At 44.3% G+C, this 130,927-nt stretch overlaps 3 protein-coding genes across 5 annotated transcripts; 1 reads left to right on the top strand and 2 right to left on the bottom strand.

The window, feature by feature from the left end:
* Window positions 1-46,568: 46,568 nt before the first annotated feature.
* LOC102111469 (uncharacterized) lies at window positions 46,569-54,725 on the bottom strand. The gene is made up of 11 exons (XM_005528225.3): window positions 54,516-54,725; window positions 53,822-53,956; window positions 52,928-53,052; window positions 52,592-52,660; window positions 52,302-52,415; window positions 51,462-51,577; window positions 51,113-51,168; window positions 49,704-49,756; window positions 48,871-48,998; window positions 48,145-48,301; window positions 46,569-47,058 (listed from the first exon to the last, which is right to left on the bottom strand). The coding sequence occupies exons 1-11, from the start codon at window positions 54,723-54,725 to the stop codon at window positions 46,971-46,973; spliced, it is 1,251 nt and encodes a 416-aa protein (XP_005528282.3). The 3' UTR covers window positions 46,569-46,970.
* Window positions 54,726-59,436: 4,711 nt separating this feature from the next.
* Window positions 59,437-79,316, top strand: ZDHHC7 (zDHHC palmitoyltransferase 7). The gene is made up of 8 exons (XM_005528163.3): window positions 59,437-59,536; window positions 64,844-64,929; window positions 67,152-67,480; window positions 70,008-70,132; window positions 74,558-74,654; window positions 74,885-74,966; window positions 76,097-76,227; window positions 77,224-79,316. The coding sequence occupies exons 3-8, from the start codon at window positions 67,169-67,171 to the stop codon at window positions 77,398-77,400; spliced, it is 924 nt and encodes a 307-aa protein (XP_005528220.1). The 5' UTR covers window positions 59,437-59,536; window positions 64,844-64,929; window positions 67,152-67,168; the 3' UTR covers window positions 77,401-79,316.
* Window positions 79,317-81,303: 1,987 nt separating this feature from the next.
* LOC102100684 (hepatocyte nuclear factor 4-beta-like) lies at window positions 81,304-107,023 on the bottom strand. 3 transcript variants are annotated; one of them, XM_014257133.2, is made up of 11 exons: window positions 106,499-107,023; window positions 105,716-105,897; window positions 99,585-99,756; window positions 97,607-97,701; window positions 89,948-90,054; window positions 88,772-88,927; window positions 88,121-88,208; window positions 87,191-87,343; window positions 85,252-85,488; window positions 84,356-84,469; window positions 81,304-82,950 (listed from the first exon to the last, which is right to left on the bottom strand). In XM_014257133.2, exons 2-11 carry the CDS (start codon window positions 105,828-105,830, stop codon window positions 82,886-82,888), a joined length of 1,302 nt encoding a protein of 433 aa, XP_014112608.1. In that variant the 5' UTR covers window positions 105,831-105,897; window positions 106,499-107,023; the 3' UTR covers window positions 81,304-82,885. The 3 variants fall into 3 exon arrangements, with proteins under 3 accessions (XP_014112608.1, XP_087918229.1, XP_014112607.1); XM_088062103.1 differs by having other exon boundaries at window positions 81,304-83,161; XM_014257132.2 differs by lacking the exon at window positions 106,499-107,023 and having other exon boundaries at window positions 81,304-83,161; window positions 105,716-105,950.
* Between the last annotated feature and the right edge of the window lie 23,904 nt (window positions 107,024-130,927).

Here is a 130,927-nt window from a genome sequence, read left to right on the forward strand (position 1 = left end):
CTCCTTCTCCTTCTCCTTCTCCTTCTCCTTCTCCTTCTCCTTCTCCTTCTCCTTCTCCTTCTCCTTCTCCTTCTCCTTCTCCCTCTCCTTCTCCTTCTCCTTCTCCTTCTCCTTCTCCTTCTCCTTCTCCTTCTCCTTCTCCTTCTCCTTCTCCTTCTCCTTCTCCTTCTCCTTCCCCTTCCCCTTCCCCTTCCCCTTCCCCTTCCCCTTCCCCTTCCCCTTCCCCTTCCCCTTCTCCTTCTCCTCATTAAAAAAAATCCTAACCGTTACACATAGCTGCGTGAAGGGAAACAGGAAAAGAGAAAACAGGGATTTAGTTTCCTGAATTTTCTCCACAATTTCCAGTGCCTGGATTTTAAGAAGGATTTTAAAAGATCTTCTGCCATTGTCCAAGAGGTCTCTGGTGAATTTGTTCTGTGGCAGGGTTACCTTAATTAATTCTGTGAGTTTTTGTCTGAGATTACCCTTAAATTAGTGTCAGGTCCCTTCTTCAGCTGATAAGCAGCCCTCAAGAAGAAAATACCAAATTTCTTCTCCTTTTCCTCCCTTCTGACAAAGGAAATTCCTCTTTGCTGTCTCCAAGGAAGTCACTTTTTACAACCCTAATGTGGAAAACTAAAAGCTCAGAAACTTTGTCATTCTGATTTTATTTTTATGGAGATATTTCCTCTGTCTTTCCAGCTTCATCAAAGCTGCAGCAACACTCTAAGAACCAATAACCTCTTCAAAAGGGATTTAATTTTACAAGCTTTTCTTGTTTTTTGCTGATATGGGAGTGAGGAAAGAATTCAGCTCTATCTCTTTATCTCCACTGGAAGGAAAGAAATTAGACAGATATATTACAAGTCTTATCTTATCCCCTGTGTCTCACACATGTGTTATTGGAGGAAAATTTCAGTTCAGGGAACATGTGAAAAGTTAAAGGAGGATAAGGGTGCTCAGGGGACAGGGATGAGGTGGTGGGGAGGGTTTGGCTGCAGGGAGGGACCAGCAGCAGGAAAATGCAAGTTACTGCTGGGAAAAGGAAAGATGGAGCTGCCACTTCCACTCTTTCACCTTTTCCAATCAAAAAGAAATGCACTCTTTTTTCCCCTGACTTGCCAAGGGTGAAAAGGGATGCCTCTCAGCAGATAAAATTAGGGAAAACATTTACTGCCTCAGAAATTCTGCTGCTAGGCTCATCTTTTGTCATGAACCCTCACAACCGCAACATGCTGCTCTCTTATTTTTCAGTCCTTGGCTAAAAAAGTTAATTTCCATTAAATGGAGCTGTTAAATATTGGAAAACAAGTTTTGTCCATTGTCATAATTCCATACCATAAAAGCCTCCACACTTGTATATCTAAAACAAGCCAAATATTGGAAATATTGTCAGGATTAAGATTATGGATTTACTCTGCCAGCCAGAAATACCCTAATCCATATAAATTCCCTCCTAGGCTGCAAAGTGTACCCCATACCCCGAGTTTGCTCTCCTAAGGACAGATTTCTTTGTTGCTGTTCTCCTTAAAGAGAAAAAAATATTTTGCTAAGAGACATTGAAGTCAATCCTCCAATGTTTTTTTGCCCACTTGCTGAGAATTCAAGAAACCTTATTACTGCTGAGTGGGGAGTGCCAGATTTAAACTGCAGAACTGTGGAAGTTTTAGAACAATTACAGACAGGAGCTTCCAAATTCACCTTCTTTTTAATTTTCTGTTGAGTGTTTCCTATACTTCGTATCGAATATTTCAGACAAATTATTCTGGTGATGAGAGAAAATAGGGTGAGGAAGTGGTAGAATCTATTTTAGAAATTAAGACATCACCTTCATGCCCAAATAACTTTAATGGTTTTATCTGTGGGGGGAAAATGCATTTCACATGACTTCTCCTCCTTTTTTGTGCTCTCTGCCATAACGCAGAAAAACAACAGAAAATTTGGGAGTTCTGTGATGAAGACAAAGAGCTTTTATGGATTCATTTTGATGCTGAAGGCTGAAGAAACTCACTTGCTCCCAGCCAGGGCAGCAAGGGCTGAGAAAGGTTCCAGGAGCACCAGGGGCAGGGTTGTCTTCCCCTGACCTTGTCGTCTCATTAAAAGGGGGATATTCAGAATTCCATATTCAGCCTCCTGTGGATTCCTCTGGGTCTCAGCTTTCCGTCTCTGGCAGGAACTGGTGCTGATGCCAACTTTTGCATTGACACAGATTGGAGTTGACACTGGCAGCGATTCTTTTCCAATAAATTTGACACCAGACACCAGAGATGTTTGCCACGAGGCGAGACTGTTCTCCAACCTCTCTCCATCCCACCAGTGCAGATCTCTCCTGAAGAAAAAAATCTGTCAGTTTAACTCTCTGCAGCTTCTTTAGCAGGAAGAACACCTTCCTGCAAGGGGAAATGCAGTGAGTGAGGAGTGACTGGGGAGCTCTGCCAGCCTGCAGTGGCACTCAGGAGAAGGTGTCAGCATCTGGGTGTTTACAGCCCACCTGATGCCATGGCAATGGCATCCTACCGCGAGAGTCCACCTCTGAAACCTGCCAGCTGCTGGCTGCTCTATCCCTTCTGCCTTCAGGAGTTTTAACAAGATATTTCTGGTCTGTAATCAATGTAAACTTCCCATACAAAATCTGGTGGAATGTCCTGAGTCCTGGATGGAACACTCAGCGCTGCGTTTTCTCTCGAAGCACAGTGTTCCCTGCTGGAAACGAGAGCGGTCTCTAATCTCTTTTTGTCATCTAACATGTTTTCAAACAGGATGGAGCTGGCAGGTGAGATATCAAACAGAGAGCAGCCAGCACAGCTGGAGCATTTTGGAGTCAAAATGCATCCCACAGCCTTATCGCCTTGGGCAGCGTCTCGGACCCACTCCTATTGATACATATCCATAAGCTTTGGATTAGGTTTCTCCAAAGCCAGGAAGCTGTCAGCCTCAGCAGGACTGAGGCACAGGAGAAAAGTTATTCCCATGCACAAATCCTTCAAAATGAGCCCATCGGTGTGTTCACACATGATATTTTTAGTGTTATTGTCACTGTGAATAAGTGTAATTAAGCAGCATTAAAAATATCTATTGGTTCTGCACTTTATTTAGGCATAATTTATTGAGTCATTTGATTGAGAGACACAGTAGCTGTTTGATGGAGTTTTATTTAATATTAAATAAATATATTTATTTAAGGTTTAATGGCATAGTCCAGACGAACATCGTGGTGTTCAGAGGTGTTCAGAGGTGAGCAAGACACCCCTGGAAATAAAGATCACAAATCAGTAGTGATTCAGAAAGGAAATCAAGGACATGTCAGGAAAACCGTGTTGTGTTTGCATTTGACTCTTGCAGGCTTTTGAGATGGGGATGGATGGTCAACAGAGCGTGTCCAAAAGCCTCAGCTGCCCATGGTGTGGTACCTGTGGCTTCCCGTGGGAATCAGGGCTGCTCCCTGTGCCAGTGGGACCCCCAGAAATGACTGAGTTGATGCTGTGCTCCACCTCAGCCTCATCACACTTGACAAAGTCACGGCCTCTCAGGCAGGTTTCTGGAAACAAGTTTGTGTTTGTGCCTCCTCCCAGGGGCTCAGAGGAGTGACTGCTCCCCCAGCTCAGGGGACAGAGGCATGGAAACACCTGGAGGGCCACCAGGGTCCCCAGCAGTGATGTGCTCCCAGCACGAGCTCCTCTAACACAAAACTGACTTCTTTCTCCTGGGTCTGGAGCAAAAGAACTCAACATTGTGATACTGTCCCCTGTCTTGACTTGAACCCAGGCCTCCCAGCTGCAAATTCAATAGCAAATACTTGCTTTCTATTGAGAGCTGCCTAACTGGCTGCTGTTCCTGCTCCTCCAGCCGAATTTGCATTAAAGAAAGACCTGCAATCCTTGGCATTCCCCATCCTGCTCCACATTTAGCCTATGGAGCTGGCAGTTCTCTTAACGCCCACATCTGTCTGTGCTGGCCACAGCTGATTTATGTTTAATATCTCAAAGGCATGTGGTGCCAGTCCCACGTCGAGCTCTGGATTGTGGTGGTCCGTCTGTATTTGTTGAAATTGGGCCCAAAGAAGCTGGCTTGGAGCAGAGACTGCGAGGAATGTGAGCCAGTGGCCGTCCAGACAGCTCTGTCAGCAAGCTCAGGAAACTGGCTGAAAAATACTGGGAAGAGGCCCAGATTTCAAACAACCTGTGGAGCTCTCATGAGAACACACTGTTTTAAAACAGAAAGTTGAGTGATATTCTTAATTACAGAATTCATTTTTTTAAAAAAAATACTTAATGATGGCCTTTGCCCCTGCAGAACACAAGACACGTTCCCCGAATTCATGGAAGAAGCTCCCGTCATCCTCTTGTGTGGAGGTTTCTTCTCCGTGCCCTGCATTGAGCATTTTTAATTCCCAGGCAGAGATAAAGATAAAGATCAGGACACTCTTGGGGTCTCACAGCTTTGGGACTTGTGGATCTTTACAGCAGCACTGGCCTTATAAAGAAATATTTGCCTCAGGGGTTCCATTCATGTCCACCACTGTTCCCCACTGGATAGCTCAGAGCTGAGGGTGGGTTTGGCTTCTTCAAGCTGTCATCCCATAAAGCAGAAACCCACCAGGCCAAGAGCTCGGGTCCAAAGGGTTTTATCTCCTGGACTAATGAGCTCCATGGTCTTGCACCAGGGACAGGATGACGTGAGCACAGATAGGATTTAACGGAGCTCCGGCTTTAGGGCTCAATATCGGGGGAATGGGGTGAAATGCAAGAGTCTGGGCTGTCTGCTGGATGATCTAATGGTCCCTCTTGCTCTTAAATTTTATGAATTTAGGCTCTGAGTGGAATCTGGCTCATTGAGCTGGTCAGAGTTTAGCCTGGGAGAATGAAACACAGCTTTTAATCATGAAGAGGCACCTTGTGCCCTGCCTGCAGCTAAATTGCACTTAGATGCTTTCTCTTGGGAAATCCTCCTTGGGTTTTTTCCTCTTTATTTATTGGTCATGTGACTGGCTCAGCATCTCTGGAGCTTGGGAAATTGCAGAGATTTAATATTAGACCACAATTTGTTATATCTATATATGTTGGGACAGTGTTTCATTGCTTTTTCAGGGCAGGAAGTGACTGTCCTGTATCCTGAGTTGCACAGGGCTTGCAAAAACAGGTCAGTGAAACCTTGGGTTTAATTCATAGCTCGCTCGATTTCATAAGATTTTTCTCTCCATTAAAAAGTACTCTGAGGATGAGTTTTACAACGTAGAAAGGCACTGCTCATAAAATGTAAACTGAGAAAAATGAAACCCAAACTTGGTAAGATCAAAGTGTTTTATTTAATTTGAAAATATCACATATGAATGAAAAGAGATTTTTTTTTTCCCCCTGTGTTTAGAAACAGATCTTATTATTATTCCACATGTCAATGCTCTACAGACTTCTTTGAAAGTCAGTGATGACATTAGAAAGGGGAGTAAACAGAGGAAAACACGTTAAAAATTAGTTCTTGATAGTGACTGAGGGTTTAATAGCATAAAGCCTTCCTTGTGATACTTGGTAGAGGCTAAAATTATGTGGCTCTGTCAGACTGTAACTATCAGTGAGCTACACAAAAATTGTCTGTTAAATACCTGATTCTTTTTGTCAGCAGCTCGGTGGCCATGGTTTGTGCCAGCTGGCCTAGAAACTGTGAAAATTAACTTTACAGCTCAGTCCTGATTCTCTGGTAAAAGTGTGTTTGAAGAATAGGGTTGGGAGGGAAAGAGAGGATTTGGGAAGTTTCAAGTGGAATGGAAAACCAGTGAAACAGAGCCCTGGACTATTTAATATTTATATTTAGTACTTCTTGATCCCCATGGGCTGCTGTATGGACAGTATTAAATGCTGGCCTTGAAGGAGAGTTCTGCACAATTTAATGAGTTCTGGACAAAACCTCAAATTATTGGTCCAGAAATAAGGAACTGCAAAGAACTTCTGGGGTCTGCTTCCTCTTTTTAATTACTTTGCTCCTTACTCTGCGACTTCTGCAGGAAGTTTGTTCCAGAGCCTTTTGCTGCCAGTGGAAATGCCTCGGTCTAAAGAGACCACCAAATTCAGCAAACTGGACATTTTCAGGTCATTCATTTCCCCTCTAAACCCACAAATGCCTGTCTGGCCAGCATGTGCTGTGTAAGTCAATATTGTCCTTTATCCAGTGAGTTTTCCCTCCTCCCAGAATGTTTCCCTGGGAGTGTTCCCAGGGGAGAGTGGTGTCCCTGCTCCATCTCTGCTTGGCTGAGATGAAGAGAGAAAGGTCCCTGCTCCAGGGAACATCCTCATGTCTTCCCACATAGGCCTGCCTTTTCCTCTCTTTTCCCACAAATAAGAATGGAATGGAATGGGATGGAATGGGATGGAATGGAACGGAACGGAATGGAATGGAATGGGATGGGATGGGATGGGATGGGACGGGACGGGACGGGACGGGACGGGACGGGACGGGACGGGACGGGATGGGATGGGATGGGATGGGATGGATGGGATGGATGGGATGGGATGGGATGGGATGGATGGGATGGGATGGGATGGGATAGAACAGAGCAGAACAGAGCAGAACAGAACAGAACAGAACAGAACAGAACAGAACAGAACAGAACAGAACAGAACAGAACAGAATAGAATAGAATAGAATAGAATAGAATAGAATAGAATAGAATAGAATAGAATAGAATAGAATAGAATAGAATAGAATAGAATAGAATAGAATAGAATAGAATAGAATAGAACTCTGACTTGCAGAAATCATCACTCTCATTCCCTCAACTTGGTATCTCCCAGTATTAAATCTAATGGGTTTTTATATTACTTCAGCTTTCAGGGTCCTCTAGTTCTTTATACTGAGCCTCTTTTTTGAGGTTCAGGTCTCCAGAATTAATTTGGATTCATTGTCTAATATTGTCTGAACTTTGGTGCTATAGCTCTTGAGAACACCACTTAAAATTGGTCTCAAGATGGATCTTTGGAAATTGATATAAACTCCAAACATTCCAGACAGTGGGATTAGCTCCCCTTGAGCATGTTTCACTCTGGGTTTCCTACTGGGTCACAATTTGGTCCCTTCTTCTTCATTTTAAAACCAAAGTCTTCCTCTGGAGCACAAGGTGCTGTTTAGAGAACGTAAAAAGACTTTATATTAAAATTGCCTCAGGTAAGCTCACATCACATTTTGTTTCTTTCTATACCTCAGTGTCTATAATCACCCTTATTCTCTCCTTTAATTCCTGAAGTTTTCAGATGACCAGGAACAACTGCAGCTGCTCAAGTAAACCCACTTGGAAACCGTTTTTTTCTTTCATGCCAGTTTTTCTGTTCCTCTGGGTGATGTTATTTCCCTTCTGTGCCTGATTTCAGCACACTGAATCCTCTGAATTTTCTTCCCCCTCCAATGTGGGAACTTTTATTCCCACTCACTCATGAGCCCTCCAGCCTTTACCCCATGTTCTTGCTGAAAACATGTTCAGTGAACTCATTTAATTTTGGGAATTACACTCAGTTGCTCCCAATCCCAAAATCCCAACACCATCCTCACTGCGCAGCAAACCCACGTCATCTTTTCTAGTTCTCCTTTTATTCTTCTGGTTGAGGAACTTCTGTTGTTTATTTTAATATCCTTTGCAAGGTCTAACTCAGCTTGACTTTTGGCAGGTCTCACTTTACCCCTGTGCTTGCTGACCTCTAAAATGCAGCTTCCTTTGCAGATTCATCTCTTTTTCCACTCTTATCCCTAACAGACCCTATGGAGAGAGCCAGTGAGTTCAAACCCTTCAGGCTTTTCCTCCCTTGTTTGCAGCGTGAGTCCCACATCAGTTTTCCACTTGTGGTGCAAAGAATTTTCAAACATCCTGCAAGAACAGGTCAGCAAAAGCTTAGCTGGAGCTGCTTGCCCTAATCAGAGCCTTTCCTAATCAGAGATAACTCCTTGAAACAAAATTGAGCAAACAAGAAACACTCACAGCTAAGGTTTGTCAACTTTGGGGTTTTTATTCCCTCTCTGTATGGGTCAGCTCACAGTGGCTGAGGTTTTATTCTGATTCTCAATCTCCTTTTTCAGAAGATCATCTTTAAGTGTCAAAAAAAAAAAAAGTTTAAAATACATTTACTTTTTGTGATTTTAGGGTCAAAGAATCTACTGGTGATAACATCCCAGGCAGAAATAATTTTCTGCTACTGATAGTGTTCATCCTCCATGTATCTCACATGTTCAAACAATTCCTCATGGTATTACATTACCTAAAACCATTTCAGGTCTTTTTTCAAACCGTGAAACTTGAACAATTCTCTGAGAATTAAAGATATGGCACTAATTTGAGCTTGGCATTGCTGTCATGATGTTAGATAACAGGGCATCCCTAAAAAACAGACCTGGAGTGTCAAAAAAGGAATAAATTAAAACAATACCAACCCTGAACCTGGGAAGATTCTGCATTTATATGGATGTTTATACCCACAGGAACTCAAATACGGTTTAGAGAATAAATAAAATTACTCTGAAAATCTCTCATACACATAGGTATAGCAAGAAAAAACATCTAATTATTAACTTCAGAGAAATGAAGAAAAGGCTGTTTCCACTGAAAGCAGGAACAACTTCCTTCCTTCCAAGAATCTTCTATGATATTGCCTGAAAGAAACTTCTATAATATTGTCTAAGGCCCTCATCCCTGCAAGGAGGTAAAGAAACCAAAGTTACTCATTTCTTGGGTTGCCTGAAAGCATTTTCCCAAACCATTATTTGACCAAAAATGAAAGGCTTTATTTATCCCAGTGAGTTTTTCCAAAAGGTGTCTGCTTTAGTTGCCTTCATTTTTGATCAGGAGCTTGCAAGGTCTCTGCAACATTTCCAATGAAAACTGGGAGATGTGGGCTCTCTTAGTCATTTTGCAATTTTTTTGCATAATTTTGCTTTTGTGGTGGAATTTTGTAAACGCATGAGTAATTTTCAGGAAAAACAAACATTTCTTTTTCTTTTTTTTACTTTAATTTTTTTTTATTTTACAAACATATCCCTGGGATAACAATGTGCCCTTGTCGAAATTTTGTACTGAAACCAGCTCCATTTTTCCTTCCCAGTGCCACCAGTTTCTCACAGAGAGTGGAACAAAAATTAGAGGAACACACAGCTCCTCTCCCACAGAAATGCCAAACTGCAAATGGAACGGAACAGCTGAAACTCCCAGCGAGAGGCACGAGGGCTGAGGTTGCACAATCAGGATTTCATCCTCTGGCACTATTTGTTTTAGGCTTGCAAAATCTGCACAAATATCCAGAGATCATATTTATTCAGCACCTCCAACATGGAACGTTGTGGGGGCTTAAGGAATGTGTTCAGGAAAGGATTAGACCAATTAATGGTGAATAAATTCACCAAAAATGGGAGTCTGGATGTAATATCTGCTTTATTTAGTTCCTGGGCTGCTGGGAGCTGGAAGGACAAACCAGGGAAAAGATCATTCTGTTCTCGTCCTTGTTTTTAACTTCTTTTCCCTAACCAATAACTGTCTGCTAACAGAGCACCGTGATGATGATCACCGTTGTGATTATTACAAATGATCCATGTTTAATTTAAATTTTAAAAGTAACTGCATTCTGCTGTAACTTCAAATCTATTTTCTCACATCTCTTGTAACTCTGAAGTCTTCCAATCCAGACTGGCTTTTCCAATCAAACATAATTTCATCAGGAAAAGTAAATTATTTCAATAGCAGACTGGATTGCCTCACAATCCCATTTGCCTTCAAAATGTCCGGTACTGTTCATGAGAAATAAATCACTTAATCATTACTCAACCATGGAAGAATTTGATGGAGACCCTTCCTGATTTTGATGCCATCTAATCATTCTTGGAAGTTACCAATAAAAGACTTGATCCTCCAGCTGTTAATTAGCTCATTCCTTCTTTCCCCTCACTCCTTTACTAATTTTCCTTCCACCAAGAGGTGCTCTGGGGGGATTTTCTCATTGTCCAGCTGGGACAGTCATGTTATCATCACACTTAATTTTCAGCCTTAATTGGTTTGAGCTTAGACTCGATGATCTCAAGGGTCTTTTCCAACCTCGGTAATTCTGCAATTCTGACATTCTGTAAATATTGGTATTGGTGGAATTTGTTAGGATTGTAACAAGTCTCTTATTTTTTTAAGAGTTCCCCTTAAGCTGGCTTTGAGATACAGCTAAAGTTGGTATTAAACATGGCATTAGTGTCTTGTTCTTCTTTATAAATCAGGAGTATTCAACAAGAATTAAATTCACTGGTACACAACTAGGAAGTTTTCACCAATATTTTCTCAGTATACTTCAATTCTTACAGTCCCTTACAAAGCAAAGTGCTTAAGGATTTATTTAGATTCTGAAACGTGTTGATGAACAGGAGATGGACTTAAGAACATGCGTAAAGTTAAGTGCATAAGTAAATATTTTGCTGAATAAGCCCAAAAGATTGCAAAGTGTGATTTCCCCTTCTTAAATTCAAATGAATGCTCACAGAGGTATTTTGCATTTATTTCCCATATGATGTTTGGACAGGCAGGGCAGCAGCACAATCTGCTGCAGTCACAAATAAATTCCAATTAAGGAACATCAGCTTGATTTAAGATTTATGCAAAGATTTCTATCTATATTAAAGCAAAAATATTTAAGAAGACCCATTTAAAATGATGGTCTTTCATGAGCAAAAATTTGCATTATTTCGATAACTTCTCTTGGCGCTAATTGTTTAGTTAATTAGGATATTTTTAATGCAGTTATGATAAGTTTCCTGGAACATTGCACAGGAGACATTAAACGTTGGCATTTCTCAAAAAAGCAATTTGTTGGTCAACAAACTTGATGGCAGTGGGCTCACAAATGTCATCTGTACTCAGGTGAGCTTTCTGCTGGCTCCACAGAGAATTTTGCCTTTGGAAAAGAAGAATTAAGAACTTCAGGTTGGTCCCAAACAACACAAAGACTCTTTTTGGATCACTACTACAAGTGATCACTACTACAAAGTCTACTGTACTTTCCTGAGACCATCAGTATTTTGTGTCCCCTCTATGAAAAGAGAGCAGGAGGAATGATTTTTTTTCCATAAAATTGGGGATTACTTTAAGTTTTTGGGGTCTGGTGCGCCCAAAGCGTGGCAGATCAGTGGCTCTTGTGCTGTACAGCCAGGCAATGGGCATTCACTGTTTTCCTTCATTAAATTGGAGACCTTGGTGGGCTGCTGGAAAAAAAAGAAGAAAAGAAAAAAATTAGGAAAGGGGGACTGGAGAGGGGAGGGTGAGCGCGTGAGAGAACCACATGTTCACGGTGCCTGTGTATGAACAGCAAGCTTTCTGGCCTGACATTTATTGAAAAAATAGATCTTACACTGTATCCACCCAACACCTGTTGAGAAACACTGACCCCATTACAGAGGTTGGATTTACACTGGCTCTGTATAACACCCTATAAAGGAGGCCACTGGTGCAAAAGATTAAAGAATGCTGTTAAGTAAGTTGTTTTATTTCTTTTGAGACCGAAAGAAAGCTGCAAAGTGAGAGAAAGCTTTCCTGGGTTATTTACTCTTCATTACCGGGGATCTTGAAGGGCCTTGTATAAACTGCTCCAGTCGGGTCATGACAACACTTTATAAGGTGCAAATGTTGAGGTGGAGCCAGTGCTGCACTGCCGGGGAAGCGAATGGAAAGGTCCCTCCCGACTCGATGGAAAGTTAGTGCTAATAAAAGCTCACGGCTTTGGCACGGCCTCCCAGGCACCAGGGGCCCATGAACACCAGTTTACACCAGTTTGCACCAGTTTGCACCAGGGCCCCGAACAAGTGCCCCAGCCCTGTGCTCAGCTGGTGGCAGCGCACGCTGCCTCAGTGGAGTTTCTCCAGGTGAACTTCACAAAGTCCTGGCTGGAGCTAAAAATCTCATGTTTAAGGGCTGGGGGGAAAAGGAAAAAAAAATAATAAAAAAAAAATAGCAAAAACAACTTGTTTTTTACAAGCTGCTGCATAATGAATAGCCCATTTCAAGGAATGTGTGAGTTCCTATTAGGGCTCGGTGAATGCTGCAAAATGTTTTCAGTCATCGCGTGTCCCAGTTTTCGGACAAATGGCTTTCTGTGTACTTGCTGCCTTCTGCTCTCTGCCTTCCCAAATCATCTGTGGGAACTTGTTCTACCTGGCAAAAGGCTGGTGGAGACAGCTCACCTGCCTGCTGCCTGCCTCTCACCCCCTTTTCGTCCAGTGAACTGGGAAGCACCAGCTTTTTGGGGCCAAGCAGGCTGGAAGGTGAAGCAAGGCTTCCAAAGGGTCACCAACATTGAGTAGCTACACCCAGGCTGGGAGGTGGAGGATTGACCAAGTGAGCTAGCCAGACTTTTGGGGTTGAATATATTGCCTCGAGACATCCCCAAATATCTGAGGCATCTCCAAGGGGCTGACAGATTCCATACAGGATTTGTGGGAGACCCTTATCCTTGGGGGTAGCTGTTGGGGCCAGGGAGACTCCTGAGGAGATCCCAAATACCATTAAAGAGCCACATGTGGTTTGAGCCCTTTAATCACCCTCTGACCAAAGACTGGCTGGAAATGTGGGGACTCAGAAAGCCCTGGCTGAAGGAGACAAACAGAAAAGAGATGTGTCCGCTGCTCAAAAGAGGAAAATGCAAAGGAGGCACAGAGGCAGGAGATGATTGATTTCACCAGCAGTGGTGAGGACTCCTCAGAGCAATGAGGACCCTGGTAAGAGGCTGTTTTGCTCAGTCCCCATTCAGCAGAAAGCTGCAGCTCTTCTGCACTGCCTCAGAACGAGCCCTTTGCTTTGGAGCAGACACAACACAAAACCCAAATTCCTCCTTCTATATTCACACCTGTCTGAAAAAAAAATTTGAACCACAGCTACAAAAATGCTCTGGAGAAGTGGGCAAAGAAGCTCAGGAGCCTCTGGAGGTTCTCTGCTGGCTTCAGGATATCTCATGTCTGAGCTATGACATGTTACATCAGAAGGGTCACTTTAGGCAATGAGTTCTTGTCCCCACCCTGTTAGTCCTGTCCCCAAGCACTCCCTGGCAGGGATGGATGGACTCTGGGCAGATGTCAGGGTGTGAGAAGGTCTCCATCTATTCAGCCAGCCTTTGAGGAAGCTTCTCTCTCATCCCACCCTTTCCACAACTCTGTTTGGACACAAACATGATTTTTTGTGTAGGAATAATTTCTTCATAGCCAGGAAACAGACTGTGAATGAGACCTTCTTTTGGAAAAAAAAAAAAAAAAATATATATATATATATATATATATTTATTTTTAGGTCCTCCAGGCTGGGAATAGCCCCTTATTTCCCATGCAGGGATGTGAGGCTGGCATGTGCTCTGCTTTTGTAACAGGCAGAGTAACTTCATGGAGCTCGAGGAGTTGGGCTCCTTCTGTGTGAGCAGGACTAAGCCCTGAAGGTTCAATTAACAGACCCTGGAAACGCACAGAGGCCTGACGGTCCCCAGGCTTGTTTTAAGGGAAGGAAGGTGGCTGTTGGAGGAGATCTGGACCAGCTGGGACACACAGTGAGAGCCTGGAAAGCCTGGAACCTGTGGTCCGATGGCTCCTGAGCCAAGAAGTCCCATGGCTGGGACAACAAACAAACAGGAATGAGCTGTGCAGATGAATGTCTTTGGGTTGTAAAATCCATTTGCTTCCCAAGTCACAAACCCCAGCATTTAGCTCAGAGGTCTTTAATGAAAAGGATGAACAGAAAGCAGCTTCACAAAATAAGAAGAAAGGGGATTTCTATTTAAAAAAATACATCCAACAGCACTTTTCAGATTCTTGAGGGCTCATTTAGTTAAAAAATCTTTCCATTACTAATTTCAGCTAATTACCATCTTAAACTAATAAAGACCTTGCATTCTGAGATCAAAGGCGCTTCAAACCAGGGCAAATTCCCTTGAAGTCACAGCTCCCATACACACAGCAGAGCAGGAGGCCAGGAAAGGTGAGAACCCGGAGAGCTGATGGGGGAGACAGACCCATCCCCACCCCCCTTCACCTTCACCTGGAACATGGGCATGCTCCCCTCCTGTTTCCACCATCCAGATCCAGAAGAAATTCCGGGCTCTTTGCCGGCTGCTGTCGGCTGGGCGTTACTGTTCCCATCCTCCTCGTTAAGTCTTTGCATTTTGGCTCCCGAGGTCAGAGTAAAACATCCTTGGTTGCTGATGATTGGTGACTAATTTGAGGTGAAATATCCTGAACAAGGAGTTTTCCACCCTAGAACCTAAATTCCCCTCTCTGGCACTGCTTCTTTTAGAAGAAGTCTGTTCAAAGACTGGATTTCGGGATGAATCAACCGAACAAGAGGAAAAACTGGCCTGCCAGCTGAATATTTAATTGTTGTATCTGTGAGAGCAGTAAAGGACTAGGAGGGGGCAGGCAACGAGGGAGGAACAGAAATATTCCGGGATGGCTGGGAAATGCACCATTTTTTATTTATCAACTCTGTTTACTTTAAAACACATCCAACTGGAACACTAAGGTGCAGACATAAAAATTAAAATAGAAAACATCCTGGGCCTGCCTCTTGGAGGATGCAAATTGGCATGGGAGTTCCCATGGCTTCCAGCACTGCCTGCTGCTCTCACACCAGCTGCACTCCCAGTGAAGGCAAATAAAGCCAACTCCACCACTGATTTTGTGAGGAGAGGGAAGGAGGGAGAGAGAGATGAGGTCTCTAAGTGCTAAATTATGAGGGGCATGGTGGCTCTGAAGGAGAGCAGAGAGGAAGGGGAAGCCAAGGCAGGTCAAGGAGCACAGGTGGGCTCCAGATCCGAGTCGTGCCACGGCTTGCTGCCATTCCTGGGTGGTCCAAAGGTGTAGCCCCACCGAGGGCTCGTTGCTGTAAGCCAAGCCCTCGCCTCCTGGACGTGCCATGGGCTCAGGGGAAGCGAGTTCAAGTGGGGTCAGCAGAAAGAATACGGTCGTTGAGTGGTAACAATGCGCACAAATTACCAACAGATCGTGAAAGGCGGCTTCAGGCTGGGAAAACGCTGGAAATGGGGTGGGGGAAGTACAGTTAAATTTCATCTGCACCAAAGGGGGTGTTGAGGGCTTGCTTAAAGTCTGTGTGATACTCGTTGTGTGTTATTTATGTGATGTTGATAGGAATAATCCCATGTTTCCTTGCTGCGGGGATTAATCCCTTCTGGAAAGGCAGAATGGCTGGCCCAGGCTGTGATGGAGCTCTGAGGGGCACCAAAAACACCTTCAAATCCATGGCAGATGGGACTCACTGCAAAACGATCAGATCTGCAATTGAAATTATGTTTTCCCTCTCCTCAACAGGCAGGAATCTCCAGGGAGACTGGAGGTGCAGAAAGACATTTTTTTCTGCAGAAGCCTGGAGCGTAAATCATGGTTTAGTCCCATCTGGGCATTTTCCTCAATTTATAAATAATTTCCTTTCTCCTAGCAAGTACTTCATGGTTGCTGTGGGGTGCTGGAGAGCCTTTTCCCAGTGAATATGTAGTCTTTCCTGCATTATACACAATTCCATAGGTGCAAGACTGAAAAACAGACACACAAATGTTCCTTTCCCAACTGGAGCCCCTCTAGCTTTTAGGCTGGAAAAAGCAGCACATAAACACTTAAAACAGAACAAAAGATGTAAGAAATAGTATATTTACTTTAAAAAGTCTCAAATGAAATTAGGGTCAGCTCACATTTGATCATTTTTTCCTTTTTAGCACACCTTTATTAGCTGAAGAGGAGAGCCAGGCCTTTGCAATAATACTGTCACAGAAACATGCCCCAGTGAACTCTCTCTGAGATAATATCTTCAATAATCTTTCCACTGTTAAACAAACAGTGAGAAAGGAAAACAAGAGTGAATCCAAATATTCATTTCTCCCTAGAAGTTGTGTTTTTGGGAGTGGAACAGTTATGGATGGAGGATCCTACATATGGCTTAGTTAATGGGTCGTGATAGGAGTGAAAACCTTCCTAAAGAGGAATTTAAAGATGAGGGCTCAAAGAAGAGCCTTTCTTGTCGTAATTTATGGGCTGAGTGCTGGCTTTAGGAATGCAGATAATCCCCAGCAGACATGGCTGACATCCACTGACATCCATGGGAGCTGTCTCTGGGCTGCCCAGAGAGATGAGAGAAATTGTGGCAGCATCTGGTAGTGCCTTTAAGGAAACCATGAGCTGAGGAAGCGACTCACATTTCTCTGATTTTATTAGTATTGGCCAAATCTGGGAGTTCTCACCTAGACTTTAATTGGCCAAAATGTCTCTTGAAGGCAATTGGAATTTGCCTGGGTTTGGGGTTCCGTACCAGCTCAGGACTAAACCCCACTGCCCTTTCTTGTACCAGATGCTCTGATTAGGTGTCAAGAAGCCCTCACAAGGCAGTTCATAGCCAAGTGCAGGGCTCAAAGCTGAACAAGCACTGTGGCTGACAGGGAACAATATTTTCCCTCATGTCTGACCACAATTAGAGAGAGAAAAGAAGACAGAACCATTCCTAAAAATGTGAACCACAAGCAAAAATTTAGATGGAGACACTGCTGGGCCTGCCAACACCATTAAGAGCACACATTTTGCTGCTTCATCTCCATTCCTACCATTTTATAGGATCAGGGAAAGGTTTGGGTTGGAAGGGACCTTAAAGATCATCTCCTTCCAACCCCCTGCCATGGAGAGGGACACCTTCCACTACCCCAGAGATGCTCCAAGGCTCGTCCAAAGTGGACTTGGACACCTCCAGGGATCCATCCAGGGGCAGCCACAGCTTCTCTGGGCACCCTGCGCCAGGCCCTCACCATCTCACAGAGGAGAATTTCTTCCTAATTTCCCATAAAACAACATTTTGACTTATTCTGGTCCTGGAAGTAGCTGTTGTTTGGTGTCCTCCTGGAAACCGCTCTCATCTGAGATTTGGGGGCTATGGAATTTGGTTAATAATGAATCCAAATTGATAAAATTTGGAAAGGAAAGGCTTTGGATGTTTTTTGGACTTGCAATGGATATTTTAAAGACCTTGAAAATAATGATGGGTGCAGTCTCAGCTGCACTGAGCTTATTTCACTTCTAAGCTTGACCTAAACAGCTCTTTGATAGCTTAGACTTCTGAATCATTTATCCAACCCCTGTTATTTTCATTTCCCTATAGGTTTTTGTTACAAAAACACCAATGTATGTGTTTTGATTTTAACAGCTAAAATACTGGTTAACATTGGTCGTTTTAAATGGTTGAGGCTTGTTTAACTACATGGAACTTGCCCTTGCTATGGAAAATTGTAGGAAATTAATAAAATGTTCTTAGTTTAGGCTGTACAAGCTTATATATATTGAGATTTGCCTGGTGATTGTGTATGAGTGTGTAGGCATGGATGGATGGATGGATGGATGGATGGATGGATGGATCGATGGATGGATGGATGATGGATGATGGATGGATGGATGGATGGATGGATGATGGATGGATGGATGGATGGATGGATGGATGGATGGATGGATGTGTGTGTGTGGCAATGGAGAAGAACCTTGGACACACTGGGAATTTCCTAGCAGCACAAGTGATAGGACATTTTTCTTAAGAGTTTTATTGGGATTTTTTTCTTTTTGCTAAGGTGTGAAAATTGGCAGCTTGCTGCATTTTCTGATGGACTGCTGGAGATTGCCTAATTAGAAATCATGTCTAATTCCAAGTCAAACAAGCTGAGGCCACTAAATCTTCATGGGATGTTTGTCTGAAATGTGTCAGTGAGCGCTAACGTTTGCAGAAAGAACAATATTGTCAATCCATGTTCACAAGTCCAATCCACCACTTGCTATAAAACAAAAATAGTATAAAATCCGCTTTCTTTGAGTGATCAGTCTTCACGCTCCTTCCAGGCAGGAAACAGAACCCAAACCCTACGATTTGTTTGTTATTTATGTAAGTGATAACACCGATTTAAGTGCAGAGCTGGCTTTTTAGTGCAGGTTTGATGGTTTGTTCAGTTTCCCAGCTGAGGTGATTAATGCTAAAGGATTTCCCAAAGGCCCAAAAATTTGGTGATGCACCAGCCCCTGTAGAAGCCCCCCATCCTCCTCCCCTTGTCATTCAGCAGGCTCCTCTGTGTTCTAACAAGCACCACACCAGAGAGGCTGAGGACAGAATTTTGGCCTCGTTTCCTCAAGCTTATTAATTTCAAAGTGCTCTTTTACTAAATACACACCGTGGGCTTCATGAATCCACATTCCAGCCCCAGAGACCTGGTAGACAGTGAAATAATTTTCCCCAAAGATGTGGTGGAAGCCCCATAACTCAAATCAGGCAGAATTTGGTCTGACAAAGCCTGGGCGAGCACGTTGGTGTAAACAGAGTTCCTTTGGCAGAGGCAGTCAGAGCAGAGGACTCCATGTGCTCTCGTGCACCATTACTCACCCTGTGGTTTGTGAACCACTGGTGGTCCATGAGGCATCAGAACATGGCCCCAGAGATGATGGAAATGTCTTTGTTGTGTTTTTGTTTTTAATGAAAAGGCACATTCTGAAACAAAAATAAATGGAAGGGGAGAAAATGTAACCCAGAGTACTTAAAACTTACCCTCGTTTTTATTTGGTTATAAAGGAAAGGCCTCACAGCAGCACCACGCAGGAGGGCCTTTGGATTTTACATCCTGCAGTAGTGAGGTGGTCCATGGATTTAAGAATCATAGAATTATGGAATGTCTTCAGTTGGAAGGGACCTTAAAGATCATCTCATTTCAACTCCCTGCAGGGACACCTTCCACTGCACCAGGCTGCTGAAAAACACTGAGGCAGCAGGTGAAGATGAAGACTGGAATGACAGAAGCCTTCTCCTTCTGGGAGTGATGGCAAGCTTTCCAAATGAACAGGTCATATCATTCCTCATTCTTGTGTCGCAGCAGATGTTGATTATAACCCAATCTCCACTTTGGGATTCAAGAGCTCTGCTTTCTTTCCACCACAGCCGCCTTCCTTGCCTTGTCACTCGACATGACTTTTGCCTCTGCTTGTAGTAAAATCAGGACTGTTTTATTGAGAGTCACATTCTTCTACTGTTTTGGGGACTGACTAAACCATCCAAACCATCTGCAAGTGCCTGAGATGCTGCTGGAAGGTCTCTTCCAATCCTGCTGCCAGAATCTCCCATCCAACACAGCCCTCGATAAAATGAATGATGCTGGTTGAAAGGTTTGTGGTGAAATCTTGGATTTGGTGGGCAAGGGATGGGCACTAGGAAAAGTGAGATTATTGTGAAAACCAGCTTTGACAATTTGCATTTTCCTACAAGGAGACAGAATAATTATTTCATTGATTGTGACACTACCTGGATTCACAATGGCATCACAGAGGGGGTTATCCTAAAATATTTAAGGATGAAAAAAGACTTTGGGTGAAAGCCAAGAGGTCAATTCTTTGTCTCTGAAATCAGCTATTTTTATTCCATGTGGAGACTGAACCCACAGAGAAAGAAACATTCCTACATTTCCCCCGTGAACATTTTGCCAGAATATTGGGAATATCACCCATTGTCTCACATCAGAACTGCCGGATTCCTTAGGCTTTGAACATCAGCATGATTTGAAAATGAGAGTAAAACGTCTGGGATTTCATGGCCACCACGGGGCCATGCTGAGGTGGCCTTGGAGGCGACCCACATTCCCGAGATGTGTGGTCTGTACCATGCAGGCTTGGGAATGCTCTTCATGGTCCAAAATTTAGCCTTGAGCCTGTTTTATTTATCCTGACCATTTAAACCACTATCTCTTTTTGAGCGTGGCCATTTTTTATAGATTGTGGAGATCATTATTTGCACAGTTAACTGCTCTCCCTTTCGTTTTTAGCTGTTTTTCTTATATACATATGAAGTGCTTTGGATCCAGCAGAGTTCATAGAGTACAAAGACTTCTACTGCAAAAAAATATTTGCATTTCTCTCATATTCAAGAGAAAGGTCAATAAAATAAAGCAAGATGAGAAATCGTGGGGTGAAATGTTGGCCCCAACATAGTCAATGGGAGTCTCGCCATTGCCTTCAGTGGTGGCCAGAATTTCACCCGTGTTGCCTCAGACATGGTGAATGACTCCTTTTTGTCCACATTTTTCAAGCCTTAGGAGGCAAATGGAACAGAAATAAATCAATATCCCACCAGAAATGCAGATTTCACCTTGTCCTCTCTGTTTCTGAATCCATAAAACATAAATTCTGGGCAAACTTTGATCTGTGTGTTTGACTTTGATTTTTGTTATTCCTTCGTTTTTCAGGAAGGCTGGCTTTGCAGAGGTTGCCTGGATGGGCTCTATAGGTGGAACAACCTGAAATGCACAGCATTCTTAGAAGATGAATGCATCATATACATCCAGGACTGGACTGGACAGGCTGTCTGCTCCACACAGTAACAAAGCCTGAAACCAGATTGGCCTGGTGCCTGACACAACACTCCGATCTTCCCTGTGGCTTTTTACTCCCAGGGAGAGAGAGCAAAGGAATCAGCGGGGAGACCAGTGGAAGTCATGGTTTGACAACATCAAAGAGCAGCTTGGACCTTCTCCTCATAGAGAGAAAAAGGTTGCCAGGATCCCATGAGTTGGCTGACTAATAAGTGAAGTGCTGCCAACCCTCCGATTCAGGATGACTTGGGGTGACCCACTGAGTGATGGCCACCGCCAGTGGAAGAAGTTAACAGAGAAAAAGCAGGGAGATAAAGAAAAATAACCAAGCAAATGCAGGGATTTGGAATGCATAGGAGCACGGGGGCAGTTGTCTCTTGGATCAGAGCTGTCTGTGTGAGTAGTGAGGTCAACAGTCACTCCCTGAGAAGGCATTTGCAGCTTTCGTCCCAGCTTCCGTCCCCTGACAGAGACTGGGGTGTGGTGCCATTTGTCTTGTCCACACCGGTCAGGGCAATGGATAACACTGGCAGAAGGAGGAAAACACATAATTTATAAACCAGGACAGCCAGAGGTACGTTTACACTGGGGGCTCACTGGGGGTCAGCCCCTGCTCATTATTATAAATAAATAAACCTGGGATTCCTTTATGGAGACCCAGTCCCCAGTGAGGGCTTGAGTTGAGTCCCCCCTGACTTGAGTTGAAGGGCTGTGAGAGACAGCAACGACAGCTTGGGACAGCCCAGGGCAGCCTGCTATGGACAAGGAGAAGGGACAGGCATTTTGGGCAAAAAAAAATTCGGTCACTGCTTTTTTTGGGTCAAGAATTCCTCATGGTGGATAGAAAGCATTTTCTAGTTCTCTGAAGCTTGGATAAATCCATTAAATGGTTGAAAAGTGTTGTAATCTTGAAGTTCATTTTCCAAGACAAGATGATCAGAGGGGTGTGATGAGCAGGGTGGCTCCTGGTCTGCTGCAAACCATTTTTCCTTCTGCTGGAGGTCAATGTAGAACCATGGAATCATTAAGGCTGGAAAAAACCTCCAAGAACAGACCTCAGAGCAATCACCACCCTGCCAACTCAGCCTCAACACTCTGTGTCGTGTCTACTCATTTTTTGAACACTCTCAGGGATGCTGACTCCACCACTTCCCGGGGACCCTTTTCCATAAGCTCTGTGGCTCCTGAATTTCATTCTGAACAGCATTGCCAGACCTTGTGTTCCCCAAGCATAACATGAAAGTCAACACCTAAAAAAGAGGAATTATTTTGGCCACAGCCACACCTGTGGCAGCTGGGTCTTTTCTTTAGCTGGACCACTGGGTGACCAAAGCAATGGAGAAGAGGAGCTGCTTCCAGCTTCCCTGGATTTTTGGCAAATCACCTCCCTGTATTTCCATACCTCGAATTTTTGCCTGGGCTGTTTACACTGTCAGCTCTTCAGAGGGTTTTGTACAGCACCTTCTGCAACAGGACCCCGATCTCTGCTAGAGCCTCTGAACACCACAGGAACACAAATAGTACGAGAACATTTATCAAAACTTACAAAGGCGACTCTCTGTGCTTTGATTTGAAGCGTGTAAAATGAGTCTTGGAAAACATTCCTCCAAAGGAGCCAAGGATTCATGAGCAGCACGGGTGGTGCTGGGAACCCTCAGCACCTACTGATTTTCCAACAGGATTTGTTTTCACCAAAAGGGGTGCAGACAGGCACTGGATCTCACAGGATATCACAGGTCTCTTTTTTTTCACTGGGCTTGCTTTTCTGCACAAAAAAATAAATCAAAAATAAAGGGGCGCAAAATGCTGACATACTTAAAGAGATGAGGATGGAATAGTTTAGCGTCCTTGAGGCTTGAGGTGTTTATGGCTAAACTTAAATCTTCTCCTGCATATTTGATTAAAAAACACCTTGGAATTTGAAATCAATGAATCTCCTCGTGGACTGAGAGGCTGCCCACAGGGGTTCAGCTCTGTCCTATGATTTATCCCCCACAGGGAGCCCCACTGATCTATGGGGAGGGCAGGTGTCCCACAAGCTGCTGAGAGCCACTTTCCCAAACCCCATCTGGTCTGAATTCCTCTGTCAATGCTACAGAATCATGGAATGACAGAATGCTTTGAGTTGGAAAGGACCTTAAAACCCATCTGCCATGGGCAGGGACACCTTCTACCATCCCAGGTTCCTCCAAGACCTGTCCAACCTGGCCTTGGACACTTCCAGGGATGAGGCATCAGCCTCACCTGTGCCAGGGCCTCACCACCCTCACAGAGAAGAATTTCTCCTCAATATCCCATCAAAATCTACCCTCTTTCATCTTAAAGTCAAGCTGGAGTTCACTGTCTCAGCTGATGCAAATTGCAGAACACAAGAAGGGAGAATGGTTTTCCAACTTTTAAGCCAGGATAATTTGCTTGCTTTATTTTTATTTTATTTTATTGTAAAAATGGTTTAAATCAATCAAGTCACTCTTCGGAGTTATAGAGCTGCAATAAATCCTGGTCTGTTTGGACTCAATTTCCGATTAATTTTTTTGCCAAGCACCCTAATAAAAATGGATTAATTTAAAGCTATGTGGAGAAAATATATATAGAATTTTACAGCAGCTATTTCTTTAGCTGGACTATGCTTTTCTTGTATGCATGTTCAAATCATTAGAATGGCAATAAAAAGAACTGGTAATTGCACTCCCTGTAAAAAGTCATTAGACAGGAATGGAAATTTATAAAATCCCACAATTAATGGTAGATGGGTCCATACACACACACATACACAGATGTGCTTGAAAAAGTATTAATATAGAGGATAATATGGGGTATGGGCAAGGAAGGAGACTGCTCTGAGGTTTAAATGAGTTATCTTCTAGCAGTCTTGAGCCACCTCATAGAGTCCTTAAAAATTAAACTCTCACTGTACCATCACCAGACACATCCCTGCAGGAGATTTCTGGGCAAGGAGGAATGTGGGGTGCTTTGGGGTGGAAAAAAGGGTGCCCCACTCACGTGTGGAACATCCCACCCTGCAAAACTTGCTGGATGGGAATTCCCATATCCACAACAGATCCTAAAAGATGGATAGAGGGTTGCAATTAGGAGGGGCTGTGCCATTTCTGTAGCCAGACATAAAAACAACCTGCCCTAATTTCTCAAGTGAACTTTGTAATAATGATGAATGCCAGTGCTTGACATTTACTGTCCACAGTCCTGACCGCTGGCTCAAAGCAGGGACAGCAAATAAACTCTCTTGGCTTGGGACAATCCATTGTCTGCAGCGACCTGGGAGCATTTCTCCCTGGGAGTATTTATGAACCCCAGTGTGACCCCAGCTGCTGCCCAGACTGGCAAAAATCATCCTTTGGATAAGCTGGGAGCAAACACCCTCCTGATCCAGGCTTTTATAGCTTCAGGGAAATGATTTTTGTGTGGTGATGCTGCAGCAGGATCTTGCTGAGTCTCTGGCACAGGGAATTGCTGGAATCCTGCAAGGGCAGGTGATGGGAAACCTGGAGCAGCCCTGGGAGAGGAAGGTGGGAGTTGAGCTACGGGTCTTGGGAAAGAAGGATCAGTGTCATCCCTGTTTAAACACTCAGCTTCCACCTCTCCAGAGAAACACGCTCAGGAAAGATAGGGATATACATTTCAGGGAAGTAGAGATGGGATCCCGTAACCTCTGGGTTGCACCACACAGAGGTGGTCTGGGCTGGGCTTAATGAATACGTGGGAAACAAAAAGAAAAGACCAGGGGAGAAAATCATCCCTCTTTCACTCAACCATCACAGTACAAAAGGATTATTCTTAAACTTATGATTTAAAAGCATTGTCAATCCTTGAGGTCAGTTATTAAATTTTAAAAGGAGCAGCAGCAGATGCTCAAGAGCTGAACAGGGGGATCATTTACATGCTCAATTCAGATAAAATTTAACAAAAAAAAAATCAAACTTCAATAAAAATAATCTCAAACAAGTGAGATTTTCTTGCCAAATTCACTCAAAGGATATTTTTCCCCCTCCTATCAGCTGCTCTTGTATCCAAGGACAATGTTCTCTTCCCCTTTTCAAAAAAGCTTTGGACTGACATTTGTTTATAATATCTTATTAGAAATTACTAAAATATTTTCAGCATAAGACCCACGGCATCAACTCATCTTTCCTCACTGAAGCAATAAGCAGCCACTAAGGCTCAACGCGTTGGGCTTCCTGTTTACATCCCCAGATGGCAAATTAATGTGTGCTCATTCCTCCCATGGATTAATCTCTCCTTTTCCCACATAATCTGCAAATGAAGGCCAGATGGAAAGAATTAGCTCGAAATCTCCCCCTCCTCCTGCCCACCCTCCCCGAAAAAATGTTGGGACAGGGGTTTTGGTAGCACTGATTACACTGCAAAATTGTTCGGTGATTCCTTAAGTCTATTGGAATCTCCCAATAGAAATATAGGATTATTCTGCTGGTGTAATATAGCACATGATATATTATGGTTCCTGCGTTATTCTCTGCTTACAAGACCAGGGATATTAAAAAGAAGCCACTGGAAATGTATAAAACAAGTAGCTTGAGACTAAGAGACACTAATTCCTAGCTCAGTGAATCCAGGGAAGAGACCTCCCAACAGCAGACATGGGATTAAACCTCTCCAAGCCTTACCAAGCTCAGCTTGGTGCAGATCACAAGCTCTTACACTGTGTATATGCTTTTGAGAGTGGTCTGGCTGGGTATGAGGTCACAGTCTTATTCCTTAATTTCTGAGGGAAAAACTTGCCATGAGCTGCCTGTGATGCATTTTGTAGGCAGTGGCTCTGAAAGCTGTGGATGGATGCTCCTTATGACACCTTGGCCAGGTGACTGACATCACATCAGTGCCATCAGCTGTGTCTGATTCCCACTGGAATTTGGGGAATTTATAGCACTGAAAGCACTGATGGATGCCTTGCTTGTACATTTGGGAAAGGAGGAATTGCAGCATGAGCTGTGCCCTAAGAAAATGGAGCAGGAAGGGTCATGTCCAGCCCAAACCTAAGTTCTTGTGCCTCTTAGGACACATCTGCCTTATTAGCAATATTCACCACTTCCCGGGCTCCAAACACATGCCTGGATCTCTGAAGATAATGGAAAATGGCCTCAAGTTGTGCCAATGGAGTTTCAGGTTGGATAATGAGAAAAATTTCCTCACCGAAAGAGCGATTAAGCAGAGGAACAGGCTCCCCAGTGAAGTGTTGGAGACACCATCCCTGAAAACGTTCAAAAACATGAGTAGAAGTGGCACTTGGTGACACAGTTTAGTGGGAATGGCGATGTTTGTTCAAAGCTTGGACAGGATGATTCTGGAGGTCTTTTCCAGCCTTAATGATTCCATGATTTTGTGATCCTTTCCCCAGCTCCAGAGGTGTTGTGTTGATCAAACCTTTAAGGCTGGGGATATCCCCCAGTAGGAATTTTCTGCAATCCCAATTTTTGATGACCAATTCCTGCACCTCCAGAGAGGCTGTGCTTCCCAAAATGTTTCCCCACTTGACAATGGATTTTTTCTCTGACTTGTGCAAACCATGGGAAAAACTCACCAAAGGGAATTAACAAACTGGTCCAGCCTCACCTCATCCCATTCTACTGAAAGCCAAACCACAGATACTCTTTTTTTAATCCTCAATTATTAAATTGCTCAAAGGAGATGCCGGCACTGGGGAACTCTGAAACATTTCAGACATGATGCCAACAATTTATTTGAAGCCCTGCGTGCTGCCACATGCCCTGAACTGCTCGTGAACCTTCCCAAATCCCAGCAGCAGAACAGAGTTTGGATCCCAGGTGGAAGAAATCCGTGTGCCAGGGATTGAGCTGAGAGGAATTAAGCCAAGAAACCACACAAAAAAGTGGGTTTGGGTTTTATCCCACCATATTCTTCCTGCAGAAGTTGGTAAATTCCATGGGGAAATGACCCTTTAATGACCAGGAAAAGCTGGAAGATCAGCATTAATTGTCATGAAAATGACACAATTTTTAAAAGCTTTTTTTATATGGGTGATTTGGAGTTATTTGGATTTTTTATTTTATGAGCATTGTAATAATTCAAAATATCTGTTTGAGTGCAAGTGGTTTATGTCAAAACAATTTTTTACCTAAAGAAACACCTCAGTCTGTAAGGAAACAGAGAAATCCCTGTGGGCAATGAGGAAAACAGATCTGAGCTGAAAACTAAATGAAAAATGAGAAATGAGAAAATGAAAATCACCCCAGACACAGACATAAAACCAATTTAATAATGATCAGTGACCTTTAATGTCAAAAAAGGGAGAAAATATCTAGAAAATCAAAATTTTTGCAAGAAAATTTGCAATAAAAATATCATCCCTCCCCCACTAACCATCAAGGTAGGAGCCAGTGGAGAGTTCATTATTTCCCATCCAGAAATGCTTTTTTAAAAAAAGGATAATAAGGAAAAAAAGAGTTACACAACTTTAGTCTGAGCTAATTGTTCAAGGAAACAGAGCTTCCTCCAAGACTGATAAATCCCACAGGCTATTTCAAACAACTGGGCAGTAAATCACAGAGAAGTGCTGGTACATTATACAATGAAATCAAAGTGATTTGCAGAACCCTAAATGTTTCTTCATTACCCTTAATCCTACACCATTAAAGTAACAAGGAACTCTGATAAGGTTTTCAGACAGTGACAAGGCAACAGGAAAATTATGGGCATTTTTATTTCAGGCATTTTCTCTTAGTGCTTTTGGTTTAAAATATAATGAAATATTGTAAATACTTTTATGAGGTTGTAATAAAAAACCCTAATGAACCTAAAACTGTGAGCTTTGTTAGAAGTTGAGAGCAGGACTGAGCCATGCTGCTACCCTAGATTAAAAAAAAACAACAACAAACGACCGAAAAGATGACAGAATATTTTATATCTTAGTTTGATTTTTACATTTAGAACATTTAAAAAGTAAAAAACCATTAGTATTCCGTGGCACAGGGAATATATTTGGAATAAAGAGAATTAAAACTAAGGGCTTGTAATCAAAGAAGTGGAAAAAGAGTTATTTCCTTAAATCCCAGATTAAGACATTAGGAGTTTTTGGCACAATATATAATACAAATATAGGTTACACCAAGCTTCTTTCACGTATAGACATGTACAGAATGATTTATCATGTAGGGCATGTGCTGGCAGAGAGACCATCTCTGTTTTCATCTGAGCTCTGTGTATGGATGTAGCAGGAATAAACATTTGTTGTGTTCACTTTATGCTACAGAATTAATGACATCTGAGCCAACATTTGCATCTGTATGGAAGCACAGGATGGGTTGGGTTGGAAAAGACCTTAAATCTCATTCCAGTCCATGGGCAGGGACACCTCTCACTGTCCCAGGCTGCTCCAAGCCCTGTCCAACCTGGCCTTGGACATTCCAGGGATCCAGGGGAAGCCACAGCTGCTCTGGGCACCTGTGCCAGGCCCTGCCCACCCTCCTAGGAAAGAATTCTCTCCCGAAATCTCATCTCTCCCTGCCCTCTGGCACTTTGAAACCATTCCCCTTTGTCCTGGCATTCCATCCCTTGTCCCAGGTCTCTCTCCAGCCTGTTTTGTCTACTGACATAGAGAGGCATGGAGAGAAATTCAGAGCACTAGGCATGACACTACTTTCCTTTTCTCATGGTTCACTTTCTGGTTGATTTTTGGGATTTAACAGCTCCTTGGAGATTTTCACAAGTGTGGATGATTTTCTGCATCAAATCCACATTGGCAGGGGCTGCCCAGGGAGGTTTGGGGTCCCCATCCCTGGAAGTGTCCAAGGAAGGCCTGGATGTGGCACCCAGTGCTCTGGGCTAGGGACAAGGTGGGGATCAGTCACAGGGTAGACTTGAATATCTTGGAGGTCTTCTCCAACCTCAGTGATCCTGGGATTTTGTGTGGTAAGGTCTGAGCATCTCTTCTACATTGGGGCACCTCTGACCAACCCCTATCACTCCTTACCAGCAGCAAAAGCTGCCTGAGCAGACCTTTACCTTCACAGTTTATACAACACCCACTCCCCAGGGCTGGGAACACTGCTGGAATTCTTCAGGACTGGATTAAAAGGCCCCTGTGCTGGTGGAGGGGTGGCTGCGAGTGCAGCTGCTGGACACAGCCATAACTCACTGCTACTACTGAGCTCGCTGCTATTTATTTACTGAGTTCAGCCAACAGACTCCGAAGTGATTTAGATGTTCCTCCAGATAAAAACAGCAGAGTAGTCAGGGTTTTTTGTTTTTTTTTTTACAAATCCAGCATTGCATCAGCAACAGAAAGGGAGCAGGAGGGAGGGCAGAGAGGGGGAAATAGCTTGGGTGTCAATGGGCACGGTTTGGTCTTTCTGCTGAGCTGTGCTAGCAAAGACCAGGAGGTTTCACTGCTCCTCAGGCATGTCTTTGGTTTGGTTTTAGCACAGACAACCAGACAATATAGGCATGAAGGGACAGAGGAGCACGCTGGTGGAATGCTGACAGTACTCTGAGATGCCAAAAAAAGAGAAAAATAATAGATGAGGACAATCAAAACAAGAGAGGCTCTGGGGAGAGGCAAAAAAATCAATTACTAAAGGGAATAAAAAGATCACTGTCAGAGGATGACAGGAATTCCTGATATGAGGGATTTAGCAGTAAAGGATAGATTCCTTTTTTTTTTTCCTTCTTTTACTTAAAGGCAAAATCTCGTTCAATCTCATTCATTCAATCTGATGAGCATTTTTGAACTTTGAACTCTCTGACCTTTAAATCCTCTGAAATAAATCCTGGCCAATGGAAGAAATGGCAACAAACAGCAGAGTTGGTCCCTTGGGTGCCTTTGGTCACACACCCGTGGGTGCATCCAGCACCACGGTGGTGGCAGCAGCTCCTGGGGACAGACAGACAGACAGAAAGTGGCCAAACTCTGCTCCCGTGCCCCCAGAGTCTGGAGGTGAAAAAATCCTCGTGGATTTTTAGAGGATTATCCTGGGTTTCTGGCAGGGGTGATGGAATTAGGCTGGGGATGCAGAGTGTGCTTTACAACAGATACCAGAAAAGTCACATTTTGCCCCAGTTTGCAATTTTGATTTCTCCTCCAGTTTGCCAAAGTGAAGTTACAACACTGAATTAATAACAGAGTGATCTGTGCCAAGATCTGAAATACCCAGATTCATTTTACATTAGAGAAACCTTTAAATCCTGCCCAGCTGAAAGGAAAGCTGCTCTCCATAAGCAACTGGGCTCAGAGAAATGAAAGTGTCACCCCAGCTGAGAAATTTTCTGGAGCAAATGAGACCACAGGCAGTGGTTTGGAGTGATAGGATTATTTTCTGAGCAAGGTTGGCTGCAGATGTTTAATGAACACATGGAGACATCTCTGCCTTAGCATCCCCAGAACCATAAATGACATAAATGACAGAGATTGTCCTTCTAACTTTGACCTTTGCCAAAGGCTCAGCACAAGAAAAGGGAAGAGAGGAAATCACAGAGAGCAAAGCCCTCATATCTTCTGCTCTGATCCTGGTGGAGCATTTTTGCATGGAGGAAGGAAATTGTGTTCACAACATCTCCTGAGCTTTACTGCTCCTCCCTACCTGTCCTGGGGTCTCATACAGTATAAAATAGTGCCATCTACTGATATATTTTAGCAGCTCCGGGGTACTCAGAAAAGCTGATTTTGCTGCTTAAAATGTACTGATTTTACCTTGAAAGCTGATTTTTCTATCCCTTCATCATTGTGTTATCTCTCTAACCAGGACATGCTGCTCCAAAAGTACTAAAGAAGCTGCAAATTCATCCTGGAAGAAATTACCCCAAGGTCAGCAGGGCATTAAACCTACTGGTGTCAATGGAAAGTCCCTGATGAAAAGGCAAGGATGTTGTGCAGGTCTGGATTTTCCTCTGTAGAACACAGGAGGTTGTCCTGGGGAATGCAAAGAGGGTGAGCTGTCTTCAGCAGTGCTCAAAAGTCACATTGCTGTTGTGTGAGATGCACTGAAATCCCTTCTTCTGGGATTTAGGACAAGAGGAAACACCTGAAAGGAAGGACCAGGGACAGAGAGATGCAGCTGGAGGCAGTCAGGTGAGTATCTTATATAGACAGGGGAAAAAAATCCTTCTTGGGAGCTGCACACCTGTGCAGGGGAGGATGTCACACAATTCAGGCATTTTAGAGAAAGTCACTTCACAGAGGAAATATTTCCCTGCTAGCTTAAAAACGGGGAAAGAGAGAGAGTGATTTCCCTGCTTTGGAGACCTGTGGTTGGAATCTGTCAGCGCTGATTTTGTTATTTTCGTATCACAACAAACTCATAGGGGAAAAACAAGACTGGCCCAAAGGTAGAAATACTCGGAATATTTTCACATTGCTCACAACAAAAGCCAAACATGGGAGTGAAACAACGTGCAGTGTCAGGCTGGGAGAGCTGGGTGTGTTCAGCCTGAAGAAGGCTCTGGAGAGGCCTCAGAGCCCCTTCCAGGGCCTAAAGGGGCTCCAGGAGAGCTGGAGAGGGGCAGGGGACAAGGGATGGAGGGACAGGACACAGGGAATGGCTCCCACTGCCAGAGGGCAGGGATGGATGGGATATTGGGAAGGAATTGTTCCCTGTGAGGGTGGGCAGGCCCTGGCACAGGTGACCAGAGCAGCTGTGGCTGTCTCTGGATCCCTGGAAGTGCCCAAGGCCAGGCTGGACAGGGCTTGGAGCAGCCTGGGATGGTGGAAGGTGTCCCTGCCATGGCAGGGGTGGAATGGGATGAGATTTAATGTTCATTCCAACCCAAACCACCCTGTGACTGTGTGATTCTTCATGTCTCAGGCTCCAGTTCCCCACTCCTCCACCCTCGCACCCCTCGAATCCCAGCAGGCTCTGGCTCCTGCTCCAGAAACCCCCAATGAATCCGTGTCCCTTTCCATCTGCCAGCCTCCAGGAGGATGTGCCAGCGCTTGATTAGAGTTATCAGATCCCAGCACTGGGATTTTCCCCTCTGCTGTTGTTTTTACGACCAGGAGAAGTTGTTACAACCTTTATTTTACAAGGCAGCGCTGGCGGCCCGGCCCGGCTGAGCGGGGTCGCTGATTGCCCTGACTTCCCTGCAGGTATAAAGGCTGCTGATTTATGCCAGGGGAAATTCATATTAACCATAAATATCTTAATAAGTGGCCATCTGGGAGAGAGGGCAGGCTTTGGATCCAGCAAGGACTAATTGCTGTTTAATGGGCAGCATCTCCAGCACTGTGTAAAACAAAGCTTTTGGCAGGGGGTGTTGCTGAGGTTACAGAGAGGGCTTTTCATCTGCCAGGGGAAATGTGACTGCTGCTCTCAGCTCAGCCCTGGCCCGTGTCCCACAGGAGATGATTGTCTCGTATTAATCACAAAGATTCAGCCCCCACCCTCTGTGACATTCAGACATCACCTGGTTTTCCATCAGCACTGCTGAGCTCCCCACTCTGCGTCCCCTGTGCCCAAAAGGGGCCTCACATCCCCCAACTTCAGCACGGGAATGTAAACCCTGATAAAAGCTGGCTAATTTTGTAACATTTTGTGTCTCCTTCCTGCAGGAAGGTAGCGTGATGCCAAGCTGGCAGAGGAGGTGGAAGGTGGGAACTGGGATGCTGTGGGTTTTTTACCCAAACTTCCTGCAAAAAATGGGAATTCTGGAGACTTTTTGGGTCTGTGTGACCCCCCCTGGGTGTCCCCTGTCCAAAAAGAGCTGCTTCTCACCAGCTCACCCGTTGCTTTTCCATTCCCAGCCTAGGAGAAACCTCTCTTTGGTCAATGTTTTATCCCAGATATCGACCTCCCCCTCCTCTCTTGAATCAGACTTCAAAGTCACCAAATCTCAGCAGCACTTGCATTGCAGGGGCAGATAAATTTCCCCGAGGATAATTCTCATTTTTTCACACAAACCCCACGGTTTTTGGTTCACAGGAGGTTCCATCTGTGCCACAGCCTCTGCAGAGGCCCGAGCCAAGGGAGCCCCTCAGGGCTTACACCCAGCTAAGGTATCAATCAAAATAAAACCCAATAATAAATAAATATAAATAAATAAAATAAAATAAATAAAATTCTGCCTAGGTGTGGGAGCATTCACAGGGTTTTGGGATCAGCTGAGGTCTGGCAGGCAGCGCTGCTCAGGTGTGAACTGTGTCTCCTGCCTTTCTGCTCGAGAGAGTCCTGTGCAGGTGTGAGTGATGAGGAGACACAAAAACACTTCAAAGGTCTGGCCATTTCCCTGTTTAGTCAGGATATTTGAGGGAGTGTAGCTGAAAACATTATTAAAGAACTCAACTGGCTTAGCACAGCTCTTCAAAGTTCTCTGAACCAAGGTGAAAACAGCTTTCTGCTGATCTTCCCTTTCCTCACTTCTGATTAATTTAAAAGCAAGAGCTATGAAATACTTGTTATAATTTTTTTTAAACCTCAAATTTAGTCTAAAGTTCTGGAAATAGACTATAAAAATATGGTTTGGGTTACACATGGTACATGAGCAGTGGACACTGACGTAACTAAATCCCAGGAAAATTCCCTATTAAAGGAAAAAAAGAGAAAAAGAACCTGGGAGAGCAGAACATGCCCATTGACAAGGCATCAGGTTTCTTTGAGCCAAAACATGATGTCACCAAGGAATAGGGCAGTTGGTGAAGCTCTTGTGCAAGGTAACAAACACTTGTTGTGCTGTGTTTATCTTCCAGCCCTGCTCCTGTTTCTCATGTGTCCCTCTCAGCTGTCCTGAGGCCAGGCAGGCTCCACGCAGTCCATCCCCAAACACAATAAACGTGGGCTGTAGATGCTGCTGGACGGGCCACGTGCCCAAAAAATCCCCTGGAGGTGAGGGGGGTTGCTCCTCCTGTTCCACGTCTCCTTTTTTTATTGCTTGTCACTCAATCCTCACTCAGCACTTTTGCTTTGAGCCTCAGTACTGACAGGTCAGTGTGCTTGCTGCAGATAATTGGAAGTGTTTGGGTGTTTAAATCCTCTTAGCATCACCCAGAAGAGTTTAACCTGTCAGAAGCTGATGGGGAAATTGCTGCATTCATCACCACAAGGTGCAGAACCAGCCTCTTCCACAGCCACCTGGAAAAATAAATCCCAGACCCACTCTGCCTGGCACAAATCAGCATTTCCTGAAGGGATAGCTGCACTCTGCAGCTCTGGCACACGGCAGGGCAGAGGCTTCCATACATCAGTGCTGGTTGTCATGGACTTAAAAGCAGCTTTTTAAACTCTTCTGGATTCAGGACGCGATGCAGAACATCAGCGAGCTTTGACTTCTCTGAGCGTAGTGGCTCATTTGTTTTGGAGAACACTTACCTGTGTGAACAACCAGCCCTTGGATGTCACATTTTGAAATTGGAAGTGAACACCTCACTTCTCTGTCCCTGTTTAAATTACCAGGCTGGAATTTCCCCAGTGCACTTGAATATTTGCCTTTTGCAAGCAAAGCCACTGCGAGAGCACCAAGAGGAGAAAGAAATCACCCAATGTGTGCAGGCTCCTGCTCCACGGTGCCCACACTTGAGATAAACCAGTTTCTGCATTCCACGTTGCCAGCGTGGGGGTCTGGGGGCTGAGGATCCCCCAGGGAGACACACACAGAGCCCATCCCGTGTTGGCACAGGGGCTGTGTGAAACGGAGGAGGAGGAGCTGGGCTTTGTGCAGGACAGAAGTGGATTTCACAAAAGCAGGAGAGAAGAGGTGAAGCCCCAGCCGTGCTGCCTGTGAGCTCCATCTTGGAGAGGGACCAGGCTCCACCACAGCTGAATTTGCTCCCCGGAAACTCTGAATTTTCTCATCTCTGTTACAGCTTTGCAGAGGGACAGAAAGTGGAAAACCACCTTCCACAGCCAAGACAGAGCCTGAGAAGTGGAGGTTTACCAAGCTGTTCTTAGAGAGATTCCCAAATCCACCTCTCAGCAGACCTGGAGGCAGCTTTTCCACACATTGCCTGGATTTACACTTCTCTCCTCCAGCTTTCCCTCGATCCTGCAACCCAGAAATGCCCGAGGCAACACCGTGTGCCTTCACCTCCTCTGCTAACCCCTCCACAGCGTGCAGCCCACACCTTATTCTCCTCTTGGAAACAATTCTGACCTGAGGAACTGAAATGATAAATGAACAGCACATTCACGGTGTGGAGGGTAATCCCTAGGAGGAGTGGGAAGGATTCAGCTTGGCAGTAAAACACCAGGCAGTTGGCACATAAATTTCTCCCAGGTGTGGAGATGAGTGGCAGGCAGTGTCAGAGGCATTAACACCTCCCATCAGGTGTAATTATTCCAGGCTGTTCCCAGTCTGGGGGTCGAGAGGCATTTCAAAAACTCTGAGAGAAATCAAAGCCTGGGAGGTCTGTGGGAGCCATTTCAGGAGGCTGTAAATTTTATTTTAAAAGGAAGAATTTGGAATTGCATAAACAGCCAGCCTTTTCCTAACAAAGAGTGGAGAGTTTTATATCAGCTTTTGCCAGTAATCAAGTCACTTCTTGTATTAAAATAATTGTGAAATTCAAAATTATATGCACATTCCAGGGAAAAATACCCTATCAGGTACAAACCCACCCTGACACCTTTGGTGCAAGAACACTTCTCCTCTCTGCTCTAAGAACAGCCTCTGTACACACAAGGGAAAATCCATCAATTCTCTAGAAGTTTTCCTGAGCTTTCTTCTCTTGGAGTGAGGAATCACAGAAAGGAATGAGAGAAATCTTTGTCCTTCTGCAGGACTCTTATCTCAGTTTCTTCACTTCTGCCACAACTTTGCCTTTTGGCAGCCCCAGATGTGCCAGCTCAGGGCACCTGTGCCACCAGATACAAAAATCTACATTTCTGTAGATAAATTTAAATCTAAATTTACATTTTTTTAGTCTCCACAGCCTAATTTCTCAATGCCAAACAAAAATCCTACCCAGTTCAGAGACCACTTCTCCAAACACCAGTCTCACCAGCTCTTTCTTTCTTCTCCCCAGCCTAGGACACCGATCTGGCTGCACTTAAAACACTTTCCTTCCCATCTTTTATCCCTTGGAAGGGACTGGAGGGGTTTATTACACTCTGTGATCTTATCACAGCCTTTGGCAGGGAATGGGGTGTCCCATGGAGGCTGGAATTGCACCGTGGCATCTGTGCAAGGAGTCCCTTCCCATCAGAACAGCTATATATATATTTCTTTTATATATTTTACATAGATATATACTTACCCTATCCCTTCCAAGCCACGCTGGCAGTTTATTTCTGCACCAAATGGTCACTGGGAGATTTTCATGGGGTATTTATGAGGGTTTAAACCTATTTTGCCAAATTAAAAGTGATGTTAAACCACACAATGAAAGCTCTTCCAGCTAAAGGCTGTTGGGCACTCGTAGGGCTCCAGCAAAAAGAAAATAATCTCCTTTTTTAGTTATCTCTGTCATTAATTTTCTGTGATTGGGTTGCCCTGTGTGTCAGTCACCCATGAAATAGGTTTAGTGGCCGAAGAGCAGTGCTGAGAAAGGAAAGAAAGAAATGTGAAAATTGTCTTCTCTCAATGTGTTCAGCACTGCCAGGATCTGTTTACGTGGGGGAGGACATCATTTCATGTTTTCCAGAGTACAAATTCAACAAGATTAAACACCATGAGCTGAACCCTTGTCTGAGGGAGGCCAGCTCGATGTTGATTTACACCTGCCCAGGAGCTGATCCTCTGAATCCAGCATTAAAGCTCTCTGAGAAAAATAAACCCAACAACAGCGACTAGTTCCATTAAATAATAATAATTAAAAAAAGAATAAATAAATTAAGTGATACATGGGAGGAAAAAAATCTTCCAAAAATCAAAGCTCAGGGCAACAGCCAAAAAGAACCGGTCTTATTTAGGGGCAGATGAAAGAACATGTAAGTTCAGCATGATGTCATGGCTGTTTATGCTCTTAAATGGCCCTTTATCATCCACCAGACACAAAATGACTTTCTAAGGCTCCCACTGGACGGATGGTCCGTCTCTGGAATAAATGTTGACAAGTTTTATATCAAACCGTTGATCATTTTCAATTCCCAGTGCGGCCATTCGAGCCCGTGATTAATAACCTCGCAAATCTTATCTGTTTGAAAATAAGAGGAGCTGGGTTTGTTTCCTTCAGATTAGGGTTCAGGGCTCAACAACAGGAAAATCGCCTGCTGAGCTCACTCTGCTTTGCGTGGCACATGAAAGCCCAAACCCAGAAAACAGAATTTCAGGATGCGCTCAGCGTTCCTATCACAAAGCAAATAAGATACTCCAGGAGCGGTGATAACGTTGATTCCTGGAGCCTGGGAGCAAGGAATTGTTTGATATCAGGCAGAATAGCTGTGAACAGAGAGATAGGCACTTGTACGTTTAAATTCAAGCACTAATTGGCCGATAAGATGTACTGCGAAAAATAATATCCAGCCTCAAACTTCCTGGTGGTTTTGTCAGACTGAAGGAGAAAGCTCTAGGGAGTGAGGGTGAGCAAAAAGGAGCGAGGATTTGGGATTCCAGATGTATGTTTGGCCTGGGTACAGCTGATAGCCAACATTGAATAAAAGGCGGGGAGAGGAGAGGAAAAAAAACCACAACAAATTAAAATCCACCAAGGACAAGAATCAAATAAAAAGTGGTGTCAGAATTATGCAGGTCTTGAAGCTGAGCAGAGCAACCAGCTGAAGACAAAAAATTCCTTTAAAATCCACTTTAAAATCCACTTCAAAATCCACTTCAAATCTTCACAGTATGTAAAGTGTTATATTTGATATAAAACATTCCTAGCACAGTTTGGGACGCCAAACATCTTCATCCTTCTCTCCCCAATTCCAACATTCCATCTTTGCACCTACAACCAAAGCTATAAAGAATAATTAAAAAATACTGCCAGACCTTTCCCCTGCTGAAAAAGGGCAGAAAAGAATTAAAAAGGAATTTTTTCCCCCCTGCAAAAATCAAAGAGCATTCAGCTGAAATACATTTGGTTTTCAGCATTCCGGCACGTTGAAATTTTCCTGTGAAATCAAGCGCTGCCTGCCAAGATTTTAATTTATTTTTGAAATGTAGCTTTTTGTCCCAAATGGTCAGTGGATTTTCTCTTAAAAGAGCCTAGAGTTATTGCAATATTAAAAAGAAAAATTGCCTTTGCCTTGCACACAGTGGGCTGCTCACAGGGGCTGGAGATAAGCACAGAGGGCTGAGCAACTCCTTAATTACCTCTCCTTAATATTAAATTCTTTGTCTGCCTTTAATTTTACGGCACTTTCATGCAAAGCCAGGGCAGTGAAGTAAACAGAAATTTCTCCTTATGCTTTTTGTTAAGTGAGAACATCAAGGGCCACCAATAACTCACCCAAGTGAGGAAAGGATGGAGCTGGAAAATTAGGCAGGTCATGGAAAAAATCGAATAATCTCTGTGGAAAAAGCAATTTATCCCCACACTGGCAGATGGCTGCAGACAGGAGATTTGGGGATAAATCTCATCTCATAGGAGCCACCTCCTGGGGCCTGGGCCCAACCAGGTTAACACATGTCTCAGAGAAAAAATTGGAGTTTTTTATCAATAAATAAAAATTCAGTCGCGGATTTATTTCTTGTTTATGAGTGGTGGGTTTCAACCATTGAACTCCCCCTGCCAGCCCCAGAAATGCTCAGCAAATTCCAGATTTCTCTCTCGTTGATGGAAATTTTCTGCTTTGTGACAAAAAATGGGCATGAAAATTGAGGAGGAAAACATTCAATAAATTGATGAATCTTGGTAAGTTTTTCTGGTGAGGCTAAAAACACCACATTCCAAATATTTTGCAGTCAGCAATAAATAGGAATGAAACACTGCTGGTTTAATTCTTCCTTTTCTAGCATCTTTATTGTCTGATAAGTCCAAATAGTAAAAAACCCAAACCCAATATGAACTGAAATTATTTTTCACTGCCAAACACCACTCCAGAATGCAAAAGTCCTAACAAAATATTAACTGAGGATGAGGCAAAATGGGTAAGTGGGAAAATATTTAAGATGTTATTTGCTTGATCATCACTGTAGGAGTAGAATCCACCTTTGTATCACCATGGAATATATTATAATAATGTAATAGAATAATGAAACAATTATGAATAAAATATAATAATAATTAATAGCATGTAAATAATAATAGTATCAGTAATAATAGTAATGGACTATTGGGAAATAAATACACTTTATCCCTAAAACAAACACGTCACATGAAGGAAGCAAATGTGTTTGTCCACGAGAGGTCTCTGGAGCCCTGATAATCACAGGATGTTCCCATGGATTCCGGTGCTCCTGCTTTGAAATGAGACAAATGTTTGGAATTTCATGTTCCCTCACCAACTCATGGGGTTGTCCCCTCTGGATCTGCACATTTTGGGCTTCCTCAGCCAGAGGAGGAGGAGGAGGAGGAGGATGATGGATGTGGGCAAACATCTTCAGGACACAAAAAATCCTCGTTAGCCCACGGCTATGAGAGCAGATCAGGCAAAGAGCAGCCTTAACGATTCTGGGATTTTGGGATTCTACTGCTTGTTTATACCAGAGGGAAAAGGAATTCTTCCTGGTGAACCACCTTACCCAGTGCCATTTCCTCTTGTCCCATCACTCGTTACCTGGGAGAAGAGACCGTCCCACACCTGGCTGCACCCTCCTGCAACAGAGCAATTGGAGAAATTTCAGTTTTACTCAGAACATTCAGAAATCAAATTAAATGCCCTTTTGGTTGCATAATTAACAATATTTCTGTTTAAGGCAGTTACTGACCAGGAAACACAAGAATTGTATTGCAAACAGATGTTTACAGCACAAACGCTTTTCTAAGTAAATCCCATTTCAAGAAGACTTTATGAAACAAAGAGTCTGGAAGTATTTGTAGCTGACAATGGACACATTTGGAGAACTCCTTGGAGAATCCATTCTCACAATTTCACAAATTTATGTTTCTTGTCTAAACAATAAGATGCAAATCGTTGGCCAGTCCCAATATTCTTATGGGATATTGGTTCTTCAGTCTCAGTAACTGCACTTTGGAGTCCCGGTGAGATTAAATCCAGGCTCTGCATATCATTGCCTCAAAATACATCTCCTTGCTGAAGAGCTGGAGCTTTCTCAACTCCTGGTGATTCCTCTCGTTGCCCTGTCACCAAACACTAAAGCAGAAGAACATGTTAAACAGCTCACTCAAAGGAAAAAGCAAAGTTTATTTTTGGAACTCTCCGTTTCCCTGTGTTAGTGACCGGGAATTGCAGAGGGAATGAATGGAGAACCTGAAGGGAAGACAAAAAATCTGGAATGTGCTGGATTAATGCTGGGATTACCACTTTTGAAAATTCCAGCCATCTCTTTTGGCTTGGCCAGCCTTGGTGACTATTGAGCCTCATCAAAGGATGTCAGGAGGAGAGCAGAATTCTGCCATAAAGGAGCTTTAAAGGGGAATTAAATCAGTCTTTGCCTCTTCTAACACACATTTCAGCAATCCCCTGCCACAAACAGGGCATAAATCTCCATACCTAATACCTGGGCAGATTCTTCCTTGGAAATGTTTCTGCTTCCTTCCCATCCCAAAAATGGAAACATTTCCCTTAAAAACAAACAGAGAGTGCCTGAGAGCAGCACCCCCACCCAGCCCAGGGTGAGTGTGCTCAGGGAGCCCACCCCAGCACAGAATTCCTCAGATCTGGCCCCGTGGAGCCTCCAGCCATCCCAGGGATCTGCGCTTTGAACAATGAATGCTTTAAGTGTGGTTTTCAACTTTTTTATTTTCTTTTCTGATTTGTGGACCATTAAAAATATTCCGGCGGGGATACAGGATACCCTTTAAAATATGGAGATTTCTGTGTAGCACATGTGAACTCTTCTTCCTCACTCCCCTTTCATGGAGCCCCAGGGAGCTGCTGGAAATGCCGGCCCTGGGAGATCAAACAAACTGGGGGTCTGTGAATCAGACAGGAGAAACAAATTCAAGAGGCAAGGTCCTGGCAGAAACATCCTCCGGAGTCATTTGAGATGACAAATTGGAAATGCTGGTCTCAAGAGGCTGAAAGGGGAGAGACAGCAAAACCATCCCAGGGTGAGTCCTGGAAAGGAAGAGACAGCAAAACCATCCCAGAGTCCTGGAAGGGGAGACAGTGAAACATCCCAGAGTCCTGGAAAGGGAAAGCAGCATCCTGCAGGGAGCAGGGATGCAGATGGGGCGAGGATCTCCACTGGGATTGTGCTGTGTCAACACAGCTCTGCCAAATGTGGGAGGCACAGAACCCATCTGGGGGCTTTTCTGCTCCGTTTGCTCCTCAGCCTGCACAAAATCCTCATTCCTCAGTCAGTGGAAGCTAATAAGGAGTTGCAAATTACAGCTTTTCTAGGAAATATTGCTAAATAATGCTAGCAAATAGCATTGAAGTCGGATGCGGTGTGAGTGAGGATGGGTTTAAATAAAATAAATGCAGAAAAGAATCTCCATCTTGTGATTTGATGTTTGTTCCTCGAAGAGTTGATAAAGTCCCTGTAGAGCAGGGTGCAGAGTCACAGCTCATCAGTGACACTGGGAAAGCTTGAGGGAGAAAGGGATGGTTAGAAATGGGGTTTTCATTATCCAGTTTTTACCGGTTGCAGAAGAGCCTCAAGTATCAGCAGAGCCCCAGATGTGCTCCAGACCATCCCTAAAGTTACAGGAGCCTTTGAGGGGCTGAAGTTGGGATCCAGCTGAAACCAAAACCAATAATCCCTTCCCAGAGCAGAAACCTTTGATGCTCTGGTTGTATCAAGACTGGTTATCCATGGGAAAACATCGTGTTTTGGAGATCCTGTGTGAATGCAGATCCTGAGTCTTCTTGTGAGCATTGCTCTGTGTGTTTGAGTGGAGAGCTGGACTCCAGTGGAAAGTGTCCCACCCATGGCTGGGCTTGGAATGAGATGATTTTTAAGGTCTCTTCCAACCCAAACCATCCCATGGTTCTTTTGAATGCTTTGCCAAGATGTCCCTTTCTCTCTGAGACAAATGGAAAAAGATGGAAATAAGTTTTAAGGAAGAATTTATCCACAGTTCATTAAGGTGAGGGATAACTGATGTAATCCCCACTCATTTCAGTGCTTTTCCATCATCTCCAGAATACCAAATCATCCAGGAACAAGGTGCTCCACTAAATACCCGTTCAGTGCTAGCTGGGCTGATCCACTTGTGACTGTGAAACCCAAAGCCAAGTAGTGATTGGCAGGGAAAACCTTGGGATTGTCATCCTGGCATATTCATAATGTGCATTAAAACTGAGGACTCTTCATAGTCCAACACATCCAGCACCACTTTTTGCAGTCACAGTTTTAACCATTTTACTGGGGGCGGTTGAACAGCATTTACATGGAGCATCACACCCCAGGTACCTACAGAGGGTGCTGCCAGGTTTCATTTACAGGTTTGACCACATTTGGGGTTTTTTGTGGACTTTCCACCCTTTTTTCATCTTTCCTGCCCTGTGTCCCACCCCAAAAAGCTGAAAGGCTGCTGTAGGTCTGGGCAGAGCCCAGGAGAGGCTGCGAGGGCGCGCGGAAGCTGCGAGGAGCAGAAAGCAAGCTCTCGGGTTAACAGTTAAAGAATGCTGCTATAGAATTGGCCAGACAGCCTCTTCCCCAGAGTTTTCCCGTGGGTAAAAGGCAGATCATAGCTCTTCCTTCCCATGAAAGGCACTTTGATCTCCCTTGATGAAATGCTTTATGTATTTGGGGAGTTTGGTGTAATTGGCGGTGATGGCTCAAGGCTCTTCCCCATCCCCAGAACTCCTCTGTGCTGGTGTTTGTTCTGAAAGCCTCACACAGCTCACGGCTCCTCCGAGTGCACTGCAGATCAAGAGGAGCATATTTATGGCTTTGGGAAAATCTCCAAAGAGATCAGCTAAAATCCTCCTCCTGCATGATGAAAAGCATTTTGTGTGGCTGCTCTGCCCTGCTGGGAGTCCAGCCTGTGTCGTCAGAAGCTGCCTGACATGTCCAATTACGAATTAGGGCTCAGCAATGTCTGCTGGGATTTATTCAGATATTTGGGCTGAACGTTGTGTCAGCCCTGCTGTCACCACTGAGGGTTGCCAGCCCAGAAAAGCAGCGCTGTGGCACCATTGTGACAGCAGAGCAGAACATTTCTCATCTACACGGAGATGCACAGCTCTTACATCAGCATTTACACCAAGAAACTCCTCTTTTCTCACCTCTCCATGAATTATGACATTTATTCACAACTATTGTTTTGGTGTGGAAAGCAGGGTAAACGAGGCTGTATCTGCAAAGTCAATTATTTTGCTAATGGAATAGAGGAAGGAAAACATTCCTGGCATTATGGTTTTATCAGCTTATAAACATGTGGGAGAAGCCTACGTGCCTTAGAATAACAGCAGGAACAAGAGTGGGAAAGGAAACACTGGGATCTGGATGCTTTAGTAAAGACAACCAGCAGCACAGCCCAATGTGTAACCTCACAGCTTTTCCTGCTCCTCACCTCTGCAAAACACTATTTAATATTCTTAAGCCTGATTTTATAATTAATTTTTTTCATTCTTTATGAACCAATTACCTAACCCTCTCTCAAAGGGCATTTAGGAGTGACAGCAAAAGCAACAAACAGTGGAATTTCCTGTGCTAAATCCATAAGAGAGGTTTGAAGGTTAAAAGAGGTTATTCAAAAGGTATCAAGTGTGCATAATTTGTAGTATTTTGCAGAAGGAAAAAATCATCAGCCATCATCTGGGTCTCCTTCTGCAAATCCATTTCTAACACCTACAGCAGCCAGAAGTCCCTTGCCAGTCTCTGATGTCCCAAGGACTGTGACAAGGGCTTCAGCCATGAGCCCTCTCCAGGCTTATTGTGCCCAGGGTCATTTCTGGGCTTCTTTGACCAATGAATTTGGGGTCAGCGCTTCAGACACGCTGTCCCCTGCTCAGCTACCAAGAAATGAAAGACGACATTCCGGCTGAGAATGTCACTCCTGCTTTCCCTTCTTTATCTTTCCTGGAAAACGGGATAAAAACGTGACATGTCAGATCTGCACCTCCACCCCCACCCTGTGGATGAATCAAAAAAAGGGTCATTCACCACTTTTTATTTGGAAAGTCTCTCGTGCACAGAGCACACACCTCCAGATGTCTCCATCAGTGACGTTATTTATAAGAGGACCAAGCAGCTCGTTAGGCTAATTGCTCCTGGAGGGATTTAACTCCACTGAGGGAGCCTGAACAGGGCTCAACTGTTCCAGAGCATTTGCTGCCACTCCTCCCTTTGATTTACACCTCTCGTAAAATTTTATGGCCAGATTAGAATGAACTTCACTTGCACTATGGTTTAATAAAAGTTTTTTATGCTGAAGAAAATCAATGCGGTAACTAATTACAGCTTTAATGAGGGGAGGAAAATACCTCAAAAGGGGGGGCCCAAAAAGCCCCCCAGGACAGTTCCCTTTGGAGACTTTGCTTCAGACACCTGAGCTCAGAGACTGTTGGGAGAGCAACAATAAAAAAGTCACATTTTTAGGGAAGAGCAATTTTGGATGGAGAAAGAGCAATGTGAGTTTTTATGGCGGATGCGAGGGAGTTAGGGTTCCAGTAAATGGGAGAAGGGAGTGAGTAGCTATCAGTCACTCTGGCTGCAATGTCTTGGAGTTATTTGGCTGCTGAGCACGTTTTTTATGGAGGGAAAAGTCCACTTTTGAAATAATCAGTTGCTTTGCAGAGATAATTTGGCCATACAGTGCATTTCTGTTGATAAATTACAGAGCTCCCTGGGCTACACTTTTGCTTCACCAACTGTAAAGCTACAACATAAATCCAAACTGAAAAAGGGACTTTTTTTCTTCCTTTCTTTCTGCCAGTGAAATACAATGTCACTGAAAATGGCCTTTATAGCTATGCTGTGAACACATGAAAAATTGCAAGAAGGAAGGAGAACAAATAAGCACAGTAAGATATTTACCATTCTAGACATCAGTAGCCAGGGGCAGATTGATGGCAAATGCTCAGTTTGGGGCTGACAGCCTTTAAATGACCTCTTTACAAGGCCTGAATCCCGAAATTCCACATGCAGGGAGCCCCAGGGGGACGTGCAAGGGTTTGGTGGGAGCATTTTGCCGTGACAGCAGCAGGAATTACAGGTGTTCCCTCCTCCCAGATGCTGGGAAAGCAGCTCATCCCAGCGAGGCTGCAGCTGCCCCCCTTCATGCAGATCATATGCTGCATTTCACTTCTGGCCAGGGCTCACCTCCATTTATTGTGTTTTTGGCTCAAAATTAATGCTTTTGGGCTGCAGAAGCACTTCCCAAGATGGATTTTTCCACCGAGAAAGGAGCCGCAAGTGAAGGACCACTTCATATGGTCAAAGCGTGGGGCTTGGGAGATTTATTTTAAATTAAATAAGTTATTCCATGTGTCCTGGACACAGGCTTGCTATAAAGTAATTTGAAATCCAGGGAGAAAACCCCCGACAGTCAATTTTTTTCAGTCCTTGGAGCTGAAATACCCTACCAGCAGTTCATCACCTGGCAAATAAACCTGCCAGCTCCAAACTTTATTAATCATTTGCTGTACCCTGCTTGAACTTTTCCCAAGTGATCTCAGGAGTGCTCTAATTCTCCACCCACTGGTACCAAAAGAAACAAGTGGAAGACGAAAGGAGAGTGATGAAGGCTTCATCTCTGCCTCCTCCACTGCAGCAACATGAACTTCCAATAATTTGGGGGACACCTGCCTTTTCCCCACAGCATTCCTATTTCTAAGCCCAGTTTCTGGAATTGGGAAATGGCCAGATCAATCCTTTCCTTGATGGGATTTTTTTTTTTTTTTAATTTTTGGCCTGGACAGAGAATTTTTTTACAGTGATTTCTCAAACCACGATTACAGAGTCATAATTAATTTTTCTCATCATCTACATGCTCTGACACCACCAAAGCCTTGCTTTATTATGTGCCAGTCTTCCACCTTCTAAATGTTAATGTTTTAGCCTTGAAGAAATAAGTGAAAGGGAAAGAGATGACAAGAGCTCCACAGAAAAAAGGAACAGATGTTCCTGAGATCATAGCAAAACAAGCCACACACTTAATAGGAACAAACTGTGATGTATAACATCGTTATTTTTCTAACCTTTCTAAAGTTACCTATTTGACTGATTTCTGAGGTGTAAAAAGAGGCATAAGGCCTTCCCTCCTGTCAAAGCACCGTTGTCTGGAGTAATTTAGAAGCTCCCTGTTTCAGCACCTCGAGACCACGAGAGCACAGACAGATTTAAGGCATCTCTGGGTTTGTGCAAGGCTCACAAGAATGTGGCTCTTAATACCACTGTAACTGGAGAAGTGTTTATAGAGGTCCAGCTAAAATCCAAAGCTCTGGATCAATGCCATCCCAAAAGAAATGCATCCAGAAGTCAGCTTGGCTCATCCTGAGGTGGTTTGGGATGGAAGGAGGGGCACAGCACCTGCACCTGTTTGGGGTGCAGCTCAAGTGCAGAACAGGCAGGAGGTTAGAAATTAGGGAATTAGGGAATTAGGGAATGGGAATCTGTCACAGCTGATAAAATCAGCCTGTTACAGCACATCAGGCTTGCAGCACCCCAGCCTTGTTCAGTGACACATCCCAAATTGGGACATGTCATAAATACAGGTGGAATCATTTTATATTCATGCACCCATTCTGCATTAAAAAAGCTGTTGTAGCAATAAGTGTAAGCACTTCTTCAGAAAGGAAAAATTCTTTAAATTCTGTTAAAGTCTCCTCCACGCCTAAGCAGGGATTATAGAAACACAAAGATGTGCACCCAGATTTCACTATTTTCTGAAATAGAATTGTGGTGCTATTCTAATTAATAGGTGTCTTTCCTCTATTTCTCCTCTCCACACTTTCCACTTAACTATTTTTTTTTTTTTGCATATTTTAAATATGTTTAATATTCAGTAATTAATGGCAAGATGAATCTAGGCAGGGATAGGCTACCTTGGGCCAGGGACTGCTGTGGATGCTGTGGTTAATAAGGCACCTACAAGGGAATGATGAGGAATTCAGATCCCTTTCTAAACTGGATTACCAGACCCTGGCTTTCCTTCAGACATGGGAAAATCGTGTTTGTACCACTTATTCTTGGCCATTAATGCTATTCCTAGAGGACACCTCATTTAGCAGTGCTTTCTCCTGCTCCTTCCACTTCATGTTTTACCCAGCCACAGACAAAACTATCAAATCAATGCTGTTTCCTGTAACAGGTTTTTCCCACGTTTTAATGACTGTAACAACCAGAGAGTTCAGAAATACACAGTTTTTATTTCAAAAACAAATCTGAGAGTGGAGAGGAGCTGCTAAATTGGGTCAGTGATCCACATAGCCTGAGGTTCTGGTCGTCACAGTGGGGAGCAGCTGCAAGTTTAGGAAAAACACCACAGGACAGAGCATGGAGTGATCCCTCCCAGTGCACTCCTGCAATCAGACTTCCTTCAAATTTCCTCCAGACCACCCTGCTTAGCAACCACTGAAAGCTGCACTAATAAAAATATATCTCATTTCTCTCCAAATCCTTTTATACCCTTGACCTCCCCAGCGTCCTGTGATGAGTTCTACACTCAAACCAGTGCTGCTTTTTGCGGGGAATGATATTTTTTTGGAAAGCTACTGCTTGCTAACATTGCTGGGATGAGCTTGTAGATGATCATGGGGGAGAGGCATTGGTGGTAGGGTCAGGTCCTTCTGTTTTGGAACCAAGCTGCAGATTTGGAACCGGCTGGGCGGCCTCGTCCCTGCGGGAAAAGCAGCGATGCTGAGTTGGTGTCTCGTGGCAAGGAGGAAGAACAACACCCCCACCCTTTCATTTCTCCCATGGGGTTGATTTGGGAGCAGATATGAGATGGAGCCGACGGGAATTGTGTCAGCACAGTCAGATGAAGCTCCCTGGGGCGGCTCCAGAGCCGGCCGGGGCTGTCCAGACTTGCGGAACGTGCCCTGTTTGGGTTTGATCCCAGGCTTTCCCTGCTGGGTCATTTCCTCCACCAGGCAGGTTTGGACAGCCCCAGAGGAGGCAGCAGGCACCTGGCAGCAGCTGCAGGTTCGAGTTCAACCAGCAGGTACTTTGCACTTTTGGCCTGTTCTATGTGCTTTAAATATGCCTGGTTTTTGGAAGGAGCTGAGCTCTCCATCTCCTGAAAGTCATTTATGGCGTTTCCTCTGACAGCCAAGGGCTGGTGTTTATTTTAAAAAGCAAACTAAATGCAAACAACAAAATTTGCTTTTTCTTTCATGAGAGCAAAGACTCCATGTGGAAAAGGCTCCAGGGAAAGAGTGACAATCATGTGGCAGGAGGAACAGCACTGAGAAGGGAAGCACATTCTTTGTGGATATAATTTTGCCCCTAACAGAGCCATTCCTGTGGGGATTTTCTGAACATTTATCTGTTCAAATAAATCCTGTCCGCACAAATCCTTGAGTGAGCAAGTTTCACCCTGTAAACAGCTTCTCTTTGGGGTGAGGACTCTTCATTTCTATAATGGGACAGATTTTCTAAATAAGAGAGTGTCCAGAATGGAGCATCCTACAACCCATAAACCTATATGGAGACCTATATAAAGCCCACATAAACCTATATAACAAACAAATTGCTGCACCCATGAAATGCTTGGGCAATTATTCCTTTTCAAATAATATACAGAGTGCTTGACAACTTAATAATTACATTAAGCACTAAATGAGCAACGTTTTTTTACATCAGGTAAAAATATCAGTGCATTTATGCTTCAAATATGTATGGAGTTACATATTTGAATATACATATACAAGTCAATATAGGAGGATGGAAGTTTTTTACCTCTTCTTGCCTGTCATTATTTTACCTGTAATAAAATTCAACCAGGCCCCAGCCTGGGGTTAAGCCATTGAGTTGGAAATCTGCAATGCACTCGTGGAAAACTCCACTCCCTGTCAGACCATTGTACACCACAGGACAGGTCTGCTTATCCAGAGCTGCAGAAACATCAAAGCTCTCACCACCTTGGAGAAGAGTAAAAAGGGAACGAAGTCAACAACTTTCAGTAGTATTTTATCTCAAAAAAAATCCCAATATCTATTACTTTTGTGTATGGGGGTTTTTATTTTTTTCTGAAGAGTGATAGTTCTGTCTGCTTTGTAAATCAAGCAAATTGATCAATCATATTTCCAGCTGAATCCACCTCATAGCAGATGTTTTGACATCCCAAAAAAGTGCAAATCACTATTTTATGTGGATTAGCACAAACAACAGTCACCACAAACAGAATCTGTAGCTCTCCCTCAGGAGCCTCTGGCCCTGATCCTGCAGTGGGCACATTTCACCCAGGACACACCACACCTACAATTTAATTTAAGCAGGGAAGTGCCCATGGCAGTGGGGTTGGAACCAGAGGATCTTCAAGTCCCTTCCAACCCAAACCATGAATTTCTGGTTCTAGGTAGATTTCTCGGGGTGTAAGATGATGCATTCCCCAGGATCACATGGAAACTCACTGAACAGTCTTTCCTCCACTAAAGGAACTGCATGCCAAGAAATGAAGGCAGGTGTAGCTGGACTGTGTTGAGCTTACCAGAAGTGAAAGTGACTCCATAGCCATCCTGGATTACCCCATCCTCAGCCAGCTCAGCCAGGGAGGCGTTGGACCACTCAATGCCAGCCTTCCTCCCATCAGGAAAAAACACATAACCTACAGTGAGGCTGAAGGGGAGAGGAATGGAGCAGGTTTAAAGTTCAACCAAAACTCAAATGCCCCAGAACAATGGCAGAGATAATTAGGATTGTTCTGCCTGAAGAGAAGGCTCTGGGAACTTCCAAGAGAGCTGGAGAGGGACTTTGGAGAAGGGTCTGGAATGCCAGGATAAGGGGAAATGCTTCCACTGCAGAGGGCAGGGTTAGATGAGATATTGGGAAGAAATTCTTCCCTGTGAGGATGGTGAAGCCCTGGCGCAGGTTGACCAGAGAAACTGTGACTGCTCCATCTCTGGAAGTGTCCAAGGCCAGGTTGGATGGGGTTTGGAGCAACCTTGGGGCCATGGACATTGGTCTTTAATCCTCTGGATGCAGAGAACACCAGTCAGCAAAGCAGGGCTCCCTGTGGAATGCAGACTAGAGTCAGACACACCTTCTCAAGCTGCTGGAAGTGCCCACTTTGTACCTCTAAATCATCCAGACAGACAGGCAGCTCCACCAGCCCTCAGCAACTGAAGGGAAAGGAAGCAATGGAAGGTAAAAGCTGTCCTTGTGACTAACTGCAAATGAAAAACTGGGAGCATGAGGGTGTGGATGGAAATTGGGCTGTACAGGTTCAAAGCAAGAATTTGCACACAGGTGTCCTGCACAGCGGCTCTTGCCACCTCTAAGATGAGGGGTTTCTTAGCAACATAAAGTTCTTTGGTCACTTACTGAGTTGTGGTAGCTGGCATGCTGATAACTGTTAAATGTGCTGCAGTCCCATCCTGCAAGAGAGAGAAAAAGCAGCCAAAGTTGTGCAGAGTCATTTCTGAGGGCCCTTCACTGGCTGGACCAAGAAGACACTGGGTAGAACTCAGCTTATGCAATGTGCTCCATACTTTAAAATCCTCTCACTACATCTTCCATGAAAATCTGGCTGTAAACAAATCCAGGAATACAAACCAAACACATTCAGGACAAATTAAGGACAATGGGAACTACAAAAAGCCCACAGCAAGAGGACAAAGGAGGGAAACAAAGCCTGCAAAGAAGTACAAAACTGATGTACTTTGACCAGACTTGTCTTCTAACCCATATTAATCTATGTCTGGGAGCAGCAGATAGGGAAAATGTTAAGAAGGAACTGGAACCTCCTGGTTTTACTAATTTCTCTTCCATCCTTAGGTCTGGACTCTTCATGCTCCACTTGGGCCACCCTGAGGCAAATTTAAGCCTCCTGTGATGCTATAAATGTACAGACACTCAGGGTAAGAGGACTCCAATCTGCAATAAACTTCTTAATGAAGTCAGCTGGCTTTTTATTAGGGGCAGAACAGCCACAGTCACTTTGAGTCTTGAAAAGCTGAAGAACAGGGAGAGGTTGGTTATACACATTGTGCTGCCAAAGCTCAGTCTTAGTAAAAAGTTCACAGGCACATGATAAACCAGGGTTTGCACAGAAGTGGGATTTTCCAAGCTAGGAAAAGAACTTTTATTCTGAATTCAGTCTAAACCCCTGTAACACTGCCTATAATAGAGAGTGTTGATTTATGCCTGGCTTGGCAAAGGAAATGTCTTTTCTGGAGCATCTGCTGGGCTTGGCTGGCAGCTGGCAGGGCCAGCCCTCAGCATGTCCCTGGGCTGTGTGCTCCCAGCAGCCACAGCACTGCCTCTTCCCACACAGAAAAGGAGAGTTATGGCTCAGCACAGGCAGAAATATTTGCTGACTGCTGTCATGAAGGCTTAGAATGCCTCAAACACCTCTTGCTTCCTATTCATGGGAATCAACACTGCAGCAACTCCACGGAGTGCTGGGCACTTGCAGCAGCTGAGAATATCTGCTGTAAAGATGCCTGCCTAATTTTTCTTGAAAAAGCCAAAACAAACTGTGTCAAGCTATCAAACAAGTTTTGCTTCAATCAGTGGAGCAAAATCTCAGTTTTCACACACACTCAGTTTTCACACAGCAGTTTTGAAACAGTCTGCTCCCAACACTGATCTGGGCTAATGGTGCCCCCAGTGAGCACTTCTGTTTGTACACCATGGATGTTCCCAAGTCCTAATTTCTGGATACTTAAATATGCCTGAGAAGCTCAGAAAAATTTCCTGGTTAAATAGCACATTGTCATGTTAATACCTACTTCAAAGTGTGCCAAAATCATGACATAACGGTAAATCTCAGCCCAATTCCGGACACCTGCAAAAAAAAAGAACAAAATCCCCCAACCTGGAGTTTCACCATTCCTGAGAAATGTGAACTAGCAGTACCTGATTTCACAAAAGCTTTTTTGGATAAAGAAGTATCCAGTGACTGATAACGTGGTAAGCAATGTATGCCCCCAAAACAGTGATGGTATTTCCTCTGGAATGTCTGAACTTCATGCCCAGGCACGGAACTGGTTATTTTAACAGATAATCCTTAATCTCACTGCCAGTGCAAGCCACAGTGAGGGTATTCCCAAGGGAGGGAATTCCTTCCAGTGCTGTTACCATAGGAGTGGCTCCGAATGCCTTTGAGGGAAAGTTCAGTTTTCCCATAATTTTCTATTTCAATCTCTCCAACAGACTGGCCCCACTGCTCATGTCGGAAATGCTGCTCCCTCTGCCTGGAAGAAAGAAAGGAGTGGATCAGCACAGGCAAGATCTCCAGTTCTCCTCAAGAAGCCTCAATGCCAATCTGATGGATTTGTCTCCCAAAATGAAGGAAATTTCAGAGCATCTGGACCAAGGCTATCCCAGATTTTACACATCACTTCTACATTTCCCAGTTACTGCTCCATAAATGAGACACCTGAGAGTGAAACAACAGCAAATCTTCACCCTGACAGAATATAACATCACCCTTTGTTTGGAGAAATGCCAAACAGCAGCTGCTTAGAACTCAGCAGGTATCACCAAAACCCCCATATTATTGAATACATAATTTCTGCTTCTGTTGAGACAGCACAGTGTTGATTCTCATCTTTTTAGCTCTCCAGAGCTTGTATAGTATTTAAAACACCCACTTCAGCTCCTTTCTCACAGGATTCTATTCCTTTTCTTAGCTATACCTGGACCATTGACTTTGGAAGCTGCCTAAATCAATGAAAAAAGAAAGAATAAGAAATATTCCTGATGCTGAAGGAATTTCACTCAGATATCAGGAAGATCCCATCTGTGTGCTGGATTCCCCAGGTGTGGTGTGGCATTGAAACCAGGAGCTATGTCCTTTATTAGAGCACTTCAAATTAAACCTACCTTCTAAAATCAATTATAACACACATCAGACCTTGAAGAGAACTGTAGAAAAAATTATTATTAACCCCAGAAGACATTAATCTTGCCCCTCACTTTTTGATCCTCTGGAAGAGCTCGATGCTCCACGGCTCCTGGGCTAAAGCACGAGCAAATGTGCTGGGGTTGCTGTCAGCATTAAAGTTAAAAACGTCTGTGGAGTTCTCCCATCTAGAAAGAGACAGGAAAAAAAGGACATTGTTAGCATTCAGCTCATACTAGGCCAAGTTGTGCACTTGCTGCTTTGACAGAGGCAATCTTTGTATTTTTCCAGAAAATTCCGATTTTCGCCATTTTAAATGAGCCATGAGCTTTTTAGCATCCAAAAGCAAAGATTAAAAACCTACTGCAAAGAGAATTTAACTGGTACAAGTTCTCCTTCCTCTTCACTCCACTGCTGTCTGTAGGATCCTTTCCTGCAAGGCAAAGCAGTATAATTTTATATCACTCCTAAGCAAACAACATATTTCTTACATGTTTGGAATTGGGTGAAATAGAAGAATCTATAATACTTTACACCACCAGATATATTTTAATTCCTTAAAAATCAAAGTGTCTTAGTTACCAAGCAGCTTTTGGTTCAAGCCAGTTCAATTTAAAATAAATTAAATATATTTCCAGATAGTGCTGAAAAAGCCTTGGTTTTACATGTAGATAAATGAAATTAGGGAGTGCTGCAAAACCTGAGTAATCCATCAAAATTTATCTTCCAGCACATTTGGGGCTCCAAGTATTCCATAGTGAGTCCTCCTCCACTCCAGATCTCTTTGGATTCATCTCTCACCATCATGTTTGGATGCTGTGGGTGCTAAAAAGAGGAAACATTTCAGGAAAACATTTGTTTAATTCAATTGTGAGGATGCCACAAAGCAGTCTTGCTATACTAGATTTTACTAAAACCCCAAAATAATGCACATCAATCCTCTTTTTTTCCCCTATATTCTCCAAATAGGATTTTTTCTGCTTTTTCTGGACATGGCTACTTAGTGAAACAGATTTGTGAACATAAGAGCTGAGTGCAAAGGGATTTATGTCAGGTCTTCTCTCCTTCTTTACTATGTAGCCTGCTCTTAACAAAAAAAAGAAAATCCACAGGCAAAAATCTGATTAATAATATCTGATTAAGCTTTCCTTTCAGCAAGAATGAAGCAGATGTGCATAAAACTCCCTAAAAGCTTTCCCTCCTCTTTTAAGGAGGCAATTCCAAATTATTTTACAGCATTAAAATTAAAAAATGGAAAAAAAAACCAGCCATAAGCAGAAAATGGAACTCATTAACCATGTGCTGCACCTGATTGGAACGACTGGATGCTCAAATTCTTCCTGGGGGGTTTAATAAGCCACTTTTTAGAAACTATTCTGTTTTGTGCAGATTATGGGAGAGTGAGTGCCAGATCCTACTGAAAAAGGGGCATACCCAGTACTGTGACCACTTCTACCGCTGCCTTTAGACACAGCACTGCTGTCTTACTGGTGTGAAGATGCAGAGAACATAAATTTTGGCTTGGGATGCCATCACAGGTTGAAGAAAGGAGTCAAGCACAGCTCCTGAACATCACCTCACATCCAGCACTTACTTCAAACTCGCCTATCCCATCCAGCCTCAGGAAGAGCCACATCTCACAGAGGCCAGCGGGACGTCTGGCGAGGCGAGCGATCACAAAGGTCCTGTTGGTCTCTGCAAAGCCGGTGAAGTACAAGGAATCGAGTGCCTGTGGAAAGGGAAATGGACTTCAGCTCCAGCTGGAGGCAGGAAAGGGAGGGGAGAGGATCAGCAATCCTTTGTTTTCCATAAGCTTCTGCTCAAGGATCAAATTTTACTTTCACTTTTTGTATTTCATAGCAGGCACCCCGAGAACAGCCAGAGAGCTTTGCAAGCAGCAGGGAAACCTCTGCCAAAAGACAGGAGAGCTCAAAAACATGGGGTCGGACAGTGAGCGGTGCCAGGGGCCAGGATGCAGGAAACGGGAGCACCTGAGGGATTGTCAGGGGGACACAAGGTGCTGGAATGCAGAGGATGCAGTGGGGTGGAGGTGCTGTGGGTCCAGGATGAGTCCAAAGGGGAAAAGGTGTTCTGAAGTAATGTGGGGATGCGGGGGATGGGAGTTCCGAGACTGGGGTAACGTGGACTGGGGATGGAGTGCCAGGGGAACAGGAAGATGGCAGTGCCAGGGATGGGGGACACAGGGATGCCAGGGTATGAGAACAGGGTGTGGCAGAAGCGGGTCCCAGGGAAGGGGGTCTCAGGACCGGGGTTCCTGGGCCACTCACGTGGGGGTCGGGGCGGAGCGGGCGCGGCTGGCGCGGCTCGGCGGTGCCCGCGGCCGCTCGCTGCCTGCAGGCGCCGAGGCAGAGCAGGGGGCAGCCCAGGGCCCAGCGCCTCAGCGGCGCCCAGGCGGCGGGGGCGGCCGCTCGTCCGGCCCCGAGCAGCGCCAGCAGCGCCGCGGCCACCAAAGCCAGCAGCGCCGGCAGCGCCGGCATCGCGGGGTGCGCGGTGCGGAGCGCGGGGTGCGGGACGCGGAGAGATGCGGTACGGGGTGCGGAGAGATGCGGGACGCGGAGAGATGCGGTACGGGACGCGGAGAGGTGCGGTACGGGGTGCGGAGAGATGCGGTACGGGACGCGGAGAGGTGCGGTACGGGGTGCGGAGAGATGCGGTACGGGGTGCGGAGAGATGCGGTACGGGACGCGGAGAGGTGCGGTACGGGGTGCAGAGAGATGCGGGACGCGGCGCGGAGAGATGCGGGACGCGGTGCGGAGAGATGCGGTACGGGGTGCGGAGAGATGCGGTACGGGGTGCGGAGAGATGCGGGACGCGGCGCGGAGAGATGCGGTACGGGGTGCGGAGAGATGCGGGACGCGGCGCGGAGAGGTGCGGTACGGGGTGCGGAGAGATGCGGGACGCGGCGCGGAGAGATGCGGTACGGGACGCGGAGAGATGCGGTACGGGACGCGGAGAGATGCGGTACGGGACGCGGAGAGATGCGGGACGCGGCGCGGAGAGATGCGGGATGCGGTGTGGAGCTGGCTGCGGCCGCCCCCAAACCCCGCCTCGGGGCCGCTCCCCGCCGTGTCCCGGGATGGATCGCTGTCATTTCCGCGAGGCGCTTGTCCAGCTCTGGGAAGTTGCATTTGCTCGTTTTATTTACGTCAGTTCTCCTGGAAGGACACTAGAGGAAAGCCTTCAGTGGTGCGGTGCAGAAAAATCGAGTGTTAAGCTCTCTTCCCTGAGCTTCCCAACTCTTTGCTGCAGATCGCTGAAGGAGAGTCCGTTTGAGATTAGAGATATTAAATAAATGTTTCACAAGGAGGGTGGTGAAACACTTGGCACAGGTTGCCACAGAGATGGTGGATGCCCCATCCCTGGAAACATTTGGACGCAGCTTTGCTAGACTAGACCTGGTCTAGTTGAGGATGCCCATGGCAGGGGGGAGTTGGACTAGATGACCTGCAAAAGGATCCTTCCAAATCAAACTATTCTATGATTCTAAGAATTCTGATCCTGCTTTATTGGGCTCCTTCACTTGCTCCCCTTCAAGCTCCAGCCAAAAGGCAGCAACCCATTTCATTCAAGGAACCAAAAAACCCCACCCACAGCAGGCATCTCAGCATCTATTCAGCATCTCTTTTAGGTACCATTTCTAGAAGCCATATTTTTGAAGGCTTTTGGCTGGCTGTAAAAGAGATACTTTTATTCCTTTTACAATTAGCATTTAGTCTCATTTCCCTACGCTGAAACAAATTCAGCCTTTCAGGAGAGGCTGAAGTGCAGCTAATCTCACTTTGGAGAAAGCTGCTCTCAGAACCTGTGCTTTCTTTGTCTCCTGGGTGTTTGGACTCCCTGTTAGCTCTCCAAACTTCTCAGCAGACTCCCTGCTACCTGCAAGAACATTTATTGTGCATTTTTATGCCTTGTTTCAATTGTATCTCAGTTTGGTTTTATAGCCACCTCTGCCCTGGTTTGTGTTTCACGGATCAGTGCTTATGGTTCTTTCAATTTTCTTCTCTGAATATAACTTGTTTTTAATAACCTGAGCTCTGCTCAAAAGATCTTTTTGCCCTTTTTCCAGTTTGTCCTGACACTGATGTGCACTTACACTGCCCCGGTGATCATGTTTCCATTGTTCCCTCAAAAGCTTTTAGCGCCTTAGATGTTCATTCTACTTTCTTAAAAAGGTTCCTGAGTTTTACACAGCTCCCTTTTTCTGAGACCAGGCACAGCTGTTCTGTGCTGCTTTATTGCTGTCCATGGGCCACATCAAATTAAAAGAAGAAGGGCAGAAGGCACCAGAGATTCAGACAATGAGGTTCAGAAGTTAATTTCTGTAAATCACCATTGCTTCAGTCAATATTGAAGGGGCGCATCTTAAAATCAAGCACCTAGAGAAGGCAGAGAGCCAATAAGGTTGTTTCCCAGAGAGCCAGAGGGATAATAAGGTTGTTTTCATACTTCAGATTGTGCTGTGGAGGGATTGAAAACAGTCTGAAAGAAAGAGATGTGTCACAATGTTATCACCCTGCACCTGCACGGTGGCAGATGTGGCTCAGCCCACAGAAAGGCTGCAAAGGGAATGAATTATGAAAAACAGCTTTTCTTTTTCACTAGAATTTGAACACATTATTGACACAAAGCAATAGTCAGTGGGGAAAGAGCCACACAAATTAACAAACCTTTGGGGCTTTACAAACATGCACATAATGAAATCCTCCTTTGCCTGAGGTGGAAGTGGCTACAACAAATGACAGATTCTTCTAATCTCTTTTTTCCCCCAATACAACCCATGAGCAGCTTTGCTGCTCTTCCCCAAATTGTTGGAATCCTTACACAAACCATTTGAATTTCAATATTTGCATTTCTGGGGGGAGGAGAAATGGGGTATGAATATTTCATGCCTGATACGTGAAGCATTCCAAACCTCCCGGAGTCTTCCCCAGCCACAGTGAAGGCATTGTGTGTGTGTGTCCCTCGGGAATCTGTAACAGAGATAAGCTCAGTTCCTTCCTGTGAGGACAGGACCTGTGGAAACAATTTGTTTCGTGCCACCTTCTGTTTCCACATTTCTTAGGTAATTTGTTTGAGGACTTGAAGTTATCTCTGGCAAACAATTTATCTTGGCAATATTATTTGTGGTGGAAATGGGTTCCAAACCATGAGGACTTGCAGAAGAACCGAAGTCCTGACGTGTTTGGGGATGTTCTTAGAGTGACAGCACCAATTCTCTGTGCGTTAAAACAATGCACAGAGCTGCACCACGTGTTCAGCAAAAATGTGGGGAGGAAAACACTCAACCTGTTTGTTTTTAAGATCAGGAGGGAATCAGGAACCTGTGAGTGATGCCCGGTGCTAAAACACAAAGAAAAAGCAAGCTGAATTTCAGAATTTCTGGTTTGCATAAATTTAAGCTTCTGAATAAGGTCTTAAGCATCTGCAATATTGCTAAAAAAAGATGTCACAGCAGCTGACTTTTTCTGTAACTCCTGGGTAATTCTGGTATCTCAGCCACCCTGAGATAAAAGCACAAGAATTGTAGTTTTCTCAAGGGTTAAACCACAATAATTTAATATAAAATAATAGAATATTATTTTGTTTTCATTTTTATTCTCGCATAAATAATATATTAGTTATATAAAGGAAAACACTGCGGGAGAATGAAGCTTTTGAAAAAGACCTGCTCTTATGATTTGGTGTCTGTAAATATTTACATAATTATATTTGAATAGCAGAGACATTGGCATAGACTAATTTCTTTATGTATGTGCAACCAGCTGTTGGGAAATAGAAGAAAATACGTAAAATCAAGCTTTTCAGAAGTCACCAATATTTCAGCACAGAAGAGGAGACAAACAGGCATGTGAGCAGCTGTATTTTATTGCACTTATCAGCACACAACCCTTGTGCACTGGCTGCCCGTGTCCCACTAGATGGTGGTCATGCTACAAGAAAAAAAAGGATGCAGAAGCATGCCTGAGTTGTCATCATTTCTGTTCGTCATCCTTCAGCGTTTTTTAATAGTTTCTAAAATATCCTCAGCTCACACACTGCAAGGTTTGCTGTTTTGTCTCTACTTTTTGAGCCACTGGGTATTTTTCCTAATACACAGTGGGAAATCCTGAATGAGTGTCGTGTAGTAGTATTTCCATATTAATTTAACTACTGATGTTTAGGTATGGTGAACAGCTACTGAACATGCTCTTGAATTAGGCACCAAGTCACGTTCCTGAGACTCTCAGAAGTGAAATCACAGAATCACAGATGGTTTGGGTGAGAAGGGATCTTAGAGCTCATCCAGTTCCTCCCCCTGCCATGGGCAGGGACGCTTCCCTCTATCTCAGGTTGCTCCAAGCCCCATCCAACTTGGCCTTGGGCACTTTCAGGGACGAGGTACGAGTTTTAATGAGGGACTGTAATAAAATATCACCACGAAAATATGTGCAGACATAAAGCAAACATTCTTCATGGAGAAACTGAAGGAATACCCTCTGCCTCCGTGTTCAGTTCTTGCAGGGAGAGGGTGAGGCCCCCACTGCAGAGCTGCCTCCAGCCCTGGAGCCCAACACAGGAGGGAGCTGGAGCTGCAGAGAGCCCAGAGCAGCTCCAGGATGAGCAGGGGGATGGAGCAGCTCTGCTGGCAGGAAAGGCTGGCATTGTTCAGCCTGGGAAAGTGAAACTTCACCGGGACCTAATTGTGGCCTTCCAGAGCCTGAAGGGAGCCCCCAGGAAAGGTGGAATGGGACTATTTGTATGAGTACATAGAGACAGGACCAGAGAGAATGGCCTCAAAGTGACAGAGTTGGTTTGCACTAGATGTTAGGAGGAAATTCTCTCCTGTGAGGGTGGGGACACCCCGGTACAGGCTGCCCAGCGAAGCTGCTGCTGCCCCATGTCTGAAAGTGTCCCAAGCCGGGTCGGACAGGGCTTGGCGTACCCTGGGCCAGCAGCAGATCTCCCTGCCCGTGGCAGGGCTGTGACGAACCGCTCCCCCTGCTCCCTGCCCGCTCTATGAGGGCACTGCGGGTGTGCCCGGCCGCGGGCCCGCCCCTGCCCTCAGGGCCGCCCCGCCCCGCCCCGCCCCGCCCTCCGCGCCTGCGCGGGGCCGTGCGCGCGTCCCTTCCGCCTCCCGCGGAGGCGCCGCCCCCGCCGCTTCCGGGATCCTGCGGCTCCTCGGGAGCCTCGGGAGCCGCGGGCGCGGTGGCGGCGGGCGCGGAGCTCCACCGGCCGGGGCCCGGCCCCAGCGCCCCACCGCGCCGAGCGCAGCGGGGCCGCCACCGCCGCCGTCGCCGCTGCTGCTGAGGTAAATCCGCCCGCGGATCCTCCCCGCGCCCCGGCGGGTCCCCGCGGCAAGGAGCGCGGTGGCCCCGGGAAGGGCGAGCGGGGAAGGTTAGCGGCGATGAGCCGCCTCGGGCCGGGCTGAGCGCTGGGCTGCCGGTTGGGCGCAGTTCGTGTGGGGTGTTTCTGATTCTCCTGTCGCCTTCCGCGTTATTTACACCCCCCCTAAAAATTAACAGTTAGCCATCAGCAGCAGTGGGAAGAAGCCCGGACGTGTCCCTGTGCCCGAGCGCGGGTGTTGTGGAGCCCGAGCTGCCGCCGTGGGGAGCTGGAAGGGCAGCGAGCAGCTCCTGTTTGACTCCCACCTCCCCGGCCGTGCCCTGGGGCTTGCTCCGGGGAGTTTCCCTGATTTATGTGATTCTAATTTTCCTCATTTCCAGGAGGGGAGAGCAGCGCTTGCAGGAAGTGGGAATGCAAATTGGTCTCAAATGAGAGGGTGGGTTCGTACAGTACAGCGTGTGTGTGATCTGTGCCATAAAAAAAGGGATTGGGAAATCACTGGCTACTTTTTGTACTGAATATCCACTCGTGTGATGGTATCAGGATGCAGAATTACAGTGATGTAACTGTTTGCTTTGCTGGAGACATAATTAGGTTGAAGTCGCCGTGACTGTTCACATTAACAGACTTAAATTAGCTCTTTTGAAGTGAATGCTCCCTGACTTTGAAAATTTACAGATAAAAAGGAGCCGTACTGGTTCGTTAGGAGATGAAACTGATGTGAAATTTCAGCGGTTTGAGATTAGAGTTAAATAGCTGAGATCTCTTTGTGGCTGAAAGGAATTGGTAATACTTTTATCTTTCTAAAGTGTCTTAGTTTTCCTTTAGCTTAGTATATTTTGTATATTACAAATCTGATGGATTTCTTTTTTATGCCTTTTATGAGGGCAGAGAACTTTTAAGGAAATTGAATTGATGAAATTTTGCAGTGGTTGAATGGCTGAACATGAGGAACATAGAGGAAACGTGAGGATTTATGTATGTGATATGATGAGCAATTGAAGGCTTAAACATTCTTCTAATATTGGAAGTTGCTAGTGAGAATAGTTTGACCAACAGCATTCTCTTTTGGGACCTGGGAGGAAGAATCACATGGACATGGATGTGGATATTACAGCTGACATAAAAACGTGCTTGCCAGCTTGATATCACAGAGCAATCACTGTATGTGATAGCTGAGCCCAACTGAGTGTGAGGATAGAGTGTGCACTGATGAATACAAAAATTAGAAGTAAAAAATTACTCTCAAGTAGGATGTGATTCATGCAGTTGCTGTTGGCAAAGAGGTAAAAATTGCAGTTTTCACATACCACTGTTGATATTGGTGTGAGCCTGCAGCCTGTGGAGTCTAATCTGAATTTGAGCCTGTTCCAGAAGAGGCAGAAATCAAAGCCCAGCCATAGACTGTGTTTGTGTCCTTCTCAGGTGAAGGGTGCTTAATTCAGGAGTGTTTTGTCCTTGCTGCTGTACCCCAGTGAACTCTTGGTGGATCAGATAGTGTGTTTGGTTCTTTGCTGGGCAGCAAGGTCTTATGTAATATATTTTCTTTGACTTTCACATCTCAGGGTGAGAGATGTGTTATTGAAAAGATATCTTGCTGAATGTCTCTGGCGTTACTTTGTGCTTATGGAAGAGTGATTTGGTATCACAAATGTATTCCATGTCTGATAAGGAAGCTTTTTAATACTTTGTACAAATATGTGTTGTGAATATGTGCATCCGGGTGTTTTCTTGCATTTTTAATAACTTCTTTTACCATGAGTTCTCATTTCTGGGTTTTGAGGATGTTTATAAAGATGTTAGTAGCATAAATCATAGAAGTGATTTGGGTTGGGACATTAAAGATCTTGTTCCCACCCCTTGTGGGAACATGTTCAGTAGATGAGATTGCTCAGAGCTCCATCCAGCCTGGCCTTGAACAATTCCAGGGATCCAGGGGCAGCCACAGCTTCTCTGGGCAGCCTGTGCCAGGGCCTCCCCACCCTCACAGGGAGGAATTCATTCTATAGCTAAACTAAATTTCTCCTCTTTTTGTTTGAAACAAGACATAAGTAATTAGATGAGCAACTTCCCAGTAATAACTCCCTACTTACACTGAAGTACTTCTGGATACTTTGAGGTGATTTAGAAGCAGCTCATCCCCTTTTCAAAGCTGGAAAGGAGCAATTCCAGCATTTCCTGATGGCTGCCTTAAGGAGAGTTGTTACAGTAGGTTGAAACTTGACTGTATTAAATATGGACTTAGTGAATAATCTCTTCAAGGTGTTGTACACAGTCTCACATTAATTCTGTGTTCCACTGTGATCTGTCCCCATGTGCCTGCAGGAGAGATGGACCAGCACAAGGAAAGGGCTGAAAGGTATTAAATGGGAAATTCAAGAGATAAATACTTCATGTATTTTATGAACAACAACAGGGTTTTGGAGAGATGGTGAGCTGTGTCACTGAGCATGGATATGGGAATAAGTTGATGGTGACACTTCAGGGTTGTATCATGGATCTCCATCACAAGTTATTTTAGCTGCTCCTCTCCAGAGCTGTGTGTGCTGTGTTAGGGACATCCCAGATTCCCAAATTGCTGTGAGGATGGCTGCTAGACTAGTCACTGGTAAGGAATTGAAACAAGCCACAGGTGATTTTTTAAGTGCCTTTGCAGCTTGGCTTGCCTGGATCTGTAATAAAAGTAAGTGATTCTTCTAAATTAGATATGACTCTGTGCAGATATTATCTGATAGGTATTTATCTGTCAGCAGTGAACAGCCCAAATTGCCCATGGAACTGGCTGCAGGAAGAGGTTTGCCTGCTTGATTAACTTAAAACTCACAAGTTCCTGGAGTTAATGTTTATGCTGTAACCTCTGAGGGAGATTACAGGCTGTAATTTTGATTTGCCGCCAGTGCTCTGCTTCCAGGTAGGATTTAAATCCATTGTATGTAAGTAAGTGCTGCAGGATTATTATTCTGATGTGCAATTTGTGTTGGTGTCTCTACAACTATTGAGAGCAATCAGAAATATTGAAATAAAGGCATTTTCTTTATTGTGTTACCACTGAAATGGGAGGAATCTTAGGAACTGTCCATTGTGTAGCTTGAAGGAAAAGGCAACCAAAAAAATGTATGCTTTGACAACTGATGGATTTTTAGCCTGTATATAAATTCTTATTTGTTCAAAAAAATTACAGAGAAATAAGCTTTTCTTTTTTCCTACAATTATGCTTTTCTATTCAACCTCAAAAAATAGCAGGAAGAAGGACTCTTCTTAATGCTGAAGTGCCTGGTTTTTTAAATTCAGTTCAGAGGCCTTTGTCTTCTAATGCCCTTAGCAATCTTCTTCCACTAAACCCAGTAATTTTACAAGGCCATCTTTCTGGTGATCATGAGTTCATACCATAACTTCTTTAAAAGTTGTTTGGGGTTTTTTATTCCAATGGTTCATCTGCATTTTAGACCTGAGTTTCAGTACCAGTGAGGTGCAGCTCAGGTGAGACATTCCCAACCTGAGAATTCCAAATAACACCTAAGAGTGGAACAGGGTTGGGTCAGGTTTAATATAACCACGTGTGCAAACATAACATTGGTCATGAAGCATTGAATAATTTGGTGTTATCTTCTGGTGCTAGATAAAGATTTGTAAAAGGTCAAATTCAAAACTCTTGCTTGGTGTATTAGAGGTTGAAGTGTAGTGCTTTGTCCTTTTGTACTCTAAGTATGCAACAGAGGAAATTTGGTTAGGACAGGCATTGAAGCAAATAAATGAAGAGAAGAGGGAAGCTGTGAGCATCTCAGTGGGGATGCTGAGCTCTTCATAAAGGGAGAGCTTTCCAACATTGATCCTCTTGTCTTGGAGGGACCAGGGTGGGGGCACTGGTGTGGGCAGCTGGAGAGGAGAAGGATGGGGAAAATCACATGAGAATGCCTAAATCCATTATTCCTGCAAAGCTGATCCAAGGGAATACTTCTTGCACATAAACCAGTAACTGGTGATGCTGTGATAAACAGATTTTGCACAGGATTGCAGTTGGGATTAGGGACTGACTGAACAAATCATGTCCCTGTCTCATCAATTAATTCTCCACGAGCAATTGCAGCTTGATGACTCGGGGTTGAATATTTCACCTGCAGAGGCCGAGTGTGTCGTGTTCCATCTCCTGTCATCCCCAGCTCCAAACACTGCACATTAATGTGACACACTCAGCCTGTCTGCTCCTGTCTCTGCTCAACTGCCACCAAATGCCACGTCAGTGACAACTTAATGGGGATTGGGTTTCACAATATTGTGAAGTTTAAGGAAAATCTAAAAGCTTATTTGTAAAGCAAACCACAAAGCAATCACAGCTTCCTGCAGTGATACAGAAGATAAAGGGATGGTGATTTTAAACTAAAAGAGGGTCAGTTGGGATTTGATATCAGAAGTTTTTCACAATGAGGGTGGTGAAGCTCTGGCACAGAGAATCTGTGGATGCCTCATCCCTGGAAATGTCCAAGCTCAGGTTGGATGGGGGTTTGGAACAACCTGGGATAGTGGGAAGTGTCCCTGCCCATGGCAGGGGATGGCACTAGTGGCATTTACAGGGTCCCTTCCATCCCAATCTATTCAATAATTCTGATACGTTCACAATAAACATTTGCATTACAATTTAGTCTTGCAGTAGAATGTTTGAGTTTGTTTAGATTAGGTAAGAGACTCCTCCTTTCCAATTCCCTTTGAACTGGGAAAATTTGAAAATGGTTACTGAAGAACTCCACCAGTAATGTTGTATTTGGAGTATCTATTTCTAACAAGTTGCTTCCAGAAGCATTTCAAGAAAGTGACTTTGTATTTGCTGTAGCTCTTAAATGTCAGAATCCTTATGTTACTCTCAAAATATATTAAGTTAACCTTGTAAGCAGGAGTTATTTCCCTGTCACAAAATTTACTTCAAATAAATAGAGAATAAAACCAATGAAGAAGAAAACCCTAGGTACTTCTTTAGGCAGCTTTAATCAGACAGCAATTCAGGCCCACACCTCTTCTGTTCTCTTCCCCAAATAGAAATGTAATGCAAGGTTCTGTGCTGCAATCCTGCTCCAAGTGCCATGTGGTGATTTCCAAAAGTTAACAGCTAAAAATGTCAAGCTATCAAGTACCTGGTTTTCTAAATAAAATACAAACTTTTCCACTGTAGCTACATGCAGCATGTTTCAGGGTGCTACTATTGATGTATATTACTTGTATTTAACAGTATTTTCTTGATGCAGCTTTGCTAATCAGTTTGTTGGTGATGTCTTTTCAGATTACATCAGACATGACTATGTGAATAACCAGGGATAACCCAAAGGCAGGACAGGATGTCAGAATAACATACAAAACATTTTTGAGGTATTTGTTTTGTTTTGGATTACTTTAATTGTGCTAAAATTTTTTTGGTTGTCTTTAAGAAATTTAAACAAAGTTAATGCAGTAATTCTGTGCCATTCCCTACTTAAAACATTCCTTAAAGGTTTTAGAAGCCCTTTTTTTGGATGAATTAATAGCTGATTTACATGGTTATCTTCATGTTCCAGCTGCTAATTATGTATCTTTATGAAACTTAAATTTTCTTGACCATGAGGAATATTGTCCCAAAGTGCTGTTGGACTTAATTGACATAGATTGTAGTTTTAGCTATGAACATTTAGAAAGATCAGGATAATTTGAACTGGGTGAAAAGAGGGTCTTATTTAGGTTAAATTAAGCTTTTATTACTTTCAAGGGAGATAATGTTCATTCTTTACTAAGGTAATTTTCTAGTGTGTGACATCTTCATCCTTGGCTTAGCAGCTGCATTCTGGTGAGAGAGAGGAATTTTGTCCAAAAAAACCCCAGTGTGTGAACAGAAAACACAATTTAACTCCTAGAAATTGTAGTAGATCAAGAAGCAGAGCTGAATTTCAGTTTGTTCTGTTCCACAAGCAGAGAATGTGTCCTTCAGACACCTCACAGTGTCCTGGGAGCTTCCCAGCTATTTTTGCAGTTGCTCTCACATCTCTCTGCTGCATCTGCATGTATTTATTTTCATTTCTGGTTTCTTGGATTGCTCCTGCCTGGTTCTAACATCAAAGTTTAAGGATCAGAAGGATTTCCTGGGCAGGGTGTGTTATTCTGATTCTTGATAAAGAGTTTTTAAAGGGTTTAGGCAAACACAGCTTCAACAAAAACCATCTCAGTGACCTGGTAATGGTCACTTGGACCATTTTAGAGGAACAAAGTGATCCCATATTCAAGGTCTTGGGATGGAAATTGCAGTGCCATAATCCCTACAGTTGTGTGTAGGCTGCCATTAGTAAGGGGGAAAAAGGGAGACCTCTGTGTGCCTGTCATAAATCAATAGAAATGCTTTCAGGTTTCTCTCAGACATGGCCTTTAATAGTCAGAATCAATATGATTTTTAGAACACAGTATACTTTTAAAGCAGCAGGATATTCTTGAGGCTAATGTTTAAGCTTTAATTTGTCTCCTGTTTGTTGATAGCACTTCAGTTCTGCCATTCCATATCTTTCCTTGGGAGAGATGTCTGGAAAATAATTCTATTTTCATGAGAACTGTTAAGGCTTTAAATCTGGCTTCTGCTCCACATTGGAAGGACAACAAAGCCCTAAAAGAGTTTTCATGAAGTAAAATTAATTAATGTGTTCTTTGAAAATCTGAATCATGTAATCCGTTGCCACATTAATTTAACTAGAACCATTTGTTTCCCTTAAGTTTGGGCTGATCTGAGACCATTTTATAAGTTACCCAATATGTCTTTGTAACAGACTTGTGGTTTTTCCAAAACAATAACATTTTTGTCAACAAATTTAGCTGCTTTCTAACTTGTTGTGTTGTTTGTTGTGAGTAATGTATTAGAGCAGCTTTATTTCCATCCTGGTTTTCCTTTCTACTCTTCCCTCACTTGCTGGAGCAGAATGAAAATTGAACAGTCTGGTGCCATAATTTGCTGTTTTCAGAGAGACATGAGCTGTAATTTAATGAAGACATTCTCATTTTAGTTTGAGAGAAAAGAAGTTGAGTTTTTAACAGAAGGAGAGGAGGGGTTTATGAGGACAGCATGATGGAAATGAAACCAGTCTAAAATCCCTTTGCTGGGCATTGAAGTTGCATATTATTGATGGGTTAACCCTGGCTGGACACCCACCAAAGATGGTCTGTGTCTCAGCTGGAGAGGGGAGAGAAAATACTAAAAAAGGCTTGAGGGTCAAGATAAGAGCCAGAGAGATCACTCAGCAATTTCTGTCACAGGCTTGACCTGGGGAAATCATCTTTATTTATTACCAATGACATTAGAGTAGAATAATAAGAACTAAAAACAAAAAACAAATAAACCTAAAAATAGGAAAAAAAAAAACCCAAACCCTTAAAACATGTTTCTCCCCTTCTTTCATATCCATCTTGATATAGTCCCAGAATCGCTCAGGTGTCGATCAGAAAGAATCCCAGTTCTATTTTGAACTTGAATATGCTTTATCTCCCAGAAACAAAAACCCAGAGCCACCTATACTCTGCTCCCTCATTAATAATTAATAATAATGATGATGATGATGGTGGGATGTTTGTCCCTGCAGGGCGAGGCCAGCAAACCATGCAGTCATCAGGGCACCGTTTCCGCGATGTCGAGCACCACCCGCTCCTGGCCGACAATGACAGCTACGACTCCTCCTCCTCCTCCTCGGAGGCCGACATGGCCGAGAGGGTGTGGTTCATCCGGGATGGCTGTGGCATGGTCTGTGCCATCATGACCTGGCTCCTGGTGGTCTATGCAGACTTCGTAGTGACTTTTGTCATGTTGCTGCCTTCCAAAGACTTTTGGTACTCCGTGATCAACGGGGTTCTCTTTAACTGCTTGGCAGTGCTGGCTCTGTCGTCGCATCTGAGGACTATGCTGACTGATCCAGTAAGTATCCAGGCATTCCTTGGCATTGGATTGTCCCCTCCATCTGCACAGAAGTTTGGAGAAGTGATAACCAGGTTTTCTTCTGCTGGGAAAAGTCAAAATCCTCGTGTTAGAGTCAAAATCCTTGTGTTAGATTCAAAACCCTCAAGGTTTTGATGATACCTATATTTATCATCAGGATGGTACCTGTACTTCTGTTACTCCATTAATGAAACCATAAACACAGTCAATATAAAATTTATAAAAGTGTTAGACTCAAGAAAAACCAGTAAAATATTACTCCAGATCCTGAAGAAGCTAGTCAAGTTTAGTCTTCTCTACCCTCATTTTTCTTACTTTTTTTCATCAGATTTATTTTCAAAATTTGTACCACCATCCTGTTGCATCTCTTGAAATGCTATTTGTGGCACATGGAAGAACTTTTAGAGGTGGATGTGCTGCAAAACCTCGGGCACACTTGGCATAATGGAAAAACCACTGTCCCATGATTCCTGCATTTGGTCTTCAAATATTTGGAGTCAGAGGGAAGGGAGATTTAAGCTGAACACACATTGAAGCCATGTAGATGAAAGAGGTCTTAAAAGTGCTCATTTCTTCAAACTTTTACTCTTCAAGATTTCAGGAGATGAAATGGTTGATTTTGTACTAAAATCTATTTACTATTTTTAGGGAATAAATGGGAAAAGTGGCATGAGGGGGCCAAACATCTATTTTCTCCAGATTTTTGGAGAAAAATGGAGATTTTTCTCCAATACCAGTGTATGGAGAAATTATGGGAGTGTTCAAAACCCCAGCAGGGTGTTGTAGTTAATGATTTTCTAGGTCTTTGATTTACTTCTGCCCACACCCAGTGATGAAATATCACAGCTTCTACAAACTGTGACAGCTAAGAGAGTTAATGGTTTAAGGATTTATTGCTTAAGAATATGAGCTGGTAGAACTGGGTGTCTTTCTAGACCCTAGTGTTGTTTTTATGGGTAAAACATGATCCAAACTGAGATGAGTCACTGCTTTTTTCCTTCGTTCCTTTCCTGCTGACTCCCAGAATGGAAGACACAACTGTGTGATAGAAACTAAGATGAAAGGAATGAACTGCCTCAAAACTTACGTGAATTAAATTTACTCTTGTAACTGTAAAAATAGATTTTTGGTGGCTGGCTGTGACTGTGAAAGATATTTTTGAAATACAGCATATTTTTGTCAGCAAAATGCTTGAAAGCATGGTCTGAGGTTCTCATCCCTGTGGCAGGTGAATAGGGGAATGTGTGATGTTTACACCAAATACTAACTTGAGTGAGAACATTCAGATTGCAAAATACACCTCAGGAGTGCAACATGAGTGTTTAAGGAAGTGTCTGTGTACCCTGTGAGCACCAGTTCAGGTTTGAAGCACCACTCAGCCAAAGAGCTCACCTGGGACAGGACCTGGGCTGTGTCTTGGCCAACACAAACACAAATTTATTATTCCAGGCCATAGGTAACAAAAACTCCCTGCCTAAGCAGAGGGGTGCTTGGCAGTGGAATCTGAATTCCTGCTTGCTTCTTAGTTCTGTCCCAGAACGTCTTAAGGTGTCTGTGTCATGTGCTGATGTTGCCAGGGGGCTTTTTTTGAGTGAGAATTAATTGTAGAACGTTGCAGTCAGCTTAGGCTGACCTGGAGAAGTCTCACCCTGTGTGAAGGACGTGCTGACCTGGAGGAGTTGGTACAGAAAGGTCACTGCACTGGGCTGTCACATCCCAGTTGATTTCACAATCACTTCCCCTCGCAGATAAGGCTTTACCTCCTTGAATGAGTGGGGTGACAATGGTGCTGTCCATTATTTTATCCTTACTAATCCAGATTTAGATACTGAACTCACGAGGCTGATGCAGCTCTGTGATAATCAGATCAGAAAACTAATCACTAGAAGTTAATTTATTTTCCCAATCAATTATGTTTCTTTTGAACCAGTTCCTTCAACTCTTTACCACAAAGCTGCACATTAAAGAAGAGTAAAGGAGCAAGTGCTGGTCCTGCTAACAGTGTCCAAGCTAAAGATTTTAGGAAAAAAGAATGCCAGTTCTCAAAACTTGGGGCAGGTGGTTAAACCCTGGCTTCAGGGAGTTGAAATAGCATCGTTCAAGTAATTGCTGATTTAACTTTTGTGGATGGCTTGCCCATTACTCAAATGCCACAAAAAATATTCAGGGTAACTCCTCAGCAAATGATGAGCAGTGCTTGTATCTGCAGGGTAAGATGTGTGTCCCTCTTCATTTCTGTGGGCTGGTGACAGGATATTCTATGAGAATTAAGCTAATACTTGGCCATAGGTGAGTCCTGCTGAAATAAAGCAAAATGACTTTGAGGTCAAGTAGAGGTAATTTATTCATTTGGAATTGATTCTGGCTTATAGCAGACTGGCTTTGAATAAATGAACTTATTTTGGCAATTATCCTGAGGTTACTGGTATGAAATCTGTGAAATGTATTTTTAAATGCTCTCATGCCATTTAAGAAGCTTTCTCTCCTCTAATTGAAATGATTTCAGGGGGCTGTGCCCAAAGGAAATGCCACTAAAGAATACATGGATAATTTGCAACTGAAACCAGGAGAAGTGATCTACAAATGTCCCAAGTGCTGTAGTATCAAACCTGAGCGTGCACACCACTGCAGGTATGCCAGAGTTCCTTAAAGAGTTCTGCATTTGGAGGCATGGAATAAGAATTCCTGATATTTGTTCATTTTTTTCCCCCCACAAATTTCTTTTGGTAGCCACTAAACTTTCAAATTCCTACATTGCAGAGTATTTTATAAGTGTAATGTACTATTGCCAAAAATGACTGTGGATGAGGAGAGAGAAGTAAGAGACTCAAAGATTTTGTAAAAATAACTGTGCTCTGGTGTATTAAATGATTTTGATCTGTGAATATCTTTTCCTGTACATCATTCCAGTTATTGTGCTGTACTGTGGGTAATGCAGGGCAAAGAAAAGAATCTCAGAGAATTTTCTGAGAGGAGCTGATTTAAGAAATGACTCCTGCAGTCTTAAACTAACAAAATTTAGAGTAGTTTTAAATGATTACTTCATGTCATCTCTTTGCAGTGCATTTGAAGTTATATGTGAATTGGCAGATTATTTTCCCAAAGTTGCAGGAATAATTGGTTAAATGCACTTCTACTTACTGAAAATCCATTTGAATAAGGACAGAAGCAATGATCACTTGAACTAAACACACTGTGGAAGAGATAGTAAATGTACATTTTAAATTCTCAATCTTTGGAGTTTTCAGGCACTATGGAAATGCTTTTGTAGTGTTTATTGTGTGCCAGTTGAAAATAGCTGTGCCTGCATAATCAGGGCTTACATAAAGATGCAAATGCTTCTGGTGGCTCTCTAGGTGTGGGGAGTGATGTGTGTTGAATTGTGAGAAGTATTCAACTGAAGTCTCTGAGTTAGTGCCTGTCAAAAGAAAAGAGCAGAGCCTTGTCAGGACTCTGAGACGATTCTGGAGCTTTGTGGGCTCTAAATTAAAAGCCTCACGTGTGTCACTTGTCTCAGTGCAAATGCTACGGCTGAGAAGCTGCTCCCATTATAAATCCTCAGCCTTGGCATGGAGCTCTTGTTCTCCTCTCAGCTGTGAGTGGGTTTTTGTGTCTGGAGTGTGAAGGGAGAAGCTCCATGGATAAACAGGCGAGTATGGAATTATCTCCAGTTTGTTTGTGCGTGGTTTAGGCTGGCTTTGCTGGGGTGCAGATCCCAGGGCTGCTTTGCTCTGAAGGGATGCTGCTGCTGCTTTATCCGCGCGGGAGTGTTCACTGGAGGATGGCTGGGGGTGGAGGCAGCACAGCTGCTCCTGGGGCAGGATGGGAGGTGGAAATCCCTGGGGATGCAGGAGAGCTGTGCACTGTGTCCATGGGCTGCTCTGAGGGACACCTGGGAGCCCCTGCAAAGAATGGGCTGGATCTCACTCATTTTCTCATCCATATTTAGGTTGATTCCTACAGAGACCTTGCAGGTATCTGTGGAAAGCATTTCCCACATCTTTGGTCCTGGTAGGATTTGCTAATTTGGAAGGAGCCTTAGGTGAAGACATCATTTGTTGAACTTTAAGTGGCAGAAAAAGAGCTGGAGCATCAGAGATCCTGGAGCTCAAATACTTCCTTTATAGCAAGAATTTGATCAGCATTTATTGTTAAAGCAGAGCAAGATTGGATAATGCCTGTGAAAAAGGAAATACCTGATATTTTCAAAGGGTTTGTTTTCCCCAAGCACCTGTTTGGGGATCCAGCTTTGTCTGTCTATTAATTGTTTTAATCACATTCTGTTTGATGCTCTACCTAAAGGCAGAGGATGTATTTTTGGGACATCTCTTGCTCCACAGAACATCTGAAAGAGAAAGTCAGAACTTGAAAAGGTTGTGGTATCCTTTTTGTGAGGCTGCTGTCATGTTTTTCTCAGCAGTTGGATTTCTGGTTTAATTGTCTTTGTTTCTGTTAATCTGATTCTTTGCCTTCGATTTATCACTGCAGGAGTTTACCCATCAGAAAAAGGGTTTGTTTGATTATTCTGCCAATTTTTTTATTGGTTTGCAAACCCATTCCAAGGACATTAAAAGGATGGTCTAGTCCCAAGTATTCAAAGTGGCAATTTGCTGATAGAAGAGACTTGGAAATGGAAATTGAAGTTGGTTTCTGTTGGGAAATACTTACACTCAGAGCCACAGTGCATGTTTTGAGTAGTAAATTATTAACAGAAGAGACTCTTAGGATGTAGTTATGAAAATTGTTGTGCAACACTGCAACAGAAGTTCCTTTAAGGAAGAAAAAGAGTTTCATAATACACATTAGTGATGGGGGAAAGAGCAAGAACCTTTCATCTACAGCTAAGCTCTGAAATACATTAAACTGATGTTTTAGTGAGCAGTTAACATTTTCAGCACAGAGAAGAGCCCTATCCTGAGGGAATGGGGTTTCATTTTCACTGAAGAAGCCCAGCTGTCATAATTTCTGCTTGTTCTGAGTGCCTGTGTCTGTGTGTGGGGCACTGTTACTCTGAATTAAGTCACTGAGATGTTTTCACCAGGCTCCCAGGGAATATCTGTTATCCACACCCATTTCTCTTGAGTCTTTAGCTGTGTCTTTCTGAATGTTATCTTTGGCTCTATTCAGAGCTGTAATTGCACCTGCCTGAGTTCATGGAGCAGCAATTCCAGGCTGGAGGAGAGACTTTCCTTCATCCACAGGTGCTTGTTCTGTTTGCTTCTCTCTCGTGAACAACCCTGGGTGCAGCTGAGGGAGGGATTTCCCCCAAACTCCTGCTGCATAAAAAGGAATAAAATACAAGGGATGGGGTAGGAAGAAGGCAGAACCACTGCTTGAAGCATAGCTGTGAGATTGTTGGTGAGAGATCAGGAAAGAAGGCAGGGTTCCAGGTATCTGAGCTCTTGTGAGAGCTCTGTGTGGGCTTGTGAGAAATTCTGAATGAGCAGAAGTGAGTCCTGCCCACCTCCCATCCTCCAGTGTTCAGCTTGATTGAGCCTGGGTAGGATTTTACTCAGCACTCCACATTAATACTGTTTTTAGAGTGCTGGCATAGATTCTATGGCACATCAGGAACCTTGTCTGGTTGTGGTACTCAGGGAAATGAGAGGCTGAGCTTGCAGGCAGCAAGGAAAGTGTTTCGAGGAGCCTCCTGAATGTCTCCTCTCAATTGATACCCAGTTTTCCTGCACCAGAGAGTGGTTGTGGTGTTCATCTGCTATTGGGATTTTCACTTGTATTTAGAGTCATTTGTAGCAGAGGATGAATCCTCTTTAATATCCATTAAACAAGAGTGGCTGGGTTTTGATAGCTCAGAGCAAAGGTGGCTTCATTTGGGATTCTTCCCCATAACCTGCACAGTGGTATATTCTGCTTCGTGCTGAATTACCATAGAATCATACAAATGTGATGACTTAAAAATTATTTTCTGCCTCAGAGCATCGATTTCCCCCCACATCTCCCTTTTTTGTCTCTCCAGTGACAGTCACCCAGCTTTGCTTTGTGGTTTGTCACCACAGCACTTGGAGATAGCACACATAAATCAGCCTGTGTTAAAAACAAAGGGGTTTGAATAACAGTCCCTGCATTTTTTAGACTTACTTGGCTTGGTGACTGCTGAAGTGAAAACATTTAATATTCTAGGTATTCTGCAGGAAAATCTGGAGCAGAGTGTGTGGCTGTGTTAAGTACAAAGCTGGGAAAATGGAGTATCAGCAATGCTTAAGCTATTGATTTATGAAGAACTACAACAGATGTTGCAACTGTTTCGTTTTTGATGTGTAATTCTTCATATTTGACTGCAGAATTGAGCCCACTGCTGCTGTAGAGCAGATGTAAAACGGAGCTATTGGGGTATTTGACTGCTGTGGACCTAGCCTTGACTCAAAACTGGCCAGGAGCAGAGTGAACCGGCAAAGAACAGGAGTGTTCAAGAAGTCATGAGCAAGTAGCTACTCAATAAGTGCTGGTTATAGTTTCAATATTTATGTTTTCTGTTGAGGAAGCGAGGTTTGGTACTGTAAGCTGTGCTTTAGTTGAGATTTTGATTGCATAAGTTTAGAATTTTATGGCTGGTTGAGACTTCAAGAGTGACAGTTTCTCTCTTGAAGACGTGACTTTCTTTGGTTTCTTACCCACAAACAAAAAAAAAGGCAAAAAAAAACCCCAAAAACCCACATAAACGTGAAATATTTACTTTATCTAAAAACCTCCAGAAGGGAAAGGGTTTTATTAATACTGAATGTAGAGAGAGCTGAAGCTTTGCTCGTTCTGAGCTGCAGGTGTCTGAAGCTGTGGATTTGCTTGATTGTGTGTTTGGCTATGCAGTGATTGTGTTTTATTGTGAGGAGTATTTTATGTACCCAGTCCGTTTTGAAGCAACAAAAAGCTGAGTTGTGAGAGGGAACAAGCAGTTTCTTTAAAGAAATGCAAATAAAACCCCTGTCTGCCATTTGTCAAGAAATATTTCAGCACATCATCCTGTGACCACTGGCTGTGCCCTTGTTTCTACATTTAAAATACAATTTCTCAACAGAAGCCTCTTGTCCTTTCTTCCAGTATTTGCAAGCGATGCATCCGAAAGATGGATCACCACTGCCCGTGGGTGAATAATTGTGTGGGGGAGAAAAATCAGAGATTTTTTGTTCTGTTTACGGTAAGTGAGCAGCAACAGCAGCTTGGTTTTAGTCTGAATCTACCTTGGTTATAACAACTTAGGCTGTGATTAGTGAGTAATGGTGTTAGGATACAATTTTGTTGTTTGGTTGGGTGGGTTTTTTCCTTCTATGCACGGTATTTCTATCCATATACATTTGAATTTTGTGCTGTTTCAAAGGTTCTTGGTTTTTCTGTGTTTTTTGTAATGATGCTGTCTCTTGTTTGCAGATGTACATAGCCCTAATTTCAGCTCATGCTCTTGTACTCTGTGGATTTCAGTTCTTCTCCTGTGTCCGAGGGCAGTGGACTGGTGAGCAAATAAATACTTAGTTTTCATTATCATAATCTAGCAGATGTTAAGGAAAAGTCATAGCATCCCTATTTCAGTTCCATCTTCAACTGATATCCTCAAAACATTTCAGATCTGTTTATCCACCACTCTCTGTTTTATTTCTGGGGTTTTTGCCCCCTTTCCTTCAGTCATTCTCTGTAAGAGTTGTGGCTGTCAGGGGCATTCTCACCCCTTTACACACAGTAGTAATTTACTACCTCTGTAGCAGGAAGGAAACTGAGCTGGTCCTCAACCACATCAGCACTACATCACCTAAATTTGGGCTTTGTGTGCACCACCTCAGTTCTGGGAATGACACCTGAAATTTAAATAGATTTCTCCCTCATTCCATTACTGGAGTCAGCTGTGGGGCTCCTGTAGAAAAGATATTCCCTAAACTATCCCATTTTTTTTTTTATTTAGGCTTCTGGCTTGTATTTCTTAATGTTCCAATGTGCCAGAGCTCATTCTGGTCTTGTGCTTTTGGCAGATTATCGATCTGTTCTTCTGGTATATGAAGCAGCAGGGAAATCCGTGTGACTTCTGTTTTTTTCTGAGTGTTTAATTAAGTGGATGGAATCTTAGAACTTTTTTTTACTTGAAACATTCACCTTCCTGTAGACTATCCCTGTTTAAATAAAACTGAGTTAATCAGGTGATCAGAGGCTCTCCAGAGATGTGAGGCAGAGCCTGATTACTTTGTGTGGAGAATTAAAAAAAACAAGAGTAATAAAGCAATCACAGCCAAGTGGAACATGTGTATTAACAAGTCAGGGTAGGGATGGATTTTACAGCATCTGTCTTGCAGGAAGCTCCAAGCTGCTCTCTCATGTGCAGTTCTGAGTTCTTCGCTCACCTCATGTGCAAACATTTATTTGATGGCCTTGAAATCCTGAGGCAGGATTGCAGAAATAGTTACCATGTGCTTTAGGGGAAGTCACAAGTGTTACTTGCATAAAAGTCTTAATTTTCTTGATCAGCAAATAAAGCTGCTGAAAAAACAGAAGTTTGTTTGAAATGTGAAATATTATTTCAAGTGCCAGACATGTAGGACGTGCTCATTAATTTGCTGTTGGGTTTTTTTTGGTAACTACATATCTCATTTTCAGAGTGCAGTGACTTCTCCCCACCTGTAACTGTGATCCTGATGATCTTCTTGTGCCTTGAGGGTTTTCTGTTTCTCACTTTCACTGCAGTCATGTTTGGCACCCAAATCCACTCAATATGCAATGATGAAACGGTAAAAACCTTGACTTTTTTGTATTCTGTAAAATTTATTCTGGGAAGATGTGATTAGATGTAGTTTTATTTGCATGAAGAGAGGCTCTTGTTTTGGAGGAAGCTGCAAAGCTTCAATAGTTCATCATTTTTATTTTTGACAGTTGGGAAGATTGGAATGGTTTACTGGGGGTTGCTTTTGAACAGAACTTCTTGCACTATTTGCTTTTCTGAGATTTTGTAATTCGGTTTTAAATGACAAAGAATGCAAAGCTTCTGACTTGAGGTTTGACTTTCCCTTCTCAGCTGGCACAAATTCCTGCTGGGTGCCACCAGGAGTGTCTGCTTTTCTCAGGTTTACACTGAAAATCAGTCTCTCACCTCACTTTGATGCATTTTATCAGAGGATAAAACAGAGTTTGGCCATTGGCTCCCTTGTCCTTAAATCTACAGTGTCACATCTTGAGAGAATAATTGTCTGGAAACATAAGGAAATTGAATCCTGTGACTGTTCAATGCTTTCTTATGTTTAAAAGTGTATTTCTGTATGGAGGAGTAAGTGCAAAACAACTGGTAAACATTGAGCCTTCATTAGTGGGTAGCACAAAAAGTGACCATCAAAATAATGCATTTGGAAGAGTAATCCTGCCTCCAGTAATTGTGGAGCAGGAGCCCTATTGTCTGCTTTCATTAATTGAATAAGTAACTTGTAGTGTAGGGTATTGCACGTGGATCCATCAGCTTTCCTGAGATTTTTGTCTTTTAGCTTGAGGGGCAAAGAGAGGTAGATCAATCTTCTTATCCATATTTTATGTTCTAAACCTTCTGCCTTGTATCCACAGGGCTAAAACAGTTTATTTTTTCTTAATAATTAATAAATAACAGCAAGAAACTAATCAGCTGAGGAACAACACAATAAAACAACACAATGAAAATGCAAACCCAGTTTTTATAGCCACCGTTAAATTAAACTAAACCTTGGACTTAGCAGTGCATCCCTGCCTGTGTTTATTTCCAGGAGATTGAAAGACTGAAGAGTGAAAAGCCAACATGGGAGCGTAGACTCCGCTGGGAAGGGATGAAATCTGTTTTTGGGGGCCAGCCCTCCCTCCTGTGGATCAACCCTTTCGCAGGATTTCGGATCAGGCGACTTCTACTGCGAGGAAAGAAAGGAGGACCTGAGTTTTCTGTTTGAGTCTAAATATGCTGGAACTTGCAAGAATCCTATATAGTATTTATTTTGGGGCCAGAGAAGGCTGTCTACATATAATCTGTGACCAGGTGAAACTGATATCAGACATTTGCTTGTAGCAAGCAGAGTTTTCTACGTTTATTGTCACAGACATCTCATTAATTCTGAGACAGGAACTGGATCTGCCATGATCTTCACAACAGGATACCAGAGGAAAAGCACGTGGTCACACTAAAGAAGCCAAATGTTGTCATGCTACTGTAATTTATTTTCTGAGATTACTTCCCCATTTTTTTGTTCTAAACACTTTTTATTTGATAAATGTCTGGGGAATTACCTGTGTGTTTTTATAACGAGTCTAAGTCCTTGGATGCAGTTGTCAATCATTAGGAGGAGCATTCTGGTGGAAGTCGATCTCCAGTGAGACGCAGCCTTCTCAGTTCAGATTTCAGGGAATTGTGCTTTGTTCAGTTCTCCTTTCTCTTTCAGCTTGTGTCCCACACATTCCTCACATGCAGGTGATGCCAAGGACTGGTGCCCAGCACAGAGGCACTGTCACACCCTGCCTGGCGTCTTCCCAGGCTCCCTGAAGTGTGGCCTGTGTTTGGCACTGTCCATCCCATCTGGCATTTGGGGAAAGGCTAAATTTTCACTTCTAACCTGGCTGGGGGCCAAATCCTGCCCTGGGATGTGCATTTCCAGTTCCTCATGCGTTGATTGCAGAGGAACTCAAGTGTGGACTGTGCAGGGATGGGTGGGACCAGTGTCCTGCTGTGTGAGGTGACAGTGAGTGGACAAACTGAGGGCAATTCACTGCAAACGCTTTGTCCTTGTAGGGTCTTGCTCTGCCCCTTTTTTACTGTACAGACTTTTCATAGAGGGAAAGCTGTTAATGATCCCTTGAGCAAAGACAGCAGAGGAAGAGGCAAGTGCCCTCCTTTCTCAATTACAGCACATCTTAAATGTAGAAACATCTGCAGTAGAACGAGTTCTTTTGAATTTAACCATTTCCAACCAAAACTACTTTGAAGAAATGAGAGCAATATAGATCTAGAACTGCTTTATGTGGGCCTGACAAACAACAGTAGTGCTAAAAAATGTTCATAAATCTGCAAGTAATTAAATACAAGCTGCAAGTAATAAAAATCCAGCTAAAAGTTGATTCTTTAAAAATGACATTTAGACTATTTTTTGTATTATCATTAACCTATAAATTACTGACCATATAAAGGATAAAGCAGGAGCCTTGATACATAGCTTGAAATCGTGCCTAGAAAGTAAATAGCTCCCTGTTTTGGGACTTGCCTTAAAATTGTCCTGTTCTTGCTTTTGCTCAGCCAGTGGCACTGGTGACCTGTCCCACCTCAAGCAGCTCAGAGCTCTGCATTCCAGCTTTTGTCACTGCAGGAGCTGTTTCCTTCCTGCTTCTCCATCTCCTTGTGGCATCCTGGTCCCATCAGTTTCTGTTCCATGGGGTGGCTGGAGGTACTGAGGGATCCATTTCATGTCTGTGGCCCTGTGAACAAAACTGTGCAATACTTTGGGATATTTTCTCTTTGCTTGGGTGGGGAGAGTGGTGGTGTGGAGTGCTGGAGACTTCCTAGATGGAAATCCACTGGAATCACAGTCTGATTAACAAAACCGAGGGGGAAGCTGGAAGTTCCACTGAATTCTGTGCAGATTCAGTTGCACACCTTAAAGACTGGGAGGGAAAAAAAAAAAAAGTGTCTGGCTTTGTCCTGTATATTGTTAAATGAGAAAATCAGAAAATATCACTCCAGGTGGTTGAACCCTGTGACTTGGCAAATGTGTGGGTGTGAAATCCGGTTTACTCGGCTTTTCAAATCCTTACGTTGTAATTTTTTTTTTTTATGTAAAAAAGAATAAACTAATGAATTGAAGTCTTAGTTGATTAACTTCTCTACATGTTAAGGTTTTTTTTTCCACGTATATTTAGATTGGAGCAGCTTCAGGGAAATATTCTTGAATCCTTTGGTTTGTAATTAATTCGTGTTTATATTAATTAACAGGCGATTCTGCTCCAAATTAAAAAGGCTCCTCTGCTTATTAAGAATTTTAAACTACACTCTTCTAGCCTTTCTTGGGCATTCCCTTTTCTTCATCCTTATTTTATTCTAGAACCATGGAATGATTTACATGGGAAGGGACCTTAAAGCTCGTCTTGTTCCCACCCTGTTTGTCTGAGGTGAGTGGGAAAACACTTCCAATCTGAGAAGCATTCCAGCCTTTGCACTTCCAAGGAATTTGGGATAAATACAGGTTTGAGTCTCCAGTTTTTCTGTGCAAATGTTGGATTTCTCCTGTGTTTCTGCAGCTTCAGGAGCAAAGACAGCTCTGAGCCTGGAGAGCAGCAGGTTGGGAGTGTCCACCCAAACAAGGGGGAGGAGGAACAAATGGCAGGAAAGGATGGAGAGACTCAAAGCTGTTAATTTCCTCTTTGCCATCATTCTAAAAACCACTTTGAGATATTTTCTGAGTCTATATCACACTCTACTCTGAGGTTTCTATGGAGAAAAGAGCTCCAGATCCACGAACACAGACTTTGTGCCAGTGCTGCTGATATTTTTGAGCAGGTTAATGATTTGGTTGTGTTTGTGTGCCACAGCAGCCAGGCTGGGCAGTATTTATGTGTATTTTAGGGAAGGGTTTGTTTATTCTCCAAAGGGAACAGACGTCTCTGCAGATGGATCCTGCCAATTTATCTCCTTTTTATTTTCCTGATTAATTTCTAGTAGTAATGTCAGTATTGTTCCAGGAATCCTTTCTGAAGGCTTGGATTTAACAATGATTCATTTATGGATTTCTTTATGCTTGTCCTGTGCAGAAATGTTAAATTTCTACAATTGTTCTGCTCCTCTCTGTTGGCTCCAGGTCCAGTGCTGTTGGAGGAAGAAAGTGGCTTAAGGGGTTTTGAAATTCAGAAATTGGGCTGTAAAATTATTCTGGAATCTGATAATAAGACTAAAATGAAGTGCACCAGCATTGGTTCTGTATATTTTTAATTTTTTTCTTCTGAATAGGGTTACAGTTCCATTTGTATTTTAATGTGTTTGGTGCTGCTTCATTGATTGTTAATTTTCTACTCTTCTTTCACTTAGTCGTGGTTTTTTGTGTTCTGAATATCTTAATTTTTTTCCCCTGCCTGTATTCCAGTAGCACATCTGCTCTTGTCCTGCACTTCACTCGTCATCCCCAGCCAGAGCCCTGGAAATTATCCAGCAGGCATCAAAGCAAGCACAGCCTGTTTTTTTTAATAACAGCAGCAAAACTTTGCACCTCCAAAATATTTCTGCAATTTCTCCTTATATTGTAGTGCAGCATAAAGCTAATATTGGACCCAGATTCAGTGTTAAAGATGCCAAATATTGGAATTGGCAAGGAAAGGGATAACTCAGAAATATTTAAGATTTTCTTGCCTGAGGTGCCCCATTCTGATAAACAGCTGGCACCTGACAAGGGAAATATTATTAAATGATGGCTTTGAACCTATTTTATTAACAAAATCATGATTCCAATAAAATAGTCACTTCCAAGGTGTGTTTGCATAAAATATTGGTTTAATGCAGAGTGGGGTTTGAGCTAGGGAAGCCAGAAAAATTCACACCAAAACTCTATATTTTGAGCTTTTATACAGTAAATTATTCTTGCTGCAAACCTTCACCAGACCAGCTGAACACTGGGGGCTGAGTCTGATATCCACTGGTGCATGGACAACTTTATTTTCTTCTTAGTTTGTGAATTCCATCGGTATCCAGTAAAAGCCAGGCATTGCAGCCAGAGTGATTCTTTTTAATGAAAAATAGATATCTGTATTGGAGAAATCAGTGGAGAACCTTGGAAACTTGGTTTGGAATTCAAGAAAAAAGGCAAACTGTCCAGATGAAATACGAGAATATGGAATTTATTTCCCCCATAGATTTATTTTCTTACCATTAATGACTATTAATGTACATTTTATGTCTGGAAGAGGAATGGAAGGGAGCTGCTGGAGGCACTGGAAGCAATGCTGGCTCAGAACAGTTGCATCTGTCATGCAGGAGGAATGCCTGCAGTGAAACCTGCTTTCCAGATAGAGCTGTTTCAAATCAGGGATATCAGCATAAAATGTCAGATCAAATTCGTCAGAGGCAGGAGAAAAATAAAACATTCTGATCCAGGTGAAATTGGAGCTGTTCTCTGCTAGCTTTCAGCTCTCTCTGGTGCTGCAGAATGGCGATGCTGAAATTCCCCTGCTGCTGGAAGCTCGGATGCTCTTCCCAAGTTCCCTTTCTTGCGCTGGGATTGTGTTTCCTCCAGCTGAGCATCTCCAGGAGCTCCCCAGAGCCCCCCTGGGCTCCTCCAGCTCGGGTTTGCCATCCTGGCTTGGGAATTTGTGCAGAGGGTCAGAATTAGGAATTCTCCATCGTGTCCCAGTGCTCAGGACAGCCACTCCTGGTCCCTCAGTGGCTGTTTGATAGAGGTTGGTGCACAGATGAGCTTAAATTTTGTGGAAATCTGGTAATTTTTTAATAAAGTCCCATTCATTCAGATCAACTCCATAGCACAACTGCAGCACTTTGGCAACTCTTGAGGCTGTGTAGTCACCACTGGGCTTATTTAATTTGTTGTTTAACTGCTGATTACATTTTACATTAAGGCAGAAGCAGCTTGTTTTAAATACAAACCCTTTTCATAAAAAGTGGCTCACAGACCTGCCTGTTCCTTTTCTTGGCTGATTTACAGCTACACAGCAGACATTGCAGAGAAATACAAAACTACAGAAAAATCACATCTGTGTACTGGGAAAAGGTATGTGGGGGCACTTGCTTCTTCCAAAAATGTTTGCAGTAAAATTTTACAGAAGATAGAAAGCAGGAGTTGGGATAAGTTGGCCTTGATTTGGGGGCTCACCAGAGCAGCAGGCACGGTGAGAGGCAGAGCTCTTTGCTGCTGTCTGGTGTTAGATGTGTTCTTAAGGTAGAGTCCATCCACTGGCTCACAGATGGACACTGGATATACTGGAAATTATGGAAAATAGCAAAACGTTGGCATTTCTGTTCATAAAAAAGAACTGGACAGCATTAAATGTTGGCTGCACTATTGGGACAAGGCCCCTCTGGGTGGAATAAGGCTTTGGCCTTCTAAGGATTATGATGATATTTTTCCTAAAGGTCAACAGGAGAAATGGGAGTGTAATTAATTACATTTGTGATGGGAATAGACCTTTTCATCCCAATTCAGGCCATGCTGTGTGCATGAAGGGTTACCAGGAGCTGTGCACGGCGCTGGGATGGATGGAGACAGCGGCCGAGGGCTCTGGGAGGGTGACGGTGGCACCGAGCGATGCTCACAAACACCCCGAGAACCCTGCCCCGAAGGGCTGGCAGTCCTGGCCCTGCCGAGGAGGGCACAAACCCCAATCCTTGTGCCATGGGGGTGCTGCTGGTGGGAATTCCGTGGTGAGGCTCTCTGCAGGCTGGCGCTGGGCTCACGGGCGGGGAAGGGTGGGAGCGGTGGCTCCGGCTGCAGGCAGGGGCGTGCTGTGCTTGGCCTCTGCAAAGAGAAAGGGCCAGTTTCACTGTCAGCACGCTTCCCACAGCGCTCCCAGCTTCTCCTTCCTCCTCTCCCTATAAAATCTCCTGCTTGGGGATCACTGTCTGAGGCAGGAGCTGCACTACGGTGCTGGGCCCTGCGCTAGAGCCTAGCTTATAGTCTTCGCTGCCTGTGCTGGCAGAAGGAGATGGAAGGGATGTCTCAGGAGATGCTGTGGGAGAGAAAAGAAACAGAATTAATGTGGACTTGGATGCTGTTCAGTAGAAATCAGCAAACCATCCTACAAACCCAGGAGCTTGGGGGACGCTGGCAGGTCCTTGTTTCCTGGTTTGTGAGGAGGCACAGGGTGGGCTGGCAGACATGGACCAGTTCCTCTCAGTGTTTTGCTCTTGGGCAATGCCCCCAAACTGCTTTTCAATCCTTCATCTCCTTGTCAGAGAGGAGCTCAGCCTGCAGCCCCACTGTAGCTCATTTACAGAGCACAGCATTTCTCTAATCTCCTTTGCTGGAAAGGGGCTTAAAATCCAAATAAAAGCCACCTAAAATACATGATGCCAACATTTATATAGCTGAGAGACAGCAAAATACACTGCGGGAGGGAAATGATTGTAAGTGGCAGAGGGAGGGAGGCTGTGAGTACAGGACATTGTGATTACATGGCAGTGGTTAAATTACACCTCCTGTCCCACTTTCTTTTTTTAACAGCATGGTCCTACAGGGGATAAATGCCTCAGCTCACACCCCCAGCAGTGCCCAGGGTGATTGAAGATGGTTTTGTATCCAAGTCCTGTTGTTTGGCAACAACCACAGGGAACTCCTGCCTTAAATAACCATCTGTCCTCTATTGTGGCATCTCCCAGCGCTGCCAAATCCATAGAAACACCCAATCTTGATTTCTCACCCTTTTTTTTTTTCAATCTTGTGTTATTTTAGTAACGTCTCACAAACCCCTTGGGGTCATGTTACCATTAAAAATCCCAACTTCTCTTTGGAATCATGGAAAGGAGGCAGCCAGCGGGGGCTGTGAGCTCTGATTCCAGTGTAACTCATATAAATAAACTTAAAGAATAAATATATAAATAAACTCATATAAATAAACTTCAAGAGCCTAACTAAACTTAAATTTACTTCAATAAATTTAAATTCTATTTATAAACAAATAAACTTTTTTAATTAAAAAACTTTTTTTAAAGATAAATGAACTTCTTAAATAAATAAATACATAAATAAACAAATAAATGAACTTTTTTTTTCAGAACTGTCTGTTGAACAGTTCCTTGGTTATGCTGACAGTAATGATGTAAAAATGGGCTGTAAATAACATAAAAATGGGCTGTAAATAACGTAAAAAATGGCTGTAAATAACATAAAATGGGCTGTAAATGACATAAAAAAGGGGACATACGGTCTGGAGCAGCGTGGATCACAGAGGTCATGTTGCTTTGCAGGACGTGCCCTGGCAGCGGTTCCAGGTTGAGGCTGGGAGGTGCTGACTGGTACTGGAGATCAGCAGTGGTTCCTGCAAGTGGAATTGGGAAGAGACATCATTCCTTGCATAGTTCCCAACAATCCAGATGCTCTGAGCTAAATCTTTTCCATCCAGAGGATGTGGAAGACCTCTGTGGGTGAAGGTTAATGGCTCGTCTTTGCTTCCTTCCTCTCTGCTCTCGCTGTGTAGGGACAGCCCCCTGGGATGTCTGGGGTTTCAGCTGCTCTCCAGCTTCTGCCTGGGGGTGTGTCCCAAGTGTTGCTCTTACACAGCTTTCCCATAAAGTTATAATTTCTGCACCTTTCTAACAAAAGATGTGTTGTCTTCCTTAAACTGCCTCGGTTAGGTGGGAGGCCTCAGTCAAACGCCACACCACAGAGCGGATCCTTCGCTGTGAATCTCACCAGATCTCCAGAGCTAGGCTGGAAAGGATGGCTCTGGGGACTGGACTGGAGTGAGAAGAACCCTTGAAGCTACAATTCATCAAATGCTTTTGCTTGGAAGGGATCTTAGAGCTCATCCCATCTCAACCCCATTCCCTGGGCAGGAATGCCACCCACAGTCCCAGGCTGCTCCAAGCCCCATCCACCCTGGCCTTGGGCACTTCCAGGGATCCAGGGGCAGCCACAGCTTCACTGGGCACCCTCAAAGGAAACAATTTTTTCCCAATATCCCACCTAAACCTTTTCTCTTTCAGTTTAAAACCCTTTCCCTCCATCCTCCCTCCCATACACCCCCAGCAGACACAGACCCAGACACAAACCCCCATCCCAGCTTTGAGACAACCTCCCCTCCTTGGGAGGGGTTCCTACCTCCCAGCAGCATCTCCTGCAGCAAGCTGTCGATCCTGGCCACTCCAAAGAGCTTCACAAACTGCACCTGCTCGATCATCTGCCAGGTGATGCTCTGCAGGGGCGGCAGCAGCAGCAGGATGTCGCTGAAGCGGCCCCGCGAGTCGTACTGGCGGTCATTGATGTAATCCTCCAGGTTCACCTGCACCTGGAAGCGCATGTTCTTCACCTTGCCGGGCTCGCTCAGGCCTTTGCAGTCTGGGAGAGGGGAAAATGGAGTTAATTGCTGGCCTGTGCAGGCAAATGTCACCCTGTCAGGCAGGCTGTTTGCAGGGCAAAGGATGAGATGGCAGCGATGCTCTGACAGAGTGTCCGAGATCAGCTGACAGCTTGGGCTGCCATCGCTTCACATCTCACAGGGAACAGGGAAACAGTGAGGGGAACTGGAGGGGAAACAGTGATCGGAGGAGAAACAGTAATTTGAGGAGACTGTGAAGGGAAACTGTAAGAAAATAGGAGCTTGTTTCACGCGGATGTGTCTGCCTACTGCCATTAGCAAAGGGGAAAAATTTAGAAGTTAAAATATTTATCCTCCCAAGGAAACAGACTGGAATTTTCCCCTGAAAACTTTGAGTCACCACTGGCATCACTAAATGCAAGCAGTTTTAGTGGCTGTATGTTGTGATTACACTTGCTGCAGCATCAGGTCTTGCTCTCCTCTCTTTGACCTATGGTCAATCCTTTTTCTCAAGGACCACTGGTCCAGCTTTGCTTAAGCAAATAAATTTGTCCCTGGGTCAGGTGAAGTGCTGGCATTTCCAGCCTCCCACTCCTGCTCTGCTGTTATCTAAACTCGAGATTTCTGGATCACTGCACCATTTCCTTCACTGTCTGCAAAGAATCCACAGGCACCACATTTTGGGGATTGTAGTGCCAAGAGATTAGATAATGTGGTTAACAAATGATTGTGTGTCAGCACAAAGCTCTGAGGAAGCTCTGAGGACATTCCCTCTCGTTAGCAAGGATGAACTTCACTTCTGGGGAGCTTCACACTTCCTCCTTCCAGCTGCAACCTCAGCACCTCATTGTCACATTGATCTAAAGCTGCACGGAGGCACTGATCAGCTGAGCAGGTCATTTGTCAAAATCAATTTGATGAAAACACCCTTATTCTGTTCACAGCAGGCTTCGGTGAGCCAAAGGTTGTGATATTCCTGAAAACTCCTGGATCTTGATTTTGAATCGGTTATCACAGCAAAAAACCCAATAATTAATGGATGATACTCGGATTTCTCCATGCTAAAAGACAAAAGGGCATTGTCTGGACTTGGGATTGTTCTTCCATCTCCTCCCTGAGCTCCAGGGAGATACCCACTGGAACCTGGGCAGAGGCAGAGCCCTCTGTGCTTCTGAAATAAACACAGCAAATCCTCAAAACAAACTGGTTTTTCTCTGTGTTCCTCTGTTCTCCACCCTGTGCATCAGCCCTGCCCTGGGTTGCTGCTGGCTTCCAGCAAGATCCATTAGCAGAGCCCTGATATTTCTGGGCACGGTGAGCAGCCCAGCTCTCTGGGGTTTTTGGTGGTGCTCTCTGGACTCTTATGGATGCTCCCTGGCTCACTGCTGCTTGTTTGGCTCACTTTGCTAATACATAATTGATGCAGGCATGTATGTCCTTAATGAGCATCTCCTGCATTTCAGGCTGATGGGCTTTCCCAAAGTCAAGCTCCTGAGGCAGCCAAACTCCTCCAGGGCCCATAGAGCCTCGCACATCGGCCTGGCTGGAGTTCATTCTTGCTAAAAACACTCAGGAATAGGTCACTCCTGTCTTAAACTGCTCTGCTGAGTATTTTCATTACAGCATGGGGATGTACAGCTGCTTCCAAGGGGTTTTCCTGGTTTTTGGAGAGCCCCCAACTGCTCTGCAAGCCCTGTGCTTGGCAGTCAGAAGGAATCTCACCTGGGTCAAAGAAGATGATGGCTTTAAGGCAGGCGTACTCGTTGTCATCGATCTGGATGTCCCGCAAGGGCTTCACCAACTCATCCAAGATTCTGGTGGCCACACGAGCGATTTCCAGCTCTGGGCAGTGCATTGGGATGATGAAATCATTCCCTGGGAAGACAAGAGAAATTCCCCATCAGGTTTTGGCTCTAGCTCTGCTCTCATGCTGCAGATATCCCAAGGAAGGTTGCCTGATAGTCCCAGTGCCATTTGCAGCAATTTCCAGTCTGCAGCTTTATAATCTGATCCACGAGTGAGAAGCAAGGCCTGGATCTCATCCCCTGGTCCTTATTTATCTCAGTTGCACGTCAGTGCACCCACACCCTGCACACAGCCTGCTCCACGTTCTGCTCTGCTTTGCCCTGTGTTACATCGAGCATCTGTTTGTAAGCAGTGCTGCATCTTTATTTTTGGTTTTCTTTTCTCACACAAAGTTATCCCTTCTCTTTAATGTGAAGCTTTTAGTGTCAGTGTTCTCATTTTTCCAAGAACAATCCCACCTGTGGTGGCAGAGAGCTACATGAAAAGGAAACGCCTATTTGCACTGTAATTTTTAACAGACATTTCTGCTAAGTTTTTAAGTATTTATTCCCAAATACCTCATTCCTTGGTCCTTGAAAATTTCAGATACAAAACCAACACAACCCAGTTTGAGATGCCATTTAAATACTTGGGCATTCCCACCCACAATTTCAAAGCTGTGAGGGAACAGTTAGAAAAATCCCAGTGAATTTAGTCTCCTTTTGACCCTCCTCTCCAGCACTGTGTCTCCACCCAGATGTGCAGCCCACGGCCAGGAGTGCAGAGGGGATTTCAGGGGTGCAGAATGCTTGGGAATGACTCAACAGGGGTGAATTACAAAAGCAGGAGGGTGTTTCACGACTTTACCTAATAGCAGGAAATCAGTGTATGGTATGGACCTCTTGGCTACCCCGAGGAGCAGATGTTCCCCTGCGTGGGCTCTGAGCAAGGCAACCTGGAGGTGGCACAGGAGGAAGAAATAAGATTACATTGGAAAAACAGAGAATGGAGTGCTGAGCTGTTGCTGTTTAATTAAGCCCCATTTGGTGTTTGCTTAGATCTGGCAGATCTACAGATAAAGTTCTGTTCAGGGCTAGAAAATATCAGTGTATGTTCACTTTGAGAAGTTCTACATTCGTGGCAAACTAAATGAGAGGCTGTTTTTAACTAAAAGAGCAGAGAGGGGATTGAGTTATTTGAGTTCTCAGGAAATAGATTCTATATTCAATTTTTAGGTGCCAGTAAAGGCAAAATCAGAATTGCCTTGTAATTCAGAGTGCAGCAGTCTGACAACAAGCAGAAGTTTTTGACTGGATCTTTTGCAGGTAGGAGTGATCAGCTCTGTATTTTGAGGGACTTTGGCTACTAAAGTTATTTTTACTTGGTCGCTCTTTCTCTCCTGTTTACAGCTCTATACAGGGTGATCTGTATGTTAATGCCAGATTCCCCAGTGAAAGGTCCAGCCGGGAATTCCTTTCAAAGGCAGTGGATTTACCAGGAAGAGCCATTTGGTTTTACCTGGTCGTCCAGGGGGAGCTCACAAAAGGCTGGGATGTATTTTGCCCATTCCACCAGCACCAGGAGCTGCTGTTTCATGGATTCACACACGTCGTTGATGGTGGCAATCTTCTTCATGGCAATGTCTGTGCTGTGCACGGGGCTCAGGGGTAAATACTGCAAGAGAAACCACCCAGCTGTGTTTGGACCAGATCAAGGCTGTTTTTTTGCTCTCCACAGCATCCACTCATCCCAGCAGGGCCCTGAGAAGATGTTCCCGTTGTGCTTGGACACTTGTGCCCAGCTGTGTCCGACTCACAGCCCATGGAGCAGCTTCCACGAGGTGGTGCTCGGTCCCAACACACTTAACCCAGCCCTCCTCCGCCTCCTCAGCTCTCCAGGCTGGCTCAGGACAAAATTAACATTCCCATTCCCAGCAGGAGCCAGCAGCGCTGTGTCTCAGCTTCCCACCAATCCCTCCAGCCAGCCAAATGCATGAAATGATCCAGCTTTTCTCCCCCAAGTTGCTGTCAGGGACACAAAACTCCTTTTTTGATCCCTGAGGTGCTGTGTGGCAGGGAGAGGGTTAAAAACCATAATTTTTTTGAAAAGGAAGTGGACTCATTGCTGCATGTAATGTGCAACATCTGGACCGTGTGTTTCAGTGGAGAAACGGTATTTGCATAAGAATTTAAAGGATGCTCAGGGTGCAATTAATGGTGGAACATGAAATAAAAAAAGCAATCAGCGTCAGCTGGAGCCCAGTGGATTTATTCACATTATTTTTCTGCCCTAAAATTGTTATCCTGATAAAAAAATTATGAGGAAAGTTACGATCAGCCATGACTGGAATATTATGTTTGGAGCAGGACAGAGAGAGCAGCAAGGAAGGATAAAATTCTGTGTGAATGCAGTGAGATTTTAGGGGTGCAGCAACAATTTAGGCTGGGGAAATAGGGGACCTGGGCTCTGCAACATCCCTCAGCCCTTGGAATTTCAGCTATTTCCCACCAACTGCTCCCTGCAGGATGTATTGCCTTGATAATGGATTTTCCCTGTCTGCTTTTGGATATTTAGAATTTTCTTCCCTTGTGCAGGAGCCATCCAAAGGCAGGAAAATCATCCAGCCCTGGTTGGTTCAGCAGGCTGGAATTGCTGAGGGTCATGGTTTGGAGGGGCTGTCCCCTCGTGTCCTACCTGCTGTGCCATGGCCTCAGCCTGAGTGAGGATGTTGATGGAGAGAGAGCCATTGTCCTCATAGCTGCTCCTGCGGATGCTGATCCTGTCACGCTCGTTCTGCACGGCTGGAATGAGAGAGAGAGGTGATTGTGTCAGTGGGAAACTCCCAGTGCTCGTGGCAGTGAGAAACTCCCAGTGCTCGTGTCAGTGAGAAACTCCCAGTGCTCGTGTCACTGAGAAACTCCCAGTGCTCGTGTCACTGAGAGCTCCCAGTGCTCGTGGCAGTGAGAAACTCCCAGTGCTCGTGTCAGTGAGAAACTCCCAGTGCTCGTGTCACTGAGAAACTCCCAGTGCTCGTGTCACTGAGAGCTCCCAGTGCTCGTGGCAGTGAGAGCTCCCAGTGCTCGTGGCAGTGAGAACTCCCAGTGGCTGCTGCTCCTTGTGGTCCCTAAACAGCAGTGGATGGGGCTTTGCTCCTCCAAGAAACTCCACTGTTGCTGGATGTTGGAATAAAGAGGCTCTGGGGAGGGAAAAAGGGGGAGAGGACCAAGCACAAGAGGGAGACGAGGCCATTTGGAAGTCAGAGCAGCACCCATGGGATTTTTGCTGGTCCTGCTGGATTTGATGCAGCTCAGGGGGAATTTAGGGGTTTGGTGTCACCTCTCTCCACCTGGCAATGCAGCCAACACTGCTGGTGCCTTTGGCACCCTCTCTGCCATGGCTGCACTGAGGGCTCCTGTGCTGAGCCCCTGATGCTCCTGGGGCTGCACCTCATCTCCTGGCAGTGCTGGAAAAGCATCCCCTGATCCCACCTCAGAGCAGCCTGGGAGTGTCCCCTGCCCCTGAGGCATCAGAGGTGGTGATCCCAGGGGACATCCCCTCCCAGGGGACACAGAAAGGGTCACTCCTGAAGGAAGCTCAAAGAAAAGGAAGTTGAAATCCACTGATTCCCCCTTAAAGCCATTCCCTCAGTGCTGCCCATCACGCAGGTGATTTCAGAGAGCCCGAAACCCTGTGAGCAGTGACAGATAAAGACAAGACCAAGCCAGGGTTTGTCACCAGCCCTGCTGGAAACCAGCTCAGTGTCCTGAACTGGTAATAACAGCAACAGCACAGACCTTGGACACACTGCAGGGACCACAGCAGAGTGAAGATCAGCCCAGACCTTTTGCTGGACACGCCATGGTGAATTAGGAAAAAAAAAAACCTGATTTTCGAGGCCTTTCCCACCCTTTAAACCATCCTTTTCCCTGGAGCACGAGCCACGTCCAGCTTCATGCTCCACCAGCCCTGCACAGGGAACAGGAGGCATGGATTGCACTCCAGCAGCTTACTTTTGCAACACGGTCCCCAAGAGCTGACTCACCTCCACTGCAGCCATCGACTGAAACAGCAGCAGAGAAAAAAGGAGAATTTAGACTTAACCCAACCTGGTTTCAGTGTAGATTTCTCCCCCAAGCCCTCTTGCCTCTGTCCAGCAGCTTGGGGCTGGGGGAAGAGCCTGAGCACACTCAGTGTTTCCCTGGCAGCTCACAGATTTTGGCTACAAACAGCTGGGAAAGGCACTTGTCATGTCCTTAAAGCAGAGGGAGCAGGAAGATTTAGCATGTGGTGATAGTGCAGAACATCCCTCCTCCTTCATCCAGCAATCCCAGACTCCTTCCTCTTTATTTGGGGAGAATGACTCAAACAGAGCTGCCAAAGCACGACTCACTCTGTGCTTTAACCCCTTGGGGGGTAGAACACTGGGGGTTTGCCTCAAAAGTGGCCACTGGAGAAGATTTTTCCAGCAATTTTTTTTTCCCTTTCTGCGGAATCAGCAGAGTTATTTTGCAGTCACTTTTTTGAGTCTTTGCCTCACTGCTGGGGTCTTGTTTTAGAGCATCAGGACTCATTCCTGGGAATCCATACAAAGGAAAAAAACGTGGGCTCTGATTTGCACAGTTTGAGGGAAGGTCTTTTTTTCTGCCAGCTCATGTCCAACCACTGCTCTATTTTCCTAAGCAGCCTCTGATGAGGGGCCAACAAAGTGAAAGGGCAGAAAACAAGCACCAGTGACAAAAAATCAATGTCTCCCCTTATGGACAGGAGTGAGGTGTTTATTTTCCAAGATCTGGGGCTCAGCCTTGCTGTCAGTCAGGATCAGCTCATGGGGATCTGACTTTGTGCCTCAGAGCCAGCCCTGCCTGCAAGGGGCTGCATCCATTTCCAAAAGGTGCTACAACAAACACGTTCCTGGAGCATTTTCAGGCTATGGACGCTACAGAGAGGCAATTTATCATCAATTTAGAGAAAACACGGCTTTTGGGAGGCTCTGCTAACCCTCCTTAGACTGCAGCATAAGCTGCCCTGTGCATGAAGGGAGGGTCAGCCTGAAGGTGATTAAAGGAACCATAATCTTGACACTTCATGGGTTTTATTGGTCCAGCAGAAAGGTGAGTGGCAGCATCCAGCACTCAGGAGAAACAACCTGACCCAATCTGTGTCATCACTGGCTATTTTGTAAAATCCCCATCCAAGCTTCTACACCTGGATTTATGTCAGATGCTCCCCAACGTGCTCTCAGGGTAGGGCTCTCTGCCTGCTTACAAGAAAAGGGACATTTTTGCCTTTCCTATCGAGTTACACATCTGATTTGGTGAAACTGCTAGAGTCCCAGGCAGACCTGGTCCCCATGACAGACTCCTTTAAGAAGCCTCAGCCTGTTTTTCCTCCCCAAGTCTTTTTATGGCACATATTTCAGTGCTTCCCTCATGCTCTGATAAGCTCAGTCTCTCTCCCAGTGTAAGTGGATGGTACAGAGTGACTTTCTCAAGGTGATTCGGGTGTTATCGCTGAAAGCACCCAAGATGTGATGGAATTAGATACAAAGGGGAGTTAATGTTTCACCTGCCACAAAAATTAATCTATTACTGTGCAGTGATTATATTGCTGTATTTATTGTGTTTGTGATAGGGAAGGGACAGGTCACTCCTGGTGAGGCAGTGGGAGTGCTCGAGGGACGTGCTGGCCCTGAGGGTGCTGGGATCAGGTGTGATCTTGCCTTTGCTGTCAATAAAACTCAATCAACCTGCAGGAAGGACTAAAAACCCAGTGCTGGATCCATCTGTCTCCCAGGAAGGGAGTGCCTGGCAAAATCTTTGCACCCCATCTTTTTTTCCCCCTCTAATCCTGTTCTCTGCATGTTCCCAAAGCCAGAAAACACCACAAAGAGCCCCCCAGCCCCTCGAGAAGGGACGTCAGAGAGTCCCCAGGATGGTGCTGGCCAGGGACAGTGTGGCCCCAAGCTGGGCTTTCCCACAGGGAAAGGGGAGAGAGGGCAGAAGGATGCTTGTGTCTCTCTCCAGGGAATTGTCAGCATGTCCTGGCTGTGGGAAGTGGATGGAAAACAAACAAATCCTCCGTGTGACGCAGGGGAGCCCTCAGAAGGGTTTTGTCACTCAGAACAAGGCTGGACGCTCTGCCTCGAGCTCTGGGCCGTGTTTGTGGGATTGCAGCAAGCTCCTGCTTCCCAAACTATTTGTCCTTGCTGCCTTGCCATGCAGGACCAGAGCCTGGGATGAGGAATCTCCAGGGAGTCCAAGAAATGGGGGCACGGGCCCTGGCTGGGAGAGCAGCAAACCAGTAACTTTCCACAGCCACTGCAGAGGTTCAGGCTTTGCCTACACAGGAATTATTCTTTCCATCATTATTCCACTAAAGCCAGCCTCTGTTAATGCTGTTGGGGTTGGAAATGCAGTGATAAATGGCACAGAGAGAACACAGAGGAGGAGACAGGTCCCTGCGTGGTGCAGTCACCAGTGCTCAAAGTGTTTCTGTCTTCACCGACAGATTTACTCCTGCTGCCTGATTAATTTATATCCACAAATAATCTTTTTTCCCTGAGCTACCTCAGATTTTGAAGGTGTGGTGTGTTTTATTCACAAATACATCCCAATGGTACATGCACATTTAATCCTTTCATGGACTTGTGGGCTGATTTATGACTACTGAAGGTAGAGAAGATCCTTTATCTTTTCTATCCTTCTTTGCAATAAAATGCAGTCCCAGCATTCTGAAAGCTGGCAAAAGAAAAGTGCAAACAAAAGGTATGAAACAAGATAGAGGCTCTGTGAAGCACTAATAAAACTGTCCTATAAACCTGTCCAATTTCACAATAATAAATAAAGAAAAGCCTCAAACCCTCCCTCCTCCTTACTGTTGCAGCAGTGATACAATAATTCCTTTCATTTCTGCATAAAACTGAAGAAGTTCATGCACATTCATAAATTACTTTGAAGGGGATGAGAGGTTAAATATTAACCCCTCATTTCTTTTCCCACCAACAAACTGAATCCTGACAGTGCAGTGCTGACATTTCAAAAGGCTTCCAGGTTTTCAGGCACTCCGTGTGAGGAGATGACCTGGCTCACTTGAGAAATCACACCCTGCTGATTTATTCGAGGTTAAACATGATCTCAGGGAGATGCTAAAAATAGAATCCCACTGTTTTCTTTGGGTGTTTAAGTACCTGGTGTTCTACTCAGCCACGGATGCTGCAGTGACCAAAAACCTGTCTGGTAGCATTGTGCAAGACAATAGAAATTGAACCTTCTGAGCCAACAGAGAAAGTCAGGGGGAACAGCCAGAAAATCCCCAAAACATCCAGACCACCCTCTGGCACAGTCCCAGCCTTAACTCCAACACAGGAATAAAGGGGTGAATCTCCTGTAAAAATCTTAGATCCTGATCATAAAGGTGTTCAGGACATAAGAGGGTTTTTTGTTCAGGTAAGGCTTTCCCTCTCCTCTCATCCTAACTGCAATGGCTGTTATCAAAGTGAATTATTGATACCAAAAATGTAGTTGGGATAGGAGTGATTCTGAGTGAGCTGTTTTCTAGGAAATCTGGGAACTGGACTTTGCACAAGACTCAAGTTTTTTCCCTTCCCTGCTCTCATTAGTGCTGATGGAACCTGGACCCCATCTCAATTCACAAGCCTGAAAGTGTGGGGCTCTTGTGTAAGGGCACTCTTGGTCCTTCCTGAAAGCAGGATCGAATTCAGGCTGTACAAACAAGTCAATCTAAAGATCCTACAGGTGATTTTCTCAGCCATTCACTGGGGAGCCTGTTCAGTGCCCACCACCCTCCAGGGAAAGAGCCTTTTCCTAATATTCAACCTAAACCTCCTCTGACACAGTTTAAATCCTACAGTCCCAGGCACACCTGGTCATCACATAGCTCAGGTATTTGTACTATATAGCTTTTTCTTTAGGGAGAAATTTCCCTTCTACCAGGCTACACAGTTCCTTGTAGTTCCTTATCCACTAGAAAAGTTTCCAAGAGGGGAAAGAAAAAATAAAAAAGAAAAAAAAAAAGAAATGTCCAAACTTGTCACATCACATCTTACAACACAGGAAGACTGGAAAAACAAAAAACAAAACCCGCTCTGGATCCAAAATTCCCGTTTATCAGTCAGTTTTGCCAGGGAACAGCAAGTTCCCCCAGGCTGTGCACACAGACAGCGAGCAGTGGGTCAGTGGGGCAGGGCGGGGGTGACACAGCCCCTCTGACCCCACCCCGGGTGTATTGTCACAGCCAATGGAAAAGGATCGTTCCCAGCTTCTGCCCCTCTGCTGTGGATAAACAATGCTATTGCCACACCCTGGGAACCCTGATTGCCGCTATGAGGGCTGGCCCTACAGGAATGTGCCAGGGAAGAGGGTTGTGCCAGGGCTGGGACACGGAGCAGGGATGTCACCGCTGCCACTTCCCAACATGAGCTTGCTGCACGCTCCAAAAGATTTTGTACAAATATTTGGACACTCCAATGGTGCTCCCTCCGAGGTACGGCTTCTCCTTTTCCCTAACGCTTCGCAATACTGTTTAATATTAATCTAGAACCACCCAAAAGCAAATAGCTGTGTTCTTTTTTGTGCACACAATTGTGCAAGAACTTTTCTTTCCCAGTCCTGCACATGTGTTTGGGATAGAGCTCTGGTCAGCTAAGCTAATTTCTGCACAGCAGTTGCTCAAGGTGCTTTAAAATCTTCCTTGCCAAACATGAGAATTTTCCGAACGCTCAACCTGACTGCACTCATAAAAAAAAAAGGTTTCAAGGAATGTGACGATGTGGAACTTGAAATGAGTCATCTCCCATCAAGCTGCACTCAGTGATGGAGGCATGAGCCAAGGTTTTATAACTTTTACCATAAAAACCAATAAAAATCATGCTTCAGCTCAATGAATAGATCTGATAACCAGATTTCAGCCTTTCCAAGCAGTGCAGTTTGCTGCATTGGCAATTGGTTTTATCCAATCTAGAACTGACCAAATCAGCTTCAGTTTGGTCTTTATTAATCTGAGCTCTATTTATTTTTCCATCTGCTGTATTTACTCCATTTCTCCTAAATTAAACCAGCTGGCATTTTTGCTTCATCCATGACTTATGCCAAATTTCAAGACACCCTTCTCCTCCAGGAAAACATATGGTCAGAACATCGGAAAGATCATTTCATCACCAGTAAATTCTAAAGAATTACCAGAAATGGATGGCAAATTTCCCCTTGGGTTCAGTGGAGCCACAATCCCACCCCTTGGGTGAACTTGGTGTCATGGAAAGAAACTTTCAAGCTTCTTTCTACCTCCCTCATCTTTTAGCTGCCAGTAGGCTGGAAAACAGCACAAATGAAGGGTGAAGAGTGTGAAACCATCACCCAACAACCTGCACCTTGGGTGGGCTGGGCCCCCAGTTTGTCAAGCACTTAGTGGACATGGCCAATCACAGTAAAACAGGATCATCCACACTCTGCCAGCGTGCAGAACTGGACAAGCAGAGACCAGAAGTGCTGTGATGGATCACAGACTTCCCCAGGGAAGCTGCACAGGTTAACAGAAATGTTTTTATTTCTTGCAGAGCATTAGGCACTGTGATGGTATTTCCTTTGGAAAGGGCAAATCCTGATGGTCACCAGCACCCAAACCTACAACTCTCCACCTCCTCAATACAGACAATGGGAAGTGCAACAAAAGGTGTTGGCCAAAGTGGGACTGGCCCTTCAGTGCTGGTGCAGGTGGTGGCTCCACAGCCTCCCTGCCCACCAGCAGCACCACAAAAGGGTTTTGCTCTGAGTCATGTCCCCTGGTGAGTCAGCTGTGGGGGACACATGAGTCACCCTGCTCAGGAGCTCTGCCCCGTGCCGTGGAGGAGAGGCTCCCATTCCTTAAGGCTCTGTGCTCAGGCTGTACCTTGCCCTCTCACACAGCTAGGTGAGCATCAGCCGAGCCAACCACACCACCTGTAGCAGCAAACTGGTGGCATTTATGAGATCAGAGCTGGCAGATCCTTGCTGAGATTGGCACAGGTGGGATTAGGAGTCACACCAGTGGGTATGGAGAGAGGAAATTGCTATTGTAAAGCACTTAGAGACCAAATAAGCCCTGAGGAAGCCCATCCCTTTCCCAGGACTAAAATATCCCAAAAAGACCAGCCTCACCAGATGGGTGAACAGTGTCACCAGGCTCTCATTGAAATTGAGATAAAATGGCAAATGTTTCAGCTGCAACAGAAAATATCTCTCTGACACACAATCATCATCTCTCCAGCCAGTGCTGCTGCTGCTGCTCCCCACCATGTTCTGCGGTGGAACAGGGCCCAGGACAGCAGCAGGAAGGTTTGAAATGTCTCTTTACACCCACCTTCTTTCTTCATGCCAGCTCTGAAGCACTTCTTCAGCCTGCAGTACCTGCACTGGTTCCTCTTGTCTTTGTCTATCACACACTGTCGGTTGAACCTGGGAGGAGATGGGAAACACAGCATGGAGCAACCAGCCTGGCATCTGCACCCCCTTACCCTGGGCAGCCCCAAATACATTCCCAAATACAGCCCCAGACTTCCCTGAGCTCCACCCTGCATGATCCTAGAGTAGAACCAAAGGTTTGGGTTGAAAGAAATGGGTTGAATCAACATTGGCTTGGCCAAGCTCCTCCTCTTCCCCACCGCCGCTCCTGCCAGCTGGGAGCGCAGCGGCTTCAGACCACCCACCCTGCCGGGATTGGGATGGTTTTGGCTGTGAAAACAAGACTGTGACTCAAGTTGTGCTCTGGTAGGAGCTCCATCTCCCACTTCCAGACAGTTTTTGGGTGTTGGGCTTTGGGGTTTGTCTGATTTCACTTGTTAACTATTCTACAATTTGCACAGAATAAAATGCACTGTGGCCCACAGTCTGCGGCCTTGTTCTGAGGGGCATGGCCTCCTAATTCCTCCTCCTTCCACTGGGGATTTAGGAACCCTTGTTCTGTTCCAGGGGTAGCCCACTCCCCATGGTGGGTGAAACAACGGAAGGGGAATCTTCCATGCAGAGAGGAGATGACGTGGGTTGCTCCAGGACCTTCAGGTTGTAAAAGCTCAGGCACTTTCTCAGGCTGGTAAAAAGCCAAAGGTACAAAGGCCCAAAGACTTTCAGAGGTATTCGTGTCTTCAGAGCTCCAAGCTGGGCTGAGCTCACCAAATAAGGGCTTGCACACAAGCTTGGCTTCAATGTTGTGGATCTTCCCTGAGCTGCCCAATATCACAGAGATTCATGGATTCCTGGGGAGAGGCAACCACTCTGCTCCCAGGAGACCGACAGCTGAAATTTCAGAGAAACCAGTGGCAGAGTTCAAGTCGTCCTGCAGGAATCCCACAGTTCATGGGATGGGCATTGTGTAGGTGGACACTGCTGTCACCTCAGGTGTCTTTCATGGTGTGTCCTGGACTGGGAAGGGCACTAGGAACATTTTGAACAAGTAGGGTGACTTGCATTAGAAAAATTTGGAATGCCTTTAGAGGAGGAAAAGTTTTGGAACATAAAGAAAACTTCCAGGTTTTAGCTAGAGATGAAGGGCTTAAGTGTATTCAGGTTTGGGATTTCTTTCCACTTTCTTCTGTGCTAAAATAAACATCATTTTTCTAAGGTCAATCAAGATAGCAGCTTTATAATTTATAGCCTCTTCCTGGCAAGAAACCTCTCTCAAATATATACCTGTGTGCCAAAGTGGATGTGAATCATCTCTGGTCTACACTTATTTCTCAGAATATTCATAAAATCATCACTGATAAGTCAGTGCACATAATTTATTGTATTTCAAAACAAGAACAGAGAAGCTGTGAGAGGGCTTTGGAGGTGACAGATTCTTGGATGACTGTTGTTTTTTACCAGGAAAAGCAAGAAAGAGGAAATCTCCAGAGCTTTGGTCTTTTGCCACCTTGGCTTCCCCTTGCTGTGCTGTGACGAGGTCATGGTGTCACTCCACACCCAAGGTCTCTATTTATGTATTTTACACATCAGTCAAACCTCAGGTTTTGGGTTGGACTCGAGGATCTCAAAGGTTCTTTCCAACCTAGTTCATTCTGTGATTCTCAGGTCTATGAGTTTCCCTCAATTTACACCACGAGGAAAGCAGTGACGGTGAATTCGTTCAAAGCGTTGCTCCGTGCCACAGAAGGCCTCAGGGTCCAAGTGAGATAGGACTGAATTTAGAGATAGAACTGAGTTTACTCCCAAACCAAACTGCAGTCCTACTGGTGGCCTTCATGGCATGACAACTTGTCATTTGAGACACGATCCCCTGGTCCCTGCCCCAAATCATTTCCCGCATCCATCATTGCATGTTTTAATAGCCGAAATTCCGGTACCTGCAGGAGTAGACGTGGTTCTTGCGGACACTCCTCCTGAAGAAGCCTTTGCAGCCGTCACAGCTGGAGGCCCCGTAGTGCTTGCCGGTGGCCCGGTCCCCGCAGATGGAGCACAGGGAGTTGACGCCGTTGGGGAGCAGGTTGGTGTTTGCTGACTCGGCCGCGATGGCCTCTGCGGGCAGAGAATGGGGACAGTTAGAGCTCCCTGCCATGGAAACCTCGGAATTTACACTCGTGCTCTCCCCAAGCTCGGCTCCTTTGCTTCTGGTATTGGTGTTTTTCTTCTCTTCAGGGAGATTTCAAGCTGTATAACCCAAACTGACCCTGAGAATTTAACAATTATCACTGCTTTCCTGGAGAGATATAAGGAAACCTCACTTGCATGTGAGTTTTATATTTTTGAGGGATGGGGAGGCACCTCCTCAACAAGATACCTGGAGAACATAGTTCAAAGCTGGTGTCCACAGAAAAAAAATGGAAAGAAAGCTCATTAACTTGAATAAATAGAATGCAGAGAAGAAACAGCAGGGGCAGAAAGGATGAACTACTTCATGCCCATGACATGAAGAGGTGCTGAAGATAAAAGATTGTTCTTGAGAGCTCCTCTGCAACTGGAAGGCAGAGACAGCAGCTCCCACAGGGATCCCTTTAGTTCCAAGTCTGGTCCCTCCTCTGAAATTCTCCCTGAAGAGGCTCACTGCTTTCCACTAGAAAGCAACAAGAGGTGTGCAGGAAGATCAGTCTTCTAAATTAGGGACCTAAAATTAGGGTATGTGAATGTCCTCTGTCATGTCCTCCGTTAGCACCCCCTCATTTGGGGCAGGAATAGCTCTGCCCCAGCCTGCCCTGTGTGTACACACTGCTGAAAACTCCCCTTGGAACCTCTCCCTCTGCCCTGACCACCAGACTCGCTGCCCTCTTAATCCTCCTAATTTGAGGCACGGCTCGCGGAAGGAAAAAACAGGAGCCCCTTGCGAAGAGGGCAGCTGACAGTGTTTGTATCTCCTCATCTGTTTGCAGAGCCTGACCTGGGCTGCAGGACGGTTTTATGAATTTATCACACCCCTGGGAGCATGTTCTGTGCTCCAGGGGAGCCCATCCTGTGCTCCACTGACCTCAGAAAAGTCCCTGGGACAAGTCACACCCTGACGTGTCTCTGGGATGGGACATCCTCGCAACAGGAATGGGGAAAGCTCAGCTTAGCAGTTTCTCAGATAAAACTACTTGAAGAGGAGGAATTGCCATCTGATCTGCCCAGAGAAAGTTTTCTAATCCATAATGCATAAAAATAGCTCTGGGTAATCCACATACAGAATGTGCATATACAGAGAGAGAGGGAGAAGGTTATTTTTGTGTGTGAATACACATCAAAAAATTTATAGTGAAAATATTTGCTGTGCAATGAAAATTGTAATCAACTCCCCCCCCCAAAAAAAAAGAAACGAAAACCCAAAGCCAACAAAGCTTTAGTTTTTAAAAAACGACAGTTTTTTAACTAAGGCTGAGACTAAGTAATTTTTAGCCAAGACTTCACTAGTGCAAAGTTCAGAATTCCTGTCACCTTCTAAAATAACCCTTTTGGTCCATATTCACCTTCTGGTGTGTGGATGAGTAAATAAGTGGGTTATAGCAAGATGAGAGAAACATGACAAGAAAGAATGACAGCATCAAAATCATTCTTAGGTCATAATGACAGGAATTGAGATTTGCCTCTTCCCAAATCTGTGTAAGATTCTCCCAGCTCTGACATTTGTCAGGAAGCGACACTTGGGTCCTTTGGGACCACTGTCTGTGTCAGAGGGGTTTAATGGCAATTTAGGTTGATTTTTAGGGGTTTTTTTTGCAATGATTCTTGATTTTATATTACTTAATAACTCAGTATTAAATGAACTGTACAGAATATTCCTTTGTGGATAACTGCAGAGCATTTGGGCATCTGTTGTTCCATTCATTATTTGAAGGAGCAAATGACCATAAACAAATGCACTGTGTTGGATTCCATTTTAAAACTTTGCACAACCAAAATAAAGATAGGGCAGCCAATTTCCTCTTCACTCCACTCATGCTTTCTCTAAACTTCAGAGGAATTAAGCCAAGGTCAAATAGTTTAGGTCTCCAATAGACCCTTCATCCTTCAACTGGGTCCAGACTGCAAAATGTTCCTGAAGCTGGAAAGTATTTACTCACCAGAAAAGACTTTATCTTTTTTTGTGAGTAGTATGTGAGAATCTGCTTGCTGATGTAAAGAAGAAATTAATAATCTGGCCTTAAACCAGGTATTACTGGAGGAGGAGCCATCAGCACTGTGTGTGAGGGCCCATGGAAATTAGCAAACCAAATTTTGCCTTTGCTTGTATCCATGGAAGCACAAGCAAACGAGCGGTGAGTTGGGTGGCTCCATGTTAGGGCAGCTAAAAATTCAAACCCTGGGAGAGAGCCACGTGTCCTTTTCAGCTGAATTGGCTGAATGTGAAGAGAAATTTTAATAAATAAATAGGTAAATAAAAGGGAAGCCCTAAGCACTTCTATTATGATCAAAATTTTTAATTACAAAATCCTGCCACCAGCTAATGATGGGCTCCAAATAAGAATTAGTTCAGACAAGAGCAGGGCACAGCTGATACCACAGGCACCAGGAGACTCTTTCAACACAGCTTTCAAACCTACCCAATATCTGGGTTTTTCCTGGACTGATCTCTACAAGGAAAGGCAGAGGAAGGCCAGGATCCCTGGAAGCACATTGCCTGCCTGCCTGTGAAATCTGCTTTGTGTGCTCCATCCCTGCCTGGCACAGAACCTGAACAGTTCCTACACTGTGCCACGGTGCCTTTCAAATTTTCACTGCAGAGATGCACTCGATTTTGTTCTCCAGGAGGAGACCACAACTCATCTCGACTTTGTGTGGCTCCCAGGCTGAGCTGAGGCTCTGCTTGTGGCCAGACCCCTCCCTGAGGCTGTCCCCAAGTTCACTGGCGGACATAGCTGAAGTTTTAACCACTTTTTTGTGAGTTATATGCAATCAGTGGGCAGACTGGGACCTCTCCTACAGCTGAGAAGAGCAGCCCAGTGGCTTCCCCAGATTTGGGGTCAGCCAAGCTCACAACTGAAATGCACACAATTTTTTTGGTACCCACTGCCTCTGTATGTAAACAATTGCCTAACCAGGGCTGAGATGATAATGCCAGTTTTACAGTGATAAGAAATGACACTGAGGATGTTCTCATGATACCTGACCCCTGCACTGCTTCTTCTTTCAGTTCCTTTGCTGGCTACAGCTCTTCTGGATGCACATTGTAAAAGAGAATTGTCTTGCAATACTTTCCAGTGTGGCTTTTATCTACCAGGAAATCCACGTTTTGGTGCACATAACTTGCAGTTAACAAATCCCCAAATTACATGTGCAGGGCTAGAATGTGAAGAGATCACAAGTGTGGGTTTAGGGCTTGAGCACACAGAGTCAAACTCGGTGCCAAAGCCAGCATTGTGAAAGCTGTACACACAAATGCAGGGCAGGAGGGGGTTTAAACCCTGGCCACGTGCAGGTCAGCCTCTTTCTACATCAGCTTTTAGCAAACAGAAGGGTTTTTGAGAGATAAAATACAGCTGTGATTTAGCGATCCCAAACGCTACAGGAGCGATGATGAAGGTGCCAACCAGAGCTGTTCTGGGCACTCCTGCAGCTCGAGGGATGGTAAATCACTGCCAAAACATCTCTGGTGGCTTTTGCATGGTCTGAACTAGGCCAGACTCCTTCAGAGCTGGGAAAGAATTCACCAACCTCGTGCCAGAGTCCCAGTGTGGAGTGTGGGAGCTGAGGCAGGGCCATGGGCATCACCCTGGGAGAAAGCGCTCGCCAACTCTCCAATCAAGAATTGGGGCTGCACTGCAGCAATGCTCCACATCTCCACCAAAACGAGACAGCTCTGACAAGGGTGTGAGGGAACAGCCATTAACCACACATAAAAACTGAGGATATGGGTTGTAGTGCCAGCTGAGGTGAAGGAAACAAATTTGTACAGAATGGGAAAAATTTCTTTTGTGACAAAATATATTTCACAAAGGAAAAACAGAATTAGCAGTGATTTTTGCTCCTTTTCTTTTGCCAGGCTTTCTATTTAAACCTTAATTATTTTTGATATCACTCCTATGAAGTGTTCTATTCTTTATTTTGAATTAATCTTAAAATATTTGGCAAATTATGGGATACTTGAAGGTGGAAAATCCAAAACACATATCTGGGCAGATCTCAGAATGATAGCAGCTTCCTGAAGAAGAAACATCTAAGCATGGGAAGTGCTCCACAAAATTAATCCACCCAAAATTTTGATGAAATAATGTTCTGAAGAAGGAAAGAGTTGGTTCCAAGAAAGCATGACCTTATTAGAAAATATTCCAATTTTCACTTTTGGAATTGTTCAGAAGGTAAGAAACTGCACTGAGTCCATCAAAATAAATATTACATCCTTTCCTGTTCATGTTTATAGAGGGCAAAGCTGTCATCATTTAGAAGGGAAAACACAGATGAACCTTAGGAGAGATATAAACAATCTTAAAAAAATCCAGTATAGTTATAAAAAGTACCTAAAATGAGATTATTTCTTGATTCTAAAATATTTCTGAAGCCACAAGGAAACTGTGATTTTGAATTACCTCAAGGGACTGAACTCAGCTGAACTGAACTCACAGATTTCCATGCATGGCCATTTCAGGTCTTTTTTGAAGTTATTTTTACAAACTATAGAAAAAGACACTTACCCAAGACAAACAAGCTAATTTCAAAGCAGCTACTTCCCGAGAGAGCTGGTTAGTCATTAACAGCTAAACAAATAACACAATACCGAGTTCAATAAAGTTCAGAAAAAACTCAACCTGTCAGTTCTACCGCGTGAACAGGCATTGGTGGTTCATTTGCAAAATTATATTGAATTTTGAGGAAATTTGTGCCTCTTCAAAAAGTGAAAAATATATTGTTGTTCAACTGGAAGTGACAGAACAAAACATGTGTGTTAAATGACATTTCTGGAAGAGGATGGAAGATGGAAACCTTTCTGCAAGAATAAGATCAGTCTTTCTGGAGCTTACAAGAACTATATATATTGAAAATCTTTGATTTGGTGACAGACAGAGCTTTACAGAAGGCAATTTAAAATCCAAGTTCCTTTGGGCCTTTTCACTCTACTTGTCTCCTGACCTTCCTCCATGCCCCACAATAACACGTCTAATAATTTGATATTGTAGGTGATATCCCTACTAAAACTCTGATTTCTTTTGATGAGCCAGTTAATGAGCAAATGTGAAAATCCCATCTTATTTTCACTAAGCTTCTTAACACATGAAAAGGCTGTCAAAACTCTCCGAAGGGATTGCTAACTTTGGAACCTCATTCAGTTGCACGATTGGTTTCATGCAATATGACCAAAATGTCCTTTATTTTTACACAGTGAGAAGCTAATTTCACAGAATGTAGTTCACTTTATGTCAGAGTACTTTTGACTGCAGAAAAAATAAATACCACACAAAGTGCTTTATTCCTGTGAATGAAGCGGAAGTCTCTCCGTATAAACACTCCTGCCTCCCAGCCAAGTCTTTATGTGCTCTAAAAAATGTTAGGACCATCTTGGAAGCCAGGAATACAAAGCTAGAAATGATTTGGATATTGCTTCTCAATCTGAGTTCCCAGGCCCAACTCACACAGGGCACACAATCATGGAGAAATGCCATTTGGGACGACTTGTTTTCCCCAGAATTAAACGTCAACTGAAGTTGTATACGGGAACGAAACACACATCTGAATGAGAAATATTGGTAATAACTCCTCTCATAAACAACACAGTGGGACAAACCCAGGGAACGCCATGAAGGCCTCTACCACCATCTGCAGAACCTGGTGGGCTCTTCAGGGCATGTTGCTCAGCCCAGCAATGAAAATAACCCAAAACGGGGTCGGCAAGCGAAGGGGTCGCGTTTCAGCCCAAACATAACCATGGATGCAACAGAGGTTGACAGGTCAGCTGCTTAAATATTACCCCTTCCACCCTTTGCCCTGTACCTCCCACCAGCCTTTCCTCTTTGACCAGCTTTATAGTAAAAGTAGTGGAGCTTTTTCAAGAGAAAACGGGTAAAAATCTCACCGGTGTTACTGGGGAGCACGCGGAGGTTGTCGAATTCCAGCATGGTATAAGAGGAGTCCAAGGAGTCGACATAATCTGGCATATCCATGTCCATGATGGACTGACAAAGCTTCATTATTACTTGACAACAGCGAGGAAAGCGGCAGAAACAGTCCCACTGTCAATCACGGCCAAGGTTTCCTCTGCAAAGAGAGACACCCCGGTCCTGGCGATGACAAATCATTACCCAGCTCTGCCCGCAGTCCCCTCCCTGTGCCAGGACAGAAGGGACGAGGCCAAACCCTCTGGCGTAGTCCCCTCCCTTCCCGGGGTGCATCTCGCTCCTGATAAGGTGATGTAGATAAGGCCCAGGCTGAAACACCTTGGATTGCATCTTTGGGTCAATACAGCCGGATTTATGGCTGCTCCTGCACAAACATTTTGAGAAGGGCTGAGGAGCGGCCACCTCACACATGTGTCGCTCTCCCAGGGCAGAGCAGTGGTCACATCCAACCAACAACTGCCAGCTTGCTCACCTACCAGCCCTTGGGGAAAGAGCAAATGATGTCACTTGAGGCTCGTGAGGACAATAAATCAATGTCCCACTGAATGGAGACCATTGAGGCAGGTCAGCATTGAGAACATGAGTCGTTTCTGTGAGACACCACAGTGCTCACACCTTGACTTGCAGCTGGAAGGGGAAAATGAGGCTTCATTCGGGCTGTACACACAGTCCGACCCTGCTCCACAGGCAGAGGCGAGGTGGAGGAGGCGATTCCACCCACCACCCTCCATCCCTCTCACCTGTGTCTTCCTCCTGACTCCAGGCAGCCCCAGTGTCCCAGAGCTCCCTCTGGGGCAGAGCTGGGCTGTGCTGGTGAGTTGTCATCGTGGAAGGTTTCAAAGGATGGCAAATGATGAAAATGGAAAAGGCTGGGAGGAGCTGGGCAGACTCCCTTGCAGATGTGTGGTGTTGCATTTCACTCTGATCCGCTCTGGCTTTTCTGGGAAAGGTCCGTGTTACGGAAATTCAATTCTAGCTTTTCCCCCACAGGCCTGTGCGTGTTTGGTCTGGGTTTGTTGTTTGGGGTTTTTTTAATTTACTGAATTTTACACAAAAAGTCTTTCCTTTCCATGAGTTAAGACTCATGAGCTGTGCTTCAAAACGCCGGAAATAGTAGGGTTGGAGTGATTGGTTTATTCCCACTTTGATCTTCCAGATGCCCTCCCTGACATTACAGCTCCCTCTCCAGTGACGTGGTTTTGTGTCAGAGGGTCTTTCCTCCCCGTGAGCTGTTCTGAGAGATCTAGGTCAACACCCTGTTGAATCTGGAGGAAAAGAAGAGTCTTGAGAAACAGGGAGATGAGCTGCCAGAAAAGGAGTCCTGGCCAAAAGGATGTGATTGTCAGACTGCCTGAACTCTCACTGAACCAAGAAGCAGGCTGGCCCCATGGATCCCAGCAATCTCCAACCAGGCAGAAATATTCCAAAATCTGAGTTTTTAACTGTCTTTGTTATACTAATTTGATTTAATCCCCATTTCACTTTTTGTTTTAATATTTTTCTTCATATCCTGGGGTTTTACAGTGGACATTGCAAGGGGTTAACTTTAGATAGGCTTTTCCTCTATAAAGATTGGGTGTAGAAACTTTCAGCTTTACTTTCTTATCGTTTCTGGGGAATAAAATAATTTCATGTGCCATATTTTCCTTTTCCTTCTTTCCCTTTTTAAGAACATGTTGTAACCAGTGGTGCAGAAATGACTCCTTGCTTAGATAAGACGTTATGTTTTTATCCTTGGACTGTGCCCCAGGCTCCCAATAATGCCAGCATCAGCTAAGTTGGGATCTGATTACTTGTACTTGCCTCTTACTCAATGTCAGGCTTGATTATGCCCATTAATCTGGCTTTTTTTTTTTAAACTGAGCTGTGGGCACAATCCTGCCTGATTCTATGCACTCTGATACTATTACAGCAAAGATTTTTCACATTTCTACAATCCTGTGTTGTTGTTGGGGGGGTTGTGTTTTGGTTGGGTTTTTTTTATGGATTTCTCGCCATTAAAATAGTGATTTCGGTATTTACCAAACTTTTGGGCAGCTGTGGCTCAGATGAGAGAAATCTGGGCTCCTGCCCTGATCTTGTTGACTTTAGAGATCTCTCAATGTTTTCCATCCCTCAGTATGATGTGAGGGTTGAGGATAATTTCCAAGGAAAGTTGAGGGATGAGGATGTGCTTGGACAATTTTCAATCTGGGAATGACAAAAGGTTAAAGAGAAAGTTTCATAGCTTGGGACCAGATTTCAGCACCACATCCACACTGATAATCAGGACTGACTTGTGGAAGGTGGTGTTGGAGGGACAGAACGTGGCATTTTCTCCAAAGAGCGCCCTGTTCCAAACCAGCCCAGCACAAAAGCAGCCCTGGGGATGGACAAAACCTTGCTGAGGTTTGAGCAGCTCCTTCCTTTTCCTCTCCCTGCTTTCTGACATCGTTTTCTGGCTCACAGCTGCAATTCACTCAGGGGGCCAGGGCTCAGTTTTATCAGTATCAGGAGAAATCAAACTCACTCAGAGTTGGCCTCACATCTCCTGAGCACTGCTCGTGTCACAAGGAAGTGACAGTGGCCCAGCCAAGAGCCAGCAATCTCCAGCTGGTTTCTAATTACCTTACCATGATCCAGCCAGGCAGAGCAGTCAGGGAGATGGGGAGAGAACTCAGATCCTTCCCAGGCTGTGGCCACAGAAAGGATGGATTTGAGTAGAGATTTGCGAGGTTGACCAGCTCTTTCTGCTGAAACACTTCCCGGGGTGCTGTCCTTGGGTGCTCAGGCATCAACTCACCTGCACAGGCATCTTAGATGGATAACCAAAGGAAAACTGGCTGGTATAACTCCATCTTCCCAGTCTGGAAATGGATGTCAATCCTCCTCCATATGGACATAATCCTCTCTTCAATGTGTTTTCCATTTATTCCTGTTTTGACTCTGAGGCTGGATATAGCTGGAGGGTGCAGGGGAAAGGGGAGAAGGGAGAAAGAACCAGAGCTAAGTTTAATAAAAAAAGTTCAAAGTTTGAGCTCTGGGAATGAATCAGTGTGGATTCTCCTGTGTGAGGGCACAGGGCAGGCTCTGGTGAACACATGGTCCCAATAAGACAGCACACTCTTTCCTAGAAACACAATTCAGGTGCTTTTGGGAATGCTTGTTAGACAAGATGAAGTGCAGCAAAGATAAGGACACTCTGATCGATTAAGAGAGAACGCAAAGTACTGCGGGCAGGGCGTCAGAAATAACATTTCTTTGGCCAGGTGAGTGCTGGGGGAAGATGTTTGCAGGCCATGGAAGCTGCACATCCATCTCTGGAGGTTGATTTTAATGGAAAGCAACTCAATGCTGCATATGGGGAGAGGTGTCTGAGAGACTAAACTTAATGAAGGACTTGTTGCTATGCAAAATGGTGAGGCAGAAGTCACTAAATGTATTTTTGAAAGAGAAGTTTTCTTCTTTTATTCATAGAAAATCATTTAAAATCCTCTACCACTGTTTTGAAATTTTCTCTGACTGAAATGCAGCAATAATTATATTTTTGTGAACTTGCAGGTTTCAGGAAAAGGATTTTTATGCAGTGAGCATAAATCCATCAATGATCAGGTGGTTCTCGGAAGCAACAGTAGCCACAATATTACCTACCTGGACAGATGGTGTCTGGATAAAAACAATAATTTAAAGACAGAAGGCAACAAGGCTCTTTTCTGGGTAATGTATAATTAGAAACAGTGTGCTTCTGACATTATAAGCAGTGTGAAATCATATCCTTAACATGCAATTACCATGGCAGACATTTCCAAGTCATCTAGAACAGATGTTATTAAATCAGCTCCCTCCTTTCCTGGGTGCAGTTTGATATTTGGGATACACTAAACAGAAAAATGTTTCTTTACATTTTCAGGTATTTCCTATTGCAATGAAAATTACATTTCTACATGTGATTTCTGCTGTGAGGGTCTCCTTGTTCTTCCAGATGTTATGTCCCAAAAAGTGTAGTGATTATGCATAAATAAAAATAATTTAAGAAATTTCTCAAGTCCAGTGATGGAAGATGACCTGATGGGCATGGGAGAGCCTCAGCCACCATGCAGGAGGATGGAGAGGAGAAAAAACAAAAAAATATCAGGACCTTCACCTCCTTTCTCTCCAGACAAACTTATTTTGTTTTTCTGCTGCCAAACACGTTCATTTATCATTTACTCACTTTGCTTCAGAACAATGAGGTTTGCTCTTCCATAACAACTCCTTGGAGTAAATAGAAACTTAAACAAGCTCCAGTCACTATGCTGGAAAAAATTCCTTTATAACAATTTAAACAAACAAGCAAACAAGCCAAAAAACCAAAAACAAACCCCAAACCATGAAACCCCGCCCCAAAAAACCCACTACAACAAAAGATCAAACTCAAACCAAATTAAAAAACCCTTAAAATACTCTTTCCACCAGGTTGGAATGATGGATTTTGGTCTTTACAAACTGTGAAGTACAGATGACGCAGAGACCCCTCTGCCAGCAGTGACTTCAGGTTGACTACTTTGTGAAATTCCCAGTTATTTCACCGAATGTTCAGCACAGATGAAACCTGACTTGGATTTGGGGAATAAATCTGAGATGTTTTACATTTTTCTGATGAGCAAAGGTCAGGCTGATGACTTGTTCTTTCTGAGTTCACTTAACTTTTGTTCTTGGCTGCAGAGCACTTGGCCAAGGCCGGAATTTCAGAAGCACAAAGGGCTCCTTTTGATTTCCAAATGCGAAGCAGCCTGAATTTCAACTCTGTTGAGAAATGGGAGCTCCCACTGGGAATAACAACTGGATTTGCAAAGATGCAGCCACAGGTCACTGGTGATTTTGAAATAAATCCCCTTTTCTGGACACCTGAGTGAAATCTGATTAAAACCTCATTTCCCCTATGTGGGGTCCAAGACCTTTTACAAACCTGGCAAAGGCTTCCTGGCCAACACCTGATGCCTCCATGCACCAGCTGGAATTTCTCTTGTTTTCCATAAGCAGAAGTAAATTCTCAGGAATAAGAAATGCCTGCAATATTTAAAAAAAAAAAAATAAAAAATAAAGAATTCCTTGCATTAATAAATACTTCTATCCTTGAGTATTCCTTGAGGATATTTCAGAGGACTTCTTGTTTCTTTTCCTTTCTGGAATGAGATCAGCTGATTTACACTTGAAATAATTATGGAAAAACAGGAACAAGCTTCATTTATTATATTTTGTGGAAAATAAATTGTTGGTTTCATTTGTAATTGAACTTTAAAGTTCACTGAAGGGAAGGCAATTAAAATATTTAATAATGAACAAAATTAAAAGTGCTAAAAGGACAGAAACAAAATATTTTGGTTCTTACATTTGTTTGCAAATGTTAGGCATGGTACCAGTTTCTGACTCAATTTTGGGACTCTTGGCAACCTTTTGAAACTAAAATTAAAGTTATATCCCAGGTAACAAAACTGACAAATTTGTGGGAATGTGACCTTCTGTCTGAAAATTTGAGAATTTCAAGAGATCATATCTGGCACAATCAACCCATGAAAACATAAACTGGTTTGTGAAACTCCACCCACCAAAATTAAGATGGGACTTGCTTCAATGAATTTATATTGTCCTTCACAGGTGAGATTTTAGCAGTGTTTCACTCTAATGGTGTGAAATGTTCTTTTTCCAGTTATTTCCTACAAAGAAAAGTTCTTCCTAGCAAGTTTTCCCTAGGCTGTGCTTAGACAGGAAAATCCAAACTCAATAATTACAAGAGTTTGGGCTGAGCTCTGCTCCATTTTAGAAAAATCCACCCCTAATTCCTCCAAAGTGTTGATAAATCCAACACTGAATAGGAACTGGAAAACACAGCTTTGGAATATGCTGTCCAGAGAACCAAAACATGGGGAAGAAATCATAAAATAATCAAACTTCCATTTTTTCCCTCATTCTACCCCTCACTGCCCTTGGGATGAGTTGTTCCCACCTGTTCATCCAGGTTTTGTCAGCCAGAGAACCACGAGGTTGCATCAGAGCCCCTTCTCCAGATCACCTTCACTCACTTCTCCTGATTTGCAACACCCCAAACTAAGATTGCACATATGGACTGGAAAATCAGTATCCCTGCAACCCCTGAAGAAAAATTAGCACCTCATAGAACGATTCAGATTGGAAAGGACCTCCAAGACCATCAGGGCCATCCATTCCCCGGCGCTGCCGAGCCCACGGCTAACCCACGTCCCCTCATGCCACATCCACACGCTTTCCAAATCTCTGCAGGGATGCTGACCTCACCACTTCCCTGGGCAGCCAGGCCCAGCACTTGATAACCCTTTCCATGAGGAAATTTTTCCTACTCTCCAATCTCAGCCTCCCCTGGCTCAGCCTGAGGCCGTTTCCTCTCCTGCTGTGTCCAGAGGGTGATTCATCCCAAACTCCGACAGGTGTCCAGGAGACCTCGGAGGAACCGCGCGGCAAAGCCAACCTCCCTCCGCAGAGCTCACGGGGAGTTTAGGTGACTTCCACTCAACCTGAAAATTTTATGGAAGGTGAAGTCACAGAAGATAAACTCCCCCTGCCAGGAATGAAAATGACACCTGGAGCCATCAGGAATTAGGTTGGATTCATCCACCCCGGGTGACATCGGCCCCTGACTAAAGCAAACAGCAAATAAAAAAATAACAAAGAGCAAATAGCAAATAAATAAAAAATAGCAAATAAATAGCAAATATCCCAGCCTGAGACAGGGCTGGCAGCAGGAGAGGAGCCAGGGGGAGCATTACCTCACCCACTGCTGCTGGAGAAGGCATGGGACTCATCTGGAGCACTCCACTGCCTCTGGGCGAGTTTTTGGCTTTTCCTGCTGCAAACACTGTTTAGTCAGGGGTAACCAGCCTTGAGGAGAGTATTTGCTGTGACTCCCATGTCCCCTGTGAACAGCATTCCTGCCACCTCGAGCTTTTTCGGCTGTGGTGTTGACACTTCTTCAGATGTGTCATTAGCTCAGCTGAGGAGAGAACAGAAATGCTATTCAAGCCCCAGTCCAACGTGGGAGCTTAGGACTGAAATCCTTGCCTCACACTGAAAACATGATGAGTGTTTTATGTCCATGTTGTGCTTTCTATTTTAGGGAATGCTTTTGTTGTGTTACAAGCCCTTTCCTAGCACATACAGCACTGTTTTTAAGGGTTTTTTCTATCACATATCTTCTATCTATACTCATTTATTCTAAACTGTAATCTCCCACATTCCCAAAAATTAACCCAAGCCTTGGGTTTTGACTTACAAATTCCTAGTTCTGGGATTAAAAACATTTACCTTGTTCCTTGTTTTTCTTTTGTATTTTAAGAATTCTGTGTTGGAATTTGCATCCAGTTTTCTCATAGTGAAGATTTAAATGTCACCAAAATACAGCTTTTCTGGTTGTAAGATTTCTTTTGTAAACCTTTCTCCTCAGTGTCTTCACACTGTATTTTTGTTTTATGAGATAAACCATCAGATTGAATCTCAGAGAATCACCAAGAATGGGTTGAACTTTGGCTCTGATCACGGGAATCATCTGCAGATTTACAGTAAACTGAACAAGGTTCCTTCCAGTAAAATGATACAGCATTTTTGGGGGTAGTTTTGATTTCTGTTTCTGCCCCCCAGATTTTCTATCTCTGCCATTCTTCATACAAGTTAATAATTCAGAACAAAGATGGAATTCCTCCAAAATACTCCTTTCAGTGTTGCCTTCCAAGCAAACTAAGTGCAAATATAAAAATTTCAGAGAGAAGGCAAACCACTTAAAAGAGGCCAAGACAAAACCCAAAGGTTAAGTCCATTTTATCTTCAACAATCCAGTCTATATTTGCACATCTGACCTTGCAGCTCATTCTCTCTCAGAAACATTTTGTCTTAGTTCAGCATCAGGGTAAAAGGAAGAAGTCCTCAACCAACATGTTAAGGGCTCTGGAGAAAAACTTGCCATTTCTGCAGGGGACTGGAAAGCTGAAAGAGACACAAACCTAAATAAATATTGATTTATTTTATTTTTAGGATTGATTATCTGAAATGTTTCCTGTATTGAAATTGATGGGGCTTTGGAGTAAACATCTATAAGTTATAATAACATCAAAGGGGTAAAGTCAAGAAGAAAAATGAGAAAACCTGCCAGGAAAGATCCCAGAATGATGGAATATCCAGAGCTGGAAGGGACAAGAATCATTGAGTTCAGCTCCATCAGGTACAACAGCTTGTTCTAGAGGACTGAGGCGTAGGATCAATCCCCATTTTATCCCTTTTTAAAGCAAGAGTTGAGAAACCCCAGTAATTCTGGGTCTCACTCTGCCTTCCAGATCTGCACCCACAAGTCCTTAAAAATACCCATCTCAGCTGGACATGGAGAGACAGAAAATGAGGCTCACCAGCAAACATTTAATCCAGCATTGTTGTTCTGTGGTTTATGCTGTGATTCCTTCACAAACCAGAGCTCTGAGGGACATTAATGGCACTCCAGTCTCCATGAATGTGGGGAAGAAATGCTGCATTATCGCACCCTGACAGCCTTCAGCACCCTCCAGTGTGTGAATCACCTCCAACGGGCTCTCAGGCCCATATCCCATGGAGATATTTCTTATTTCTAGTGAGGGAGATCTTTTAAAAATGCCTTAGGGACCGTGGAGAAAGCACAGAATTATAGACACAACATAAGGATTCCACAATGTCCGGAAGGAAAGCTGTGTCTGTTCATCAATAAAACACCTCTTACTCGGCCCCTGGAGTTTCAGGATTGTGTGTTCATCTGTTGGAGAGGGCACTGGGGGTAGGGCAAAGGGGTGATGGCTTTAAACTGCGAAAATTTATGTTTAGATGAGATATTAGGAAAAAATTCTGCCCTGTGAGGGTGGGCAGGCCCTGGCACAGGTGCCCAGAGAAGCTGTGGCTGCCCCTGGATCCCTGGAAATGCCCAAGGCCAGGCTGGATGGGGCTTGGAGCAACCTGGGACAGCAGGAGGTGTCCCTGCCCATGGCTGGGGACGGAATGGGATGATCCTTAAAATCCCTTCCAACCCACACTATCCTTCATAATCCAAAATGACAAGTTATTTTTAAACTATTTGGGGCAAATTCAGACAGATTTTCCTTTCTAAAAGATTCTTCCCCCCCCAAAAAAAAGGCAGTAAGCAGACATGCTGACGTGTGGAAAGATGCTTTTCATTACTTTCAACTGAAGAAATTATTGTAAACATCCAGCTATATTTTCCCCATAATATCCATTTTTGAACACTTCAGTCTCTTCCAGACTGTCTTACTCATAATTGCTGCTCTCTTAGTGGGTATAGTAAAAGCAAGTGACTGTTTGCCAAGTGACAAACACACATCTCCAAACCCCTGAGTCTCACAGATATTTTCAGGAAGCTGTAACCCCTGATAAATCTTTGCAGACCACTGAGATGAATAATATTTGTGGATGCATTTTTGAGGCTGCCATACTGGAGAGGTATTTGTGGCTGTGGGCTTTGCCTCTCACATGGAAAAGCATCCCTATATCCATCCTATAGGTTATATTTTGCTCATCTGCCTTTAATTAGAACCATTTCATATCTTCAGGAGTATGTGACACCAAATGAATCATTTAGAAATTGGAGTGAACTGGCAAATTATACACTCCTCTGTTTGTTTTTTTTTTTTCATTCATGAATTGCCAGTGTCAAAATTCCCTCAGAACAGAGTTTTTAGCAAATCTGGTGAACCCAAATGTCTGGTAAATGTCACAGGCTCGGGGACAGATCAGACCTGCATTTTTACACCATATACCTATTCACAACAGCTATTTTTCCACTGACACATGGCATAACCTAATCTCTGTCCTCCTGTTTGTTTGGGGTTTTCTCCCCCAGATATTTCAGGGAAGTAATGGGGAAAACAGTCTTAAATCCTGGAGGAGCTCTCCAATCCAAGCTTCATTTCTGATTTCAGTGATGTTTAGGGCATTCCATGGGGTTGTTATTCCATGGTCCCTTGCTGAAGCAGGTCACTGTGGCCTCCCCTGTTCAAAGCTGCCTGTCAATTATATCTTGCTCCAGGCAAGAATTCTGCATAAAAACACCAATGAATTATTAGCAGAGGGAAAAGGCTCTTTATTGCACTTATTTATACCTCAGCAGCTCTGAGGGGATGGAAGCTCACAGCCCAGGTGCTGCAAGAAACATCCCTGCTGATAATAGCTGCAGCAGACAAGAGGTGAGAAGTGGAGGGGGAAACCAGACCAGCTCAGTCCCACATCTTCCCCAGCAAATAAAGTCACTGAATTGTGGGAATCACCCAAATCTGATCTCACTGCATGGAGAGAGTTTGATCAGCTAATTAATTGTTTTAACTGAAAGAGGAGCTGATCCACAGGACTGGTGATTTCCCCATGAAAATGAGAAAGAATGGAACAATTACTGCAAATTGTACTACAATTGCAAATTGTAGCAGCACCTCATGGGCCAATGGAGTCTCCACAAACTCAGAAACACCTTTACCAAGGACTGGAACAGTTTCTTTTTGGCCTGAATTTCACTGATGGGTATACAAGGTGTATATATAAAACAAATTACCTGTCACTCTGGAATTCTGTTTTCCCAATTTTATACAACAGCTCATCTCATCTTTCCCCTGGACATCTCCAGACTTGCTGCTTTCTTCCAGTTAGGACTTTCTAACTGGCCTTGGCCCCCAGCAATAACAACCAGCCTGGCAGCCACAAGCAATTTACGCTCCACAGTTGCAATATTCTCTTTATGCACTTAGGTTTTGGCCCATTAGTCTCTCTAGAAGATTATGCAATGCTAATTGCATTCATTTTTTTTCCAGGAGAGCTGATAGAAACACATCCAAAGACATATTTCCCTAGGCAATAGCCTGCTTTAATAAATTCTGGCTGCACTGGAAATATTTGTGTTTTAATCTGTAAAACAGAGATTAGGCAAAAGTTCCTAATATTGCTTAAGCACTTCAAGCCAAGAAACAATTCCATTGTACCTTAAATTGAACTTGTGATTTTCATGTCATTCTAAAGGAGGGTGGATACATTTCTTCCCCAAATGTATATTCCAGTTGTATATTCATGAGTTTAGATCAAGACATAAGAAAATAGCCAACCTTTTCTGTGTGCACAGCAGGTGATACACCAATGCATTGCTAAACCCCACACTGCTGATCAAGTGTATTAAATATTTTTACAGAAATTTAATCTAATCTTTCCTTGAAAAATAAATCCCAGATAAGAGCAATAGGGATAAGGGGTTTTCAGAGAAAGCAGTACTTGCTTAGACAAGAGAGATAAATTAAATTATGAAATCCACACCTTCAAAAATGATTTATCCATGTTCTCATAGCATACAGATCCACAGACATTGTGATAATCTACAGACAATCAGATAAACTGGATAACTTATCCCAGTAAGAAATACCCACAATTTAGGGGGGAAATCTCTTCTCTTCTATGCATGTTGATCTACAGCAGCATCATTGAAACCAGCTCACCTAAAGCAGGGTTATCCTGGATTTACCATCACTCTGAACAGAATCTCTCCCAATTAAATCCACCCACAGCATAAAAAAAAAATCCTGCTGGTAATACAAAAACCACTTTGCTTCATTTGTTCTCAACTTTCAGCAGCTCAAGGACACTCAGCATCAGCCATGGATACCCCTGGTGAGCACGGAAATCTTTCCAAAACTCTGAACACAGCTTGGCACGGCCAATTGAACAGAATCCACTTTAAAAACTTTGCTCAAGCAGGGATGGGTCTATCAGAGGCTCAGGCTTTCCTCTTACTGAAGATGGCAGCAGAGATTCTGAGTCACTGAGCAGAGCTGGCTGCTGGGCTCATTTTCTGCACCTCCAACCGGGCTGATCCCAGTCCCTGGAAACAGCTTCTGGAATGGAACAAGGCAGAACCCAACAGAAAATAAAACAAGGGAGTCGGGAGCTGATCCCGGATGTTCCTCACCGTGTCCTGTTGCTCCTGGCTGTCTCCCCTGCTTTCCACACAGGAACACATGATGTTTGCACAGCCTCGCTGCAGAAATGACTTGTCTCCAGGTTGCAGCATCAGAGAGACAAACCGGAGGAGTATCCTGGAAAGGGAGAAATGGGTGATGTGAAACAGATGTTTTCCCTTAATTGCTTATTGCAGAGGCAGCCCAGTAACTAATCCACCTGCTGTGTTCCCACAGGGATAATTACTCACCCCGTGCTCCCAGCCAGCTGAATTTATGTTTTCCATGCCTCATTATACCCATCTCTGCCCAACAACATGCCCCAGAGTGCTGCACAAGTGCCACACTCATACAAATACCCAGCTCCTTCTTGCTCAGAGCAGCTGTGGATGCCCCATCCCTGGATGTGTCCAAGGCCAGGTTGGATGGGGCTTGGAGCAGCTTGGGATAGTAGATGGGAGCAAGAGGATTTTTAAGGTCCCTTCCAACCCAAACCATTCTATGATTCTACAGCTCTAGGTACAGTTAGGAGTAGAGGTACTTTCAATGTTGCTTAGATATAGAGAATTATCCAGAATTATTCCAGAGAATCTGGAGATATAAATTAAAAATAATAATATGGTACATGCGAGAGGAGAGTTCACCAATCACAGCAGTAAATAAGCCATGTCTGAAATCCCTGTTTCTTCTAAGACCCCTTTTGTCATAGGAACTGATCAAAAACACACAGTGAAGGCTTCTGAATATCCAGAATATTATATTGTTATATAATAACAATTAATAATAATTGATAATATATTGTTATTATATTATTATCCAGAATATATATTGGTGCTGATTTTTAATTTGCTCATACATTGCTATTCTAAGTTACATTCAGCACAGAGCAATGGTTGATGTTGGTGTTTTCCCCAAATATTTCAAGACTTGCACTCAAAGTGAGGAGAGAAGCCCTTGTTAGTGGGTTCTGATGATGGCTAACACACAATTAACAGTTACAAAAAGTTAATTGAATGGAGAGAAGCAGAGGTTTCAAGGGATCTCTGCTTCTCACCTAGACCTTGGAAGCAGAGGCAGCTCATGTCTCCAGTGCTCCAGCAGTGGGACTGGATCCCTCCTCACTGCCAGAGGAATCCGTCTTTGATGGAGTGGCTGGTGCACAAGGGGTGGGAGGTGAAAAATTGTCACTGACTGGAGTTGATAGGGCTGGAAACAGAACATGACCTGAGCTCCAAGCTGGGTTCTGCTCCTCGTTAGCACAGCCTTCATCTTTCCTTCTTTTCCAGTGAGCTACTTATTTCAGAGCCTCAGGCGAGAGCCAGCACCAGCTGGAGATAATTTAGTCCTACTTCACTAATGTTGATGTCTCTGGATTTAATATTGGCTTTTCTGGAACCCTCCTAGGGCTCTTTGGCTTGGCCAGGTGGCTCAGGTAGTTATCCTGAGCATAATATTTTTGTTAACCAAGCGGGTGCAGATCTATTTCAAATACAAAACAGGAGTCTGCTCATCCAGGACTAACAAAGCTTCCCAAACTCTTCCCCTGCTGGATGCTCAGCAGCACTCAGCTCTGGGGAACATCATCAAAAGCCTTTCAGGCTTAACTAATGCCTGCTGGAGTAACACTCAAAACCAAAATGAAGTCCTCAGAGGGAAAATCCAGTGGCTGGGGAGATGGATGTGGATGGAGGTGGATGTGCTGGGAAGGCAGAGCAGGGGGAGCTTTGTCAGGGTGGTTGGTGGAAGAGGCAGCCAGGTGCAGCCAGTCAGTCCCCTCTGCTCTCCCCGTGGCTCTGGGAACACCTGATCCAAGGATCTGAGCAATGGCCTGGGCAGAAGCTGGGAGGGAGCCCAGATAGAGCAAGTTTTGAGGAGAACAGACTATAAAAAACAGAGGCACACCACAACAATGTTTGCTCACACCCTTGTGCCTGGAGACAGGCACAAACCCATGAGCTGAAATCCCAGGCAAAGCAGAAATCCAGAGGGGGATTCAAAAATTGCCCCTTGCCAGTCTGGCCATGGAATGTTTTCCTGCACTGTTGCTCCTGAGCTCTGTCCAGGGCTGCTCCCAGCCTTGTCTTGCCTGCTGTTTCTCTGTGCAGGATGATTTGGGACAGAAGGACAGCAGTGATGGAAAGGAGACCCTAAATGTGTCCCCATCAGTGCTATAAAAACCAGGGGTGTTATCCCAGGAGCAGGACAAAGGAAGGGCACAAAGAGACTGAAGAAACCTGTAGGTTTACAGGAGCTCCAGTTTACCAGACTCCTCTCAGTCAGGTCCACCAAAGCCAAATTTAAAATATCCTTTTGCTTTCATTTCAATCAGTTCAGTTTGATGCCTGCCTTGCACATGGGTCTGGTGGGAAATGCTGGTGTGATACATATCACAAACAGAGTTTTTTCCTTCAAGCCTCCCAGAATCTCATCTGTTTTATCAGTGGCTGCTGTTACATCCAGTTATTTATGCAGGTAACTGCATCGCTTGCCAGTGGCATGGAAAAGCCCTGGAATTAACCCAGCAGTTTTGATGTCTGCAGTAATTGTACTCTGCCTTCTCTTTCATGAAGAGAAAAATTTGCTACAATAGTCAAGATAAAACAAATAAGTCCAATATAAAAGCCCACCTAATTGAATTAAATGAAAGTAGCCTCTCAGACTGCCCTTTCTGTGAATCACATTATCTTCATGTTTACTGACTCTTTGACAGGACTCTAAATGATCCCAAATTTTATCAGAATAAATCAACTAAACAAAAAAAAAATCCCTTCTAAAAAGGACAGACGTTCTTAACAGTCATCTGGAACAGATTATTCCTCTTCAAGTAGCATTGTTGATACTGAAAGTGTTGTAACAATATCCTTTTCTAATGCGGTTCTGCTGTGGCTCCATCCATAATAAAACCAGTCGATGCCAAAGAACCCACTTAACATGACAAGCTCCCCAAAACCTGGATTATTTGTGTAAGACTCTGATTTGACATTCCAGCCTCTATGATCTGATGAAATTTCTTTTAATATTTTTAAAGGAGACCAAGGAATGAGCATCACCTAATCTGGGGAAATGTTTTTGCTGAACCATACACCCTCCAAGTCCTTGTAAATCCTAAATGCCACTACAGAGAGATGGAGACTGGAAATCAAAACAACTTTCCCTTTTTCCAGCCTTGTAAAGCCTAAAATAACTGCACCTTTTTTATTTCCATGAGTATATATTGTATTTAATCTCTGCAGCACGGCTGCATTCAAAGGTTACTGCAGATAAAGCAGAATGTATATTAGTCTCATAAATGACAGATAAATGTCAATCAAAGAACACCACCTTTACACCAAGATACTCAGAAAAATCCAGTAATATTGAGGCTTCAAAAGGAGGCAACTGAAACAAAACTACCCAGCAGAAAGAGCTGAACACTCACCATTTTTTAGCTCAAATGGATAAAAGAGTGCTCTACCAGGATCTCAAATAAAGGCATTTCTACCATATTACTGATGGTCAGTGCTGGGAAGATGCCTTCTCTTCCTAAAAAACACCTCCACTTCTGCCACCTCACAGATATTTGTGTCTCATTTCCCAGCACTTTTCTGTCTCAAGCCATAAAAAAGTGATCAGAGAGAGGAGGACTGCAATTCCCTAGGAAAATGGCATTGAAAATTATAGAAGTTCTGTGATTTTCACCTTATTTTTTCCTTTTCTTGTTGCTCTCTCATTGATGTATGACCTGTTCCTGTCCTGCTTGTACAACCTCAGTTTCTCTAGATGTACATGTCCATGATTACACCAAAAAATTGTTATCCTTGGTAAAAGCCCTTCAGAACTTTGTGGGGAAAAACAAGAAGAACATCACAGCAGAGCCTGTTAGATGCTGGACATTACCAGTTCCAGCCATTCTATCAGCCAAACACTTCCAAACAATTTAGCCCAGAGCAGCAAATCTCAATGAAAAGCTGATTAAAAAAAAAAAAAAAAAAAAAGGGGGGAAGATGAGAAGAGTCAGAGCCACTTCAGAACTTCTTTGAAGTCTGAGTCTTTGCCATCAGTCTGCTGTTCCCCGAGGTCACTGTGCTGTGCCTCAGCCCAAATGCCATCCCCTCACGGAGAATTAAAGAGCCCTGGGTGCAACTTTGCATTGTTGCCTGTCCACACGGGGGAACGGAGCCCGTGATCCGCGAGAAGCCACAAAACCAGCGAGCGCATTTTGTCCGTGTGGTTGTTGGCAACTGCAGGGACAAAACATGGCTTGGAGTCATAACAGGACCTGGGGTCCCCTCCCTGCAGCCCTGCCACCCTCGCTGAGAGCCAGCTGGGAGCCTTTCTTCTTGTTCTCTTTGTTGTCTGTGCTGTCTGATAGCGGAGGTCCTGCCAACCTACAATTAGAAACAAGAGCTGTGCCTTTGTGCTCTGTCTGCCCAGAGATAGGGCAGAAATTTATGTAGCCAGCATGCCAAGGACTTGCCAACAATGTCAAAAGCAAGTTCATAATAAATTATTCTTTTTGGGGCGCTTCCTTCACTTGTCAATGGAGGAAAAGCAAAGAAAAATGACAAAGAGCCCAGCTCGTTTCCTTCAGACAACTGTGATTTATTACAGGCGAAACAAGGAGGATTCCAAAATCATTACTCCTATAAGGGAAGGTAACTCAATCTCCAGCAAAAATAAACAGCCATGTTTAAATAAACCTTCTGAGAAGTGCTACTGCCCTTTTCCCTAGAAATTGGGGGAGCATTTTTCTGCCCTGATATTGTTCTGCTGTGTGAGACACTGTCCCAGGGATTTCATCTGGTTTGGGTGGCCTGGTAAGTCATCAAAGGATAAAAGGCAGAGAACAAAGGGGAAAATAAAAGTATTATGAGCTGCAGCTGAAGTGCCTGACAGATGTTGGGTTGTTGCTTGTGGGAACTGCCTTCCATCTCCGGAGCAGAGGGTTCACCCTGCCCACTGCCCAGGCTCCTGCTCCTGGTAGGGAAGGGAAGGGAAGGGAAGGGGTGGGCTGGCCAAGCTCTTTCCTCTGACCATCCCAGAGGCCACTGGTCAGTGGTTTAGGGACTTCCCCCAGCTGTCCTGTGAGCAGTGAATTCAATAAATCACAGCAACACTCAGGTCACTTACACTGCAAGGGTCCTCACAGACTTTAGAGCTTTCAGCAGTGCCAACAAACCCAAGAATAACCTTCCCATGGCTCAGAGGACAAGATCCACTTCCTCTGCATGACCCTCTCCTTGGTGAGAAAGGTAGGAAGGTTAAATATCACCTTCTTTCCTCCTCTCCTACTTTGGCCCCAGGATGGCAAATTGCTCAACACAACCAATAGAAGTGGGCCAAAAAGAGTTTGGGAGCAAATGCAGAGCTCCAAGATAAGCCAGGTCATGGGCATCCAGCCTGGCAAAGCTTCTGGAGAAATGGCATCCACCTGCCTGCTGGTTTAGGTCGTGCTTTTGCTTCTCATCACGCACGCAGCACGCCAGGCTCCGGGCGCGTGATGTGTGGAGAGCCTGGGAAATCGCCGCGTTCCCCAGCGCCCTTGCACAACCCACAGGGATTTACTGCCTCCCCTGAGTGTGATCCCAGGGCACGCCCTCTGCCTCCTCTGCTGCTGGCCTTGCTCTTTGCTTGACTTCCTTATTCCAGAATCGCTCCTTGGTTAACACAAGCCCTTAGGAAAGCTCGCTGCCGTAATGTCAGTCCCGTTTTCTCTCCACTGAGATAAGGCACAATTAATGGCACGAGGCAAATTAGTCACAAAAGTTGCTTGGGTTTGTAGATCTCTTTGATTCTGTGAACACATCACTCAGACACAGGGTGGATTTTTTTCTTATTAAGCTTATTGTGCTTTATGGAGTTCATCAGCAAGAGGGAGGTAATTAAACCAACCTTTTCTACCACACTTTAATACTAGTAGGATAAAGGAGTGGGGAGAGAAATAGCAAGACTTGCCTTTATGGATTTCTGTGATGATGAAAAGGCTGGCATGGATGATTTACTCATGAATTAATAGCGATCTGAGCTGCTGTGGTCAGCTGAGAACAAGAGCTGGCCTGTAGCTTCAGGAAAATCAGGCAGGGTTAAATCCCTGAGGAGCCCAGGCAGCCAGGACATCCTAAGTACAAAGCAGTGCTGCCTTTTCCAGCCTGTGGAGACAGCAAGATACCTTGGCCCGGGCTTCAGAATAGCTGGCATGGGAATCAGGGAGCTGCTGGCCAAGAGAAAATGCCAAGGGAAGAAGCATTCCTGCAGCCACAGCCTTGCAGGGAACTGGGTGCTGGCTCCCAGTCTCAGTGTTATCCACCCACTGGATAAAATGCCCTGAGGAAGAGTCCTGAGGAGAATCACAGCCCTCACCTACTCATTCAGTGCTGGAGGAGTCACCTTTGAGGTGTGGGACATCTCCCTCATCCCTGGGCCAAGAATTCCTCCTGTACCCCATGTCTCTGTTGATGGCCACGCTCTGGCTCAGCTCTCAATCACCTCTCCAGACCGAGCTCCATGGCTAAAAACGTTTTGGGAACACCCTCCCCTTGTAGCCAGAGGCCTCTGGAGAAGACAGGATAAACACAGGAAAGCTCACGGTCCCAGGATGGGAATGAAGAAATGGATATTTGTGTCTCTGCCCCCACTTTCCCTGAGGAAAATGACGTCAGTTTGCCAAGAAACATCAGCAGAAGGGACATTCTGATGCCTCAGGAACCTCCTGGTGGAAATGGAGGTGGATTTTCAGGGGCTTCCTAACTGGGCAGCAAGCCAAAGGGGGAGGATTAAGGGTCTATGCTTTGGACTGAGACACACTGAGCTAAACCACGATCAAGCAACATTTTCCAGCTGTGATTTCAGCCCTAAGTACTTAAACTGTCTGCCTGGGAGGTGCATCTCCTCACCCCAAGCCTCTGTGAGGCAGAAGGTCCCACCTGAGACCCTCTGCAGAACTCCTGAACCACAAATAACCCTGCAGGAAAGCTCTGTTTCAAAGTAGTTTGCAGTGAAAATAAAACATTTCAGCACAAGGTACTGTACTGCACACAAGAACTTCGAAGTGCATACCTGTAAGTATGTGTTGTGGTGATCTCTTTGTAAAATTTCCCAGATTGATTAGAAATGTACCTATTAAAAAAAAAAAAAAAAAAAAAAGGAGATCTTCAGTGATCAGAAAACCCCACCTGAATTATGTTCTCTGGCTTCTCAGCCTGGGCTCCTTTGGTGTGAATTGTGCCAGACATCCTAACACAATTTCAAAGGAGACACTTGGAAGAACTCAGGAACCACCACCATAAACTGACTGAGAGAGTATTTTAAGAAGTATTTTAACAAATCAACTCAAACACCTTCCAGAGACAGATACAGCACTGAACTGAAGGGTTTTGGGGGTTTTTTTTCACCCCATGGGATAGTTAGTTTTATTCCCCCCCAAAAAACTGAATACTTACACTTTTCATCCCTGCTCTTTCTGGCAGCTTTCACATTTCCATCATTTGGCAAGGCAGCAAGGATTAGGAGACTTCCTGATGTCCTCCTCCTCCCTGAAAAAGAGCACACGGCTGACGTAAATGTTTGGTTGTAATATTTGGGCACACAACCAGTGGGGATCTCTTACCTGCTTTGCTGTCACTCCTTGTGCTTTGCCTGCTGCACTGACCTGATAAAATGCAGTGCCAATGGAACAGATTAATGTGAGGGAGGATTTAGCCTGGAAAGCAGGGTCCTCTCCCCATCACCATTCCCCCCTTCTGAGGCTGTGGACACACAGCATGGAGCTCCTAAAAGGGAGAAGAGAACAGGAAAGAAAACACCACATCTACCAGGTAACAGGTTATGATTTTGCTGGTTTGGTTAAAACAGGGAGCACATCCAGGTTATTGTGAAGGTTTGGTACCTCCTTAACATTTTTGGTTCAAAAAGCACCTCTTAGTCTGGACCTTTTTGGGCAGATCACCACAGGAAAGGTGAATGGAAATCCACTGATTAAAGAGTGTACATTTGCAATGCTAAGAGATATCATCCAGCCATAAAAGAGCTGAAAATCAATATTTCATATCTGGTCACACCAGTAGCATTAAGCAATTTGTGATACTCTCACGTGCTTGATCTGTGACATCTTTTATGACTGTATCTGCAGATTTCCTCAGACCTGGAAGTGTTCAAGGCCAGCTTGGATGGGGTTTGGAGGAACCTGGGGTAGAGGAAGGTGCCCCTGACCATGGCAGGGGGTAGAACAAGGTGAGGTTTAAGGTCCCTTTCCAACCCAAACCATTCTGTGATTCCATGATATTCCCAGCATCTGAACACTGAGGGTATTTCTCTATAACCACGGGAATTTAAGGCTGCCTGAATAAACCTGTATCTCCCACCAGCCAGGTTTCACAGCATCGTGACAAAAGGCAGAGGTGTGGAAATGGTGTCTGTTTCAATAAATGCTTCATACAAAGCAAAGGCTTCATACCTGAGTCAAGACTCAGATAGGATCTTGTCCCAAATTCCCTCACCTCTGAATTCCCACCTCCTCTAGGCCACTCTTCAGGCCTGCTCCAAGATGGTTTATAGGTGATACAGCCTTCTTTTATTATCCTATTACTACATTTAAAACTTCCATCTCCTCATCACTGCCACATTCTAAGTAAATTTAAGGACACAGGTATTTTTTAGCTGTTTAAGAGCACTTACTGATGGAAATTTAGATTTCCCTGGCAGTTGAGTATGGGGTTTGAAGCTGTAAAATTTAATTAAACCACTTAGGGAGGGATAAAATAGGACTAATTGTTGTGCTCCAGCTAAAAGTAACTTGGCTGACATCACCTGGGCAGCAAACAGAAAACCGGGGAGCTCCACACATCTCCCACACTTGGCTGGAGACTTTGGAGCAAGGAAAGACAAACTCTCCACTGACCTGGATGAGTCTGTGCCCTCTCCACATCAGGAACAAGGACATTAAAGTCTCTCAGACCTGTCTGACCTTGAGGATGATCTTTCCTGTTTAATTTGACTGCCGTAAAACTTGGGAGTAGAGCTGCAATTTCAAACTGGCAATTACTTGGCAACTAAATAAACTACAGCAGTGCTGGACCCTGAAAAGTCAAACTACCATGTGAGCTTTCATTAAGTACTTTATTCATACTTGTTTTCTAGAGAAAGCCCCCAGATTTGAATTAAAACAGAAGAGTCAGCAGGAGGAGAAAGTGCAAGCTAAGTGCAAGTTATTTCTTTTGCTGCATTAAGATATTTCAGTTGCTGCATTACGGACAAGAAGCCAAGAGGAAAATATTAAATAAACACTAGGAAATACTAAGGTTTTGGTGTTTCATGACAATTGTTTTCAGATGGATAGACATAAAATAATCCCACATCAAACTAACTGTGTCTGACATGCCTGCCACCAGGTATGGTCCAAGAGAGGCAGATATGGAGGAAGTGGTGAAAGGGAGGATAAATCATTTAGCAAAACCCACTCCCAGTTCCTCCAGTCCATTCCAGTGAGGGTTTTTACCACCCACACCTCTCCACTCACTGGTGTTTGTCAGGATTTTCTTCAAGCAGCATTCCTGAAAGGTCGCTCCTGACAGAAGCATCCTGCTGTAAAACCTGTCCTCAAACACCTGTGGAACAAACTGCTTTTCCAGAAAGATCAGAAGCTGGGCTGGGCAGGAAGATGCTGCACGTGGGACCTGCTGTGCTGAGGGTGAGACCTGAATCAGGAATTTGTGTTCCTCAGAAGTTCAGGGAATGAAACTACACTCAGATGACACCAACACAGACTGACACTGCCATGGCTCCTCTTGCAGAAGGAGCATCAGGCCAGAGAATTCCCACAGATCCCGCCAGGTCTTTGGCCACAGTGTGTGGAGAGGTTTTGATAGCTCATGGAATGCCACTCCTGAAGTTACTCCCTCTCTGGAAGGGAGTGTTTTGACCAGCACTTGGAAATGGCAGCATCAAGCTAAACCTGTTCAAAACTGAGAATCGACCTGAAGGAGCTGTTTCAGAAAGGGTGTGAATTCCAGCAAATAACAATGGAATATTCCTGTCCCACACTGCTGCAAGAGGAAAAAGCCAAGTTCTGTCTGTTCCAGGTCATCTGTTTCAAGACATCCAGGAAACAAGCTACCTGTGAAGTTAGGCAGGACACTCGCAGAATTCCATCCTGGAGAACAAACAATGAGGACAAGGAATTTCTTGCCTTGCCTCTCCTAAAATCTGAACTGCTGTTAACCAGCCCTGTTGAACAACAAACCCACAATCCCACCCCACACAGCATCTCTGGATTCAGCAGGAGGGAACCTGGGATTTTGTGATTTCTGTCTCCTGAGAGGTGCCCCCCTTCTGGCACTCCCAGCCTCAGGACACACCACAATTCATGCTCTCTACCACAGCCCTTCAAGCAGCAAAGGAAGACATTTCTCCAAGACTTCTGTCTTCCAGAAATGAAAGAAAGAAGCATAAAACCAGATTTACTCACAAGTTTCTTCCAGGGATGGCAAAGAGAAGGAGATTTGGAAAGGCAGGAGCATTCCCAGTAGGTGAGGTCCCTTCTGAAAGGGCCACATAACCCATGTCAGTATTACCATAGCTTGCACTGAATATATTCCTTTTAGCAACGAAATTTAAGGCTGAAATCTGAGCTCTTGGGACCCTGGTAACTTGAATGCCACAACAGAAACTCAGCTCTATACCTGCTCTTCATTTGTTCATATATGAAATATGAAATAAATATGAAAAATCTGGGCAATATGAAGGTTGAAGCTAGATGATCTTTAAGATCCCCTACAACCCAAATAATTCTATGATTCCATGAAATATGAAAGTTTCACGTTGCAAGCAAAATTCTGCCCATGCTCTGCAGGAAACCTTCCCTCTTCCAGGTGCAGAAAAACAAAAGTCTCCATGAAAACCTTCCCCTTCCATTGCCCTGACTGGTTCCTGGAGCCCATCTAGCAGACCACCTCTATTCCTTTATTCTGGAATTTTCTTTGGAAGTTTAAGGAGCTTTTTGGAGCATGGAGTGGCTCTTTTTGCTGTGCTATGGACAAAACGAGTCCCATGCCTCAGCAACCTCCCATCCACTGCAGGACATCCTTGTTATTCCAGCTCCTCCATGGGATGGCAGGAGACAGGATCAGGAGAACCACAGTGGGTGTGCAGGAAGAACGAGGTGACCTCCAGCTCTGCTCAAAGATGGGTGTTTATTGCTTTCCCAAGACGATAAAGCTGAGCTCAGTCCCTTTCATGCCAGCACTACTGAACCATTCTTATTTCCTGTATGTGGAGGTGGAAATGTCATGCTTCAGCCCTGATTTGCTTTTTTTTTTCCTTACTTTGTGGTTTCCATGTGCTAAAACTGCCTGGGCGATGTGTCCTCTGTAATGGTGAGAGGCAGCTGCTTTCATGTGAGCTCACAGCCCCTCAAGCCGTGCCAGGAGTGAAGGTGTTACTGGAGGAAGCGTTTTTATTGCCAGGATTTCTTCTGTCTCTGGGGCTGAGGCACCACAGCAGATTGTTAACACTGCTCAGAGCAGTAGCAAAAACCCTCTCAGAGCTCCTTAGGCTCTGTTAAAATGGATTGGTGCACATTTATGACCTGTGTGGGATTTTATCACAGCACACGGGTCTTGGGTTTCTGTCTTGGTGCAGAGGATTAAAACCCAAACATGAATCTCTTTCTGTCTGCTGCATCTTTCAGGAGCCAGCATTGGCACAAATGACTCTCTTCCAGTTCCCTCCTGATCAGTAATTTAACCCCCTTTTTAAAAGAAACAAACTGGCTTTATTTTCCACTGGAGTAAGGGCTGGTTAACCTGGCCCTCCGCCCTTCGGCAGGGCACGAGGACAGTGCTGACACCCAGCAGCAACAAGAGTCACCAAGGAAGATCCATGCAGAAAACAGCTGCCCAAAATAAGTTCCAAAACCTCAGTTATTCCCCTGGAACACATGGGAATAGTTGAATGAATCTGAGAATTTCTGTGTAAGCGAGAGCTGGTGGGCAAAGGCTCTGAGCCAGTGTAAGAACTTGAGCAAGGGGGCATTTTAATGACATTCATATTTATTTTAATTACATCAGTATTTGTACTCATGTACAAATGATTTCTACTTCTTTTGAGTTAGGTACAAAAGGTAGAATTCAGTTTATCTGCTCTCAATTGCAAACATCTTTAAAATGACAAAACCTTCAAGGCACAATAGATATCCTATTTACAGATAATTTCCCAAGAGAATGATCCGCATTTGTACTTTTGAAAAAGAAATTAAAGAGTATCTGTCCAACCAAATATCATTTCACCTCTGACCAGAACACCTTTCCTCTTGGTGAATCCCCTACAAACCTGATTTGGTGCTATGGAAACAAAGAATTGTCCCAAATCATGTCCCTCTTTCTTAACCCAGGCCATGTTTAACAAAACAATTGTCATAAAGATTTCTGATATCCTAAAGCTGAAACAACTCACTGAGCTACTGGGATGAGAAAAGAGCAAATGAAAGAAAAGATGAGTCTGGCAGTATGTCTTTATTAGGATGCCAGCTAAACTTGCAGTGAGGACAGCAAAAATAGGAAAAAAAACCCCAAGAGCTCCACAGTGCAGCCCCCACTGCCCTGATAAAATGGGAAATCATCCAATGGAGCAGAAAAATCTGAGACTGACGTCCTTTCTTGCAAACTTACAGCCTAATTAGAGAAGCTACAGGGAGAGTAGACAGCTCCTCTTGCCAGCAAACCCAGGAACTACTAAACCCCAGCAGAAATTCCTGCACTTTCAGGGTCACCATGTAATTTAAAACATCCATTCAGATATGGAGTAGGGCAAAATCTTCCATAAGAAATAGATCAGGAACTTCCTTTTGTTCTCTGCTTCTTAGAACTTCCCAGTGAAGGGAATTTCTTCTTTTTCTTAATTTTAAAATATTGTATCATCTCAAAAGCTTGAGTATTTTATCTAGAAGCTTGATTTTCTACAAATAATTATTACCAAAATTAATAAGGGAAGAACTGTACCTAATTTCTGGCTCCTTTAGTTCCTTTCCTGGGATGATCTTGCAGAGTAGTTTACACATCCCTCATCATCTTCTCCTAGAAATAAAATAAAATAAATTAATAATGAGTCTTTCAGGGTGTTTCTTTTTAGAACAAAACCAGAACTATCTCCACTTCGCCCTCCACTTTTGCCAAAGCACTTCAGGAACATAAAGCTCCCTACAAACTGAGGTGAGGTGCTGAGGGCAGAAATAAACAGGAGGGTGTT

This window comes from Pseudopodoces humilis, chromosome 14 (genome assembly GCF_049639895.1).
Source record: "Pseudopodoces humilis isolate 2021_Gansu_Grassland_sample_001 chromosome 14, ASM4963989v1, whole genome shotgun sequence".
In the NCBI taxonomy this organism is placed as follows: Eukaryota; Metazoa; Chordata; class Aves; order Passeriformes; family Paridae; genus Pseudopodoces; species Pseudopodoces humilis.

Coding starts and splice junctions, on each gene's coding strand:
- LOC102111469 (XM_005528225.3), bottom strand. CDS start 54,725: ATGCCGGCGCTGCCGGCGCTGCTGGCTTTGGTGGCCGCGGCGCTGCTG. Junction 52,661..52,927: donor AATTTTGATGGATTACTCAG/GTTTTGCAGCAC, acceptor TTTGCCTTGCAG/GAAAGGATCCTACAGACAGC. Junction 49,757..51,112: donor TGATTTTGGCACACTTTGAA/GTAGGTATTAAC, acceptor TCTCTCTTGCAG/GATGGGACTGCAGCACATTT.
- ZDHHC7 (XM_005528163.3), top strand. CDS start 67,169: ATGCAGTCATCAGGGCACCGTTTCCGCGATGTCGAGCACCACCCGCTC. Junction 67,481..70,007: donor GGACTATGCTGACTGATCCA/GTAAGTATCCAG, acceptor AAATGATTTCAG/GGGGCTGTGCCCAAAGGAAA. Junction 74,967..76,096: donor TGTCCGAGGGCAGTGGACTG/GTGAGCAAATAA, acceptor TCTCATTTTCAG/AGTGCAGTGACTTCTCCCCA.
- LOC102100684 (XM_088062103.1), bottom strand. CDS start 105,830: ATGAAGCTTTGTCAGTCCATCATGGACATGGATATGCCAGATTATGTC. Junction 99,757..105,715: donor CGTGCTCCCCAGTAACACCG/GTGAGATTTTTA, acceptor CTCTGCCCGCAG/AGGCCATCGCGGCCGAGTCA. Junction 97,702..99,584: donor AACCACGTCTACTCCTGCAG/GTACCGGAATTT, acceptor ATCTCCTCCCAG/GTTCAACCGACAGTGTGTGA.